This window comes from Aegilops tauschii, chromosome 5, assembly GCF_002575655.3.
Source record: "Aegilops tauschii subsp. strangulata cultivar AL8/78 chromosome 5, Aet v6.0, whole genome shotgun sequence".
Taxonomy (NCBI): Eukaryota; Viridiplantae; Streptophyta; class Magnoliopsida; order Poales; family Poaceae; genus Aegilops; species Aegilops tauschii.
This window is the reverse complement of record NC_053039.3, coordinates 412,980,483-413,124,661: the sequence shown is the minus strand read 5'-3', so window position 1 is coordinate 413,124,661 and position 144,179 is coordinate 412,980,483. Positions and strand designations below refer to the sequence as shown.

The 144,179-nt window shown below is 47.6% G+C and overlaps 4 protein-coding genes, 1 non-coding gene and 1 pseudogene across 6 annotated transcripts; 2 read left to right on the top strand and 4 right to left on the bottom strand.

Annotated features, from left to right (window-relative positions):
- The first annotated feature begins 63,061 nt into the window (after positions 1-63,061).
- LOC109774363 (uncharacterized) lies at positions 63,062-72,587 on the top strand. Of its 2 annotated transcripts, XR_002235534.4 has the most exons (4): positions 63,062-63,153; positions 67,706-67,860; positions 67,947-68,062; positions 72,209-72,587. It is a non-coding gene; the product is annotated as an uncharacterized protein (transcript). The 2 variants fall into 2 exon arrangements; XR_012183709.1 differs by lacking the exon at positions 72,209-72,587 and having other exon boundaries at positions 67,947-68,184.
- Positions 72,588-92,738: 20,151 nt separating this feature from the next.
- On the bottom strand, positions 92,739-94,297 carry LOC109774364 (flavin-containing monooxygenase FMO GS-OX-like 9; annotated as a pseudogene).
- A 680-nt stretch (positions 94,298-94,977) lies between these two features.
- LOC109774360 (probable E3 ubiquitin-protein ligase ARI5) lies at positions 94,978-102,485 on the bottom strand. Its single transcript, XM_020333073.4, has 15 exons — positions 102,176-102,485; positions 101,000-101,121; positions 100,633-100,735; positions 100,458-100,548; positions 99,741-99,913; positions 99,499-99,600; positions 99,307-99,395; positions 98,480-98,587; positions 98,276-98,369; positions 97,585-97,674; positions 96,737-96,781; positions 96,427-96,498; positions 96,237-96,330; positions 96,019-96,163; positions 94,978-95,515 (listed from the first exon to the last, which is right to left on the bottom strand). The coding sequence occupies exons 1-15, from the start codon at positions 102,356-102,358 to the stop codon at positions 95,338-95,340; spliced, it is 1,689 nt and encodes a 562-aa protein (XP_020188662.1). The 5' UTR covers positions 102,359-102,485; the 3' UTR covers positions 94,978-95,337.
- A 16,449-nt stretch (positions 102,486-118,934) lies between these two features.
- On the top strand, positions 118,935-120,842 carry LOC109774366 (uncharacterized). The gene is made up of 4 exons (XM_040388472.3): positions 118,935-119,134; positions 119,367-119,434; positions 119,547-120,140; positions 120,232-120,842. The coding sequence occupies exons 1-4, from the start codon at positions 119,032-119,034 to the stop codon at positions 120,511-120,513; spliced, it is 1,047 nt and encodes a 348-aa protein (XP_040244406.1). The 5' UTR covers positions 118,935-119,031; the 3' UTR covers positions 120,514-120,842.
- A 6,082-nt stretch (positions 120,843-126,924) lies between these two features.
- Positions 126,925-130,192, bottom strand: LOC109774361 (U11/U12 small nuclear ribonucleoprotein 35 kDa protein). Its single transcript, XM_020333074.4, has 8 exons — positions 129,842-130,192; positions 129,616-129,713; positions 129,456-129,507; positions 128,994-129,064; positions 128,809-128,899; positions 128,651-128,726; positions 128,450-128,528; positions 126,925-127,928 (listed from the first exon to the last, which is right to left on the bottom strand). The coding sequence occupies exons 1-8, from the start codon at positions 129,987-129,989 to the stop codon at positions 127,284-127,286; spliced, it is 1,260 nt and encodes a 419-aa protein (XP_020188663.1). The 5' UTR covers positions 129,990-130,192; the 3' UTR covers positions 126,925-127,283.
- A 258-nt stretch (positions 130,193-130,450) lies between these two features.
- LOC109774362 (PTI1-like tyrosine-protein kinase 3) lies at positions 130,451-135,434 on the bottom strand. Its single transcript, XM_020333075.4, has 8 exons — positions 134,998-135,434; positions 133,602-133,737; positions 132,692-132,927; positions 132,427-132,553; positions 132,026-132,299; positions 131,545-131,677; positions 131,091-131,177; positions 130,451-130,970 (listed from the first exon to the last, which is right to left on the bottom strand). Exons 2-8 carry the CDS (start codon positions 133,687-133,689, stop codon positions 130,821-130,823), a joined length of 1,095 nt encoding a protein of 364 aa, XP_020188664.1. The 5' UTR covers positions 133,690-133,737; positions 134,998-135,434; the 3' UTR covers positions 130,451-130,820.
- Between the last annotated feature and the right edge of the window lie 8,745 nt (positions 135,435-144,179).

Genomic DNA, 144,179 nt, shown 5'->3' with positions numbered 1-144,179 from the left:
GGATTTGTAGAGGTGACAGAGCTCGATTTTGAAATAGAGATAAATAATATTTTGAGCGGCATACTTTCATTGTCAACATAACAACCAAGAGATGGCGATATCTTCCATGCTACACACATTATAGGCGGTTCCCAAACAGAATGGTAGAGTTTATACTCCCCTTCCACCAACAAGCATCAATCCATGGCTTGCTCCAAACAACGAGTGCCTCCAACTAACAACAGTCCTAGGGGGAGTTTTGTTTGCAATTATTTTGATTTAGTTTGCATAAAGCATGGGACTGGGCATCCCGGTGACCAGCCATTTTCTCGTGAGTGAGGAGCGGAGTCCACTCCTCTTGAGAATAACCCGCCTAGCATGGAAGATACGGACAGCCCTAGTTGATACATGAGCTATTCGAGCATACAAAACAGAATTTCATTTGAAGGTTTAGAGTTTGGCACATACAAATTTACTTGGAACGGCAGGTAGATACCGCATATAGGAAGGTATAGTGGACTCATATGGAATAACTTTGGGGTTTAAAGGATTGGATGCACAAGCAATATTCCCGCTTAGTACAAGTGAAGGCTAGCAAAAGACTGGGAAGCGACCAACTAGAGAGCGACAACAGTCATGAACATGCATTAAAATTAATAAACATTGAGTGCAAGCATGAGTAGGATATAATCCACCATGAACATAATTGTCGTGAAGGCTGTGTTGATTTGTTTCAACTACATGTGTGAACATGTGCCAAGTCGAGTCACTTAAATCATTCAAAGGAGGATACCACCCCACTATACCACATCACAACCATTTTAATAGCATGTTGGCACGCAAGGTAAACCATTATAACTCATAGCTAATCAAGCATGGCATAAGCAACTATGATCTTTAATTGTCATTGCAAACATGTTTATTCATAATAGGCGGAATCATGAACGGTGAACTAATCATATTTACAAAAACAAGAGAGGTCGAGTTCATACCAGCTTCTCTCATCTCAGTCAGTCCATCATATATCGTCATAATTGTCTTTCACTTGCACAACCGAACGATGTGAAAATAATAAGAGTGCACGTGCATTGGACTAAGCTGGAATCTGCGAGCATTCAATAAACAGGAGAAGACACGGCAATATGGGCTCTTGGTTAAATCAACAATAATGCATATAAGAGCCACTTCAACAATTTAATCATGGTCTTCTCCTATCGACCCCCAAGGAAAAGAAAAGAAATAAAACTATTTACACGGGAAAGCTCCCAACAAGCAAAAGAAGAACGGGAAATCTTTTTGGGTTTTCTTTTTAATTATTACTACTACAGCAAGAAAAATAAACTAACTAAAAGCTACACTAATTTTTTGGTTTTTCTTAAGGTTTATCAAACACACAAGAAGAAAGCAAGAAAAAGAAAATAAACTAGCATGGATATTACAGTGGAAGAGTATGAGCACCGACATCTAGCAATGAATGTGTGTCAACATAAATGTAATGTCGGTGGGAAATACGTACTCCCCCAAGCTTAGGCTTTTGGCCTAAGTTGGTTTATTGCCACGGATGGCCTGGCGGATATCCATAGTTGTAGTTGGGGTCGTACTGAGCTGCGGCAGTTATTGCCTCCTGAGCTGCAGCGTGGCGGCGAGCTGCCTCAGCCCTCCTCTCGTACTCATCTGCCTCCTCTCTAGTAATGAAATGTCTTCCTTTTGCCTGATAATCAAACAAGGCAGGAGCAGGGAGAGTAATACGGACAGCACGACGTCTGTCAAAGATTAAGCGATACCGGAGAGGTGATTCATTCCTCTCGACAAACTGGTGGTGAACTATAGCATTAAAGTCTAAATAAGTAGGAGGCAACTCAATATCATCCTCACGTATGCCCACACCAAGAAAATTAGCTAAGCGGGTTGCATAAATTCCTCCAAAGAAATCTCCATTAAATCTATTATGATGCAACCTACGTGCAACAATGGCTCCCAAATTATAAGATTTGTCTCCTAACACAGCACTCCTAAGAATACTGAGATCAGGGACACACATGTGATGTGCTTCATCTTTACCATTTATGCACCTACCTACGAAGAGAGCAAAATAATGTATAGCAGGAAAATGAATGCTCCCTATGGTAGCCTGTGCTATATCTCTAGATTCCCCCAAGGTTATACTAGCAAGAAAATTTCTAAATTCAGATTTGCGAGGTTCACTAGCACTACCCCATTGTGGAAGTTTGCAAGCAGTGGTAAAATCCTCTAAGTCAATCGTATAAGATTTTTCATAAAGATCAAACAGGACAGTTGGAGAATTACGTGAAGATGAAAATTCAAACCTCCTCACAAAGGAACTAGTGAGATAGTGATACTGGCGGCACTTTTCTCCCTCGAAGCTCACAAGATCAGCGTTACGCAAATACGCGTTAAATTCTTCCTTGATTCCCGCTCGATCCATAAAGTTTTCTGAAGGCCATTCGCAAGGCCGCACTGGAGCGTCCCTTGGTGGCTCATCGTCAGCATCACGCATTGCAAGCCTGGGTCCTTGCTTCCTTGAAGATCCACCTTGGAACATTTTCCTAAGCATATTTCTTCCTCTGAAAAATTTCTGAAATTTTTAGTAACTTCAAAATAAAAGTGAACCAAGCTCAACAAGATTGATAGCAACTACTCCTACAAGTGCCTAGAGCCTATATCAAGCATTAGAACTACTTGGAACCATATAAATTTGACATGCAAGCTCAAGAACATGGTCACCTAGGCAGCACAAATTTGCAATGAATAAAGCACTAGAACAAAAACTAATTGGACCAATGGAGGAGTCACATACCAAGGAACAATCCCCCCCAAGTAGTTTTGTGAGAGGTGCTTTGAGCAAGGAGATCGAAAATCGCAGCAAAATGAGCTAGAACTCGTGCTTGAGCTAGATGGTGATTTTTTGGGAGGAAGAAGAAGTGTGTGGGTGCAGGAATAAGTGGAGGGGAGCCACCATGGGCCCACGAGGCAGGGGGCGCGCCCTGGACCCTCGTGGCCAGGTGCTTGCTCCCCCTGTTGTGTTCTCAGTGCCAGATATTCTCAAATATTCCAGAAAAAATCATATTCCATTTTCAGGGGGTTTGGAGAACTTTTATTTTTGGGGTATATTTATATTGCACAGATAAATTAGAAAATTGACAGAAAAATACTATTTTTACTTTATTTCAACTAAATAACAGAAAGTAGAAAGAGGGTACAGAAGGTTGTGCCTTCTAGTTTCATCCATCTCATGCTCATCAAAAGGAATCCATTAACAAGGTTGATCAAGTCTTGTTAACAAACTCATTCCGACTAACATGGAACCAGAGATATTTCGAATAACACTATGTTACCTCAACGGGGATATGCACATCACCAATAATAAGAATATCATATTTCTTCTTGACAGTAGGAAGAGGAAATTCAAAACCTCCAACAATAAATGATGGACTTTTTCCAATAGAGTTGATACTATGAACTTGAGGTTGTTTCCTCGGAAAGTGTACCGTATGCTCATTACCATTAACATGAAAAGTGACATTGCCTTTGTTGTAATCAATAACAGCCCCTGCAGTATTCAGAAAGGGTCTTCCAAGAATAATAGACATACTATCGTCCTCGGGAATATCAAGAATAACAAAGTCCGTTAAAATAGTAACGTTTGCAACCACAACGGCACATCATCACAAATACCGACAGGTATAGCAGTTGATTTATCAGCCATTTGCAAAGATATTTCAGTAGGTGTCAATTTATTCAAATCAAGTCTACGGTATAAAGAGAGAGGAATAACACTAACACCGGCTCCAAGATCACACAAAGCAGTTTTAACATAATTTCTTTTAATGGAGCATGCTATAGTTGGTACTCCTGGATCTCCAAGTTTCTTAGGTATTCCACCCTTAAAATTATAATTAGCAAGCATGGTGGAAATTTCAGCTTCCGGTATTTTCCTCTTATTAGTAACAATTTCTTTCATATACTTAGCATAAGGATTCATTTTGAGCATATCAGTTAATCGCGTACGCAAAAAGATAGGTCTAATCATTTCAGCAAAGCGCTCAAAATCCTCATCATCCTTTTTCTTGGATGGTTTGGGAGGAAAAGGCATGGGTTTTTGAACCCAAGGTTCTCTTTCCTTACCGTGCTTCCTAGCAACAAAGTCTCTCTTATCATAACGTTGATTCTTTGATTGTGGGTTATCAAGATCAACAGCAGGTTCAATTTCTACGTCATTATCATTACTAGGTTGAGCATCATCATGAACATTATCATTAATATTATCACTAGATTCATGTTCATTACCAGATTGTGTTTCAGCATCAGAAATAGAAATATCATTTGGATTCTCAGGTGGTTCGGCAATAGGTTCACTAGAAGCATGCAAAGTCCTATCATTTTTCTTTTTCTTCTTTTTAGGAGGATTAGGTGTGTCAATATTATTTCTCTGAGAATCTTGCTCAATTCTCTTAGGGTGTCCTTCAGGATACAAAGGTTCCTGAGTCATTTTACCAATTCTAGTAGCCACTCTAACAGCATAATCATTATTCTTACTATTCAATTCATTGAGCAAATCATTTTGAGCTTTAAATACTTGTTCTACTTGAGTGGTAACCATAGAAGCATGTTTAGTAATGAGTTTAATTCACCTTTAACTCTAGACATATAATCACCCAAATATTCAAGCGTATCGGAATTGTATTTCAATTTTCTACCAAAATAAGCATTGAAGTTTTCTTGTTTGACAATAAAATTATCAAACTCTTCTAAGCATTGTCTAGCAGACTTATAGTGAGGAATATCACCTTCATCAAATCTATAGAGAGAATTTACCTTTACTACCTGTGTCGGGTTATCAAGACTACGAGTTTCTCCAATAGGTGATGGATTAAGGTCATATGTTTCTTCAATAGGCAGTAAATTAAGACCATGTATTTCTTCAATAGGAGGTAAATTCTTAACATCTTCAGCTTTAATACCTTTTTCTTTCATGGATTTCTTTGCCTCTTGCATATCTTCAGGACTGAGAAATAGAACACCCCTCTTCTTCGAAGTTGGTTTAGGAATAGGCTCAGGAGTTGGCTGAGGAAGTGTCCAATTATTTTCATTTGTCAACATATTATTCAATAGAATTTCGGCTTCATCCGGTGTTCTTTCCCTGAAAACAGAACCAGCACAACTATCCAGGTAATCTCTGGAAGCATCGGTTAGTCCATTATAAAAGATATCAAGTATTTCATTTTTCTTCAGAGGATGATCAGGCAAAGCATTAAGTAATCGGAGAAGCCTCCCCCAAGCTTGTGGGAGACTCTCTTCTTCAATTTGCACAAGATTATATATTTCCCTCAAAGCAGCTTGTTTCTTATGAGCGGGGAAATATTTAGCAAAGAAGTAATAAATCATATCCTGGGGACTACGCACACAACCAGGATCAAGAGAATTAAACCATATCTTAGCATCACCCTTTAATGAGAACGGAAATATTTTAAGGATATAAAGGTAGCGGGTTCTCTCATCATTAGTGAACAGGATGGCTATATCATTTAATTTAGTAAGATGTGCCACAACAGTTTCAGATTCATAGCCATAAAAAGGATCATATTCAACCAAAGTAATTATATCAGGATCAACAGAGAATTCATAATCCTTATCAGTAACACAGATAGGTGAAGTAGCAAAAGCAGGGTCAGGTTTCATTCTAGCATTAAGAGATTGCTGCTTCCATTTAGCTAATAACTTCTTAAGATCACTTCTATCATTGCAAGCAAGAATGGCTCTAGCAGATTCTTCATCCAGAACATAACCCTCAGGCACAACAGGCAATTCATATTTATTAGGGGGAGAGTCTTCATCATCACTATCTTCAATATTATCAGTTTCAATAATGTCATTCTCTCTAGCCCTAGCAAGTTGTTCATCATGAAATTCACCAAGTGGCACAGCAGTATCAAGCATAGAAGTAGTTTCATCATAAGTATCATGCATAGCAGAAGTGGCATCATCAATGACATGCGACATATCAGAATTAATAGCAGAAGCAGGTTTAGGTGTCGCAAGCTTACTCAAAACAGAAGGTGAATCAAGTGCAGAGCTAGATGGCAGTTCCTTACCTCCCCTCGTAGTTGAGGGATAAATTTTTGTTTTCTCGTCTTTCAAGTTCCTCATAGTGACCAGCAGATATAAACCCCAAGTGACTCAAAGAATAGAGCTATGCTCCCCGGCAACGGCGCCAGAAAATAGTCTTGATAACCCACAAGTATAGGGGATCGCAACAGTTTTCGAGGGTAGAGTATTCAACCCAAATTTATTGATTCAACACAAGGGGAGCCAAAGAATATTCTCAAGTATTAGCAGTTGAGTTGTCAATTCAACCACACCTGGATAACTTAGTATCTGCAGCAAAGTATTTAGTAGCAAAGTAGTATGATAGTAGTGGTAACGGTAACAAAGGTAACAATAGCAAAAGTAATATTTTTGGTGTTTTGAAGTGATTGTAACAGTAGCAACGTAAAAGCAAATAAGCGGAGAACAATATAGAAAAAGCTCATAGACATTGGATCGGTGATGGAGAATTATGCCCGATGCGGTTCATCATGTAACAGTCATAACATAGGGTGACACAGAACTAGCTCCAATTCATCAATGTAATGTAGGCATGTATTCCGAATATAGTCATACGTGCTTATGGAAAAGAACTTGCATGACATCTTTTGTCCTACCCTCCCGTGGCAGCGGCGTCCTAGCGCAAACTAAGGGATATTAAGGCCTCCTTTTAATAGAGTACCGGACCAAAGCATTAACACATAGTGAATACATGAACTCCTCAATCTACGGTCATCACCAGGAGTGGTCCCGATTATTGTCACTTCGGGGTTGCCGGATCATAACACATAGTAGGTGACTATAGACTTGCAAGATAGGATCAAGAACTCGCATATATTCATCAAAACATAATAGGTTCAGATCTGAAATCATGGCACTCGGGCCCTAGTGACAAGCATTAAGCATAGCAAAGTCATAGCAACATCAATCTCAGAACATAGTGGATACTAGGGATCAAACCCTAACAAAACTAACTTGATTACATGATAGATCTCATCCAACCCATCACCGTCCAGCAAGCCTGCGATGGAATTACTCACGCACGGCGGTGAGCATCATGAAATTGGTGATGGAGGATGGTTGATGATGACGACGGCGACGGATTCCCCTCTCCGGAGCCACGAACGGACTCCGTATTGTAAAACGCAATGAATCCTTCTCTCTGATTTTTTTTCCCCGAAAGTGAATATATGGAGTTCGAGTTGAGGTCGGTGGAGTGTCAGGGGGCCCATGAGGTAGGGGGCGCGCCCAGGGGGGCAGGCATGCCCCCACCCTCGTGGACAGGGTGTGGGCCCCCTGATGTGGATTTTTCTTCCAGTATTTTTAATATTTTCCAAAAAGATGTTCCGTGGAGTTTCAGGTCATTCCGAGAACTTTTGTTTCTGCACATAAATAACACCATGGCAATTCTGCTGAAAACAGCGTCAGTCCGGGTTAGTTCCATTCAAATCATGCAAGTTAGAGTCCAAAACAAGGGCAAAAGTGTTTGGAAAACTAGATACGACAGAGACGTATCAGAGTCCGTTCGGGGCTCCGGAGAGGGGAACCCGTCGCCGTCGTCATCATCAACCATCCTCCATCACCAATTTCATGATGCTCACGGCCGTGCGTGAGTAATTCCATCGTAGGCTTGGTGGACGGTGATGGGTTGGATGAGATTATCATGTAATCGAGTTAGTTTTTTTAGGGTTTGATCCCTAGTATCCACTATGTTCTGAGATTGATGTTGCTATGACTTTGCTATGCTTAATGCTTGTCACTAGGGCCCTAGTGCCATGATTTCAGATCTGAACCTATTATGTTTTCATGAATATATGTGAGTTCTTGATCCTATCTTGCAAGTCTATAGTCACCTACTATGTGTTAAGATCCGGCAACCCCGAAGTGACAATAATCGGGACCACTCCTGGTGATGACCGTAGTTTGAGGAGTTCATGTATTCACTATGTGTTAATGCTTTGGTCTGGTACTCTATTAAAAGGAGGCCTTAGTATCCCTTAGTTTCCACTAGGACCCCGCTGCCACGGGAGGGTAGGACAAAAGATGTCATGCAAGTTATTTTCCATAAGCACGTATGACTATATTTGGAATACATGCCTACATTACATTGATGAATTGGAGCTAGTTCTGTGTCACCCTATGTTATGATTGTTACATGATGAACTGCATCCGGCATAATTCTCCTTCACCGATCCAATGCCTACGAGCTTTTCACATATTGTTTTTCGCTTATTTATTTTTCCGTTGCTACTGTTACAATCACTATAAAACCCAAAAATATTACTTTTGCTACCGTTACCGTTACTTCCATACTACTTTGCTACTAAACACTTTGCTGCAGATACTAAGTTATCCAGGTGTGGTTGAATTAACAACTCAAATGCTAATACTTGAGAATATTCTTTGGCTCCCCTTGTGTCGAATCAATAAATTTGGGTTGAGTACTCTACCCTCGAAAACTGTTGCGATCCCCTATACTTGTGGGTTATCACTGAATTCGACGATCGATGTCCGACCAAGCTCGACGTATGCGGACGCACGTGGTTCAGAACCTATAGTCGGAAACGAGTCCGAGGGTCCGGTGGCGCAGATCCCACCCGAGGTTGGGTCTGTGTGCGGCTCCAACGCCATTGAGTCTGCGGCTTCTGTGGCGGGGTTGAGCTTCCCGTCCTCGGATGGCGCGATCTGCTCCGGATCTAGGGCCAGAGCAGTTACAGGTGCTATCTCCTAGGTGTGGTCCGATGACAGATCTAAGTCATGTTCATCGCGGTGGCAGGGAGCGGCTGCCGTGGGCGCGAACCCATCGAAGATCAAGTCTTCGCAGATACCAGCAACGTAGTTCAAGCTTCCAAAGCTGACCTGATGGCCAGGGGAGTAGCTGTCGATCTGCTCTAGATGGCCAAGCGAGTTGGCCCGCAGTGCGAAGCTGCCGAAGATGAAGATCTGTCTGGGGAGGAAGACTTCCCCCTGGACGGCATTGTTGTAGATGACTGACGAAGCCATCAAACCTTTTGCAGACAACGCAGCGGAACTCTCAATGAAAGCACCAATGTCGGTGTCAAAACCGGAGGATCTCGGGTAGGGGGTCCTGAACTGTGCGTCTAAGGTCAATGGTAACAGGAGACAGGGGACACGATGTTTACCCAGGTTCGGGCCCTCTCTATGGAGGTAATACCCTACTTCCTGCTTGATTGATCTTGATGAATATGAGTATTACAAGAGTTGATCTACCACGAGATCGTAATGACTAAAACCCTAGAAGTCTAGCATGTATGATTATGATTGTCCCTACGGACTAAGCCCTCCGGTTTATATAGACACCGGAGGGAACTAGGGTTGTACAAAGTCGCTTACAGAGAAAGGAATCTTCATATTTGGACGCCAAGCTTGCCTTCCATGCCAAGGAGAGTCCCATCCGGACACGGGTAAGAGCCTTCGGTCTTGCATCTTCACAACCCATCAGTTTGGCCCATGTCTAACAGCCCGGACGCCCGAGGACCCCTTACTCCAGGACTCCCTTAGAGGCGCCACCTCCTCTTACCATATCTCCGGAAGGGAGAAAGGAAAGAGAGGGGGCGCATATCCCCTTTCCTTCTCCCCTGTGCAATATATAGAAGAGGGGGGCGCACCACTAGGAAAACCCTAGGGTGGCCGCCGGCCCTATTGGAGGCGTCCTAGGGCTACCTCCTCCCCTCCCACACCTATATATATGTGGGTAGGGGTGCCACCCAATACATAGCTTATTCCACGCCGTGTGTCGGCACCCCTCAGCCTCTAGTTTACTCCTCCGCTCTAGATCATCAAAGTGCTTAGGTGAAGCCCTGTGGGATTGCTTCACCACCATCATCACCATGTCGTTATGCTGATAGAACTCATCTACTACCTCATCCCGCTTGCTGGATCAAGATGGTGAGGACGACACCGAGCTGAAAGTGTGCAGAACACGGAGGTGCCGTGCGTTCGGTACTTGATCGGCGGATCGCAAAGGTGTATGACTACATCAACCGCGTTGATTAAAAGCTTCCGTTTACGGTCTACGAGGCTACGTAGACACACTCTCTCCCTCGTTGCTATGCATCTCCATGGATAGATCATTGCGTGTGCGTAGAATTTTTTTGTTTTCCATGCCACGTTTCCCAACAGTGGTATCATGAGCCAGGTCTATGCGTAGATGATATGCAAGAGTAGAACACAAAGAGTTGTGCGCGGTGATAGTTAGCTTACCACCAACGTCTTATTTTGATTCGGCGGTATTGTGGGATGAAGCGGCCCGGACCAACCTTACATGTCCATGTACATGAGACCGGTTCCACCGACAGACATGCAACTAGTTTTGCATAAAGGTGGCTGGCAGGTGCCTGTTTCTCCTACTTTAGTTGAATCGAATTTGACTATGGACGGTCCTTTAAGAAGGTTAAAACAGCAAACTTGACGAAACAACGTTGTGGTTTTTGCCGTAGGTAAGAACGGTTCTTGCTAGAAGCCCGTAACAGCCACGTAAAACTTGCAACAACAAAGTAGAGGACGTCTAACTTGTTTTTGCAGGGTCTCTTGTGATGTGATATGGTCAAGACATGATGTGATAAATGTTATTATATGAGATGATCATGTTTTGTAAAGTAATCGGCAACCGGCAGGAGCCTTATGGTTTTCTCTTTATTGTATGAAATGCAAACACCATGTAATTGCTTTACTTTATCACTATGCGTTAGCGATAGTTGTAGAAGCAATAGTTGGCGAGATGACCATGATGCAACGATGGAGATCAAGGTGTCGAGCTGGTGACGATGGAGATGGAGATCAAAAGCACGAGATGATAATGGCCATATCATATCACATATTTTTTGACTGCATGTGATGTTTATCTTTTATGCATCTTATTTTGCTTAGTACGGCGGTAGCATTATAAGATGATCCCTTCACTAAATTTCAAGGTATAAGTGTTCTCCCTGAGTATGCACCGTTGCGATAGTTCGTCGTGTTGAGACACCACATGATGATCGGGTGTGATAGACTCTACGTTCACATACAATGGGTGCAAGACTGTTTTGTACAGGCGGAATACTCGGGTTAAACTTGACGAGCCTAGCATGTACAGACATGGCCTCGGAACACTGGAGACCGAAAGGTCGAACGTAAATCATATAGTAGATATGATCAACATAGAGATGTTCACCATTGATGACTACCCCATCTCACGTGATGATCGGACATGGGTTAGTTGATTTGGATCACGTATCACTTAGATGACTTGGGGTGTCTATTTAAGTGGGAGTTCTTAAGTAATTTGATTAATTGAACTTAATTTATCATGAACTTAGTCCTGATAGTATTTGCAAATTATGTTGTAGATCAATAGCTCGTGATGTAGCTCCTCGTTTATTTTTGATATGTTCCTAGAGAAAACTAAGTTGAAAGATGATAGTAGCAATGATGCGGACTGGGTCCGTGATCTGAGGATTATCCTCATTGCTGCACAGAAGAATTATGTCCTTGATGCACTGCTAGGTGACAAACCTGTTGTAGGTGCAGATGCAGACGTTACGAATGTTTTGCAAGCTCGATATGATGATTACTTGATAGTTTAGTGCGCCATGCTTTACGACTTAGAACCGGGACTTGAAAAACATTTTGGACGCCACAGAGCATATGAGATGTTCCAAAAGCTGAAAATTGGTATTTCAGATTCATGCCCGTGTCAAGAGGTATGAGATCTCTAACAAGTACTTTGCCTACAAGATGGAGGAGAATAGCTCAGCCAATGAGCATGTACTCAGAATGTCTGGGGTACTACAATCACTTGAATCAAGTGGGAGTTAATCTTCCAGATAAGATAGTGATTGACAAAGTTCTCTAGTCACTATCACCAAGCTAATAGAACTTCGTGATGAACTATAATATGCAAGGGATGACAAAAACAATTCCCAAGCTCTTCACGATGCTGAAATTGGCGAAGGTAGAAATCAAGAAAGAGCATCAAGTGTTCGTGGTTAACAAGACCACTGGTTTCAAGAAAAAGGGCAAGGGAAAGAAAGGGAACTTCAAGAAGAATGGCAAGCAAGTTGCCACTCCCGTGAAGAAGCCCAAAGCTGGACCCAAGCCTGAAACTGAATGCTTCTACTGCGAAGGAAATGATCACTAGAAGTGGAACTTCTCGAAATACTTGGCAGATAAGAAGGATGGCAAAGTGAACAAAAGTATATTTGATATACATGTTATTGATGTGTGCTTTACTAGCGTTTGTAGTGGCCCCTGGGTATTTGATACCGGTTCGGTTACTAAGAGTAGTAACTCGAAACAGGAGTTTCAGAATGAACAGAGACTAGTTAAGGGCGAGGTGACGATGTGTGTTGGAAGTATTTCCAACATTGATATGATCACCATCGCGCACACTCTCTACCTTCAGGATTAGTGTTGAGCCTAAATAAATGTTATTTGGTGTTCGCGTTGAGCATGAATATGATTAGATCATGTTCATTGCAATACGTTTATTCATCTAAGCCAGAGAATAATTGTTGTTCTGTTTACATGAATAAAACCTTCTATGGTCATACACCCAATGTGAATGGTTTATTGAATCTCGATCGTAGTGATACACATATTCATAATATTGATGCCAAAAGATGCAAAGTTGATAATGATAGTGCAACATACTTGTGGCACTGCCGTTTAGGTCATATTGGTGTAAAGCGCATGAAGAAACTCCATGCAGATGGACTTTTGGAATCACTTGATTATGAATCATTTGATACTTGCGAACCATGCCTCATGGGCAAGTTGACTAAAACTCCGTTCTCCGGAACAATGCAGCGAGCCAATGACTTATTGGAAATAATACATATCGATGTATGCGGTCCGATGAGTGTTGAGGCACGCGGCGGGTATCATTATTTTCGGACCTTCACAGATGATTTGAGTAGATATGGGTATATGTACTTAATGAAACACAAGTCTGAAACATTTGAAAACTTCAAAGAATTTCAGAGTGAAGTGTAGAATCATCGTAACAAGAAAATAAAGTTTCTACTATCTGATCGCGGAGGAAAATATTTGAGTTATGAGTTTGGCCTTCATTTAAAACAATGTGGAATAGTTTCACAACTCACGCCACCTGGAACACCACAGTGTAATGGTGTATCCGAACGTCGTAACCGTACTTTATTAGAAATGGTGCAATCTATGATGTCTCTTACCAATTTACCACTATTGTTTTGGGGTTATACATTAGAGACAGCTGCATTCACGTTAATTAGGGCACCATCTAAATCCGTTGAGACGACACCGTATGAACTGTGGTTTGGCAAGAAACCTAAGCTATCGTTTCTTAAAGTTTGGGGTTGCGACACTTATGTCAAAAGGCTTCAGCCTGATAAGCTGGAACCCAAATCGGAGAAGTGCGTCTTCATAGGATACCCTAAGGAAACAATTGGGTACACCTTCTACCACAGATCCAAAGGCAAGATCTTTGTTGCCAAGAATGGAACATTTCTAGAGAAGGAGTTTCTCTCGAAAGAACTGAGTGGGAGGAAAGTAGAACTTGATGAGGTAATTGTACCTTCTCTTGAATTGGAAAGTAGCTCATCACAGAAAACTGTTCTAGTGATGCCTACACCAACTAGAGAGGAAGCTAATGATGATAATCATGAACGATCCGCACCAGAGTGGTACGGTAATCCTGTTCTGGAAGTCATGTTACTAGACCATGGCGAACCTACGAAATATGAAGAAGCTATGATGAGCCCAGATTCCGATAAATGGCTTGAGGCCATGAAATCTGAGATAGGATCCATGTATGAGAACAAAGTGTGGACTTTGGTGGACTTGCCCGGTGATCAGCGAGCCATAGAGAATAAATGGATCTTCAATAAGAAGATTGACGTTGATGGTAATGTTACTGTCTACAAAGCTCGACTTGTCGCAAAAGGTTTTCGACAAGTTCAAGGGGTTGACTACGATGAGACCTTCTCACCCGCAGCGATGCTTAAGTCCGTCTAAATCATGTTAGCAATTGCCACATTTTATGATTATCAAATATGGCAAATGGATGTCAAAACTGCATTCCTTAATGGATATCTCAAAGAAGAGTTGTATATGATGCAACCAGAAGGTTTTGTTGAACCTAAAGGTACTAACAAAGTGTGCAAGCTCCAGCGATCCATCTATGGACTGGTGCAAGCATCTTGGAGTTGGAATATACGCTTTGATGAGGTGATCAAAGCATATGGTTTTATACGGACTTACGGTGAAGCCTGTATTTACAAGAAATTGAGTGGGAGCTCTGTAGCATTTCTAATATTATATGTGGATGACATATTATTGACTGGAAATGATGTAGAATTTCTAAATAGCATAAAAGGATACTTGAATAAGAGTTTTTCAATAAGAGACCTCGGTGAAGCTACTTATATATTGGGCATCAAGATCTATAGAGATAGATCAAGACGCTTAATAGGATTTTCAATGAGTACGTACCTTGACAAGATTTTGAAGGAGTTCAAAATGGATCAGTCAAAGAAGGATTTCTAGCCTGTATTGTAAGGTGTGAAGTTGAGTAAGACTCAAAGCCCGACCACGGCAGAAGATAGAGAGAGAATGAAAGTTATTCCCTATGCCGTAGCCATAGGTTCTGTAAAGTATGCCATGTTGTGTACCAAACCTATTATGTACCTTGCCATAAGTTTGGCAAGGGGGTACAATAGTGATCCACGAGTACATCACTAGAGAGCGGTCAAAATTATCCATAGAGGAATAAGGAAATGTTTCTCGGTTATGGAGGTGATAAAGAGTTCGTCGTAAAGGGTTACGTCGATGCAAGATTTGACACCGATCCAGATGACTCTAAGTCCCAATCTGGATACATATTGAAAGTGGGAGCAATTAGGTAGAGTAGCTCCATGCAGAGCATTGCAGACATAGAAATTTGCAAAATGCATACGGATCTGGATGAGACAGACTCGTCGACTAAAACTCTCTCACAAGCAAAACATGATCATACCTTAGAGTGCTAATCACATAAACGATGTGAGATTATTGACTCTCGTAAACTCTTTGGATGTTCACATGGCGATATGAACTAGATTATAGACTCTAGTAAACTCTTTTGGGTGTTAATCACATGGCGGTGTGAACTAGATTATTGACTCTAGTGCAAGTGGGAGACTGATGGAAATATGTCCTCGAGGCAATAATAAAGTTGCTATTATTTTATATTTCCTTATTCATGATAAAGGTTTATTATTCATGCTAGAATTGTATTAACCGGAAACCTAAATACATGTGTGAATACATAAACAAATACCGTGTCCCTAGTAAGCCTCTACAAGACTAGCTCGTTAATCAAAGATGGTTAAGGTTTCCTAACCATGGACATGAGTTGTCATTTGATAACGGGATCACATCATTATGAGAATAATGTGATGGAAAAGACCCATCCGTTAGCTTAGCATTTGATCATACAGTTTATTGCTACTGCTTTCATGCATGTCAAATACATATTCCTTTGACTATGAGATCATGCAACTCCCGAATACCGTAGGAGTGCCTTGTGTGCTATCAAACGTCACAACGTAACTGGGTGATTATAAAGATGCTCTATAGGTATCTCCGAAGGTGTTTTGTTGGGTTGGCGTGAATCGAGATTAGGATTTGTCACTCTGAGTATCGGAGAGGTATCTTTGGGCCCTCTCGGTAATACACATCATAATAAAACTTGCAAGCAAATGACTAATGAGTTAGTCACGAGATGATGTATTATGAAACGAGTAAAGAGATTTGCCGGTAACGAGATTGAACTAGGTATAGAGATACCGACGATCGAATCTCGGGCAAGTAACATACCGACAGACAAAGGGAATTGTGTATGTTGTCATAACGGTTCGACCGATAAAGATCTTCGTAGAATATGTAGGAACCAATATGGGCATCCAGGTTCCGCTATTGGTTATTGCCAGAGAGGTGTCTCGGTCATGTCTACATAGTTCTCGAACCCGTAGGGTCCGCACGCTTAACGTTCGATGTCGATTTGGTATTATATGAGTTATGTGGTTTGGTGACCGAATGTTGTTTGGAGTCCCGGATGAGATCACGGACATGACGAGGAGCTCCGGAATGGTCCAGAGATAAAGACTGATATATAGCACGATGCTATTTGGTCTCCGGAATGGTTTTGGAATGCACCGGAAAGTTATCGGAATACCGGAAGGGTTTCCGGAAGCACTGGGAGAGTATTGGGACTTATTGGGCCATGTAGAGGGAATACACCAGCCCACATGGGCTGGTGCGCCCCCTTTAAGGCAGCCAACCCCAATTAGATGGAAGGGGGAGGCGCCACCTCCTCTTACCATATCTCCGGAAGGGAGAATGGAAAGAGAGGGGGCGCCTCTCCCCTTTCCTTCTCCATTGTGCAATATATGGAAGGGGTGGCGCACCACTAGGAAAACCCTAGGGTGGCCGCCGGCCCTATTGGACGCGCCCTAGGGCTGCCTCCTCCCCTCCCACACCTATATATATGTGGGGAGGGGTGCCACACAATACACAGCTTATTCCACGCCGTGTGTCGGCACCCCTCCGCCTCTAGTTTACTCCTCCGCTCTAGATCGTCGTAGTACTTAGGCGAAGCCCTGCGGGATTGCTTCACCACCACCGTCACCACGCCGTTATGCTGACGGAACTCATCTACTAACTCGTCCCGCTTGCTGGATCAAGATGGCGAGGACGACACCGAGCTGAACGTGTGCAAAACGCGGTGGTGTCGTGCGTTCGGTACTTGATCGGGCAGATCACGAAGGTGTACGACTACATCAACCGCGTTGAATAAACGCTTTCGCTTACGGTCTACGAGGGTACGTAGACACACTCTCTCCCTCGTTGCTATGCATAGCCATGGATAGATCATTGCGTGTGCGTAGAAATTTTTTTGTTTTCCATGCAACATTTCCCAACGGCTGCTACCATCATCTTTAAACTTAGCTTTCTCTAGGAACACATTAAAATTCAGGGGAACGGTAGCATGGGCCATCGACCTACAACATATATATGCAAATACTATCAGGACTAAGTTCATGATAAATTAAGTTCAATTAATCAAAATTACAAATGAACTCCCACTTAAATAAATATCCCTCAAGTTATCTAAGTGGTACGTGATCCAAATCAACCAACCCATGTCCGATCATCACGTGAGATGGGATAGTCATCAATGGTGAACATCTCTATGTTGATCATATCTACTATATGACTCACGTTCGACCTTTCAGTCTCCAGTGTTCCGAGACCATGTCTGTACATGCTAGGCTCGTCAAGTTTAACCCTAGTATTCTGCATGTGCAAAACTGTTTTACACCCATTGTATGTGAACATAGAGTCTATCACACCCGATCATCACGAGGTGCTTCAAAACAATGAACTTTAGCAACGGTGCATACTCGGGGAGAACACTTTTATCTTGAAATTTAGTGAAGGGATCATCTTATAATGCTACCACGGTTCTAAGCAAAATAAGATGCATAAAGGATAAACATCACACGCAATCGAAATATGTGACATGATATGGCCATCATCATCTTGTGCTTTTGATCTCCATCTCCAAAGCATCGTCATGATCTCCATCGTCACCGGCTCGACACCTTGATCTCCATCGTTGTGTCGTGGTCGTCTCGCCAACTATTGCTAATGCATAGCGATAAAGTAAAGCAATTACATGGCGATTGCATTTCATACAATAAAGAGACAACCATAAGGCTCCTGCCGGTTGCCGATAAATTTACAAAAAATGATCATCTCATACAACAACGTATATCACATCATGTCTTGACCGTATCATATCACAACACACCCTGCAAAAACAAGTTAGACATCCTCTACTTTGTTGTTGCAAGTTTTACGTGGCTGCTACGGGCTTCTAGCAAGAACCGTTATTACCTACGGCAAAAACCACAACGGTGATTTATCAAGTTTGATGTTTTAACCATCTTCAAGGACCGGCCGTAGTCAAATTTGATTCAACTAAAGTAGGAGAAACAGACACCCGCCAGCCACCTTAATGCAAAACTAGTTGCATGTCTGTCGGTGGAACCAGTCTCATGTGTGTGGACATGTAAGGTTGGTCCGGGCCGCTTCATCCCACAATACCGCCGAATCTCTACTCCTAATGTCTGAGTTGGTGAATAGTCTCAATGGTTTATTTTCGCTGGGTTTTTTTTGTCCCCTCCCCCCACCCCACTAGTTTATTTTCGCACCACTGATGTAGAGTGGAACCCTATACGGCCGATCTTTCATGAAAGGAGTGCATCCCAACTAAGAACACGAAGAACACGAGGAGAAAACGAGGGAAAACACAAGAGGAACTCTCAAACCAACGAGATACGGTCACACATATGCTAGATCCTCGGAACACGAGAGGAGATACAAGATCCAAAGTCAACAAAGGACGATACATAGGGTACCCGGTTCTTCTCCGTAAGGAGGTCTTGATGGGGCCACCCAAGAGGGGGTCTTGAATCCAACGAGGATCTTCTCTGTAGAGGGGCCACGGTCTCTCTCGTGGAGTAGATCCGTATGGATGAGCAAAGCTCTATCTCACTTATGAGCTAAACCAATGCTAACCCTAGAAAGGATGAGGGGGAGGTCTATTTATAATCTAGAGCCACGAAGGGGTAAGTGGGGGAGAGTTACAAGGCCCAAGGCCCGCGGCTGCGCATAGGCATGCGTCGGACGTCCGGTGGATGTCGGACGCCCAGAGGCTCACGAAGAGCCGGTCGTCCGGAAGTCTTCTGACATCCGCTATTTTACTTCTGTCGCCGTGGCACCGGTCGCCCGGTGGTGCTCGGTCGTCCGGGGCCTGGGACGTGTCGGACGTCCGGTCTCGGTCGGTCGTTCGGTCGCTGTAGAGTTCCTCGGTTGTAGCTGTTCTGGCAGGCTGAACCTCCAGGCGTCGGACGTCCGGTAAGGACCGGTCGTCCGGTGGCTGTGACTTGTTGTCAGGCCTTCCTCTTGTTCCTCGCGCTTGGTGTCCTCGCCGTCTTGTCCAATGCTCCTAGCTGATCCATGGACTTCCTCCTGGTTCCTGGACATGCATAGCTCACACGTTTGAGGTAGTAGCCATGTCTCACATGTAGAAAGTGATGGTTCAAAGAGGAGCAAGTTCACCTTGTGTCCAATGGCGTAAGTTTGAGGTCTCGTCGTATGTCCTCTTGAGGTTTGGAGAGTAGTCGGAGTGTAGATGGGGATGAACGTGGGATGCTCCGCATCATCTCCTCCCCCTTGGGAAAGATCCGACCTCGGATCATGATCCTCATCACCATGGAAACAGTTGTCGTGGACGAACTTGTAGTTGGACGGAGTTGAAAACATGGCGCAATCCAAGTACTCCAAGGTGTCTCCGGTATGTGGTACATGCAAAATTTGAAACACAAAGTACACTTGGAAATACGATGGTTAGCGCACACGAAGTGTCCATCATAGAAGAATGAGTCCGTGAGGCAAGATTGTTCGTGACAAAGCGCATGAAGCTTATCAAGATGATCTAGAATGATATGCAAAGCATTCATGGAAGCAAAATCATTCATTGTGCACACAAATGTATTGTGAATGTGATCAATGCAACCATTGTGCAAAATGATGTCATAATGGGACGGTTTATCAAAAACATGAACATGGTAATTCTTGCTCAATGTGACTATGTGATCATGCAATTGATGGTGGGCAATATTATCATTATGTATGAATATGCCATGAAGGAAGATCACAACAAATTTTCTAAGGAAATGTACAAGCTCATATATCATGGATGACATGGAAATTGTTGCAACAAGGCAAGCATAATGTGAGTCAATCCATGCATAGGGTGCAAACTTGTGGTGAGTATGATATGTCCATCGAGCATGACATGTGGTAGCACAATCAACAAATATGGATGTGTTGGTGCAATGTGTCAAAGGAGTGTTGGTGTACCAATGCTAGATGTCGTGGCATGAGTGGAGTTCCGGAGGTTCATCCAATAAGTCCGAACGCTCCTCAATGTGAAGGTCCATAGAGCCAATCTCCAATGTTGCTCCTCCGTTCGCGAGATGTATCATGTATGCAACAAGAAGGAAACAACAATGAAAGAATGACCCATCCAATATGCGTAATTGAGGATGGCTCAAAGGGAAGGAGTTCACCTTTATGAGAGTGTCGAAAAGGTTGGTGTCGCGCATCGTGTACGCCTTCACATGACCAAGTTGTCTCGTGATGGTACCACCTTGTGAATCCTTCAAAACACAAGAACATGACAAACACTCGGAAAAACAAATGAGGTTAGCGGAAATTCAAAACCTAGCATTCGTGTGGTAAGATACCCAACAAGTGTATGCATCATGCTCATCATAAGAAAGAACAAGGGAGCATTTCATAGTATGGAGGCATATGATGCGAGAACAACCAAATACAATAGGCTCAATCAAACAAGCATGCATCACAAGTAAGATGTCCAAGTCTCCACGATCAATAAGCATAGCAAGTTGGCACTCAATACAAGGGAATATGAGAGATGCCACTAATGGAGACAAGAGACATTGATCAAGACAAATAAAGTGAGAGGCATGAACATATATGTCATCAACCCAAGAAAGCGAGTAAGAGTGGAACATGGGTGATGCAACCAAGCAAGTAATCATAGTGATAAAGTCAAGCAAGCTAGTAGTGTGAAGATGCAACGTACTAGAAGGAATCATGTCATGTGTGCAAATGGTGGTCATGAATAATGCGCAAGACATATCACAAGCATGAAGGCAAGATATGAGCAAGATATCATCAATGTATTGGCGAGAGGCCATATGTAAATAGCAATGGGACATCATGACTCTCCCAACACAAGAATCAACAATAGCATGAGGCACAAGGAAAGCATGGTAATAGCAACAAGGATCTCCACCAAGCATGCAAATACACATAGGAGTATCATAATTGTGAATCATGGGTAGATGCAAACAAGGGTCACAATTGCATGGCAAAATCATGTAAAGAGGCATAACATGCAAAGGGAACACGATAGTATGGGCATAAGGTAACAAGTGATATATAGCCCATAGCCGTGTGAGAGCCAAGTAGAAGAGATGCGCGTAGTTCTTGCGTGAAGGGAATAGTGGTAAGGATAGTCCACGAGATCCCAAATCATCGTTGCTCTCAGGAGCTCGTTTCGTCAACTCATGAGATTGTGAGGTTGACAGTTGATCTTGAGCACCTACACAAAACAAAAGCAAAGGGAAAATTGTGTGTGTGTGGTATATGTACACATCATCCATCATGATGCATGCGTGCATGTGTTGGTTAGTACAAAATAGCCTATGCTCAATAAATGAGATGCGTGATATAGAAACATGTCATCCATCATGAGAGGTTTGTTGTTATGTATAGCATAATGGAGACTCAAATTGTGTAATGCATCATGACAAATATGTAGAGCATTGTTATTCATGGAATGCATATGGTGTACACTATCATGGGAATCATGCAAAGTATGGAATGCATCAAAATCTCCTAATATGTATGAGGAAACTATGGGGGTCTCCTCATGAGCAATAGTTGAAACATCACATGGAGAATATTGACAACATTCAAAACAAAGCATATTTGAAACAATGTGATCATGGCATGGTATAGTAGATGAATTGCGCGAACCATGTAAAGGAAGCATGGCAATATCATCACATGAAAAACAAAAGCCAATGACCATCATCTTGTCATCTATGCCATAAGTGCAAATGGGATTTATTTTACTGGGGCATGCATAGTTACTATGTTGAGATTGAAAAGATGCAATATGGGAGATCTCACTCATAGCATATGACAAGTTCAAAGGATTGTCAAACATGACGTGACCTATAGAATTTTCACATGATATCCTATGGAACATAGCATCACAACTAGGCAATTCAACATGCTCATCATAATATTCATCATAAATTGGTAAGTCGTGACATGAAGAAGTCGCACTAGCATGAAGCATGGGAATAGGTGGATCAACATCATGCAAGCAATCATTCGTGAGATAGTCCACTAGTGGGACAAGAGAAGCACCATCACCTATGTTACCTTTGGAGCATCGTGTTGGGGAACATAGTAATTTCAAAATTTTCCTACGCACACGCAAGATCATGGTGATGCATAGAAACGAGAGGGGAGAGTGTTGTCTACGTACCCTCGTAGACCGTAAGCGGAAGCGTTTTATCAACGCGGTTGATGTAGTCGTACGTCTTCACGATCCGACCGATCCAAGTACCGAACGCACGGCATCTCCGAGTTCTGCACACGTTCAGCTCGATAACGTCCTCGCCTTTCTCGATCCAGCAAGAGGGGCGAAGTAGTAGATGAGTTCCAGCAGCACGACGGCGTGGTGACGGTGTTGGTGAAGAACAATCTCTGCAGGGCTTCGCCTAAGCACTACGAAAACTATGACGAAGGATAAACTAGAGGGGACGGGGTTGCCGGCACACGGCTTGGTGTTTCTTGATGTGTCTTGGGTGCTAGCCCTACCCCTCTATTTATATGTTGAGCCTTGGGGTCGAAACTTGGAGTAAAAGCATCCACAAAGTCGGTTTCACCCGAAAGGCAAGAGTCCTCTCGGAGTCCAGGGCCAGACGCCAGGGTTCCCGGCGTCTGGACCCAGACGCCAGGGACCCTGGCGTCTGGCCCCTGGACTCCGCAAAACTTCCTTTTGCGCTTTCCAAAAACCTCGTGGGCTTTCCCCTTTGGCCCAGATAAAGTGTTCTCGTGCCCAAACATTTCGGGAAACATCCGGAACCCCTTCCGATGGATTCTGGAACCTTTCCGGAGATCAAACACTACTATCCACATATCAATCTTTACTTCCAGACCATTCCGGAGTTCCTCGTCATATCCGTGATCTCATCCAAAACTCCGAACAACATTCGGTCACCAACATACATAACTCATAGTACTATATCATCAACGAACGTTAAGCGTGCGGACCCTACGGGTTCGAGAACTATGTAGACATGACCGAGACACCTCTCTGGTCAATAACCAATAGCGGGATCTGGATGCCCATATTGGCTCCTACGTATTCTACGAAGATCTTTATCGGTCAGACCGCATAACAACATACGTTGTTCCCTTTGTCATCGGTATGTTACTTGCCCGAGATTCGAGTGTCGGTATCTCAATACCTAGTTCAATCTCGTTACCGGCAAGTCTCTTTACTCGTTCCGTAATACATCATCCCGCAACTAACTCATTAGTTGCAATGCTTGCAAGGCTTATAGTGGTGTGCATTACCGAGTGGGCCCAGAGATACCTCTCCGACAATCGGAGTGACAAATCCTAATCTCGAAATACGCTAACCCAACAAGTACCTTTGGAGACACCTGTAGAGCACCTTTATAATCACCCAGTTACGTTGTGACGTTTGGTAGCACACAAAGTGTTCCTCCGGTAAACGGGAGTTGCATAATCTCATAGTCATAGGAACATGTATAAGTCATGAAGAAAGCAATAGCAGAATACTAAACAATCGAGTGCTAAGCTAAAGGAATGGGTCAAGTCAATCACATCATCCTCCTAATGATGTGATCCCGTTAATCAAATGACAACTCATGTCAATGGCTAGGAAACATAACCATCTTTGATCAACGAGCTAGTCAAGTAGAGGCATACTAGTGACACTCTATTTGTCTATGTATTCACACAAGTATTATGTTTCCGGTTAATACAATTCTAGCATGAATAATAAACATTTATCATGATATAAGGAAAATAAATAATAACTTTATTATTGCCTCTAGGGCATATTTCCTTCAGTCTCCCACTTGCACTAGAGTCAATAATCTAGATTACACAGTAATGATTCTAACACCCATGGAGCCTTGGTGTTGATCATGTTTTGCTCGTGGAAGAGGCTTAGTCAATGGGTCTGCAACATTTAGATCCGTATGTATCTTGCAAATTTCTATGTCTCCCACCTGGACTAGATCCTGGATGGAGTTGAAGCGTCTCTTGATGTGCTTGGTTCTCTTGTGAAATCTGGATTTCTTTGCCAAGGCAATTGCACCAGTATTGTCACAAAATATTTTCATTGGACCCGATGCACTAGGTATGACACCTAGATCGGATATGAACCCCTTCATCCAGACTCCTTCATTTGCTGCTTCCAAAGCAGCTACGTACTCGGCTTCACACGTAGATCCCGCCACGACGCTTTGTTTGGAACTACACCAACTGACAGCTCCACCGTTCAATGTAAACACGTATCCGGTTTGCGATTTAGAATCGTCCGGATCAGTGTCAAAGCTTGCATCAACGTAACCATTTACGATGAGCTCTTTGTCACCTCCATAAACGAGAAACATATCCTTAGTCCTTTTCAGGTATTTCAGGATGTTCTTGACCGCTGTCAAGTGATCCACTCCTGGATTACTTTGGTACCTCCCTGCTAAACTTATAGCAAGGCACACATCAGGTCTGGTACACAGCATTGCATACATGATAGAGCCTATGGCTGAAGCATAGGGAACATCTTTCATCTTCTCTCTATCTTCTGCAGTGGTCGGGCATTGAGTCTTACTCAACTTCACACCTTGTAACACAGGCAAGAACCCTTTCTTTGCTTGATCCATTTTGAACTTCTTCAAAACTTTGTCAAGGTATGTGCTTTGTGAAAGTCCAATTAAGCGTCTTGATCTATCTCTATAGATCTTGATGCCCAATATGTAAGCAGCTTCACCGAGGTCCTTCATTGAAAAACTCTTATTCAAGTATCCCTTTATGCTATCCAGAAATTCTATATCATTTCCAATCAGCAATATGTCATCCACATATAATATCAAAAATGCTACAGAGCTCCCACTCACTTTCTTGTAAATACAGGCTTCTCCAAAAGTCTGTATAAAACCAAATGCTTTGATCACACTATCAAAGCGTTTATTCCAACTCCGAGAGGCTTGCACCAGTCCATAAATGGATCGCTGGTGCTTGCACACTTTGTTAGCTCCCTTTGGATCGACAAAACCTTCCGGTTGCATCATATACAACTCTTCTTCCAGAAATCCATTCAGGAATGCAGTTTTGACATCCATTTGCCAAATTTCATAATCATAAAATGCGGTAATTGCTAACATGATTCGGACAGACTTAAGCATCGCTACGGGTGAGAAGGTCTCATCGTAGTCAATCCCTTGAACTTGTCGAAAACCTTTTGCAACAAGTCGAGCTTTATAGACAGTAACATTACCGTCAGCTTCAGTCTTCTTCTTGAAGATCCATTTATTCTCGATGGCTTGCCGATCATCGGGCAAGTCAACCAAAGTCCACACTTTGTTCTCATACATGGATCCCATCTCAGATTTCATGGCCTCCAGCCATTTTGCGGAATCTGGGCTCACCATCGCTTCTTCATAGTTCGTAGGTTCATCATGGTCTAGTAACATAACCTCCAGAACAGGGTTATCATACCACTCTGGTGCGGATCTTACTCTGGTTGACCTACGAGGTTCAGTAACAACTTGATCTGAAGTTTCATGATCATCATCATTAACTTCCTCACTAATTGGTGTAGACGTCACAGGAACCGGTTTCTGTGATGAACTATTTTCCAATAAGGGAGCAGGTACTATTACCTCATCCAGTTCTAATTTCCTCCCACTCACTTCTTTCGAGAGAAACTCCTTCTCTAGAAAGGATCCAAATTTAGCAACAAAAGTCTTGCCTTTAGATCTGTGATAGAAGGTGTACCCAACAGCTTCTTTTGGGTATCCTATGAAGACACATTTCTCCGATTTGGGTTCGAGCTTATCAGGTTGAAGCTTTTTCACATAAGCATCGCAGCCCCAAACTTTAAGAAACGACAAATTTGGTTTCTTGCCAAACCACAGTTCATAAGGCGTCGTCTCAACGGATTTTGATGGTGCCCTATTTAACGTGAATGCAGCCGTCTCTAAAGCATAACCCCAAAATGATAGCGGTAAATCAGTAAAAGACATCATAGATCGCACCATATCTAGTAAAGTACGATTACGACATTCGGACACACCATTACGGTGTGGTGTTCCAGGTGGCGTGAGTTGCGAAACTATTCCGCATTGTTTCAAATGAAGACCAAACTCGTAACTCAAATATTCTCCTTCACGATCAGATCGTAGAAACTTTATTTTCTGGTTACGATGATTTTCAACTTCACTCTGAAATTCTTTAAACTTTTCAAATGTTTCGGACTTATGTTTCATTAAGTAGATATACCCATATCTGCTCAAATCATCTGTGAAGGTGAGAAAATAACGATACCCGCCGCGAGCCTCAACATTCATCGGACCACATACATTTGTATGTATGATTTCCAATAAATCTGTTGCTCGCTCCATAGTTCTGGAGAACGGTGTTTTAGTCATCTTGCCCATGAGGCACGGTTCGCAAGTACCAAGTGATTCATAATCAAGTGGTTCCAAAAGTCCATCAGTATGGAGTTTCTTCATGCGCTTTACACCGATATGACCTAAACGGCAGTGCCACAAATAAGTTGCACTATCAATATCAACTCTGCATCTTTTGGCTTCAATATTATGAATATGTGTATCACTACTATCGAGATTTAACAAAAATAGACCACTCTTCAAGGGTGCATGACCATAAAAGATATTACTCATATATATAGAACAACCATTATTCTCTGATTTAAATGAATAACCGTCTCGCATCAAACAAGATCCAGATATAATGTTCATGCTCAACGCTGGCACCAAATAACAATTATTCAGGTCTAAAACTAATCCTGAAGGTAGATGTAGAGGTAGCGTGACGACCGCGATCACATCAACTTTGGAACCATTTCCCACGCGCATCGTCACCTCGTCCTTAGCTAATCTTCGCTTAATCCGTAGTCCCTGTTTCGAATTGCAAATATTAGCAACAGAACCAGTATCAAATACCCAGGTGCTACTGCGAGCATTAGTAAGGTACACATCAATAACATGTATATCACATATACCTTTGTTCACCTTGCCATCCTTCTTATCCGCCAAATACTTGGGGCAGTTCCGCTTCCAGTGACCAGTTTGCTTGCAGTAGAAGCACTCAGTCTCAGGCGTAGGTCCAGACTTAGGTTTCTTCTCTTGAGCAGCAACTTGTTTGATGTTCTTCTTGAAGTTCCCCTTCTTCTTCCCTTTGCCCTTTTTCTTGAAACTGGTGATCTTATTGACCATTAACACTTGATGCTCCTTTTTGATTTCTACCTCCGCAGCCTTTAGCATTGCGAAGAGCTCGGGAATTGTCTTATCCATCCCTTGCATGTTATAGTTCATCATGAAGCTCTTGTAGCTTGGTGGCAGTGATTGAAGAATTCTGTCAATGACGCTATCACCCAGAAGATTAACTCCTAGTTGAATCAAGTGAATGTTATACCCAGACATTCTGAGTATATGCTCACTGACAGAACTATTCTCCTCCATCTTACAGCTGTAGAACTTATTGGAGACTTCATATCTCGCAATCCGGGCATTTTCTTGAAATATTAACTTCAACTCCTGGAACATCTCATATGCTGCATGACGTTCAAAACGTCGTTGAAGCCCCGGTTCTAAGCCGTAAAGCATGGCACAATGAACTATCGAGTAGTCATCAGCTTTGCTCTGCAAGACATTCATAACATCTGGTGTTGCTCCTGCAGCAGGTTTGGCACCTAGCGGTGCTTCCAGGACATAATTCTTCTGTGCAGCAATGAGGATAATCCTCAAGTTACGGACCCAGTCCGTGTAATTGCTACCATCATCTTTCAACTTTGCTTTCTCAAGGAACGCATTAAAATTCAACGGAACAACAGCACGGGCCATCTATCTACAATCAACATATACAAGCAAAATACTATCAGGTACTAAGTTCATGATAAATTTAAGTTCAATTAATCATATTACTTAAGAACTCCCACTTAGATAGACATCCCTCTAATCCTCTAAGTGATCAGGTGATCCAAATCAACTAAACCATGTCCGATCATCATGTGAGATGGAGTAGTTTCAATGGTGAACATCACTATGTTGATCATATCTAATATATGATTCACGCTCGACCTTTCGGTCTCAGTGTTCCGAGGCCATATCTGCATATGCTAGGCTTGTCAAGTTTAACCTGAGTATTCCGCGTGTGCAACTATTTTGCACCCGTTGTATTTGAACGTAGAGCCTATCACACCCGATCATCACGTGGTGTCTCAGCACGAAGAACTTTCGCAACGGTGCATACTCAGGGAGAACACTTATACCTTGATAATTTAGTGAGAGATCATCTTATAATGCTACCGTCAATCAAAGCAAGATAAGATGCATAAAAGATAAACATCACATGCAATCAATATAAGTGATATGATATGGCCATCATCATCTTGTGCTTGTGATCTCCATCTTCGAAGCACCGTCATGATCACCATCGTCACCGGCGCGGCACCTTGATCTCCATTGTAGCATCGTTGTCATCTCGCCAACTTATGCTTCTACGACTATCGCTACCGCTTAGTGATAAAGTAAAGCATTACAGGGCGATTGCATTGCATACAATAAAGCGACAACCATATGGCTCCTGCCAGTTGCCGATAACTCGGTTACAAAACATGATCATCTCATACAATAAAATTTAGCATCATGCCCTGACCATATCACATCACAACATACCCTGCAAAAACAAGTTAGACGTCCTCTACTTTGTTGTTGCAAGTTTTACATGGATGCTACTGGCTGAGCAAGAACTGTACTTACCTACGCATCAAAACCACAATGATAGTTCGTCAAGTTAGTGCTGTTTTAACGTTCTCAAGGACCGGGTGTAGCCACACTCGGTTCAAATAAAATTGGAGAAACTGACACCCGCCAGCCACCTGTGTGCAAAGCACGTCGGTAGAACCAGTCTCGCGTAAGCATACGCGTAATGTTGGTCCGGGCCAATTCATCCAACAATAACGCCGAACCAAAGTATGACATGCTGGTAAGCAGTATGACTTGTATCGCCCACAACTCACTTGTGTTCTACTCGTGCATATAACATCAACGCATAAAACCTGGCTCGGATGCCACTGTTGGGGAACGTAGTAATTTCAAAATTTTCCTACGCACACGCAAGATCCTGGTGATGCATAGAAATGAGAGGGGAGAGTGTTGTCTACGTACCCTCGTAGACCGTAAGCGGAAGCGTTTTATCAACGCGGTTGATGTAGTCGTACGTCTTCACGATCCGACCGATCCAAGTACCGAACGCACGGCACCTCCGAGTTCTGCACACGTTCAGCTCGATGACGTCCTCGCCTTTCTCGATCCAGCAAGAGGGGCGAAGTAGTAGATGAGTTCCGGCAGCACGACGGCGTGGTGACGGTGTTGGTGAAGAACAATCTCCGTAGGGCTTCGCCTAAGCACTACGAAAACTATGACGGAGGATAAACTAGAGGGGGAAGGGGTTGCCGGCACACGGCTTGGTGTTTCTTGATGTGTCTTGGGTGCTAGCCCTACCCCTCTATTTATATGTTGAGCCTTGGGGTCGAAACTTGGAGTAAAAGCCTCCACAAAGTCGGTTTCACCCGAAAGGCAAGAGTCCTTCTCGGAGTCCAGGGCCAGACGACAGGGTTCCCGGCGTCTGGACCCAGATGACAGGGACCCTGGCGTCTGGCCCTTGGACTCCGCAAAACTTCCTTTTGCGCTTTCCAAAAACCTCGTGGGCTTTCCCCTTTGGCCCAGATAAAGTGTTCTCGTGCCCAAACATTTCGGGAAACATCTGGAACCCCTTCCGATGGATTCCGAAACCTTTCCAAAGATCAAACACTACTATCCACATATCAATCTTTACTTCCGAACCATTCCGGAGTTCCTCGTCATATCCGTGATCTCATCCAAAACTCCGAACAACATTCGGTCACCAACATACATAACTCATAGTATTATATCGTCAACGAACGTTAAGCGTGCGGACCCTATGGGTTCGAGAACTATGTAGACATGACCAAGACACCTCTCTGGTCAATAACAAATAGCGGGGCCTGGATGCCCATATTGGCTCCTACGTATTCTACGAAGATCTTTATCGGTCAGACCGCATAACAACATACGTTGTTCCCTTTGTCATCGGTATGTTACTTGCCCGAGATTCGAGTGTCGGTATCTCAATACCTAGTTCAATCTCGTTATCGGCAAGTCTCTTTACTCGTTTCGTAATACATCATCCTGCAACTAACTCATTAGTTGCAATGCTTGCAAGGCTTATAGTGGTGTGCATTACCGAGTGGGCCCAGAGATACCTCTCCGACAATCGGAGTGACAAATCCTAATCTCGAAATACGCTAACCCAACAAGTACCTTTGGAGACACCTGTAGAGCACCTTCATAATCACCCAGTTACGTTGTGACGTTTGGTAGCACACAAAGTGTTCCTCCGATATATGGGAGTTGCATAATCTCAGTCATAGGAACATGTATAAGTCATGAAGAAAGCAATAGCAGAATACTAAACAATCGAGTGCTAAGCTAACGGAATGGGTCAAGTCAATCACATCATTCTCCTAATGATGTGATCCCGTTAATCAAATGACAACTCATGTCAATGGCTAGGAAACATAACCATCTTTGATCAACGAGCTAGTCAAGTAGAGGCATACTAGTGACACTCTGTTTTTCTATGTATTCACACAAGTATTATGTTTACGGTTAATTCAATTCTAGCATGAATAATAAACATTTATCATGATATAAGGAAATAAATAATAACTTTATTATTGCCTCTAGGGCATATTTCCTTCACATCGCTCATGTGTTGTAGGTGAGGTGTCGAAGACCAAATCATGGTCATCTTCATCTTGATGGAACCATGTGGGGGTGTATTATGGTCCACCATGGCCATCGTCGTCGTTGGAGGTATGGACTCGTCGAGGATAGGCATGTCGTCATGTAGGAGACCTAGCACCAAAGAAGAAAATACACTCGGAGTAGAGGTTAAGTCGTTAGAAATCATAGTGGCCTCACATGCCGTGTCAACTACCTCTCTCACTAAGTCTTGTGGCTCACTCACTCCCGGTATGATGCTCTCACTCGTATGGTTGGTGGAGTCACTCAAATGGCTCTCAACCTCACATAGGATGTGTGGCATGCTCTCAAGTGTGGGGCTAGTGGTGGTCACACTCGTCCTCTCGTAGGAAATGCACTCAATGTCATATATGGTGGAGTCACTCATCTCACTCATGGGGTGGTGGCTCTCCTCACATGGCAATTGGGTCATCTCGTCAAATGTGGGTGTTGGAGAGGTGTAGGTGCAAACGTCTCCATGCTCAATCATGTCGTAGTCGTAGCCGTGGATGAAGGCCGAAGATGGCACATCATCACTCTCCTCCAAGACCAAAGATAAGGTCTCATGTGCGGTCTCGTAGCTTGACTCGGAGAATGAGTCCTTTTGGGGCGCCGTCTTCATGTTGTTGAAGAGGTTCGTGCTCGTCGCCGTGGTAGAAGGGGATGGTCCTTGCTCGACCTTCTTGTCACCGTCTTGTTGTTGGAGGCACATATGATGTGGCACCTCGTAACTCGTCTCCATGACCGAAGGGAATTTCCCATGCTCGGCCATCTTCCTTGAGGGCCTTTCGAAGATGGAAGTGTCGCCCTCGCTTGTAGGTGGTCGCCTCGTTGTTGAAGATGTCGATGTAGGTGAACTCACGGGAAGTAGGCAAAGATGTCGTACGTCCAAAGGCGAAGATGCCTTGATAGCACTTGGCGAAGATGCCGAAGTGGTGGTGGTAGCCGTAGCTCCGTCTTGGTGGTGCTCTTCTCGTGGTCTTCTCTTTTGCTCATGAAGCTTGGACTTGGCGTGAGGTAGGGCTTGTTGGGACTTGTGCGTTTGCGCTTGTTGAGCATCTTCATGTTGATGATGTCGTTGTCGTGCTTGAGCTCGTAGTAGATGGCATTCGTCGTTGTCGTGCACATGATGCTTGGAGGTGACTTGCCCTTCATGACGATGTGGATCACGAACGTGATGATGGTCGCCATGTAGATGTGGACGTGGACGACTTGCGCTTGTATCATTTTTGCGCTCTGAAGACTTGTGACTTGAATGTCGCCGCCTTGAGGATGATGAAGGGGAAGAACGGTTGATCAACAAGGTCTGAATCTCCTCCATCCTTGCATCTTGCTCCTCCTTTTGTGCGGAAAGCTTGTTGTCGATGTAGTCCCTTTTCCTTGCTTCAGAGTGATGAATGTCGATGGAGAGGTTCTCGATGCACTCTTGCAAGGTAGAATGTGCGGCTTTCGATGCTTGTTGTAGTTTGAAGATGGGCGCTTTGGTGATGTAGTTGTTCACGCCGTCCTTGTTGTCTAAGACCGGAGATGAAATGCCTTGCCTATCCATCACAAGACTCGAGAAAATATGAGCGGGAGAAAGAGAAGAACTATACCAAATGTACCTTGACCGATGTTGAAAATGGATCAATCATCACTCAATAATGTAACAAGGAAATAGCACAATTGGTACCGATCTTGTCGATTTCTCACACCTACACAAATAAGGCTTATGGTGGAGCTCGGTGAGGATAGTGGCACAAAAATTTGATGCAAAATGTTAGCAAGAGTCAATAATGTTGAAAGAGATTCACAAATTCGCAAGTGCAACAAGTAGACCAATAGCAATGAATGGCACACTGATAGATAAATGGGGTCGTGCAACCAAGGAATGAGCACAAAATGTGGAATCCACGGAAAACGCTCGTGTTGCACAACTCAAGAGAGACGCTAGCACGATTGCTCTATAGGCGGATACGACACTTGTGCACAACCTATAAGATGCAAAACGTATCAACTTCTATCCCAAGTATGCTATGTATGTATGGTGTTCCGGTGTTTCTCTCAAGATGATTAAGTATGATATATTGTAATGCACTATGATGCGATGCTATGGCTCTTTCTTACAAGCTCTTTGCTCACTCTTTTTCTTTGCTTAAAAGCGTATTCTCTTTTTTTTGTATGGCCACTTTTGCACAATGCACAAACCAAGATAGCAATTGTGTATATGCGGGAACAAACTTGAGGCACACGAGATGATATGATACCAAGATGATATGGTATGTATGTTGGAAATATGCCCTAGAGGCAATAATAAATGGTTATTATTATATTTCTTTGTTCATTATAATTGTCTATTGTTCATGCTATAATTGTGTTATCCGGAAATCGTAATACATGTGTGAATACATAGACCACAACGTGTCCCTAGTAAGCCTCTAGTTGACTAGCTCGTTGATCAACAGATAGTCACGGTTTCCTGACTATGGACATTGGATGTCATTGATAACGGGATCACATCATTAGGAGAATGATGTGATGGACAAGACCCAATCCTAAGCATAGCATAAAAGACCGTGTAGTTTCGTTTGCTAGAGCTTTTCCAATGTCAGGTATCTATTCCTTAGACCATGAGATCGTGCAACTCCCGGATACCGTAGCAGTGCTTTGGGTGTGCCAAACGTCACAACGTAACTGGGTGACTATAAAGGTACACTGCGGGTATCTCCGAAAGTGTCTGTTGGGTTGGCACGGATCGAGACTGGGATTTGTCACTCCGTGTGACGGAGAGGTATCTCTGGGCCCACTCGGTAATGCATCATCATAATGAGCTCAATGTGACTAAGGCGTTGGTCACGGGATCAGGCATTGCGGTACGAGTAAAGAGACTTGCCGGTAACGAGATTGAACAAGGTATTGGGATACCGACGATCGAATCTCGGGCAAGTAACATACCGATTGACAAAGGGAATTGTATACGGGATTGATTGAATCCTCGACATCATGGTTCATCCGATGAGATCATCATGGAACATGTGGGAGCCAACATGGGTATCCAGATCCCGCTGTTGGTTATTGACCGAAGAGGCGTCTCGGTCATGTCTGCATGTCTCCCGAACCCGTAGGGTCTACACACTTAAGGTTCGGTGACGCTAGGGTTGAAGAGATATGAGTATGCGGAAACCCGAAAGTTGTTCGGAGTCCCGGATGAGATCCCAGACGTCACGAGGAGTTCCGGAATGGTCCGGAGGTGAAGAATTATATATAGGAAGTCCAGTTTCGGCCACCGGGAAAGTTTCGGGGGTTATCGGTATTGTACCGGGACCACCGAAAGGGTCCCGGGGGTCCACCGGGTGGGGCCACCTGTCCCGGAGGGCCCCATGGGCTGAAGTGGGAAGGGAACCAGCCCATAGTGGGCTGGGGCGCCCCCCATGGGCCTTCCCCATGCGCCTAGGGTAGGAAACCCTAGGGTGGGGGCGCCCCACTTGACTTGGGGGGTAAGTTACCCCCCTGGCCGCCCCCCCCCCCCCCATCCAGATGGGCTCCTGGCCGGCGCCCCCCCCCCTCCCAGGGGGCCTATATAAAGGGGGGAGGGAGGGCAGTAGTATTACAGCCTTGGGCGCCTCCCTCCTCCCCTGCTACACCTCTCCCTCTCGCAGAAGCTCGGCGAAGCCCTGCCGAGACCCGCTACATCCACCACCACGCCGTCGTGCTGCTGGATCTCCATCAACCTCTCCTTCCCCCTTGCTGGATCAAGAAGGAGGAGACGTCGCTGCACCGTACGTGTGTTGAACGCGGAGGTGCCGTCCGTTCGGCACTCGGTCATCGGTGATTTGAATCACGGCGAGTACGACTCCGTCATCCACGTTCATTGGAACGCTTCCGCTCGCGATCTACAAGGGTATGTAGATGCACTCCTTTCCCCTCGTTGCTAGTATACTCCATAGATGGATCTTGGTGAGCGTAGGAAAATTTTAAAATTCTGCTACGATCCCCAACAGTGGCATCATGAGCCAGGCCTATGCGTAGTTACTATGCACGAGTAGAACACAAAGCAGTTGTGGGCGTTGATGTTGCCAATTCTTCTTGCCGTTACTAGTCTTGTCTTGTTTCGGCGGTATTGTGGGATGAAGCGGCCCGGACCGACCTTACACGTACGCTTACGTGAGACAGGTTCCACCGACTGACATGCACTAGTTGCATAAGGTGGCTAGCGGGTGTCTGTCTCTCCTACTTTAGTCGGAACGGACTCGATGAAAAGGGTCCTTATGAAGGGTAAATAGAAATTGGCAAATCACGTTGTGGTTTTACGTAGGTAAGAAACGTTCTTGCTAGAAACCTATACAAGCCACGTAAAAACTTGCAACAACAATTAGAGGACGTCTAACTTGTTTTTGCAGCAAGTGCTATGTGATGTGATATGGCCAGAAGATGTGATGAATGATATATGTGATCTATGAGATTGATCATATTCTTGTAATAGGAATCACGACTTGCATGTCGATGAGTATGACAACCGGCAGGAGCCATAGGAGTTGTCTTTATTATTTTATATGACCTGCGTGTCATTGAATAACGCCATGTAAATTACTTTACTTTGTTGCTAAACGCGTTAGCCATAGAAGTAGAAGTAATCGTTGGCGTGACGACTTCATGAAGACACAATGATGGAGATCATGGTGTCATGCCGGTGACGAAGATGATCATGGTGCCCCGAAGATGGAGATCAAAGGAGCATAATGATATTGGCCATATCATGTCACTATTTGATTGCATGTGATGTTTATCATGTTTTTGCATCTTATTTGCTTAGAACGACGGTAGTAAGTAAGATGATCCCTTATGATAATTTCAAGAAAGTGTTCCCCCTAACTGTGCACCGTTGCGAAGGTTCGTTGTTTCGAACCACCACGTGATGATCGGGTGTGATAGATTCTAACGTTCGAATACAACGGGTGTTGACGAGCCTAGCATGTACAGACATGGCCTCGGAACACACGCAATACACTTAGGTTGACTTGACGAGCCTAGCATGTACAGACATGGCCTCGGAACACGGAGGACCGAAAGGTCGAGCATGAGTCGTATAGAAGATACGATCAACATGGAGATGTTCACCGATCTTGACTACTCCGTCTCACGTGATGATCGGACACGGCCTAGTTAACTCGGATCATGTTTCACTTAGATGACTAGAGGGATGTCTATCTGAGTGGGAGTTCATTGAGTAATTTTATTAGATGAACTTAATTATCATGAACTTAGTCTAAAATCTTTACACTATGTCTTGTAGATCAAATGGCCCACGTTGTCCTCAATTTCAACGCATTCCTAGAGAAAACCAAGCTAAAAGATGATGGCAGCAACTATACGGACTGGGTCCGGAACCTGAGGATCATCCTCATAGCAGCCAAGAAAGATTATGTCTTAGAAGCACCGCTAGGTGAAGCACCAATCCCAGAGAACCAAGACGTTATGAACGTGCCACAGCAGCGTGCTGATGATTACTCCCTCGTTCAGTGCGGCATGCTTTACAGCTTAGAACCGGGTCTCCAAAAGCGTTTTGAGAAACATGGAGCATATGAGATGTTCGAGGAGCTGAAAATGGTTTTCCAAGCTCATGCCCGGGTCGAGAGATATGAAGTCTCCGACAAGTTCTTCAGCTGTAAAATGGAGGAGAATAGTTCTGTTAGTGAGCACATACTCAGAATGTCTGGGTTACACAACCGCTTATCCCAGCTGGGAGTTAAAATCCCGGATGACGCGGTCATTGACAGAATCCTCCAGTCGCTTCCACCAAGCTACAAGAGCTTTGTGATGAACTTCAATATGCAGGGGATGGAAAAGACCATTCCTGAGGTATGTTCAATGCTGAAATCAGCGAAGGTGGAGATCAGAAAAGAACATCAAGTGTTGATGGTGAATAAAACCACTAAGTTCAAGAAGGGCAAGGGTAAGAAGAACTTCAAGAAGGACGGCAAGGGAGTTGCGGCGCCCGGTAAGCCAGTTACTGGGAAGAAGTCGAAGAATGGACCCAAGCCTGAGACGGAGTGCTTTTATTGCAAGGGAAGTGGTCACTGGAAGCGGAACTGCCCCAAATACTTAGCGGACAAGAAGGCCGGCAACACCAAAGGTATATGTGATATACATGTAATTGATGTGTACCTTACCAGTACTCGTAGTAGCTCCTGGGTATTTGATACCGGTGCGGTTGCTCATATTTGTAACTCAAAACAGGAACTACGGAATAAACGGAGACTGGCGAAGGACGAGGTGACGATGCGCGTCGGGAATGGTTCCAAGGTCGATGTGATCGCCGTCGGCATGCTACCTCCGCATCTACCTACGGGATTAGTTTTAAACCTCAATAATTGTTATTTAGTGCCAGCTTTGAGCATGAACATTGTATCTGGATCTCGTTTAATTCGAGATGGCTACTCATTTAAATCTGAGAATAATGGTTGTTCTATTTATTTGAGAGATATGTTTTATGGTCATGCCCCGCTGGTCAATGGTTTATTCTTGATGAATCTCGAACGTGATGTTACACATATTCATAGTGTGAATACCAAAAGATGTAAAGTTGATAACGATAGTGTAGCGACCAGACCTCAAATGGCATGTGCTGCTGTGCACCAGTGTCATCCCTGGATCAGTAATGCTGACACGCACAGTACAAATGGAGGATTTATAACAGAGTAGCAATCACACACTTATTACATCGAATAACTCCGAAGAGTTTAAGTATAATAATCATGGCTTAAGGCCATCTAACAACGATAACAGCGGAAGACTTGGAAGATAAGTGAGTCCATCACTCCAGCGGCATCACTGAGTATAAGACCACGACCTAAAGCACCTTACTCGTCGTCTAAAAAGTCTGCAACATGAAACGTTGCAGCCCGAAAACGGGTCAGCACATAGAATATGCTGGCAATGTAACACATAGAGAGCAATGAACAATAATAATGCTATACTATATGCATATATGGCTGGTGGAAAGCTCTATGGTTACAGTTTTTGTGAAAAGCCAATTTTATCCTACTTCAAAAGGAATAAATTTTATTTAACTATGATGGTGGTTGAAACATTGAGAAGGTACCTCCAACTCAATCCCAATTAAGTATCATCATTAACCCAACAAAATTAATTATAAGTATCACGGTGATGAGATTCAAATGATAATCCAGGTACTAGATACTCAAGTTGTCCATAACCGGGGACACGGCTAACCATGATTAGTTTGTACACTCTGCAGAGGTTTGTGCACTATTCCCCACAAGACTCGATCGCCTCCGCTTGATTCTCGCACTACCTGATGTTTGAGAAACGGATGACCGAGACACAGTCTTTCAGAAACAATCACTCTTTACTCTGGATGGACCGGTACACCTACTTTCCCCTACATCTGCTAGTCCACCTCTTCAAGAGATCCTGTAACCTACTCAGCTATGCTAGAGCCCATAATAGCTTGTGGCTGCACACGGAAGTTTCTAGCATGAATAATCTTATGATCCCTTTGAGCCTGGGTGGCGGACCTTATACATACAGGCAACACTGGGTTCTCCAGGTGCCTCAATCCACCCAGATGTGAGTTTTAGTTGCCACGTTAAGTTGAACCATTAATAAACATCTCACATCTGTCATGAATATCACTCAAACCCAAATCCACGTCTACGAGCATAGCATGGCAATAATAAAAGCAACGTAGAAGTAACTCCCAAGGGTTTGATATATGAAACAGGTAATAGGTACTACCTCAACTACCTCCCAATACCCACAGTTTAATTAGATCCTAATCATGCAAGTGTTTGAGGAAATAGATCTAATGCAATGAAAACTGGGTATGAACGGGGTATGATCAAAGTGTTACTTGCCTTGCTGATGATCCGCAAAACCTAACGAGTCGAAGTAACAAGCGGCACACTCCGGGTACTCTATCGCAAACAAACAAGCATACAATCAGTACTCATCTAATGCACAGGTAAAAACTCGAATGAAAGATCCAACCAGAAAGTTCAACTTAAGAACTCCGGTTTGCAAAAAGAATCAACTCGAAAGAAGCAACGAAAGTCAAACGGCGAAAGAAAGAAACTTCGTTTGCTAATCTGGATCTAGGTCAAATTTTACTGTAACAAAAACTTGTTTGAGTAGATTAAACGGAAAGAGAATTTCGAGACGAAACTCTAGACGCTTGAATCGCCTGATTCCGATAAACGAGCGAGAAGTTAAACAGAATCGAAGATTCGATCAGAAATCGAATCTGAGAAAATAACGAGAAAATCTGACGAAAAGAAAAAACGGTCGAACGGTTAAATAACGGACGTTCGTTAACAGAGAAAAACCGACGAACGCGTTCGTTAAAACGAACGGTTCGGTGAACGCTCGCAAAACAATAAAACCGAAAAAAACCGATCTAGGGTTTTTTTTAAACGAAAACCGGCAAAGGTCAACGGGCATCGGGCAGTACCTCGTCGGGCTACTCCGGCGAGGGCTTCGGCGGGGCTCGGGGGGTTGCGGCGAGGCGAGGGGCGGCGGCTCCGGCGGCGGCGGCGCGGGCTACGGCGGTGGCGGCGCGGCGAGATGCGGGCGGCGGCGGCGGCTCGGGTTGTGGGAGAGAGAGAGGGTGGCTATTTAAGGAGGGGGGGTCCGAAGCTTGGGGAAGGGGCGGCCGGGGCGGCGTGGCCGGGGCGGACTCCGGCGGCGGCTCGGCGTCGTGCGGGAAGAGGAGAGGCGCGAGGCGGGCCGGCGCTCGGCTGGGCTTCGGCCCGGTCGTGCGTCGCGCAGTTTTTTTTTTAAATAAGTTCTGCGGAAAATAATTCACAGAAAAATAAATAAAAATCAGAAAAATATGAAATAAATTTTCCCCGTCTAGTTAGAAAATCTAGAATAGGGTGAACATTTTTTTTAAATCAACATAAATATTTTTGAAAACATGCAATATTTTTAATGCAATAAAAATTGCAAATAAATTCCAAATAATGATTTCAACACTTTTCCTCCAGTATTTCAATTGTTTTGGAGAAGTCATATTTTCTCCTCTCATTTATTTTAAAATGAAATATTTTTCCGGAGAGAAAATAATTAAAACCACAATCCTCGTCTTATTATTTGATAAAAATCAAATATGAAAATTCGAGAAAATCCCCAACTCTCTCCGAGGGTCCTTGAGTTGCTTAGGATTTATCGAGGATTTGTCAAAATGCAATAAAACATGATATGCAATGATGATCTGTGTATAACATACCAAATTGAAAATTGGGATGTTACAAACCTACCCCCCTTAAGATGAATCTCGCCCTCGAGATTCGGGTTGGCTAGAAAACAGGTGGGAGTGGTCTTTCCGTAGATCTTCCTCTCGCTCCCAGGTGGCTTCATCCTCCGTGTGGTGACTCCACTGGACTTTGCAAAACTTGATAACCTTGCTGCGGGTAACTCGGCTGGCATACTCGAGAATCTTAATTGGTTTCTCCTCATAAGTCAAATCACTTTCCAACTGTATCGCTTCCAGTGGCACAGTATCTCTCATTGGTATCTCAGCCATCTCTGCGTGGCACTTCTTCAACTGCGAAACGTGAAATACATCATGTACTTCAGACAATCCTTCGGGCAATTCCAACTTGTAGGCAACTTCTCCCATACGATCCACAACTCTGTATGGTCCGATAAAACGGGGCGCTAACTTTCCTTTAACTCCAAAGCGCTTCACTCCTCGAAGGGGTGATACTCGAAGATACACTCTGTCTCTGACTTCGTGAACTGTCTCCTTTCGTTTAGAATCAGCATAACTCTTCTGCCTGGACTGGGCTACCTTGAGCCTATCGTGAATCAACCTCACTTTCTGTTCAGACTCCTTAATCAAATCTGGTCCAAACAACTGACGGTCTCCAACTTCGTCCCATAACAACGGTGTTCTACACCTCCTTCCGTACAAAGCTTCGAAAGGGGCCATCTTCAAACTGGTTTGATAACTGTTGTTATATGAAAACTCCGCATATGGCAAATTGTCGTCCCAACTAGATCCATAATCTAGTGCACATGCTCTCAACATGTCCTCCAAAATCTGGTTGACTCTCTTGGTCTGTCCATCTGTCTGTGGGTGAAATGCTGTACTAAATTCCAGCCTGGTTCCCAATGTTTCATGTAGCTACTTCCAAAATTTCGAGGTAAATTGGGTTCCTCCGTCTGATACAATGGTCCTTGGAACTCCATGCAAACATACTATCCTGGTCATGTATATCTTTGCCAACTTAGCACCGGTGTAAGTGGTCTTCACTGGAATGAAATGAGCCACTTTCGTCAAACGGTCGACTACAACCCATATCGAGTCATAGCCTGAACGAGTCCTGGGTAATCCTGTGATAAAATCCATGCCTATTTTATCCCACTTCCATTCGGGTATCAGCAATGGCTGTAGCAATCCTGCTGGCTTCTGATGCTCTGCCTTCACTCTCTGACATACATCACAAACTGCTACATACTCCGCAATATCCTTCTTCATTCCGGTCCACCAGAAAGTATTCTTCAAATCCAAATACATCTTGGTATTCCCTGGGTGAATCGAGTATGGTGAATCATGGGCTTCCTGCAAAATCAACTTCCTGATCTCCGGATCATTTGGCACATATACGCGGTCCTCGAACCATAAGGTATCGTGCTCATCCTCATGAAATCCCTTGGCTTTTCCTTTGCTCATCTTCTCCTTTATCTCTTCAATCTCCTTGTCTGACTTCTGAGCTTCTCTGATCCTTTCCATCAAGGTAGACTGAATCTTCAATGTCGCTAAATAGCCTCTTGGGACTATCTCCAAGCATAGCTCGCGAAGGTCCTCTGCTAACTCCTGAGGTAACTCTCCTGTCATGAGGGTGTTGACATGACTCTTGCGGCTCAATGCGTCTGCTACTACGTTGACCTTTCCTGGGTGATAATGCAATCTCATATCATAATCTTTAATGAGCTCCAACCATCTTCTCTGTCTGAGATTTAACTCCTTCTGCGTGAAAATGTACTTCAAACTCTTGTGATCCGTGTACACCTCACAATGGTTTCTGATGAGAAAATGTCTCCATGTCTTCAATGCATGCACCACGGCTTCTAACTCCAAATCATGCGTAGCATAATTCTTCTCATGGGGTTTAAGTTGTCGTGAAGCATATGACACAACTCTTCCTTCCTGCATAAGCACTGCTCCAAGTCCTCGACGAGAAGCGTCGCAATAAACTTCATAGTCCTTGCGTTGATCTGGCAGAATCAACACTAGTGAGGTAACCAATCGTTTCTTCAACTCCTGGAAACTATCTTCACATTCCTCAGTCCAATTGAATTTGGTGTCCTTCTTCAATAGCTCAGTCATAGGCTTAGCAATCTTCGAGAAATTCTCGATGAATCTCCGGTAGTATCCTGCAAGTCCAAGAAAACTCCGAATTTCTCCAACTGTCGTGGGTGATTCCCAACTTGTCACTGTGTCAACCTTGGCAGGGTCTACTGCTATTCCTTCTCCAGAAATAACGAGAAAATCCGACGAAAAGAAAAAACGGTCGAACGGTTAAATAACGGACGTTCGTTAACAGAGAAAAACCGACGAACGCGTTCGTTAAAACGAACGGTTCGGTGAACGCTCGCAAAACAATAAAACCGAAAAAAACTGATCTAGGGTTTTTTTTAAACGAAGGGTTTTTTTTAAAACGAAAACCGGCAAAGGTCAACGAGCATCGGGCAGTACCTCGTCGGGCTACTCCAGCGAGGGCTCCGGCGGGGCTCCGGCGGGGCTCGGGGGGTTGCGGCGAGGCGAGGGGCGGCGGCTCCGGCGGCGGCGGCGCGGCGAGATGCGGGCGGCGGCGGCGGCTCGGGTTGTGAGAGAGAGAGAGAGGGGGGCTATTTAAGGAGGGGGGATCCGAAGCTTGGGGAAGGGGGCGGCCGGGGCGGCGTGGCCGGGGCGGACTCCGGCGGCGGCTCGGCGTCGTGCGGGAAGAGGAGAGGCGCGAGGCGGGCCGGCGCTCGGCTGGGCTTCGGCCCGGTCGGGCGTCGCGCAGTTTTTTTTTTAATAAGTTCCGCGGAAAATAATTCACATAAAAATAAATAAAAATCAGAAAAATATGAAATAAATTTTCCCCGTCTAGTTAGAAAATCTAGAATAGGGTGAACATTTGTTTTTAATCAAAATAAATATTTTTGAAAACATGCAATATTTTTAATGCAATAAAAATTGCAAATAAATTCCAAATAATGATTTTAACACTTTTCCTCCAGTATTTCAATTGTTTTGGAGAAGTCATATTTTCTCCTCTCGTTTATTTTAAAATGAAATATTTTTCCGGAGAGAAAATAATTAAAACCACAATCCTCGTCTTATTATTTGATAAAAATCAAATATGAAAATTCGAGAAAATCCCCAACTCTCTCCGAGGGTCCTTGAGTTGCTTAGGATTTATCGAGGATTTGTCAAAATGCAATAAAACATGATATGCAATGATGATCTATGTATAACATACCAAATTGAAAATTTGGGATGTTACAGATAGTCCCACATACTTGTGGCACTGCCGCCTTGGTCACATTGGTGTCAAGCGTATGAAGAAGCTCCATGCAGATGGACTTTTGGAGTCTCTTGATTACGAATCATTTGACACGTGCGAACCATGCCTCATGGGCAAGATGACCAAGACTCCGTTCTCCGGAACAATGGAGCGAGCAACCAACTTATTGGAAATCATACATACCGATGTGTGCGGTCCAATGAGTGTTGAGGCTCGCGGAGGATATCGTTATGTTCTCACTCTCACTGATGACTTAAGTAGATATGGGTATGTCTACCTAATGAAACACAAGTCTGAAACCTTTGAAAAGTTCAAGGAATTTCAGAGTGAGGTTGAGAATCAACGTGACAGGAAAATAAAATTCTTACGATCAGATCGTGGTGGAGAATATTTAAGTCACGAATTTGGTGCGCACTTAAGGAAATGTGGAATCGTTTCACAACTCACGCCGCCTGGAACACCTCAGCGAAACGGTGTGTCCGAACATCGTAATCGAACTCTATTGGATATGGTGCGATCTATGATGTCTCTTACCGATTTACCGCTCTCATTTTGGGGCTATGCTTTAGAGACTGCCGCATTCACTTTAAATAGGGCTCTGTCGAAATCCGTTGAGACGACACCGTATGAATTATGGTTTGGGAAGAAACCTAAGTTGTCGTTTCTAAAAGTTTGGGGATGCGATGCTTATGTCAAGAAACATCAACCTGAAAAGCTCGAACCCAAGTCGGAGAAATGCGTCTTCATAGGATACCCTAAGGAAACTATTGGGTATACCTTCTACCTCAGATCCGAAGGCAAGATCTTTGTTGCCAAGAACGGGTCCTTTCTGGAGAAGGAGTTTCTCTCGAAAGAATTGAGTGGGAGGAAAGTGGAACTTGATGAGGTGATAGTCACCCCTTCCGAACCGGAAAGTAGCGCAGCGCAGGAAAATGTTCCTGTGGTGCCTACACCAACTGGGGAGGAAGTTAATGATGATGATCATGAAGCTTTGGATCAAGTTACTACTGAACCTCGTAGGTCCACAAGGACACGTTCCGCACCAGAGTGGTACGGCAACCCTGTCCTGGAAATCATGTTGTTAGACAACGGTGAACCTTCGAACTATGAAGAAGCGATGGCGGGCCCGGATTCTGACAAATGGCTAGAAGCCATGAAATCCGAGATAGGATCCATATATGAAAACGAAGTATGGACTTTGAATGACTTGCCCGATGATCGGCGAGCCATAGAAAACAAATGGATCTTTAAGAAGAAGACGGACGCGGATGGTAATGTGACCATCTACAAAGCTCGACTTGTCGCTAAGGGTTATCGACAAGTTTGAGGGGTTGACTACGATGAGACTTTCTCACCCGTAGCGAAGCTGAAGTCCATCCGAATCATAGTAGCAATTGCCGCATACTATGATTATGAGATATGGCAGATGGACGTCAAAACAGCATTCCTTAACGGCTTCCTTAAGGAAGAGTTGTATATGATGCAGCCGAAAGGTTTTGTCGATCCTAAGAATGCTAACAAAGTGTGCAAGCTCCAGCGTTCAATCTATGGGCTGGTGCAAGCATCTCGGAGTTGGAACATTCGCTTTGATGAGATGATCAAAGCGTTTGGGTTTACACAGACTTATGGAGAAGCCTGTGTTTACAAGAAAGTGAGTGGGAGCTCTGTAGCATTTCTCATATTATATGTGGATGACATACTATTGATGGGAAATGATATAGAATTCTTTGAAAGTATAAAGGCCTAATTGAATAACTGTTTTTCAATGAAGGACCTTGGAGAAGCTGCTTATATATTAGGCATCAAGATCTATAGAGATAGATCAAGACGCCTCATTGGTCTTTCACAGAGTACATACCTTGACAAGATATTGAAGAAGTTCAATATGGATCAGTCCAAGAAGGGGTTCTTGCCTGTATTGCAAGGTGTGCAATTGAGCACGGCTCAATGCCCGACCACGGCAGAAGATAGAGAAAAGATGAGTGTCATCCCCTATGCCTCAGCCATAGGGTCTATTATGTATGCCATGTTGTGTACCAGACCTGATGTAAACCTTGCCGTAAGTTTGGTAGGAAGGTACCAAAGTAATCCCGGCATGGAACACTGGATAGCGGTCAAGAATATCCTGAAGTACCTGAAGAGGACTAAGGATATGTTTCTCGTTTATGGAGGTGACAAAGAGCTCGTCGTAAAGGGTTACGTTGATGCTAGCTTCGACACAGATCTGGATTACTCGAAGTCACAAACCGGATACATGTATATTTTGAATGGAGGAGCAGTAAGCTGGTGCAGTTGCAAGCAAAGCATCGTGGCGGGATCTACATGTGAAGCGGAGTACATGGCAGCCTTGGAGGCAGCACAGGAAGCAGTCTGGATAAAGGAGTTCATTACCGACCTAGGGGTGATTCCAAATGCGTCGGGCCCGATGACTCTCTTCTGTGACAACACTGGAGCTATTGCCCTTGCGAAGGAGCCCAGGTTTCACAGGAAGACCAGGCATATCAAGCGTCGCTTCAACTCCATTCGTGAAAGTGTTCAAAATGGAGACATAGATATTTGTAAAGTACATATGGACCTAAACGTAGCAGATCCGTAGACTAAACCTCTCCCTAGGGCAAAACATGATCAACACCAGGACGCAATGGGTGTTCGATTCATCACAATGTAACTAGATTATTGACTCTAGTGCAAGTGGGAGACTGTTGGAAATATGCCCTAGAGGAAATAATAAATGGTTATTATTATATTTCTTTGTTCATGATAATTGTCTATTGTTCATGCTATAATTGTGTTATCCAGAAATCATAATACATGTGTGAATACATAGACCACAACGTGTCCCTAGTAAGCCTCTAGTTGACTAGCTCGTTGATCAACAGACAGTCACGGTTTCCTGACTATGGACATTGGATGTCATTGATAACGGGATCACATCATTAGGAGAATGATGTGATGGACAAGACCCAATCCTAAGCATAGGATAAAAGATCGTGTAGTTTCGTTTGCTAGAGCTTTTCCAATGTCAGGTATCTATTCCTTAGACCATGAGATCGTGCAACTCCCGGATACCGTAGGAGTGCTTTGGGTGTGCCAAACGTCACAACGTAACTGGGTGACTATAAAGGTACACTGCGGGTATCTCCGAAAGTGTCTGTTGGGTTGGCACGGATCGAGACTGGGATTTGTCACTCCGTGTGACGGAGAGGTATCTCTGGGCCCACTCGGTAATGCATCATCATAATGAGCTCAATGTGACTAAGGCGTTGGTCACGGGATCATGCATTGCGGTACGAGTAAAGAGACTTGCCGGTAACGAGATTGAACAAGGTACTGGGATACCGACGATCGAATCTCGGGCAAGTAACATACCGATTGACAAAGGGAATTGTATACGGGATTGATTGAATCCTCGACATCGTGGTTCATCCGATGAGATCATCGTGGAACATGTGGGAGCCAACATGGGTATCCAGATCCCGTTGTTGGTTATTGACCGGAGAGGCGTCTCGGTCATGTCTGCATGTCTCCCGAACCCGTAGGGTCTACACACTTAAGGTTCGGTGACGCTAGGGTTGAAGAAATATGAGTATGCGGAAACCCGAAAGTTTTTCGGAGTCTCGGATGAGATCCCGGATGTCACGAGGAGTTCTGGAATGGTCCGGAGGTGAAGAATTATATATAGGAAGTCCAGTTTCGGCCACCGGGAAAGTTTCGGGGGTTATCGGTATTGTACCGGGACCACCGGAAGGGTCCCGGGGGTCCCCCGGGTGGGGCCACCTGTCCCGGAGGGCCCCATGGGCTGAAGTGGGAAGAGAACCAGCCCATAGTGGGCTGGGGCGCCCCCCATGGGCCTTCCCCCTGCGCCTAGGGTTGGAAACCCTAGGGTGGGGGGCGCCCCACTTGACTTGGGGGGTAAGTTACCCCCCTGGCCGCCGCCCCCCCATCCAGATGGGCTCCTGGCCGGCATGTTGGGAATCGTAGCATAATTTTAAAATTTTCCTACGCTCACCAAGATGCATCTATGGAGTCTACTAGCAACGAGGGGAAAGGAGTGCATCTACATACCCTTGTAGATCGCGAGCGGAAGCGTTCCAATGAACGTGGATGACGGAGTCGTACTCGCCGTGATCCAAATCACCGATGACCGAGTGCCGAACGGACGGCACCTCCGCGTTCAACACACGTACGGTGCAGCGACGTCTCCTCCTTCTTGATCCAGAAAGGGGGAAGGAGAGGTGGATGGAGATCCAGCAGCACGACGGCGTGATGGTGGATGTTGCGGGTCTCCGGCAGGGCTTCGCCGAGCTTCTGCGAGAGAGAGAGAGAGAGAGAGAGAGAGGTGTTGCAGGGGGAGAGGGACGCGCCCAAGGCTGTAGGTTGCTGCCCTCCCTCCCCCCCACCTTTATATAGGCCCCCTTGGGAGGGGGGGCCGGCCAAAACCCATCTAGGGTTGGGGGGCGGCGGCCAAAGGGGGGAAGGGGTTGCCTTGCCCCCCAAGGCAAGGGGGAAGTCCCCCCACCCTAGGGTTCCCAACCCTAGGCGCATGGGGGGAGGCCCATGGGGGGCGCCCAGCCCACTAGGGGCTGGTTCCCTTCTACTTTCAGCCCTTGGGGCCCTCCGGGATAGGTGGCCCCACCCGGTGGACCCCCGGGACCCTTCCGGTGGTCCCGGTACAATACCGGTAACCCCCGAAACTTTCCCGGTGGCCAAAACTGGACTTCCTATATATAATTCTTCACCTCCGGACCATTCTGGAACCTCTCGTGACGTCCGGGATCTCATCCGGGACTCCGAACAACTTTCGGGTTTCCGCATACATATATCTCTACAACCCTAGCGTCACCGAACCTTAAGTGTGTAGACCCTACGGGTTCGGGAGACATGCAGACATGACCGAGACGCCTCTCCGGTCAATAACCAACAGCGGGATCTGGATACCCATGTTGGCTCCCACATGTTCCACGATGATCTCATCGGATGAACCACGGTGTCGAGGATTCAATCAATCCCGTATGCAATTCCCTTTGTCAATCGGTATGTTACTTGCCCGAGATTTGATCGTCGGTATCCCAATACCTTGTTCAATCTCGTTACCGGCAAGTCTCTTTACTCGTACAGCAATGCATGATCCCGTGACTAACGCCTTAGTCACATTGAGCTCATTATGATGATGCATTACCGAGTGGGCCCAGAGATACCTCTCCGTCACACGGAGTGACAAATCCCAGTCTCGATCCGTGCCAACCCAACAGACACTTTCGGAGATACCCGTAGTGCACCTTTATAGTCACCCAGTTACGTTGTGACGTTTGGCACACCCAAAGCACTCCTACGGTATCCGGGAGTTGCACGATCTCATGGTCTAAGGAATAGATACCTGACATTGGAAAAGCTCTAGCAAACGAAACTACACGATCTTTTATGCTATGCTTAGGATTGGGTCTTGTCCATCACATCATTCTCCTAATGATGTGATCCCGTTATCAATGACATCCAATGTCCATAGTCAGGAAACCGTGACTATCTGTTGATCAACGAGCTAGTCAACTAGAGGCTTACTAGGGACACGTTGTGGTCTATGTATTCACACATGTATTACGATTTCTGGATAACACAATTATAGCATGAACAATAGACAATTATCATGAACAAAGAAATATAATAATAACCATTTATTATTTCCTCTAGGGCATATTTCCAACAGTCTCCCACTTGCACTAGAGTCAATAATCTAGTTACATTGTGATGAATCGAACACCCATTGCGTCCTGGTGTTGATCATGTTTTGCCCTAGGGAGAGGTTTAGTCAACGGTTCTGCTACGTTTAGGTCCATATGTACTTTACAAACATCTATGTCTCCATTTTGAACACTTTCACGAATGGAGTTGAAGCGACGCTTGATATGCCTGGTCTTCCTGTGAAACCTGGGCTCCTTTGCAAGGGCAATAGCTCCAGTGTTGTCACAGAAGAGAGTCATCAGGCCCAACGCATTAGGAATCACCCCTAGGTCGGTAATGAACTCCTTCATCCAGGCTGCTTCCTGTGCTACCTCCGAGGCTGCCATGTACTCCGCTTCACATGTAGATCCCGCCACGACGCTTTGCTTGCAACTGCACCAACTTACATCTCCTCCATTCAAAATATACACGTATCCGGTCTGTGACTTCGAGTCATCCAGATCTGTGTCGAAGCTAGCGTCAACGTAACCCTTTACGACGAGCTCTTCGTCACCTCCATAAACGAGAAACATATCCTTAGTCCTCTTCAGGTACTTCAGGATATTCTTGACCGCTGTCCAGTGTTCCATGCCGGGATTACTTTGGTATCTTCCTACCAAACTTACGGCAAGGTTTACATCAGGTCTGGTACACAGCATGGCATACATAATAGATCCTATGGCCGAGGCATAGGGGATGACACTCATCTTTTCTCTATCTTCTGCCGTGGTCGGGCATTGAGCCGTGCTCAATTGCACACCTTGCAATACAGGCAAGAACCCCTTCTTGGACTGATCCATATTGAACTTCTTCAATATCTTGTCAAGGCATGTACTCTGTGAAAGACCAATGAGGCGTCTTGATCTATCTCTATAGATCTTGATGCCTAATATATAAGCAGCTTCTCCAAGGTCCTTCATTGAAAAACACTTATTCAAGTAGGCCTTTATACTTTCCAAGAATTCTATATCATTTCCCATCAATAGTATGTCATCCACATATAATAAGAGAAATGCTACAGAGCTCCCACTCACTTTCTTGTAAACACAGGCTTCTCCATAAGTCTGTGTAAACCCAAACGCTTTGATCATCTCATCAAAGCGAATGTTCCAACTCCGAGATGCTTGCACCAGCCCATAGATTGAGCGCTGGAGCTTGCATAATTTGTCAGCATTCTTAGGATCGACAAAACCTTCCGGCTGCATCATATACAACTCTTCCTTAAGGAAGCCGTTAAGGAATGCCGTTTTGACGTCCATCTGCCATATCTCATAATCATAGTATGCGGCAATTGCTAGTATGATTCGGACGGACTTCAGCTTCGCTACGGGTGAGAAAGTCTCATCGTAGTCAACCCCTCGAACTTGTCGATAACCCTTAGCGACAAGTCGAGCTTTGTAGATGGTCACATTACCATCCGCGTATGTCTTCTTCTTAAAGATCCATTTGTTTTCTATGGCTCGCCGATCATCGGGCAAGTTAGTCAAAGTCCATACTTCGTTTTCATACATGGATCCTATCTCGGATTTCATGGCTTCTAGCCATTTGTCGGAATCCGGGCCCGCCATCGCTTCTTCATAGTTCGAAGGTTCACCGTTGTCTAACAACATGATTTCCAGGACAGGGTTGTCGTACCATTCTGCTGCGGAACGTGTCCTTGTGGACCTACAAGGTTCAGTAGTAACTTGATCCGAAGTTTCATGATCATCATCATTAACTTCCTCCCTAGTAGGTGTAGGCACCTCAGGAACATCTTCCCGCGCTGCGCTACTTTCTGGTTCGGAAGGGGTGATTATCACCTCATCAAGTTCCACTTTCCTCCCACTCAATTCTTTCGAGAGAAACTCCTTCTCCAGAAAGGACCCGTTCTTGGCAACGAAGATCTTGCCTTCGGATCTGAGGTAGAAGGTATACCCAATAGTTTCCTTAGGGTATCCTATGAAGACGCATTTTTCCGACTTGGGTTCGAGCTTTTCAGGTTGAACTTTCTTGACATAAGCATCGCATCCCCAAACTTTTAGAAACGACAGCTTAGGTTTCTTCCCAAACCATAATTCATACGGTGTCGTCTCAACGGATTTCGACGGAGCCCTATTTAAAGTGAATGCGGCAGTCTCTAAAGCATAGCCCCAAAATGAGAGCGGTAAATCGGTAAGAGACATCATAGATCGCACCATATCCAATAGAGTGCGATTACGACGTTCGGACACACCATTTCTCTGAGGTGTTCTAGGCGGCGTGAGTTGTGAAACTATTCCACATTTCCTTAAGTGTGTACCAAATTCGTGGCTTAAATATTCTCCACCACGATCTGATCGTAAGAATTTTATTTTTCTGTCACGTTGATTCTCAACTTCACTCTGAAATTCCTTGAATTTTTCAAAGGTTTCAGACTTGTGTTTCATTAGGTAGACATACCCATATCTACTTAAGTCATCAGTGAGAGTGAGAACATAACGATATCCTCCGCGAGCCTCAACACTCATTGGACCGCACACATCGGTATGTATGATTTCCAATAAGTTGGTTGCTCGCTCCATTGTTCCGGAGAACGGAGTCTTGGTCATCTTACCCATGAGGCATGGTTCGCACGTGTCAAATGATTCGTAGTCAAGAGACTCCAAAAGTCCATCTGCATGGAGCTTCTTCATGCGCTTGACACCAATGTGACCAAGGCGGCAGTGCCACAAGTATGTGGGACTATCGTTATCAACTTTACATCTTTTGGTATTCACACTATGAACATGTGTAACATCACGTTCGAGATTCATCAAAAATAAACAATTGACCAGCGGGGCATGACCATAAAACATATCTCTCAAATAAATAGAACAACCATTATTCTCGGATTTAAATGAGTAGCCATCTCGAATTAAACGAGATCCAGATACAATGTTCATGCTCAAAGCTGGCACTAAATAACAATTATTGAGGTTCAAAACTAATCCCGTGGGTAGATGCAGAGGTAGCGTGCCGACGGCGATCACATCGACCTTGGAACCATTCCCGACGCGCATCGTCACCTCGTCCTTCGCCAGTCTCCGTTTATTCCGTAGTTCCTGTTTTGAGTTACAAATATGAGCAACCGCACCGGTATCAAATACCCAGGAGCTACTACGAGTACTGGTAAGGTACACATCAATTACATGTATATCACATATACCTTTGGTGTTGCCGGCCTTCTTCTTGTCCGCTAAGTATTTGGGGCAGTTCCGCTTCCAGTGACCACCTCCCTTGCAATAAAAGCACTCAGTCTCGGGCTTGGGTCCATTCTTTGACTTCTTCCCAGTAACTGGTTTACCGGGCGCGGCAACTCCCTTGCCGTCCTTCTTGAAGTTCTTCTTACCCTTGCCCTTCTTGAACTTAGTGGTTTTATTCACCATCAACACTTGATGTTCTTTTCTGATCTCCCCTTCCGCTGATTTCAGCATTGAATATACCTCGGGAATGGTCTTTTCCATCCCCTGCATATTGTAGTTCATCACAAAGCTCTTGTAGCTTGGTGGAAGCGACTGGAGGATTCTGTCAATGACCGCGTCATCCGGAAGATTAACTCCCAGCTGAGACAAGCGGTTATGCAACCCAGACATTCTAAGTATGTGCTCACTAACAGAATTGTTCTCCTCCATTTTACAGCTGAAGAACTTGTCGGAGACATCATATCTCTCGACCCGGGCATGAGCTTGAAAAACCAGTTTTAGCTCCTCGAACATCTCATATGCTCCATGTTTCTCAAAACGCTTTTGGAGACCCGGTTCTAAGCTGTAAAGCATGCCGCACTGAACGAGGGAGTAATCATCAGCACGTGATTGCCAAGCGTTCATAACGTCTTGGTTCTGTGGGATTGGTGCATCACCTAGCGGTGCTTCTAAGACATAATCTTTCTTGGCTACTATGAGGATGAGCCTCAGGTTCCGGACCCAGTCCGTATAGTTGCTGCCATCATCTTTCAGCTTGGTTTTCTCTAGGAATGCGTTGAAATTGAGAACAACGTTGTCCATTTGATCTACAATACATAGTGTAAAGATTTTAGACTAAGTTCATGATAATTGAGTTCATCTAATCAAATTATTTAATGAACTCCCACTCAGATAGACATCCCTCTAGTCATCTAAGTGAACCATGATCCGAGTTTAACTAGGCCGTGTCCGATCATCACGTGAGACGGACTAGTCAAGATCGGTGAACATCTCCATGTTGATCGTATCTTCTATACGACTCATGCTCGACCTTTCGGTCCTCTGTGTTCCGAGGCCATGTCTGTACATGCTAGGCTCGTCAAGTCAACCTAAGTGTATTGCGTGTGTTCCGAGGCCATGTCTGTACATGCTAGGCTCGTCAACACCCGTTGTATTCGAACGTTAGAATCTATCACACCCGATCATCACGTGGTGCTTCGAAACAACGAACCTTCGCAACGGTGCACAGTTAGGGTGAACACTTTCTTGAAATTATTATAAGGGATCATCTTACTTACTACCGTCGTTCTAAGCAAATAAGATGCAAAAACATGATAAACATCACATGCAATCAAATAGTGACATGATATGGCCAATATCATTATGCTCCTTTGATCTCCATCTTCGGGGCACCATGATCATCTTCGTCACCGGCATGACACCATGATCTCCATCATCATGATCTCCATCATTGTGTCTTCATGAAGTCGTCACGCCACCGATTACTTCTACTTCTATGGCTAACGCGTTTAGCAACAAAGTAAAGTAATTTACATGGCGTTATTCAATGACACGCAGGTCATGCAAAATAATAAAGACAACTCCTATGGCTCCTGCCGGTTGTCATACTCATCGACATGCAAGTCGTGATTCCTATTACAAGAATATGATCAATCTCATACATCACATATATCATTCATCACATCTTCTGGCCATATCACATCACATAGCACTTGCTGCAAAAACAAGTTAGACGTCCTCTAATTGTTGTTGCAAGTTTTTACGTGGTTTGTAGGAATCTAGCAAGAACGTTTTCTTACCTACGTATGACCACAACGTGATTTGCCAATTTCTATTTACCCTTCATAAGGACCCTTTTCATCGAATCCGTTCCGACTAAAGTAGGAGAGACAGACACCCGCTAGCCACCTTATGCATCTAGTGCATGTCAGTCGGTGGAACCTGTCTCACGTAAGCGTACGTGTAAGGTCGGTCCGGGCCGCTTCATCCTACAATGCTGCCGAAACAAGAAAAGACTAGTAGCGGCAAGAAGAATTGGCAAACTCAACGCCCACAACTGCTTTGTGTTCTACTAGTGCATAGTAACTACGCATAGGCCTAGCTCATGATGCCACTGTTGGGAATCGTAGCATAATTTTAAAATTTTCCTACGCTCACCAAGATGCATCTATGGAGTCTACTAGCAACGAGGGGAAAGGAGTGCATCTACATACCCTTGTAGATCACGAGCAGAAGCGTTCCAATGAACGTGGATGACGGAGTCGTACTTGCCGTGATCCAAATCACCGATGACCGAGTGCCGAACGGACGGCACCTCCGCGTTCAACACACGTACGGTGCAGCGACGTCTCCTCCTTCTTGATCCAGCAAGGGGGGAGGAGAGGTTGATGGAGATCCAGCAGCACGACGGCGTGATGGTGGATGTAGCGGGTCTCCGGCAGGGCTTCGCCGAGCTTCTGCGAGAGAGAGAGAGAGAGAGAGAGAGAGGTGTTGCAGGGGGAGAGGGAGGCGCCCAAGGCTGTAGGTTGCTGCCCTCCCTCCTCCCCCCTTTATATAGGCCCCCTTGGGAGGGGGGCCGGCCAAAACCCATCTAGGGTTGGGGGGGCGGCGGCCAAAGGGGGGAAGGGGTTGCCTTGCCCCCCAAGGCAAGGGGGAAGTCCCCCCACCCTAGGGTTCCCAACCCTAGGCGCATGGGGGGAGGCCCATGGGGGGGCGCCCAGCCCACTAGGGGCTGGTTCCCTTCCACTTTCAGCCCATGGGGCCCTCCGGGATAGGTGGCCCCACCCGGTGGACCCCCGGGACCCTTCCGGTGGTCCCGGTACAATACCGGTAACCCCCGAAACTTTCCCGGTGGCCGAAACTGGACTTCCTATATATAATTCTTCACCTCCGGACCATTCCGGAACCTCTCGTGACGTACGGGATCTCATCCGGGACTCCGAACAACTTTCGGGTCTCCGCATACATATATCTCTACAACCCTAGCGTCACCGAACCTTAAGTGTGTAGACCCTACGGGTTCGGGAGACATGCAGACATGACCGAGACGCCTCTCCGGTCAATAACCAACAGCGGGATCTGGATACCCATGTTGGCTCCCACATGTTCCACGATGATCTCATCGGATAAACCACGGTGTCGAGGATTCAATCAATCCCGTATGCAATTCCCTTTGTCAATCGGTATGTTACTTGCCCGAGATTCGATCGTCGTTATCCCAATACCTTGTTCAATCTCGTTACCGGCAAGTCTATTTACTCGTACCGCAATGCATGATCCCGTGACTAACGCCTTAGTCACATTGAGCTCATTATGATGATGCATTACCGAGTGGGCCCAGAGATACCTCTCCGTCACACGGAGTGACAAATCCCAGTCTCGATCCGTGCCAACCCAACAGACACTTTCGGAGATACCCGTAGTGCACCTTTATAGTCACCCAGTTACGTTGTGACGTTTGGCACACCCAAAGCACTCCTATGGTATCCGGGAGTTGCACGCTCTCATGGTCTAAGGAAAAGATACTTGACATTGGAAAAGCTCTAGCAAACGAAACTACACGATCTTTTATGCTATGCTTAGGATTGGGTCTTGTCCATCACATCATTATCCTAATGATGTGATCCCGTTATCAACGACATCCAATGTCCATAGTCAGGAAACCATGACTATCTGTTGATCAACGAGCTAGTCAACTAGAGGCTTACTAGGGACAAGTTGCGGTCTATGCATTCACACATGTATTACAATTTCCGGATAATACAATTATAGCATGAACAATAGACAATTACCATGAACAAAGAAATATAATAATAACCATTTATTATTGCCTCTAGGGCATATTTCCAACACGGTGCCCCCCCTCCCAGGGGGCCTATATAAAGGGGGGGAGGGAGGGCAGTAGTATTACAGCCTTGGGCGCCTCCCTCCTCCCCTGCTACACCTCTCCCTCTCGCAGAAGCTCGGCGAAGCCCTGCCGAGACCCGCTACATCCACCACCACGCCGTCGTGCTGCTGGATCTCCATCAACCTCTCCTTCCCCCTTGCTGGATCAAGAAGGAGGAGACGTTGCTGCACCGTACGTGTGTTGAACGCGGAGGTGCCGTCCGTTCGGCACTCGGTCATCGGTGATTTGAATCACGGCGAGTACAACTCCGTCATCCACGTTCATTGGAACGCTTCCGCTCGCGATCTACAAGGGTATGTAGATGCACTCCTTTCCCCTCGTTGCTAGTATACTCCATAGATGGATCTTGGTGAGCGTAGGAAAATTTTAAAATTCTGCTACGATCCCCAACAATGTATGCAATGGAAGGTGTAGATCACTAATGTGCACAAGTAACATTGCCGGCAATACTCAAATGGCTAGTCTCGATAGGCAAGTAACGCAAAATGGGCTAGGGGTTATCAATGCAATTGCAAGGGGAATGTACAATGGTGTCGTCGAGGTTACCGTCCTTTGCGATGATGAGTGGCGGTGTTCTTGATGTAGATAACAAGATGATGGAGGCTCGTCCCTAAGTAGCCAAAACACCTTAGGAAACAGAAAAACCGCGAACTCAAAATCTCAAATGACAAATGTCAAATGGTGGTAGCGGAATGCGGTGGTAGTTTTGCACTTGGCAATGGGGAAGTGGGATGATGGGTTATGCGAGTTGAGGTTGAAGTTGCCGTCCCTAAGTAGCCGAAACACCTTAGGAGACACAAGCCACAACTCAAACAAGCTCAAACAAAATTGGGTTAAGTTGGGGTGGTGGAAGTGTATGGTGGGAAAGCCTATGCGGAATTGGGGGTGGTGGTTGATGAGGAAACAACCGTCCCTAAGTAGCCGAAACACCTTAGGAGACTTGAATCACTACTCAAGCAACCACATATGCAACGGGTATCAAGATGGGTTAGGTTGCGGAAGTCTATGGTGGTTTTGCGGAAGATGCGGTGAAGGCCCTAGGCAAAGATGCCAAAATTGCAAAAATTTAATGGAGTCAAATGATGTTGGTGGTATTTTTGTGAGAAGGGGGATGTCAATAGCTTCAAAACGAGCTAAAGAACGTCAAAATCGGAGTTGGGATGAATTAGTTATGGACAAAACAAAACTCAGTCGAAGTCTGAAACTACAGGTTACGGACGTCCGTAAAAGGACGGATGTCCGGTCGCCGAACGTCCGGTCGGGCTCGGAAATCTGTAAATTCTGTTCTGTTGGCTGGTTCCGATCGTCCGGTGGATGACGGACGTCCGGTGCTTCGAGGGGGGTCCGGACGTCCGTAAAAACGCCGGTCGTCCGGTGGGTCGGGGTCAACGCGAGATGCGTGTTTTGGGACGCGATTTTGGGCGGAAATGGAGATTTGGGTGGCAAAATTGAGGAGATTTTGTGGATGGAAAGTGGGGAAACTTGGGGAAATGTTAGATCCACTCGAAACCAAGCAAATCCATGGATCAAAAACAATAAAACATCATCAAACCAACAAATCACAAAAAACAATTGGGTCTATTTTTGGTGGGGATTTTCGAAATTGGGGAAGAATACAACAAAATCAAGCTAGAAAACAAAGAGGGGTGGCTCCGAAATCGTGATCAACGTGGCTCATGATACCAAGATTATGTAGGGTGGAACCCTATACGGCCGATCTTTCACGAAAGGAGCGGATCCCAACTAAGAACACGAAGAACACGAGGAGAAAACGAGGGAAAACACAAGAGGAACTCTCAAACCAACGAGATACGGTCACACATATGCTAGATTCTCGGAACACGAGAGGAGATACAAGATCCAAAGTCAACAAAGGACGATACATAGGGTAACCGGTTTTTCTCCGTGAGGAGGTCTTGATGGGGCCACCCAAGAGGGGGTCTTGATAGGGCCGCGGTCTCTCTCGTGGAGTAGATCTGTATGGATGAGCAAAGCTCTATCTCACATATGAGCTAAACCAATGCTAACCCTAGAAAGGATGAGGGGGGAGGTCTATTTATAGTCTAGAGCCACGAAGGGGTAAGTGGGGGAGAGTTACAAGGCCCAAGGCCCGCGGCTGCGCATAGGCATGCGTCGGACATCCGGTGGATGTCGGACGTCCGGAGGCTCACGAAGAGCCGGTCGTCCGGAAGTCTTCTGACTTCCGCTATTTTACTTCTGTCGCCGTGGCACCGGTCGTCCGGTGGCGCTCGGTCGTCCGGGGCCTAGGACGTCCGGTCTCGGTCGGTCGTCCGGTCGCTGTAGAGTTCTTCGGCTGTAGCTGTTCTGGCAGGCTGAACCTCCAGGCGTCGGACGTCCGGTAAGGACCGGTCGTCCGGTGGCTGTGACTTGCTGTCAGCCCTTCCTCTTGTTCCTCGTGCTTGGTGTCCTCGCCGTCTTGTCCAATGCTCCTAGCTGATCCATGGCCTTCCTCCTGGTTCCTGGACATGCATAGCTCACACGTTTTGAGGTAGTAGCCATGTCTCACATGTAGAAAGTGATGGTTCGAAGAGGAGCGAATTCACCTTGTGTCCAATGGCGTAAGTTCGAGGTCTCGTCGTATGTCCTCTTGAGGTTTGGAGAGTAGTCGGAGTGTACATGGGGATGAACGTGGGATGCTCCGCATCAACCACCCTCTCACACAACAAAAAAATCTGAACGGATCAGAACTTTCCATGCTGGCGTAAATTAGTTAGTAATGTCTTGATGTGAAAAAATCAGTCACGATCAATCTTAAAAGATTAAATATAAATTAATTAACCTTACCTTAAATCGCTCAATCATATTAATTAGGAATTAAATAAGCGATTTTAAGATAAATCGTTCAACCACATTAATTAGGAAACAAATAATCGATTTAAAAAATCTCTACTCCTAATATACGACTTGTAGTCTCCATTTTATCCGATTTTTTTAGTCTCAACCTTGCATCTTCGTCTGGGTTTTTTTCGTCGCTCCTCCCACCATCCCCATTGTACTCCCTCCGTCCTAAAATATTTGTCCAAGGAATGGATGTATCTAGATGTATTTTAGTTCTAGATACATCCACTTGTATCCATTTCTACGACAAGTATTTCCGGATGGAGGGATGATAACCCACAAGTATAGGGGATCGCAACAGTTTTCGAGGGTAGAGTATTCAACCCAAATTTATTGATTCGACACAAGGGGAGCCAAAGAATATTCTCAAGTATTAGTAGTTGAGTTCTCAATTCAACCACACCTGAAAGACTTAATATCTGCAGCAAAGTATTTAGTAGCAAAGTTGTATGGAAGTAACGGTAACTGTAGCAAAAGTAACAGTAGCAGTTTTTGTAGCAATCGTAACAGTGGCAACGAAAAAGTAACTAAGCAAAGATCAATATGTGAAAAGCTCGTAAGCAATGGATCAATGATGGATAATTATGTCGGATGCGATTCCTCATGCAACAGTTATAACATAAGATGACACAGAACTAGCTCCAATTTCACCAATGTAATGTAGGCATGTATTCCTAATATAGTCATACGTGCTTATGGAAAAGAACTTGCATGACATCTTTTGTCCTACCCTCCCGTGGCAGCGGGGTCCTATTGGAAATTAAGAGATATTAAGGCCTCCTTTTAATAGAGTACCGGACCAAAGCATTAACACTTAGTGAATACATGAACTCCTCAAACTACGGTCATCACCGGGAGTGGTCCCGATTATTGTCACTTCGGGGTTGCCGGATCATAACACATAGTAGGTGACTATTGACTTGCAAGATAGGATCAAGAACTCACATATATTCATGAAAACATAATAGGTTCAGATCTGAAATCATGGCACTCGGGCCCTAGTCAAAATAAGACGTTGGTGGTAAGTAGTATGACCATCACCGCCCACAACTCTTTGTGTTCTACTCGTGCATATCGTCTACGCATAGACCTAGCTCGGATGCCACTGTTTGGAAAATGTTGCATGGAAAACAAAAAAAATGTACGCACATGCAAGATCTATCCATGGAGATGCATAGCAACAAGAGGGGAGAGTGTGTCTACGTACCCTCATAGACCGTAAGCGGAAGTGTTTGACAACGCGGTTGATGTATTCGCACTTTCTTCGCGATCCAACCGATCGAGTACCGAACGTACGGCACCTCCGCGTTCAGCGCATGTTTATCTCGGTGACGTCAGCACCTTCTTGATCCAGCAGGACGGCGAGGTAGTGGATGAGTTCCGGCAGCAAGACGGCGTAGTGACGCTGACGGTGAAGTTATCTCCGCAAGGCTTCGCCTAAGCACTACGAAAATATGACTGAAGGTGTAAACGGTGGAGGGGGCGCCACACACGGCTAAGCAATTGTCTGGGGTGTGCTAGGCGCCCCCCTCCCACATATATGTAGGTGGGAGGAAGAGGGGAGAGGCTAGGGGGCGCCCCAAGTAGGTTCGAATCCTACTTGGGCTTGCCCTAGCCCCCCCCCCCCCTTTCCTTTCTCCCACAAGGGGGGAAAGGCAGGAGGAGGTGCCCCCCCCCCTTTCCTTCTTGTAGGACCGGCGGCCAGGGAGAGGGCGCGGCAGCCCCTTTGTGGGCTGGTGTGTGCCTCTCCTTGACCCATTAGGCCCATAGACCTCCTGGGGCCTCCCGAAACCCCTTCAAGTGATCCGATGACTACCCGGTGCACTCCGAAACTATTCCGGTGTCCGAATACCATCGTCCTATATATCAATCTTTACCTCTCAACCATTTCGAGACTCCCCGTCATGTCCGTGATCTCATCCAGGACTCCGGACAACATTCGGTCACCAAGTCATTTAACTCATATAACATTATATCATCAACGAACGTTAAGCGTGCGGACCCTACGGGTTCGAGAACTATGTAGACATGACCGAGACACCTCTCTGGTCAATAACCAATAGTGGAACCTAGATGCCCATATTGGCTCCTACATATTCTACAAACATCTTTATCGGTTGAACCGTTATGACAACATACGTAATTCCTTTTGTCCATCGATATGTTACTTGCCTGAGATTCAGTCGTCGGTATCTTCATACCTAGTTCAATCTCGTTACCGGCAAGTCTCTTTATTCGTTCCCTAATACATCATCTCGTAACTAACTCATTAGTCATTTGCTTGCAAGGCTTCTTATGATGTGTATTACCGAGAGGGCCCAGAGATACCTCTCCGATACTCGGAGCGACAAATCATAATCTCGATCAATGCCAACTCAACAAACACCTTCGGAGATACCTGTAGAGCATCTTTATGATCACCCAGTTATGTTGTGACGTTTGATAGCACACAAGGTATTCCTCCGGTATCCGGGAGTTGCATAATCTCATAGTCGAATGAATATGTATTTGACATAAAGAAAGTAATAGCAATAAACTGAACGATCATTATGCTAAGCTAACGGATGGGTCTTGTCGGGGGATGACCCCCGGGTAGGCCCAAGACGGCGGACGACGCTTCAAAAACATCGGGTCCAGCAACGCCCCTCAATCCGGCTCGCACTTGGCCGGGTTGCTCAACCCGGCCGGCTCCCTGTTCGGCTGCTCCAGCCGTACTGCTACGCGAAGTCAACTACGGCATCCCATCTGACACGACAACGACAAGACAGCCATACCGCGACCACTCTATTCACTCGTCATACGCGACATCATGTATAGTGCTACTTGTCCCTGTGCACTATTTTATAAAGTGACCCAGGGGAGGCACTTTCTTGGAGAAGAGGTCACTCCATTGGCCAAGAAGGCATAGACTTGACCAAGGGGGCAAGCCACACTACAAGGTCACCATCCATCCATCCATGCTCACGGCCACACTCATACGGCCACAAGGCCCATACGGCCACATCCATCCATGCTTCACGGCTACTAGTGCCAAGAGCACTCACGCACACACTTGTGCTCACACACACACGTGCAGCTAGCAGCCCCCGGCTCTCTTCCGTAATATACAACTCAAGGAGCAAATCTGTACCGTTACACATAAACCACACTCGGCAGGACTAGGGGTGTTATCTCTCCGGAGAGCCCCGAACCTGGGTATGTCTTGCGTCCCACGCTCGCTCATGCCGACCTCGCCTCTGGAGCCCACCAGTTCCCTCGAGCCTCCTCCTATCTTTAGCCATCCCTCGACATCTGCCGTGTGCCCACCACGACAGTTGGCGCCCACCGTGGGGAAGCTCGAGGTCCTGGCCGGAAGCATGTTCTAGACGGGGCTCCCCTCCAACTCCGACGAGCCCGTCAAGCTGCCGCGGAACCGCGGTCCGGGCGGGACCATTTTCATCATCACCGTGGTGTCGCGCCATCACTCCGGTAGCGCTCGGGGGCTCGACATCAACTCGCCCCCGGGGCGGCCGCGCGGAGCGGCACGTCCTCGTCGTCGGCCTCGCCCTCTTCGTCATCATCGCCACAACGCCGGCCGGCCGTCGTGGCTCCGACGTTGTCCGTTCGCCCGTGCCAACTTCGCCGCACCTCCTCTGGCGTCTCTCCGTCCACACCAGCTGCATGCTCATTTTCGTGCCGTCGCATCCGCTCTATTCCCTCACCACAATGGCCATGCACGTCCCAGTTGCAAGCCACGACCTCTACTCGGGAGAGACTTGCGTGAGATCTGGGCTTAGTATGAGATCATGTGATCCAGCATTTTGAGCCATCAGATTAGCATCCAGCGGTATCGATAGGCTCAGGTGGGTTTCCGATCAGGTCAGTGGAACAATTTACATTTACATCCTTGGAAATAACCCTTTTAGTGGAAACCTCCTCCAGATAGATCTCTTCCCAGCAGCTGGTACCTTCCTGTCGTGCAGGTCATTCCCCACCGACGGCGGCGGCGGTCGCCACCTTGCCCCAGCCATCTCTTCCTTGCCCGTCAACGGTGATTGACTAGCTCTTCCTCGTCTCCAACTCTGGACCAGGTAATCCCCTCCCATCATCCGTGGCAGCCTTCTTTCAATCTCATCTAACCCTAGACCACGAGATCTTTTCCCCACATCCAGTCTCCGTCTAATGCCAATGAGTACCGGTGCATGTGGTATCGTTCCATGCTCGTTCTGGTGGTTATATTGGGGACAATTAGTGCTAACTATAATTTAATTGCAAGGACAAGTAGTATTCTGTATGTTCTGACCCACCCGCATTGCATCATGCTAGTACTGGTTTCTTTTAAGTTGAATGTTCAATTTTGGTGCCTGCTACCATGTACGGCAGTCAAGAAAATTCATGTGATTGTGGTGCTTCTGATAAATGCACATTATTTTTCAGTATGCAATTGGACCAATAATTCTTAGTCCTTAACCAAAATTTGTACTCCTGATTTTGAATTTTGCACTGAGAAGTTCTAGAAATAAGTGGTCGGATGGCAAGCTTACTGAGATAATGTAGAGGTGAATGAATACCGTGACTCTGTTGTCGTTGGACTGGGGTTATGTGACGCCCCCAATTCAATCGTACACTAATCATGCACGCAAACGTGTACGATCAAGATCAGGGACTCACGGGAAGATATCACAACACAACTCTAAAACATAAATAAGTCATACAAGCATCATAATACAAGCCAGGGGCCTCGAGGGCTCGAATACAAGTGCTCGATCATAGACGAGTCAGCGGAAGCAACAATATCTGAGTACAGACATAGGTTAAACAAGTTTGCCTTAAGAAGGCTAGCACAAACTGGGATACAGATCGAAAGAGGCACAGGCCTCCTGCCTGGGATCCTCCTAAACTACTCCTGGTCGTCGTTAGCGGGCGGCACGTAGTAGTAGGCACCTCTGGTGTAGTAGGAGTCGTCGTCGGCGGTGGCGTCTGACTCCTGGGCTCCAGCATCTGGTTGCGACAACCAGGTAGAAAGGAAAGGGGGGAAAGAGGGAGAAAAGCAACCGTGAGTACTCATCCAAAGTACTCGCAAGCAAGGAGCTACACTACATATGCATGGGTATATGTGTAAAGGGCCATATCGGTGGACTGAACTGCAGAATGCCAGAATAAGAGGGGGATAGCTAATCCTGTCGAAGACTACGCTTCTGGCCACCTCCATCTTGCAGCATGTAGAAGAGAGTAGATGGTAAGTTCACCAAGTAGCATCGCATAGCATAATCCTACCCGGCGACCCCCTCCTCGTCGCCCTGTTAGAGAGCGATCACCGGGTATATCTGGCACTTGGAAGGGTGTGTTTTATTAAGTATCCAGTTCTAGTTGTCATAAGGTCAAGGTACAACTCCGGGTCGTCCTTTTACCGAGGGACACGGCTATTCGAATAGGTAAACTTACCTGCAGGGGTGCACCACATAACCCAACACGCTTGATCCCATTTGGCCGGACACACTTTCCTGGGTCATGCCCGGCCTCGGAAGATCAACACGTCGCAGCCCCACCTAGGCTCAACAGAGAGGTCAGCACGCCGATCTAAATCCTATGCGCGCAGGGGTCTGGGCCCATCGCCCATTGCACACCTGCACGTTGCGTACGCGGCCGGAAGCAAACCTAGCCTAGCAGGCGTTCCAGTCCAATCCGGCGCGCGCCGCTCCGTCGCTGACGTCACGAAGGCTTCGGCTGATACCACGACGTCGAGTGCCCATAACTGTTCCCGCGTAGTTGGTTAGTGCGTATAGACCAAATGGCCAGAATCAGATCAAATACCAAGATCTCGTTAAGCGTGTTAATTATCCGCGAACGCCGACCAGGGCCAGGCCCACCTCTCTGCTAGGTGGTCTCAACCTGCCCTGTCGCTCCGCCACAAAGTAACAGTCGGGGGCCGTTAGGAACCCAGGCCCACCTCTACCGGGATGGAGCCACCTGTCCTTTCAGCCCCCTCATCAGAATCACTTGCGGGTACTCAACGAGCCGACCCAACTTTAGTCACCACATGTGTCATGTATATAAAGTATATAGTATATACTCGTGATCACCTCCCGAAGTGATCACGGCCCAGTAGTATAGCATGGCAGACGGACAAGAGTGTAGGGCCACTGATGGAACACTAGCATCCTATACTAAGCAGTAGGATAGCAGGTAAGGGTAACAACTGTAGCAACAATGACAGGCTATGCAGAAGAATAGGATTAACCGAAAGCAGTAACAAGCTACACTACTCTAATGCAAGCTGTATAGAGAAGAATAGGCGATATCTGGTGATCAAGGGGGGGCTTGCCCGGAAGCTCAGCCGAGAATGAGGGGTCGTCAACACCGTAGTCGATCGGGGGTCGCCGGCAGTCTCGGGGTCTACCGGAAAGGAGTAATGGAGGGGGAACACAATAAATAACAAAGCAACTAAAGCATCACAAAACATAACGAGGCAATATGCGGTGCTAGGTATGCCCTAACGCGGTAGTAAGTGATACCGGCAAAGGGGGGAAACATCCGGGAAAGTATTCCTGGTGTTTCGCGTTTTCGGACAGATGAACCGGAGGGGGAAAGTTGCGTGTTTGCTATGCTAGGGATGTGTGGCGGACGAACGGACCGTAAGTTCGGATTCGCCTCGCCGTTCTGAGCAACTTTCATGTAGAAAACTTTTTCATCCGAGTTACAGATTATTTTATATGATTTTCAAAGTTTTAAAGATATTCTGCAATTTAATTTAATCCGAAAATAATGAGTAAATGCTAGGTGCACCCAGATCTATGTACACATAAGTGTACCAGAGGGTGACATGTGGGTCCAGGGGGTCCCAGTTGACCAGTCAATGTTTGACTGGTCAACAAGGGGTGGGGTCCCCCTGTCATAGGCTGTTCTAACTAACTAACAAGTTAATTAGACTAATTAGGTTTAAGTTAATTAATTAACCTATTAATTAATTTAATTATTATTTTTATTCATTTTTCATTTATTTATTATTTGTTTTTAAATAAAAGGGGCGTGGGCCCCATATGGCAGCGGCACAAGGGCCTAGCGGGGCGGTTGTTATCGGGTGCGGGCGCGTGTGCGGGGGCGCCCGAAGCGGACGCGGCCGCTGGCCGCGGGTGACGGCGTGTGCCGCAGGGGGCGAGCGGGCGAGGCCAGGGAGGACGGCCAAGGGCGCGGTCGGTGACCACGGCCGGCCGGGAAGGCACAACGGGGCGGAGGAGACGGGGCGACGCCGCTGGCGGACACGGTCGGCCAGGCGGGGCGGCTAGGTAGCGGGGCGCGCGACGAGCAGTCAGGGCACGAGCGACGGGGAGAGAGGCGCGGTGAGTGCGCAACGGGCACGGTCGAAGCGCGTTGACCGCGCGTGGGGGTGGTGACCATGGCGACCCAGGAAGAAAGGGGGCGAAGGGGGACGGTGGCGCTCACTTGCGAGCAGGGAAGGGGGGCGACGGAGCGCGTTGGCGTCGGTGAGGGAGAGGCGATGGAGCGACGCCGACGAGGTGGCGGAGCACGGCAGCAACGAGGCGGCGATGGGGATGGGCGCCGACGTCGGAGGCGCAGGGTGGCGCGGGATCGAGCCCCTCCCCGATCCAGAACCAGTCGAGTGGGAGGGGTCCGGGGAGGAGGACGAGTCATCGGGCGAGGGGGGTTCTCCGGCGAGGTGCGCCGCGGGGCGCCGGCGTCGAGGATCAGCGGCGGGGTCGAGGGGCGAGCACGATGGGGTCGTGCCCTCAATCCAGATCGTGGGAGGGAGTGGGAACAGGGGGAGTGGGGGATCGGGTGAGTAGCTAGGGTTTCAGGGAGGGGTTATACAGGAGGCGGGGTGGGCTGACTTAGGTGGGCTGGCCGGTCGGCTAGCTGGGTCGGTCGGCCCAGTGGGGAGGGGACCTTTTTCCTTTTTTTAATTTTTTTTTTTACAGATCTGTTTTTACAAAGATTAGGGCATTACACCACTTTGCAAAAATGTTGGATCACCACCAATAATAAGAAGTGAATATTTGTCACATGATCAACATTTTAGTTTTGACTTTTGAAAACTTTAATTGTTTGACTTGATTTTGAATTTGAAATTTGAATCGGTTTTGAAATAACCCAAGATTAACTACAGAGACAGAGGTGACGTGGCATCATTAGCAGGGAATTACTGTAGTCTAATTATCCGGGCGTCACAGGTTATCGATGAGAGAATACATATATTCAGTCCACACTTTTCATCCCCTTTCTTGACGACCTAGTAGCAGTTTTCTGTGCACTATGCTAATAGTAATTTTGCTAAGTAAAGTAGTTAGCAATGCAAGCTAATCGGCATGAGACGATGTAACAGAAAGATAGTTTGATATGGTAAAAATGCGTGGATAACGGACATACTGATTCGGTGAGCAGCGGCGAGGATATATGCTAGTTCTATGAAAAAGTATTTATATCTACATATCCACAACACGGGCAGACGCGGATATGTCTTGATAATGGGATGTGCAATTAAATCACTATGCTTGCTGTTTAAACATAAGTTTGATTCTTCAGGCTTGTTTCAATTCGAGAAGCACTAATTTCAATACAGTAACCTACACTTTCTTGAGACTGGATCCAGTTCATGATTTGTGCCACATTTTGACTTTTTTGTAGGGAAGCAGATAAGAGAAGGCAATCAGATTTTAGTTTCTTGTATAAGGCAGTGAAACTGACCACAACATTGTTCTTCTAAATGGAGGAAACTAGCGCCACCTCGCCCTCGCGAGTGGTATGCACGACATATCTTCATAGTGTACCAGCCCTCTCAGGTGAATTCTTGACATTGAGAGTGCTAATTATTTTGCTTCTTTATGACAATATATGTTTGTTTAAGGTTTTTATTTTGTTTTTGCAGAATCGGTCCATGGCCTTGAATTAAGTGATGCCAACTCTTTTTCAGAGATTAATTCTGCTATGCTTCCTTTTGATGAATTCTCTACGCCTAAGAAGAGACAATGCTTTTCTCTAGATGTAAGTACAATGCAGATTCTTTTATGTGTGTTTATCTCTGATAATATGTTCAAGTTTTCTTCTCTTCGTAATTGTACCGACTATATTCGGGTGTAACGCCCACGATGCGGCTATATCTCCCACGTGTCGAGGCACGACTTAGAGGCATAACCGCATTGTGGTTTTGTCGCAAGAAGGGTCATCTTCACACAATCCCATGTAATGAACAAGAATAGGATAAAGAGTTGGCTTACAATCGCCACTTCACATAATACATCAATAAATCATACATCAATCAGAGTACAAACATAGGTCCGACTACAGAACCAAAAGAAAAGAAGACAACCCCAAATGCTAGATCCCTGATCGTCCCAACTGGGCTCCACTACTGATCAACAGGAAACGAAACATAGTAACGACCAAGGTCCTCGTCGAACTCCCACTTGAGTTCGGTAGCATCGCCTGCACTGGTCTCATCGGCACCTGCAACTGTTTTGGTAGAATCTGTGAGTCACGAGGACTCAGCAATCTCACACCCGCGAGATCAAGACTATTTAAGCTTATGGGTAGGAAAGGGTAGTGAGGTGGAGCTGCATCAAGCACTAGCATGTATGGTGGCTAACATTCGCAAATAAGAGCGAGAAGAGAAGCAACGCAACGATCGTGAAGCTAGAAGTGATCAAGAAGTGATCCTGAAACTACTTACGTTCATACATAACCCAAACCGTGTTCACTTCCCGGACTCCGCCGAAAAGAGACCATCACGGCTACACACGCGGTTGATGTATTTTAATTAAGTCAAGTGTCAAGTTCTCTACAACCGGACATTAACAAATTCCCATCTGCCACATAACCGCGGGCACGGCTCTCGAAAGATAATACCCTGCAGGGGTGTCCCAACTTAGCCCATTATAAGCTCTCACGGTCAACGAAGGATATTCCTTCTCCCGGGAAGACCCGATCAGTCTCGGAATCCCGGTTTACAAGACATTTCGACAATGGTAAAACAAGACCAGCAAAGCCGCCCGAACGTGCCAACAAATCCTGATAGGAGCTGCACATATCTCGTTCTCAGGGCACACCGGATTATCCAAACTTCCGGTAGGCGAGCCCAGAGTTGCCCCTGGTGGCCACCGGCGGCTGACAGGTTGGACCAACACTTAGAGGAGCACTGGCCCGGGAGTTTAAAATAAAGATGACCCTTGAGTCTGCAGAACCCAAGGGAAAAGGCTTAGGTGGCAAATGTTAAAACCAAGGTTGGGCCTTGCTAGAGGAGTTTTATTCAAAGCGAACTGTCAAGGGGGTCCCATAAATCACCCAACCGCGTAAGGAACACAAAATCAAGGAACATAACACTGGTATGACGGAAACTAGGGCGGCAAGAGTGGAACCAAACACCAGGCATAAGGCCGAGCCTTCCACCCTTTACCAAGTATATAGATGCATTAATTAAATAAGAGATATTGTGATATCCCAACATATCCATGTTCCAACATGGAACAAACTTCATCTTCACCTGCAACTAGCAACACTATAAGAGGGGCTGAGCAAAAGCGGTAACATAGCCAAACAACGGTTTGCTGGGAAAGGTGGGTTAGAGGCTTGACATGGCAATATGGGAGGCATGATATAGCAAGTGGTAGGTAGCGCGGCATAGCAATAGAGCGAACAACTAGCAAGCAAAGATATAAGTGATATCGAGGGTATGGTCATCTTGCCTGAAATCCCGCAAGGAAGAAGAACGAGTCCATGAGGTAGACGAACCAACGTAGTCGAACGGATCCTCACAATCGCAACGTAACCGGAACTATCAAGAAGAAGCAACACCGGAAAGAAGCAAACAATATGGTAAACAACCATCACATAAGCATGGCATGATGCAAAATCAAGTATGATGCATGTCCGATTTAATGAGGCATGGCATGGCAAAGTGCAACAAACAACACTACAAATTAAGTGGAGCTCAATATGCAACGAGTTGCATATTGACGAAACACCACATCACTTATTTAGTTCTCTCTCGTTTATGTACCCAACAATATTAAATGTTATTAAACATGGCAAGGGGTGAAGCATATGAAAACTACCTATCTAGGCAAGTTTAAATGAGGCCGGAACAACAAACAACAATTCCGGAAAATCCTCATGTGCATATTTTAGATTTGGTACTGTTCTGCCATAAACACAATTTTAATGTTGTTAAACAGCAAAATAAAGTGCACCATGTTAAACTAGGCATTTTTCTACCCCATTTACATATAAAGAACATTTAAATCCGAGCTACGGTTATTTACTTATGAAATAAATCATTTTAACATGGCATTTATGCAAAATTAAATAAACAGCAAGTTTAAACATTTTAAACATGGATGAGAGCAGCATATTATGAAACTAGATGAAATTCTAGACATTTTACATATTTAAATCATTTTAATCCGATGCACGGTTGTGGAGTTATTAAATGCATGAACATTAAGGGGTTTTCTGAAAAACTGCAGGCTCTGAAAAATTAGCAAATTCGCAGGTCAGGGGAAAAAATGCTATCGGGCCGAAACTGGAGCTACAGGAACTGGGCGGCTCACCAAGCCTCATGGGCCGGTTGATGAAGGAGGCCCGACAAGGGGGCGCAGCTGGGCTTGGTGCGATCTGGCGCTGGGCCGCCCGGTCGCTGGCGCTCCAGACGAACAGGGACGCGGTCAACGGCGATGCGGTCCTCGCTCGGGCACAGGCGTGCGCTCGAGGCAGGTTCGTCCTCCTCCTGCTCGATGCAGAAGCAGAGGAAGAAGGCGCTGGCGGCCGACTCCGGGACGGCGCGGCGGCGGATCTGGACGACGGCAGGAGGTGAAGGGCGGCAAGAGTTTGGACCGGCCGGAGCTCGATGTGGTTGCTGAGGGGAACCAGATCCGAAGGCCGGAGCCTTGATTTGAGGAAGAGGACGGCCATGGCGTCGGTTCCCTGTGAAGAGGAGCGAGAGAGGGATGAGATGAGGAAGAGGTCAGAGAAGGGGAGAAACAAGAAGAAGAGGAGGACAGGGAGAAGGAGCGGGCGGTCTGGCCTGGTGGATGCTCGTCGGCGGAGGGAGCTCCGGTGGGGTGATGTGGTCGTGGACGAGGAGGCTGCGGCCTCGGACGCCGGCGGGAAAGAAGCAGAGGGCTCGGGGCTGCAGCTGCTAGCTCCTGTAGGCGCGGACGACGACGGCTGCGGGCGGCCGGACGCGTCCAGGACCAAGGGAGGAGGAGGCACGAGGCGCTGGTGCTGCTCGGGGTCGAGCCTTTACTCTCCCGAGCAAGGAGGCGGCGGGATCGAGGGGAAGCTTCGGGGCTGGTTCTGGTTGGTGGGATTGGATCGGGGGGAATGAGGAGATCCCGAGGAAGAAAGGGAGGTGGGTGGCGGCGGCTCGGAAATAGGTGGATGGATGGGACAGGATCCCTAGTTTCTAGGGTTAGAGTAGACTGATTATATAGTGAGTGGTTTAGTTTAGGGGCAACCTCGTCCCTCCGATCGCAATCGGACGATCGAGAATAAATAGGTAGGGAATCCAAATAACAAAACGGAGATATATTAGGGATGTTGGGGGATGATCCGGACCCATCGATAACGACAGCTCGGGTCGGGTTCGGAGAAGTTTCGGACGTGCACGCGAGGGGTTTGAGCACTGAGCAAAGAGATTAAGCGGCCAAACAAGAGGGACTCGAAAAACCCGGTTGGTCTCGGAACGGACAGCAGAGAGACGCGGCAACTACGAACGAACTAAGAATTTTAAGAAAACATGCGGATGCAATGCGGATGATGCAATGATGAATGCAACAAATAAAATAAAACACACGGTGAACACGAAAAAAAATGGAAGGCGTCTGGAGCGTCGGTCTCGGGGCGTTACATCGGGCTACCTCGGATTCAAAATGGTTCAAAATGCAGGTTATCATAATATGCAGTTCAAATTTAGGATGATCGCCTTATTTTCTGTGTGTTTACCTCTAATCGCCTTATTTTATGCGTGTTTACCTACTAGATGTTTGTTCTTGCTAAATTCTTGATGCCTGACATGTCCTAATTAATGAGTTGAAATATTGGTTCAGTGGACTAAGTATATTTTCCATTGCATCCCGTAAGACTCTGATTTGTGCTTATATATTTATTCTACTTCCTGTTGACTTCATGTATTAGACAAGACAGCAGGCTTGTACAAATTTAGTGCTAACAGTGGGTTGGATGAAAGAGTTGGTGCACTATTCACATGAACAACCATGATCTCATAACCTGGGCGCAGAAGAAAGTTTTGCCATGTCAATGCTCACCACTTCATATTTTTGAATGGACAATATAGTTCACTGGTACAGAAACTAGCCTATCTATGCGAATTGTACAGACACATATCTGGAGGGGGTTTCCACTAAAATGATTTTTTCCAAGGATGTAAATGTAAATTATACCACTGACCTGATCTGAAACCCACCTAAGCCTATCTGTACCGCTGGATGCTAATCTAATGGCTCAAAACGCTGGATCACATGATCTCATACTAAGCCCATCTCACGCAAGTCTCGCCCCCTGTACTCTAGGCTATACCTGGCCATACCTCGGGCCGGGCCTAGCCAAGCCCGACACAAAAAACGCAGGCCCGAGCCCGGCCCGGCCGTCGGGCCTGTTTTCTGGGCCCGAGCCTGGCCCGAACACTTGAAAGCCCGTCGGGCTTCAGGCCGGCCCGGCCCGTCCTTCAGAAAAACGCAAAAATGATGGGGCCGGGCCCGGCCCGGCCTTCGGGCTCAAAATCTAGGCCCGAGCCCGGCCCGGGAGCGGCGTTGGGCCGGGCCGGGCCGGGCTTTTTCGGGCCGGGCTGCCCCATGGCCAGGACTACTCTAGGCAGATGCTACCCACACAAAAGCCAGATAATTCCCGTATAAATTTCCGTACACTGCTCGTATGCTATCCAAACAGCAGCTCGACCGCAACCCGGCACACTCCTCGGCCCGCGGCCGCACGCCCGACCGCCGCGTCTCCAGCTCCTCTCCCGTGCGTCGTTCGCCGTGCTGCCGCCTTGCTTTTTCTTGCGCACGCCCGCAGCTCACCCGGGCCACCGGCTCGGCTGCACGCATCGCCTCGCTGCCTCCCCGAGGCCCTCCTCTTCGCCAAGCCAAGGCTGCTGCCCGGCTGCTCCGGGCGTCGTCTCCACCGTGCCGCTTGCTGCGTCCGGCTGCCCCCTGCCTCTGAGCCGGCTTCGCCGCCTCCGCCTGCGCCCCCCCCCCTCCCCGCGCCTGTCCGCCGGGTCGCCGGGAGCCGGCCTCCACATCCGGCATCCGCGCCGATCCCTCCATGAGTACACCTGACGCCCGCCTCCTCAGCTCCGCCCGCAGCGCCGGGTTCGGCTCCTCCCGCACAGCGCCGGGTCCGGGTCCGGCTGCTCCCGCGCGCCCACGGCTCCGCCCCGTCCGGCCCCGGCTTGCCTCGTCCGTCTCCGCCCAACGACAGCCGCGGCCGTGACCCATCGCCGGCTGCTCCCGGCTCGCCGCTGCAGGCCGCTCCGCCTCCACGCGCCTGCACCAGCAGTTGCCGCGTCCGCCACCTCGCTCCATCGACTGCCCTCCCCCGGCCTCGCCCAAGGGCTTCGCCCCGCCCCGGCCTTCTGCACCCGCGCACAAGTCCCTTCAGCCGTCCGCCTTCGCCTACCCTACTCCAGCCCCGCCCGCGCCTCGACTCCTCCCGCGCCGCTCTGCCGGGTTCCCGAGCCGCCGACCGGGTCCCGCGTCCTGCGCCGGCTCCGCCCCGGGCTCGCATCGCCGTCCTCTTGCCGGCTCCGGCTCCCACCCTCTGTGTCGCCCGGCCCTTCCCGCCGGCTCCCGGCCGGGTCGCCTCCGCCCGTGCAGGCTGCTCCACCTCACCGTGCCGGCTTCGCGCGCGCCTCCTCCGCCCGGCCTGCCGGCTTCGCCTTCGCCGGCTCCCCCGCATCCCGGCCGGCCGGCTCCTGCGCTGGCTGGCTTCCCCGCAACCCGGCCTGCCGGCTTCTGCTGCGACCCAGACGCCGGCTGCTGCCGTCCCGCTCCTGCCGACCGCTCACGCAGTGGAAAAAGAAAAAAAAAAGATGCGCCCAAGTGTGACGCCCCCGATTTGACCGTACACTAATCATACACGCAAATGTGTACGATCAAGATCAGGGACTCACGGGAAGATATCAAAACACAACTCTACAACATAAATAAGTCATACAAGCATCATAATACAAGCCAGGGGCCTCGAGGGCTCGAATACAAGTGCTCGATCATAGACGAGTCAGCGGAAGCAACAATATCTGAGTACAGACATAAGTTAAACAAGTTTGCCTTAAGAAGGCTAGCACAAAAGTAGCAACGATCGAAAAGGCAAGGCCTCCTGCCTGGGACCTCCTAACTACTCCTCGAAGCCGAACTCCATGTAGAATCATCCTCGGGATCTCTAGCTCCTGGACTCCAGCATCTAGTTGCGACAATCAGGTATAGGAAGGGGAAAAGAGGGAGAAAAGCAACCGTGAGTACTCATCCAAAGTACTCGCAAGCAAGGAGCTACACTACATATGCATGGGTATATGTGTAAAGGGCCATATCAGTGGACTGAACTGCAGAAGGCCAGAATAAGGGGGGATAGCTAGTCCTGTCGAAGACTACGCTTCTGGCAGCCTCCATCTTGCAGCATGTAGAAGAGAGTAGATTGAAGTCCTCCAAGTAGTATCGCTTAGCATAATCCTACCCGACGATCCCCTCCTCGTCGCCCTGCCAGAGAGCGACCACCGGGTTGTATCTGGCACTTGGAAGGGTGTATTTTATTCAGTATCCGGTTCTAGTTGTCATAAGGTCAAGGTACAACTCCGGGTCGTCCTTTTACCAAGGGACACGGCTATTCGAATAGATAAACTTCCCTGCAGGGGTGCACCACATAACCCAACACGCTCGATCCCATTTGGCCGGACACACTTTTCTGGGTCATGCCCGGCCTCGTAAGATCAACACGTCGCAGCCCCACCTAAGCACAACAGAGAGGTCAGCACGCCGGTCTAACCCTATGCGCGCAGGGGTCTGGGCCCATCGCCCTATGCACACCTGCACGTTGCGTACGCGGCCGGAAGCAGACCTAGCCTAGTGGCGTTCCAGTCCAATCCGGCGCGCGCCACTCAGTCGCTGACGTCACGAAGGCTTCAGCTGATACCACGACGCCGGGATACCCATAACTACTCCCGCGTAGATGGTTAGTGCGTATAGACCAAATGGCCAGACTCAGATCAAATACCAAGGACTCGTTAAGCGTGTTATGTATCCGCGAACGCCGAACAGGGCCAGGCCCACCTCTCTCCTAGGTGGTCTCAACCTGCCCTGTCGCTCCACCATAAAGTAACAGTCGGGGGCCATCAGGAACCCAGGCCCACCTCTACCGGGGTGGAGCCACCTGTCCTTTCAGCCCCCTCATCAGAATCACTTGCGGGTACCCCTCGAGCCGACCCGACTTTAGTCACCACATGTGTCATGTATATAATGTGTATAGTATATACCCGTGATCACCTCCCGAAGTGATCACGGCCCAGTAGTATAGCAAGGCAAACGGACAAGAGTGTAGGGCCACTGATGGAACACTAGCATCCTATACTAAGCAGTAGGATAACAGGTAAGGGTAACAACTGTAGCAACAATGACAGGCTATGCAGCAGAATAGGATTAACCGAAAGCAGTAACATGCTACACTACTCTAATGCAAGCAGTATAGAGAAGAATAGGCGATATCTGGTGATCAAGGGGGGGGCTTGCCTGGTTGCTCTGGCAAGTAGGGGTCGTCAACTCCGTACTCGAACTGGGGGTCGCCGGTAGTCTCGGGGTCTACCAGAAAGAAGTAACGGAGGGGGAACACAATAAATAACAGAGCAATCAAAGCAACACAAAGCGTAACATGACAATACGTGGTGCTAGGTGTGCCCTAACGCGGTAGTAGGTGATATCGGCAAAGGGGGGAAACATCCGGGAAAGTTTTCCTGAAGTTTGCATTTTTGGACAGATGAAACGGAGGGGGAAAGTTGCAAGTTTGCTATGCTAGGGAAGTCTGGCGGACGAACGGACTGCGTATTCGGATCCGTCTCGTCGTTCTGAGCAACTTTCAAATATAAATTATTTTAATCGAAGTTATGGTTTATTTTCTATGATTTTCCAAAGATTTAATAATATTCTGAATTTATTTATTTATTCGAATTTTGACAGAAATACAATTATTACATAGTGATGGGCTAACCACACTCAAGGACTTGTGGGGGACAGGGAGCTGGGTTGACCCAGTCAACATTGACTTGTCAAAATGTGAATAGTAAAAGTGGAACCCGCATGTCATAGGCTATACCTAAACAAATAAATAAATGCTAACCTAATTAATGGGGTCCACATGTCATCTGCTAGTACCTTAACCTAACTACTAATTAACCCAATACTGATTGAAAGGGGGGGTGGCCTCACATCAAGTGGATGTGTTCCCATGGACAACACAGCTAACACGGGGGCATAGCATAAGTGGCCGTGGCCAAGCATCAGCAGCAGTTAGCCGATGAGCAGTAAGTAGCAGCAGTAAGCGGCATGAGCAGCGTCGCGTAGCAGAGCAAGAAGCATCGGCAGCCAGGAGCGGAGGCAAGCACGCGGGGGCGCGTGCACGCGCGGTGCGCGGCCAGGGGAAGGCGAGCGCGCGTGTGGGCGACGGCTGCGGTGGCCAGGCGCGGCCGGGCAGAACAGCAGGCAAGGCGAGCGGCGCGCGAGCAGCAACGACACAAGCAGCAACAGCAGATAGAACAGCGGCGGCGGCGCCTAGGAGCAGCGGCACGCAGCGGCCAGCAACCAGATTAGCAACGAAGCAGCAGCCCAAAGCAGCAGCAGTGCAAGGCATAGCAGCAGCGCAGAGCTCACACGCACATACGTACGCGTACACGCGAGATCGGGTACGATTGTGAAGGCGGCCTACGGTGTCCAAAATGAAAGGGGGGAAGGGGGATCCGAGGGAGGAGCTCACTGTGAGTTCGTCGGCGTGCTCGGGGAGGGTTGGGGTGGACCGGAGCGACGGCATCGACTGCGAGTTGGTGGCGGCCAGTTGAAGAAGACGGTGATGGCGTCGGCTACGCAGCTCCTCTGCTCAAGATGGTCCCCTGAACGGATGAAGCCGAGCGCGGAGATCCTCCAGGACGTGTTCCCGAGCGACGGCGACGATGGTGGCCGCGGCAAGAGGACGAGGCAGTGGTGACCGCGGAGCAAATCGAGCTCGAAATCGAGCGGAGGAGGAGGGGGCCGATGGCGGATCCTAGGGGGAATGGACGAGAGCGGTCTAGGGTTTTGCGGGGGCGTGCTTATAGGACCAGAGGGGCGACGTGGAGGCCATCCATGGCCAGGGCGCCATGGATGTCTGCCACACCTCTGTTCTGTGAACAGAGGAAGGGAGAGACGGGAGTACGTGGGCCGGCCTGCCTGGCAGGGGCCAGCTGAGCCATGGCCCAGTAGGGGAGGGGGTTTTCTTTCTCTTGTTTTAGTTTAGTTACTGTTTTTCTATTTTCTATTTTCTTTTATTTCTTCTTTTCTGTTTTCTCTTTGTTTCCTATTATTTTAGTTTTAGTAAAATATACACGTAGCATCTAAATTAGTATTTCAACTTAGTCCATAGTCACAAAAAGTCTAGTCCTCAAATAAATTAGTTTGACATTTTATTAATTAGAAAAGGTATTTTAAAAATTGTTTTTACTGTTGTTTTATTCATCTTATAATACTTAAACATTTTATAAATGTGTGGTTTCTCCACCATAATTACCTATGCAATATTTGGTTCACTCCGAACATTTTAGTTTTAACGTTTGAAAACTTTTATTGTTTGCCTTTGTTTTAAATTTGAAATTCGGACTAGGTTTCGAACTAATGCGAGTTTATCGATAGTAACCGAGGTGATGTGGCATCATTAGCGGGGATCACTATAGCTTAATTATCCGGGCGTCACAATTCTCCTCCACTACAAGAAATCTCGTCCCGAGATTTAAGAGGTAGAGTAAGGGGAAAAATTCTGGTTACGGAATTCTAACGAATCTTCTCGGTCTTGGTTGCTCTTCTCGAAGAAGTTGATCCGTTACGTTGATGTCTTCATTTTTCATGCTTAAGGTTATCATGATGGAGCTGGCATCCTTTCTTCGGGAACTCCATCGTACTTACGAAGGACAAGGGGTAACTTCGGAATAACAGACCTCTGAACGGTTGACTATCTGGTTGATAACATCGGGGAAGGTGGCAGAAAGTAACTCTCGAATGGAAATTTAAGACAATATCGAGAGCAAAGTAAGGAGGTATCGTGGGGAAGTTTCGAGCGGGCAGGCAATCGCTCGATGCCTGTAGGGTTCAGAGCAACGGGAATAAGTATTATGTCTGATACCAAAATTGATGATCTCACGAAAGGTGGCACGTGAATTACATACGAAGCCAAACGTGAGAAATAACCTTGGGAACAGGGGGTGTACAAGAGAGTCAGGTTTCGATCCTGTGGAACTGTGGGTTATGGGCCCACCATGTGGTTTTTTTTTGTAGGAGCAGTGACATCTTGCACGGTTATGATAGCAAGGCATGTCGGAGAGTACCCTGTCAGTTATGTCGGCAACACGTTGATACCAAGGGCGAGGGACGAAGAGAACCATTTTCCTGCTCGTTGAAACGAGGCGGACCATTAGGCAAAGTTCTCGTCCATCAGTGGCTACCGGGATGTCATCAACAATAGTAACAGGGTCTTGATGACAGAATTCTACACCGAGGTGTTTACATAAGCAGGAGAATATTACTGCTTAGATCATATAGAACTCAAGAAGGGTTAAACAAAACAATGGAAGGGAAAATATCATTATCAGATTAAACAGAACAATGGAAAGGAAAATGTGTTAAAACACATATTTCAAGGGTATATTCTTCCCAAGGGTAAGCAGAGCATGATATCCATGACGGGATATAACGTAGAAAACTCTTTAGGTAAGGGGAAGGAAATTTCATGACATTACCCATACAACGGTGTTTGTATAATTGAGCAAGAAAACATTTAGCATTGGGCTTCAAATGTTCTTGTCGAAAATCGGAGTACCACAGACATGCTTCGAGATAGCATTGACATAGTCTTCAAGCAAAGGTCGGACTTTGGATACTCAATGGATTCATCAGGAACAACTTATAGAATAAGTCTTTCAATTTCCTCTTGGGAGAATGGTTAACATTGCTAAAAGGAAGAACTATAACAATAGGCCCTCCAGCCAGGTGTGCTAGGCATGACATCACCTTACCGGGTCATATAAAGACCAACGTTATAACTCTTGGAAAATGCATCCCAACCATCTGACTGGGATTCATATCTGATTGGTGTTAGCATATCTCAGACTCAAGATGCCTGAGAAGAAAAGGTGCAACACAAATTGACAAGATGACATTGTAAGATCCTCGGGAAATGAACTATGGAAGCGAGTTTCGAAACAAGAGTTCATCATTAAATCAATGAGAGGGTGAGGAGGTGACTGATGGACTCAGCGCCAATCCATTGAGAATTCCAAAAAAAAGGATTTCCACAATCATGTGAACAAGGAGATAACATTTGTCAAATCAAATGGTATAATGATGTATGCTCGAGGAAAACATACACAATTTAACAATGACAGAAGGGCGCACCCTAAAATCTGGACTGGGTAGCACGATCAATGTTTGAATGATGATTAAATAAGCAATAGACTTAGAATGAAACTATCGACCGTTAACTTCAAATCAATAGGGTTGCTAGAATTTTGAAGTCGCACAGCATAGTTCAATTGTCGGTTTTTCGTTTAGAAACAACACGGGGACCAAGAAAGAATGGTGATGGTGAGAAGTATCTGAAGGAAATATGCCCTAGAGGCAATAATAAAGTACTATTTATTTCCTTGTATCAAGATAAATGTTTATTATTCATGCTAGAATTGTATTAACCGGAAACATAATACATGTGTGAATACATAGACAAACAGAGTGTCACTAGTATGCCTCTACTTGACTAGCTCGTTAATCAAAGATGGTTATGTTTCCTAGCCATAGACATGAGTTGTCATTTGATTAACGGGATCACCTCATTAGGAGAATGACGTGATTGACTTGACCCATTCCGTTAGCTTAGCACTCGATCGTTTAGTATGTTGCTATTGCTTTCTTCATGACTTATACATGTTCCTATGACTATGAGATTATGCAACTCCCGTTTACCGGAGGAACACTTTGTGTGCTACCAAACGTCACAACGTAAATGGGTGATTATAAAGGTGCTCTACAGGTGTCTCCAAAGGTACTTGTTGGGTTGGCGTATTTCGAGATTAGGATTTGTCACTCCGATTGTCGGAGAGGTATCTCTGGGCCCACTCGGTAATGCACATCACTATAAGCCTTGCAAGCATTGTGACTAATGAGTTAGTTGCGGGATGATGTGTTACGGAACGAGTAAAGAGACTTGCCGGTAACGAGATTGAACTAGGTATCGAGATACCGACGATCGAATCTCGGGCAAGTAACATACCGGTGACAAAGGGAACAACGTATGTTGTTATGCGGTCTGACCAATAAAGATCTTCGTAGAATATGTGGGAGCCAATATGGGCATCCAGGTCCCGCTATTGGTTATTGACCGGAGACGTGTCTCGGTCATGTCTACATAGTTCTCGAACCCGTAGGGTCCGCACGCTTAACGTTACGATGACAGTTTTATTGAGTTTTGATGTACCGAAGGAGTTCGGAGTCCCGGATGAGATCGGGGATATGACGAGGAGTCTCGAAATGGTCGAGACGTAAAGATCGATATATTGGACGACTATATTCGGACTTCGGAAAGGTTCCGAGTGATTCGGGTATTTTTCGGAGTACCGGAGAGTTACGGGAATACGTATTGGGCCTTATTGGGCCATACGGGAAAGAAGAAAAAGGGCCTCAAGGGTGGCCGCACCCCTCCCCTTGGTCTGGTCCGAATTGGACTAGGGAAGGGGGGCGCCCCCTTCCTTCCTTCTCTTTTTCCCTTCCTCTTTTCCTATTCCATATGGGAGGTGGAATCCTACTAGGACTAGGGAGTCCTAGTAGGACTCCACACTTGGTGCGCCCCCTCCTAGGGCCGGCCTCCTCCTCCCTTGCTCCTTTATATACGAGGGCAGGGGGGCACCCCAAAGACACAACAATTGATCCTTGAGATCTCTTAGCCGTGTGCGGTGCCCCCCTCCACCATATTACACCTCGATAATACCGTTGCGGAGCTTAGGCGAAGCCCTGCGTCGGTGGAACATCATCATCGTCACCACGCCATCGTGCTGACGAAACTCTCCCTCAACACTCGGCTGGATCGGAGTTCGAGGGACGTCATCGAGCTGAACGTGTGTAGAACTCGGAGGTGCCGTACGTTCGGTACTTGATCGGTCGGATCATGAAGACGTACGACTACATCAACCGCGTTGTGATAACGCTTCCGCTGTCGGTCTACGAGGGTACGTGGACAACACTCTCCCCTCTCGTTGCTATGCATCACCATGATCTTGCGTGTGCGTAGGAAATTTTTTTGAAATTACTACGTTCCCCTACAGTATCACTATACCAAGAATTCTTAAGAGGTGGAGTAAGGCTCACGACATTCTTGACATCAAAGATGGTAATACTCCACGGTAGAACATAACATAAGTTGGATAGCAGGGAAATCAAGATACAACACAAAATATGAACAAGTTTGTGTTGGGGGGAGGCAAGAATGTTGTCGATGATAACACAATTCATTGAGGGGCAAGGATTGTATTTCTCATCCTGAATTTCGACACACAACTTGGAAGAAGTCAAATTGTTGTCAATGATCACGACAAATTTGTCAAGAGGTTTCCAAGAAGATGTAATTGATCGACGATGACATCAAGTCTAAGGAATGATGAAAGCGAAAGGTTATTGGAACCATGGGTAGGACACAAACTCGAAATCAAGTTTGCTATTCAAGGGGAAGTGATATGACGAGGAAGATCGACGCAAGGTTAGCTCACTGTCGAAATTTGGGCGCTGGGAAGGTCCAGGTAGCACAGTTAAAATCGGCACGATAATGACATAGCCGAGCAGGCTAGGGATGACGTGATCGAGTATGAACTCGTAAACAAAGGAGATTATTAAGAGTTGTTTAATCATGATGCGGACTCGATTCAGTTATCGATGTCCTTGAGTGTTTAATAACTCGGAGCCCGTGAAAAATTGGAATCAATGAGAATGTAATACTTGATGGAGAACTCATAAGAAGTTATGCAGTTCCGTGATAATCTCGAGATACCAGGGGGGTAATACTCGACGACAAACCAAAGTAGAGGTTGGACTGGGGTATTGCTCTGCAGAAGACAAGTGCCTAACTTGTACGAGAAATGGTGTTTAAAGGAGAACATGGTCGGAACCACGATTGCAAAAGGCCAGATCCAAGATATAAGATGAACTTATACCAAGGGAATAATTAATTTAAGAAAAGATTTAATGATAAGATCTACATCGTGTCCATGGGCATGAACGCAAAGTTCAAGGTCGACTCCCACTTCTTCAATGCATAACCTTTCATTCACTTCTCGCGTTTGATGAAGTTGCAGTGTTGAAAATTTTTATCTGGCAAAATACCAGAAGAGTATGACTCATGAAAACTTTCGAGTTCACACATATTATGAAAGGCATAGGTTCAACCCATCAAGGCATCTTAGGAACATATACCACAAACTTCGGAGTAAATATTACAAGCTCGAAAGAAGAGCATTGTTCAAAAACAGATGATACAATTTACCAAAGGCATTATATACCCATGGAAAGGCTCACAAGGTTATTCAATATGAAGGACACTGTCGGATAAAATCCAACAAAGGAACCGATGGTCCACAATGGATCTGATGTGACCATCGGTACTCAACCAGAGGAAGAAGAATGCAAGGAGATCTGATTATAGAAACAACTGACTAACTCAAAGTTCAAATGCAAAAGAATTATGTTTCCAAATCATGGGGTCAGAAGCAACGCTCTGATCAAGGATGGATAAGTTGAGTAGACTTAGGGGTACAATCGATGGCAATTTGATAGGTCGAGATCCAGCTCACGTTTAAAATGACGTCTGAGCCGGAAGAATGAATTCTAGGATATGATTGAGGATTGCGAGCATTCGCAACAAATTGAATCAACGGACTCAAAATGATAATGACAAGAGATGCCAATAAGATTACGAGACTTAAGATTAATCATAATGCAAGTAAGCAAGAATTTCAAGAGCAAAAAGGCTACTGAGGATTTTCGGAAGATCGAATGGTATTTTGAACACTTTTGTGAAATACTTGAATCAACTGGGGATGAGCGGATACTCGGTAAGTGCGAGAATTATCCGTAGGGGTATTCAGGTGATAAAGAACAACAAGGCAGTAAGCTCAAGGATTCTCGGAACAACAGAGATAATTTCGGGGTATCTTGTAATAACAAGATCAACTGGGAAACATTGTATGAATGGCGAGTATACGCGGTTATCCATAGGAGTTTATCGATGAAAGGGAATTGCAAAAGCGATGAACACAAGTTCTCGGGTTATCAGCGGAGAGTATCTTCAGGGTCTTCACGTGCAGCAGACGATCATCAGTAATAAGGGGCTCTCCGGGTGAAAGTGATAATGAGATCCTAATGTTAGATTTAGTAAAATTCACTTAACCCGAATAGAAGAGAGATCAGAGTCCCAGAGTATAGGCAAGGAGTAAAAGATCCTAATACCACCCAATGGCGACGTGGGCCCGTAAGCCACATAGCCATGTTAGTAAAACAGTTTTCACTGACTAGACTCGACTTCGGCCAAGGAGTGTGGAAGGGGGATTCCTACAGGCAGTCGGCTCTGATACCAACTTGTCACGCCCCCGATTTGACCGTACACTAATCATACACGCAAATGTGTACGATCAAGATCAGGGACTCACGGGAAGATATCACAACACAACTCTACAACATAAATAAGTCATACAAGCATCATAATACAAGCCAGGGGCCTCGAGGGCTCGAATACAAGTGCTCGATCATAGACAAGTCAGCGGAAGTAACAATATCTGAGTACAGACATAAGTTAAACAAGTTTGCCTTAAGAAGGCTAGCACAAAAGTAGCAACGATCGAAAAGGCAAGGCCTCCTGCCTGGGACCTCCTAACTACTCCTCGAAGCCGAACTCCATGTAGAATCATCCTCGGGATCTCTAGCTCCTGGACTCCAGCATCTGGTTGCGACAATCAGGTATAGGAAGGGGAAAAGAGGGAGAAAAGCAACCGTGAGTACTCATCCAAAGTACTCGCAAGCAAGGAGCTACACTACATATGCATGGGTATATGTGTAAAGGGCCATATCAGTGGACTGAACTGCAGAAGGCCAGAATAAGGGGGGATAGCTAGTCCTGTCGAAGACTACGCTTCTGGCAGCCTCCATCTTGCAGCATGTAGAAGAGAGTAGATTGAAGTCCTCCAAGTAGTATCGCTTAGCATAATCCTACCCGACTATCCCCTCCTCGTCGCCCTGCTAGAGAGCGACCACCGGGTTGTATCTGGCACTTGGAAGGGTGTATTTTATTCAGTATCCGGTTCTAGTTGTCATAAGGTCAAGGTACAACTCCGGGTCGTCCTTTTACCGAGGGACACGGCTATTCGAATAGATAAACTTCCCTGCAGGGGTGCACCACATAACCCAACACGCTCGATCCCATTTGGCCGGACATACTTTTCTGGGTCATGCCCGGCCTCGTAAGATCAACACGTCGCAGCTCCACCTAAGCACAACAGAGAGGTCAGCACGCCGGTCTAACCCTATGCGCGCAGGGGTCTGGGCCCATCGCCCTATGCACACCTGCACGTTGCGTACGCGGCCGGAAGCAGACCTAGCCTAGTGGCGTTCCAGTCCAATCCGGCGCGCGCCACTCAGTCGCTGACGTCACGAAGGCTTCAGCTGATACCACGACGCCGGGATACCCATAACTACTCCCGCGTAGATGGTTAGTGCGTATAGACCAAATGGCCAGACTCAGATCAAATACAAAGAACTCGTTAAGCGTGTTATGTATCCGCGAACGCCGACCAGGGCCAGGCCCACCTCTCTCCTAGGTGGTCTCAACCTGCCCTGTCGCTCCACCATAAAGTAACAGTCGGGGGCCATCAGGAACCCAGGCCCACCTCTACCGGGGTGGAGCCACCTGTCCTTTCAGCCCCCTCATCAGAATCACTTGCGGGTACCCCTCGAGCCGACCCGACTTTAGTCACCACATGTGTCATGTATATAATGTGTATAGTATATACCCGTGATCACCTCCCGAAGTGATCACGGCCCAGTAGTATAGCAAGGCAAACGGACAAGAGTGTAGGGCCACTGATGGAACACTAGCATCCTATACTAAGCAGTAGGATAACAGGTAAGGGTAACAACTGTAGCAACAATGACAGGCTATGCAGCAGAATAGGATTAACCGAAAGCAGTAACATGCTACACTACTCTAATGCAAGCAGTATAGAGAAGAATAGGCGATATCTGGTGATCAAGGGGGGGGCTTGCCTGGTTGCTCTGGCAAGTAGGGGTCGTCAACTCCGTACTCGAACTGGGGGTCGCCGGTAGTCTCGGGGTCTACCAGAAAGAAGTAACGGAGGGGGAACACAATAAATAACAGAGCAATCAAAGCAACACAAAGCGTAACATGACAATACGTGGTGCTAGGTGTGCCCTAACGCGGTAGTAGGTGATATCGGCAAAGGGGGGAAACATCCGGGACAGTTTTCCTGAAGTTTGCATTTTTGGACAGATGAAACGGAGGGGGAAAGTTGCAAGTTTGCTATGCTAGGGAAGTCTGGCGGACGAACGGACTGCGTATTCGGATCCGTCTCGTCGTTCTGAGCAACTTTCAAATATAAATTATTTTAATCAAAGTTATGGTTTATTTTCTATGATTTTCCAAAGATTTAATAATATTCTGAATTTATTTATTTATTCGAATTTTGACAGAAATACAATTATTACATAGTGATGGGCTAACCACAGTCAAGGACATGTGGGGGCCAGGGAGCTGGGTTAACCCAGTCAGCATTGACTTGTCAAAATGTGAATAGTAAAAGTGGAACCCGCATGTCATAGGCTATACCTAAACAAATAAATAAATGCTAACCTAATTAATGGGGTCCACATGTCATCTGCTAGTACCTTAACCTAACTACTAATTAACCCAATACTGATTGAACGGGGGGGTGGCCTCACATCAAGTGGATGTGTTCCCATGGCCAACACAGCACGCACGGGGGCATAGCAAAAGTGGCCGTGGCCAAGCATCAGCAGCAGTTAGCCGATGAGCAGTAAGTAGCAGCAGTAAGCGGCATGAGCAGCGTCGCGTAGCAGAGCAAGAAGCATCGGCAGCCAGGAGCGGACGCAAGCACGCGGGCGCGCGTGCACGCGCGGTGGGCGGCCAGGGGAAGGCGAGCGCGCGTGTGGGCGACGGCTGCGGTGGCCAGGCGCGGCCGGGCGGAACAGCAGGCAAGGCGAGCGGCGCGCGAGCAGCAACGACACAAGCAGCAACAGCAGATAGAACAGCGGCGGCGGCGCCTAGGAGCAGCGGCACGCAGCGGCCAGCAACCAGATTAGCAATGAAGCAGCAGCCCAAAGCAGCAGCAGTGCAAGGCATAGCAGCAGAGCACACACGCACATACGTACGCGTACACGCGAGATCGGGTACGATGGTGAAGGCGGCCTACGGTATCCAAAACGAAAGGGGGGAAGGGGGATCCGAGGGAGGAGCTCACTGTGAGTTCGTCGGCGTGCTCGGGGAGGGTTGGGGTGGACCGGAGCGACGGCATCGACTGCGAGTTGATGGCGGCCAGTTGAAGAAGACGGTGATGGCGTCGGCTACGCAGCTCCTCTGCTCAAGATGGTCCCCTGAACGGATGAAGCCGAGCGCGGAGATCCTCCAGGACGTGTTCCCGAGCGACGGCGACGATGGTGGCCGCGGCAAGAGGACGAGGCAGTGGTGACCGCGGAGCAAATCGAGCTCGAAATCGAGCGGAGGAGGAGGGGCCGATGGCGGATCCTGAGGGGAATGGACGAGAGCGGTCTAGGGTTTCGCGGGGGCGTGCTTATAGGACCAGAGGGGCGACGTGGAGGCCATCCATGGCCAGGGCGCCATGGATGTCTGCCACGCCTCTGTTCTGTGAACAGAGGAAAGGAGAGACGGGAGTACGTGGGCCGGCCTGCCTGGCAGGGCCAGCTGAGCCATGGCCCAGTAGGGGAGGGGGTTTTCTTTCTCTTGTTTTAGTTTAGTTACTGTTTTCTATTTTCTATTTTCTTTTATTTCTTCTTTTCTGTTTTCTCTTTGTTTCCTATTATTTTAGTTTTAGTAAAATATACACGTAGCATCTAAATTAGTATTTCAACTTAGTCCATAGTCACAAAAAGTCTAGTCCTCAAATAAATTAGTTTGACATTTTATTAATTAGAAAAGGTATTTTAAAAATTGTTTTTACTGCTGTTTTATTCATCTTATAATACTTAAACATTTTATAAATGTGTGGTTTCTCCACCATAATTACCTATGCAATATTTGGTTCACTCCGAACATTTTAGTTTTAACGTTTGAAAACTTTTATTGTTTGCCTTTGTTTTAAATTTAAAATTCGGACTAGGTTTCGAACTAATGCGAGTTTATCGACAGTAACCGAGGTGATGTGGCATCATTAGCGGGGATCACTATAGCTTAATTATCCGGGCGTCACACCAAGCCGGCTGAGAAAAAATTGCCGCCTCATGAAGAAAAGAAACGCGTGTTGCCTCGCGTCGTAGCCCTGACGGCTGTCCGACCCGTCACCGCCTGCCGACGTCTGCCCAGCTGGTGAGTCGGCCCGGCTGCCTATCTGCTTCGACGCCTGCCCGGCTGGCGAGTCGGCCCGGCTGCCTATCTGCTTCGACGCCTGACCGTTCGGGTCCGCCGGCTGGGGCACCCCTCGAGCCACCCGGAGGCTCGGAGGCCACACCCAGTGGGTGGGACGCGCCGGCAATCATCGACAACCTCCGTCTCGTCAGCGTCAAAGCAATGTGAGCTTCTCACCTTCATATTTTTGCACCGTGCACATCAAACCGGATAATCCCGAGCGACACTCGGGGGCCACCTCCGCCTTTATTACAGTTGCACTACTGTTCGTCCCAGCGCCGGCTAGTCTCGGTCCGGAGGCTCGCCGCTCGGCCCGATACGTTCGTTCTCGCAGACGGCTTAGTAGCGCATACGGTACCGAAGGTCCACTCTCAGCCACAGACCGCAGCGTGGCTGTCCGGCAAGCGAGAGCAAAAGCTGGAGGTCACCCCACGTGAAAAATCTCTGAGAGAAGACGGCTTGGGCAACCCGGCCGTTTCCTTTATGAGTATCTACTAGCAAATATGCTCGTGCGTTGCAACGGGAGACAAAAAATTATGGCTCACCAAATAAGTACGACTCAATATCCTGATGTATGAGCATACTCTATTTTAACATAGTGGCTCACCATGTTGTCATTTATTTATTTATTTTTCTCACCCTAGCCGATGATGGTCGCGATGTCCACGTGATCACAATGCATTCCGCGGTAAATCCCAAGGCTATGAATTTGTCAGCGCATGCCAAACTTATCATTATGTTGCGCAAGGGAACGTTTAAAATTTTAAAAACAAATCTCATTGACCACGAACTACTCCCAACGCCAAGATATATAAAGACTTTCGAAAAACTAATCAAATCCTAGACATAAAATACTTTTGAATCAGTGAACAATTTTTCGAATCGGCAATTTTGTTTTGAAATTTTTTATTTTCTCAAAAAAATCATGAACATTAGTTTTGTTTACAATTTTTTTAAATGTATGAACCGGTTTCGAATTCATTAACATTTTTTGACTCAACAAAATATTTTTTAATCGACGAACTTTTTAAAAAAAATTGGGGAACAAATTTTTATTTTTATTTTTGTGAATGGACATTTTTTTCAGATTCCCGTATATGTTTTGAATACACGATCATTTTTTCAAAATCATAAACATGATTTTATTTCCCGACTATTTTTTCCAAATTGTGATTTTTTATAATTTTGTGAACAGTTTTGCAAAAACACCAACATTTTTTGAATCTGCAAATTTTTTATGATTTTCTAAATATTTTTGAATTCACATATATTTTTATGATTTCTCAAACAGTTTTTGTGAAAACTCGCAACTTTTAGAATATTAAAATCCCGAATTAATTTAAATAAGAAATAAGAAAGAGAAAATGAGAAAAGAAATACAAAAATGAAAAAACAAAACAGGAGAGTAAAGCTCTGGACATGGGCCGGCCCATAAATATGGGTAGGACATGCGCGAGAAAAGAAAGATAAATATTGTGGAAGTTGGGATCCTTGACGCTACGAGAGCGATCAGCCAACCACTCTGCTACGCATCATTCTGTGAATCATACATGTCGCACCGCTATATGACCACGAAGGAGGCGGTGATTTTTGGTCCGAAAACCTGAATCGTTTTCCCACTTATGGGTGGCATTGGTGGGTAATTTTTACCAATTTAGAGGGTAATTTTAATGATGGACGACCAGAAGCGATAGCCGCTTTATTAGTAGATAAAGACTCGGTCGAATCCGCTCCTGTAGTCCGAGTATTGTATGCTCCACTCCGCGGCCACTCTTCGTAACAGCTACAGACCGGCTCCGGACTGTATAGCTAACAAGAGGCAAAGCCAAAGAGCGGGGACATGAAAAAGACTGAAAGGGGCTCGGATGAAACCGAGTCAGCACCCTCCGCATAAAACTTACAATGCTGAAAGCAAATGTTTGGTATATCTGCACGGACTAACCTTGTCTTTTGCACGATCATGGCTATGGGGAACCTCCTCCTCGCCCGGAGGCTCGGAGGCTACACGCGGGTTGCAGGCCCGATGCCGGCTGCAACCGGCATTTTCGACGCCACCGTCCGCTTCATCAACAACAAGACCCTCCGCGCAACTTTTCCAAAGTTGCCCGGAGGCTCGGAGGCTACACCCAGTGTGTGCGCTCGTGCGCCCCCACTCAGCCGACAGACTCAGCGTCCGCGTCCGGCAGGGCCCCGCGCCCTCCAGCCGGCGGACTCCTTGTCCACGCCCGACACCCTCGACATCACCGTCGGCTTCTTCAACAACAGGAAGACCCTCCGCGCAACTTTTCCAAGTTGCCCGAAGGCTCGGAGGCTACACCCAGTGGGTGCGCTCGCGCACCCCCACTGGAAGCAAGCTGCGCCGGCTGCGGTCCGCAGCCGGCCGTCATCAACATCTACTGCTACATCGATGCCCGCAAAAAACCCTCCGCGCAACTTTTCCAAGTTGCCCGGAGGCTCAGAGGCTACTGTCGGGGGGATGACCCCCGGGTAGGCCCAAGACGGCGAACAGCGCTTCAAAAACATCGGGACCAGCAACGCCCCTCAATCCGGCTCGCACTTGGCCGGGTTGCTCATCAACCAGGCCAAGTCCCTCAACCCGGCCAGGTCGCCATCTCGGCTACCCGGCCGGCTCCCCGTTCGGCTGCTCCAGCCGGCCTGCTACGCGAAGTCAACTACGGCGTCCCATCTGACATGACACCGACAAGACAGCCATACTGCGACCATTGTTGCTGATAAAGCATACACGATTCACTCGTCATACGCGACATCATGTACAGTGCTACTTGTCCCTGGGCACTATTTTATAAAATGACCCAAAAAAGGCACTTTCTTGAAGAAGAGGTCACTCCCTTGGCCAAGAAGGCATAGACTTGACCAAAAGGGCAAGCCACACTACAAAGTCAGCATCCATCCATCCATGCTCACAGCCACAAGGCCCATATGGCCACATCCATCCATGCTTCACGGCTACTAATGCCAAGAGCACTCACGCACACACTTGTGCTCACACACACACACACGTGAAACTAGCATCCCCGGCTCTCTTCGGTAATATACATCTCAAGGAGCAACTATGTACCGTTACACATAAACCACACTCGGCAGGACTAGGGGTGTTATCTCTCCGGAGAGCCCCGAATATGGGTATGTCTTGCGTCCCGTACTCGCTCATGCCGACCTCGCCTCTGGAGCCCACCAGTGCCCTCGAGCCTCCTCCTATCTTTAGTCTTCCCTCGGCATCTGCCGTGCGCCCACCACGACAAGTCTTGTCCATCACATAATTCTCCTAATGATGTGATCCTGTGATCAAATGACAACACATGTCCATGGTTAGGAAACCTTAACCATCTTTGATCAACGAGCTAGTCTAGCAGAGACTCACTAGGGACACCGTATTTGTTTATGTATTCACACATGTATTTAGGCTTCCGATTAATACAATTCTAGCATGAATAATAAACCTTTATCATGCATGATAAGGAAATATAAAATAACAACTTTATTATTGCCTCTAGGGCATATTTCCTTCACTTTGCACTCTTAATGACTGCGTTCGTACGCTCCTGTTTCATGCTAACGTGTCACCCCGATTTTGGCCGGATGCTCTCGCCATCGGGCCTCTTCTTCTCAACCTCCGGCCATGTCGGCCGCGATGGAACTATGCACCGCATCACTTGCTTTTCGGTATGCCACCTTCTTATGATGGTTTGCATATTTTTGGGTGTCTATGTTATCCTAGTATTGCCGATACTACTAGTCATAAACTTGCACCGCGCTCTCTTGCATGGATCTTCATCGGCTATCCTGCAAACATCAAAGGCTATCGGTGCTATGATCCAGTCTCCCATCGTGTGTTCACCTCTCGACACGTTTACTTTGACGAGAAATTTTTTCTGTTTCGGCAGGTACCTCCGGCTGCTTCTCCATCGCCGACGGTCGACGGCGTTCCTTCGCCGGCCCCACACGAGGGGCGCTCGCTTGCTGCTATCGGCCCGCCCCCTGGTTTTGAGGCGCGCCACGCGCCTTCTGCGGCCGGTCCATCTACACCGACCCCCATGGCGGCCTCGCCTTCGGCCACCTTTGGCGCAGCTTCGGCCTCCACGGCGGCCTCGCCTTCGGCCGCCTCTGGCCCTGTTTCGGCGGGCCACTCGTCGGCCTCTCCTTCGTCGGCCTCTGTGGATTTGGGTGCGACGAGGTCTTCACCGCCCACTACCCCCGTTGCACCGGTTCCTCACATGGCGACTCATGCTCAGGCAGGCGTTCACCACCCCAGCACTCGGTACTCGGCTTGATATGCACTTTGTGCGCGAACAGGTTGCCCTTGGGCGTATCCAGGTTCTACATGTTCCAACTGCACAATAGTTCGCCGATGTGATGACCAAGAATCTGCCTACTTCCACGTTTGAGGAGTTTCGGTCCAGTCTTTGTGTCACTCCCGACGCTTTGACAACGGGTTGGTGTTGAGCACTCTATTGCGCATGTATATTGTTTCTTGTACATCAGGCCACCTCTCTAGTTCCTTGTATAGATTCAGGTAGAGGCTCACGTTACATCATATATACCGTGCACATCGCACATAATCAATACATTGTGCAATTTCAATATTCTACACTCCAAGGGGTAGAAACTCATGTGCAGTTCAATTCAGTTGAGGAGTTTCTTTCTTAGCCATGGCCTGCCCATCAGCTTCAGCTTCAGCAGCAGCAGCCATGGTCATGTGTTGAGCCTGGGCATCTACGCCGCCGCGCCATCCCTGCAGGCCCTGACGGACGTTCTCGCTGTCGTCGGCGCGGTCGCGGAAGGTCTCCAGGTCGTCGCACATGCTCGCCATGCTCGATAGGAGCAGCTCCTCCTTCCAGTCTTCCATCGGCGTCAAGTCGCCGTACTCCTCCATGAACTCGATCATTTTCTGATCGAACGCAAAAGGGGATGGATCATGGATGTGATTGGATCAAGTCAAACGTAATCAGCGATCAATGTCTATGTACTGTTCTTACGTCAATGCCGCCGATGTGGTGGTGCCGTGGTGGGCGTGCTTCCTCGGCACGCCGGCGGCCTCCCTGGCGCGGAAGTGCTCCTCCACGGCCCGCAGCATCTCCGCCTCCGGCGGCAGCGCGCGGCGGCCGGACAGCGCCTGCGCGACCCACCTCGCCTGCGCCTCGACGAACCACGGCACCAGGACCTTCCTCGGCACGCCCACGAAGGAGAGCGACGGCGCCAGGGACGGCGGGAACACGTGCTCGAAGCCTCGAACAGCGGCGCGACCACGCAGCCGCCGTCGCCCACGGCGACCGCCCCGCCCGTGTCCAGGAACGGGAACGAGTAGCCGTACCCCGTGCAGAAGAACACCGTATCCGCGACGACGGAGGAGCCGTCCGCGAACGACACGCGCCCGTCGGCGTGCAGCCGGCGCACCCGCGGGTGGAGGCGCAGCACGTCGCCGTGGTTGGCCACCATCCTCGACACGGCCGGCGTGGCGGCCTCGGAGCTGGCGGCGAGGTGCACCTCCCGGGCGACGCGGCGGAGGTCCAGCGCGATGTCCGTGCCGCTGTCCCCGCAGCCGACCACCACCACCGCCTCGCCGCGGAACGGCTCCGGCGTCCTGTACAAGCGGCTGTGCAGCTGCCGGCGCCTCCATTCCCCCACTCCCTCGATGCCGCTGGGGAGCATCGGATGCGAGTACTGACCGGTGGCCACGACCACCGCGTCAAACACTACCTCCTCCTCCTCCTCCTCTACCCGCGCACCATCCTCCGGGCCGCCGAGGCGCCGCACGGACCTCACCGCCCACTGACGCTGACGCGTCGTCGTCGACGTCGGAGCGACGCGGACGACCCGGGTGTTGAGCCTGACGGCGTCCATGAGCCCGAACGCGGCGCAGAAGTCCGGGAGGTAGCAGTGCACCTCGCGGTGGCCGGGGAAGCGGCGCGGGTCGCGGCCGGCGCCGTCCCTGGGTAGGAACTGGAAGTCGGAGAAGCCCATGGCCTCCCGCGGGGTGCGGAGGCGGAGGCACGCGTCGTACGCGCTGCTGGTGCTGGGCACGAGGCCGCGGGCGGTCGTCGGGTCGTACAGCCACTGCCCGCCGATCCATGACGGTGACCGCGTGGCCCTCTCGCCGCAGTTCGCGCGCCGCCGCCAGGCCGGCCATGCCGCCCCCCACCACGCACACGTTCTTCGACTGCAGCTGCGGGCGCTGCACCGCCGGCTCCGGCTCGCCGTCGCCAGCGGCCATGACGATCGGTCGATGGTGATGGTGATCGGAATCTGGACCGGAGAGCGGAGACTGACAAGGAGATCGGTGGATTACCAACTGTAAAATAAGATTTCTGATAGTAGCATCGTTCTAATATCATATTTGCCCCATGTTGTCATGTGCCGTTTGGTAGCGTGAGCCGATACTAGCTAGTTGGCCAAGGAGAAGAACAAGATTACATAAAAATGGATAAGCAAGTCTTGGTTGAACTGATAAACAACTTTTTTTTTACATCAACTGATAAACAACTTAGTCATGCAATGTGTCGTCCAAAAGAACGCAAGAGCACTGTTTCTTGGCCATTCTCTGACTCAATCGTTACATAGGGCCACCTACTTATCAGTTATTAACTAACCAAAAAATTGATTTCTGTCAATTTTCTCAATCCAACGGCTAGCCTTCATCTTCCTCCGGCCGAGCCACGACCTCGTGAGGTCATGGCTCGGCCTCCCCAGCCTCGGGCTGCATTGCTCTCCCCCACGCAAGAACCGACTGATATGACAAAATTCTCAAACAACTGAGATATAACTAACAGAGTATTGCATACATACGGTACTTTTCAACCCCAACGCACACGAAATGAAAAAAAAAATTCACCACGATCATATATATTGGGTACTACAGTCATGATCTTGCTTCACGGGGCAGCACTCAAATTTCACATGTCCAATGTCTAACGCTAGGTCTACACATTGGGTAAAGACATCAGCAGCTTACTGCTAAAACAGATTTTCAAAACTGTGGGTTTTGTCACGCCAAATTCACAATCTATACCTTGTATCATATTTACCACCACATCGCGATCGAAAACCATAGCAATACTGTTCAATTAGACACGGTAAAAGAAAAAAAAAACAAGTACGCACTCTATATCCAGCTAAATGGCAGGATTGCATCCTTTGCTACCTGTACAGCGCTTCACGTCCATGGCACCAGAATGCCTGGGCAGAACAAGCATCCGCGCTCACTATACATATTCTGGCCAGGGGCACTGCATCGCCCCTACCCCCCTATCCCTAACTGCCTACCGCGCTACCCCTGGACCATCGCAGATGATATCTGCGAAGACGGGCCGACTAAAGGCGCAGCAGCGCTCGCAGGGCCAACCTCCGCCTGAATGTTAAGAGATGGTTATTCTCGCCTTCTTATTCCTGCCCGACTTGCCTTTGGCAGATGGTTTCCTCTTGGAGGCGGTGCGGGCTTTCTTCTTCGAAGTTGACTGGCCGCCCGTAACACGCACGTCCTCCAGCCCTGCCTCCAGTGCTTGAACAAGGTTCTCAAAGTAGTTGCGGGTTACGCTGTAACAAAAAAAAAAGTTTCGGCTTAGCCACTGCTCTTTAAAATTAGCTTCGTTACCATATTCACCGATACGAGACTCGTGCAGTACAGAATGGTAAGTAAAATTCAGCATTTTGAGAGCACAGAGCGTACACGAGATGTCGGTACAACTATGCATGGCATAATGCATACAAACTTCAGTGAAATGAGTGCAAGGTATATAAATGGAGCAGCAGCATTAACCTAACATCCACTCAAAATGCTATGCAGGCCACATAACTCCTACAACATCACATGATGCCCATATGTATCTTCGCTCGGAAAGGTGCAAAATCATCACCATAAAGTTCAAATTGAGAAGAAAAAGAATGGCCAAAAGTCAGGTAAATAAGGACCTTTGACAGGATAAACAGAGAGAGCAAGAGATGCTAAACTAGCACAAGTTACTAACTTGGTCACACACACAAAAAATACTGTATGTAACTGCAAATGTCAGTAGTGATCAGAGACATCCCCGCAATACCTTGTTAGACCAGCAAGTTTCACACGAAATTCATTGAAGTCTTGTAATGAGGGAAGAGGTTCAGTTTCACCAGCTTTAGGTAAAATTGCATGTATGTCCTTCTCCGCACATTTATGGAGGCGCTCCAAACCAGACTCGGCTTCACCTACAAAATTTCCAGATGTATGGCTATGTCAATCATGCGATAAACCTTAAGCTGCAAGCTTAAAACCTTCTACCTTGGAGGTACACAAAAAAATCATTCTTGGCTTTATCATCGAGATAATACCCATAAGCATATGTCCATTGCAGCACTTGTCTGCATTCTACAATCTGTCATAGTGAAGGATGATAGGGTAGGCGTGTCAGAAAAAGGAAGGCTATGTTAAAAGTATAGAGCCAGTTTATAGGCATTATAAGATATTTAACCTGTGACCAAGCTTCAGGTATGAACTTTAGTTGAGACTCTGGTATTCCAAGAATGTCACTGAGCTTCGCAAGCTAGAGTGTGAACAAATAGTCAAGCACAAGTATGATAAATGAGTGGAAGAAAAGAAGACTTGAAATGCAGGAACCCAAACTAAAAGGAGTGGCAATCATACATCCTTTTCAGTAAAAATTTCTACTAATTGGAGACAATAGCAACAGACTTGTGCACTGACAGACAAATATTGGGTGCATGACACTGCATTTTTAAGAGGAAGGATGGATGCCACAATGTAAGGTTTTAAATACTTACTTCACTTTCAAACTTTTGCAGATCTCCTTGTGCCTTCTGCCTCGACTGTCAACAGGCAAGAACCAAAAGGTAAGCACCCAAGGCATCATATACAGAAACTCGTGCCCCATAAATCAAACAATGCATACTTTGTAGTAAACACTAATAGAAAATGAAATAAACTGTGATCACCACAAAGAAGAAATGTAAAATCACAAGAAATTCCTCAGATGAGTTTAGAAGAAAGGAAATAATTGACTTGGCAAGGTCATAAGAGATGGATCTGGTACTTACAAGCAGAGATGTAAAATTAGATCCTGACTCTTATAACATTATTAATGTAATATGGACTTGCTTGGGCAGTTTTTGAGGAAACTAAAACTCTCCTAATAGCCAACTTTATGGGGATAATACAAACAGACCGGACATACATGCACTTGTTTTCATAATAATAACTCCCCCTGGACACCAACCGGAGGCTGAATTTTTAATTAGTTAGTGCAACATGTCAAGTGGTGAACTTGCTAATGACAAAAGGGAGTATTGATATCACGTGGGATCCATCGCCGAGAAGGCCTCATCAGTTAACAATGAGGATCCCATGTAGTAGCATCTAAGTTGGCCCAAAATAAGAGTGGAGAGGGTCGTAGGAGGTGAAGTGGATGGTTTGTATAGTCAACAGTTCTGTTCTAGGTGGTTTCGTAGTGCAGAGTTGAATATCAAATCTTGGCTAGAGTTCAGGGTTGAAAATGTGGACTTGTCTTGTCTACAGTTATACAGGACACTGTACAAGCATATTCTGGGAAAAATAGGGGAAATTCAGAATTTCATATAATGAAACGGCTGCAACAGGATCCTGAAGAATGTACCTTCTGATTGGATGCCCAGCGCTCAAAATAATGCGTGTATCTCACAAGTGAGTTTTTAGCCCGTTCTCTCTGTGCTTCGGCTTCATCATACTAAAAGAAAAGAACATGAGATAGAATAAACAGGGAAAGTAACAACAAGTCGCAGTTGGCAGCAGTAAATAGAGTCAAGAAATCACATAATTAAGTAGCATACCAGTAGCAAGAACGGTCATTTGGATCCTGGATCTATTGGATCCCGAAATAAATAAAAAACATATTTTGAAGTTTCAGAAAATTTTGAAAAAAAATTCCCACGTGTACATATTGGTGTGATCTACATACTTGTAATTTCTTTTACTAGATATTTTCATTTGTGGGGTGCACAAAAAAAAAGATTTTGGCCCTATAATAGTGAAAAATTGTGGAGTATTATAGACCCACATATTTGTGTCTTTTGGGTAGCCCTCAAATAAACATATTTCTTTATTAAAATTTACAGGAACATACTAATAGTGTATCCGTACTTGTGAGGGAAAATCAGTCTTTTTTAACTTCCAAATGAGCTTTTCATTATTATTTTTAGAAGGGACCCAATAGACAAGGCTCGCTTTGCATTATCTGGCCAATAGCAAGCTATGCACCTTGGGATCAAACCCAGGAATGTGATTCTTCCTTCATACAGAGAAGGATAATGCCCAAAAAAAGAACATACTATGCCTTTCTTCTTGTCTGCTTCATAGCGATTGCAAGCATAATTGCCCCCAGTGGTCCTACTTCCGTGTTCTGACCAGTCACCTAGACATAACCTGTGATGATGTAAGAGCATCAGACCAAAGATATCACATGCAAAATGTCCAATTTTCATCAGAAAAATAGAAAGTACAAAAATAAATAAGCTCAGGAGATGGGAGTGTACCAGCAAAACTGAAATTTGCAAGGAGGACGACACGTCATATGCATGCAACCATGATTCTTCTCTATCGGTCGTTTGCATTTAGGACAGGGCTTTGAATTAGCTATTATCCTGGAAAAATGAATCACTTCAAAGATAGTTTTTGATGTTTCCTTATGTATGCAGAAATTAAAATGAGTCATTACACAAACTGTTGTGTCATAGGTCCCATACTACAAAACTGCATGTTCTAGTCAACGACGTGCATTAAGCGAGTAACCAGAGGTTTTGACAAGGACTATAATAGAAGGCCTTTGACAGCCCACATAGCGCTTTGACCCAAGCCATGTCGGATGAGAGCTTGTCCCTCTCACTTCCATCAAATGCAGGACATGTCCAGCATTAAACCTCAACGCACGTCTGCCGTTCCAGTGAGTCCCTTCTCCAAAGCATCACGAGGCCCCATTAAATCCAGAGCATCCCCTGTTTTGGCTTTCTCCAGTCCCATAGTTTGGTAACGATGTTCGAATAGTCGCTTCGGTCCTTGCTCTCCACTGCTACAAGCTAATACATTCGATCATGGTGTTGTCTAGAGCACACCATGTTGAACTCGCTGCAGGCCACTCCTATTTTGTTCACCTCTGTGGCAAGGGTGAAGGCACCACAAGAGTAAACCTATACATACTGGACTAGCAGGACATGCCTTGCAATTATGCCCACTTTAGGCGCTTAGGCGTCCGCATTAGGCGCTTAGGCGTCAGGGTGGTTGGTGCTCGCCTTAGGTCGCATCGCCTTATAAACAAAGAACTGAAATATATTATGGAACAAAGAAATTGTGTGTTATAACAAACCAATTCACGTTCTCAGATTCTGCACTGTTCTTTAATATCCACTTTGAGACAGTCTCACAGCTAACTGGGCGATGAGTTTCCTCTGTACACTGCATATATTTGGAAAAGGTAGCATTGCAATAATAAGCTTTTGGATTATTACAATAACACAACCAGATATGGCAAGAGATTAAACCAAAATAAGATACCGACGTTCCAGCAGAAGCTGAATTTGCACATGCATGAGACATCATAGTTCTCATCACCAAGAAACTCCACTGCGCGGGTACAATCAGGAGCTGGACACCATTTTATCTGAATATTAACATGATATCATAAATAAATTTCAGAAACCATAGGATAAAGATGACATAAAATGAACTCTTAAACGCATATCATCCTTAAAACCGGTAGACTACAAACAAGAAAAGTGCTAGGCTACTTCAAGGAATTACCTTCTTGTTATCTTCAACGTATGAGCATGATAAAAATTGTTTGTACTTTACTTTCTCCTCATCTTTAGCCAATCTATTAATGGTTTCTTCAAGAACCATGGCAGTACAAGATGGCTCAGGGCACCGCAGTGACAAACATCCTGGACCATCATTTATTGAAGCACTAATATACCCTGAAATAGTTACCTTATTTTAGCACTAGAAATTCAATTGATCACTATGAATAAGGAGAAGGATTTGACAATTCAATAGTTCCCATTTAGTTCTCTGTGAGTAAAAAATGTACAACTTCAATCCTTCGACTCCTGTTACTTATGTTAGGTACGCTATATGTCACAATTTCACAATTGCAGCTATGCTTCCCACTACATCAAAATAAATAACATGATTACATACATGCAACATGCTTAGTAGGCTGCGCTATATTCGCATGCCATGCATAAACACGACATCAGTATGGATATTCGTGATCTTGAGATTTTTCCTAACAGAGATAGGGTACATAGGGATGGGGAAATAGATCCAACATCAGTGAGATTCCTCATCCCTGACCGGCATTACAAACTTACAACGGCATACTCTGATCAGTGGGCTGATTCTTTTTTTCTTACAAGTCTAGAGCCCCCGTTTTGATCCTTATGCATTTACGTGTTGTTTATATTACTAATATTAATCAAGTTGGTTATGTGGATGAAATAACAACATTGAGAGAGAGACCTTCCCAACATTCATGGCAGTAGAGGTGACCACAACCAGCAGAGCTCAGTGCACTTGTGGAATATCCTTCAAAACATATTCCACAAGTTAGCTGCAACCAAAGGAACCATCAGAGCTAAAACATGTTAATTCACTGATTTAACCAGATATGATACCAGCTGATAAGAAAAGCTACCTCCTGGCAGTCAGGAAGAACAGCCCCATTTGTAGGCAAGCCAACAAAATGACGGACACGTTCTTCATCTGCGAACCACTCGTCACTCAACTTGCTAATATTCCTGAACAAAATTGAGATAAAGAATCTACCTTTTCAGCTCACAAGTATTCCACCTTTGCAACAATTTGAAAGCAGGATCTTATATGCATGTCCACTGAAACTAGTAAATCTCAGAAACTTTCTCAAGATGAACTTTTCAGGTACATTGCAACAGAATGTAGAGCAGTAGAATAAACTCAGAGATAAGATCTACTGGAACATATGACTTCATTTCATGTATCTAACATGGGAAGCTGTACATATATTTTTTGGCAGCATAACTGACCATTTGTATTGTCGAAGGAGGATGCATGCTGATTCTCTTGGAATTGAAAATATTGAAGATACCCGTCTTATGGCTTCCTCTTGCCGCTCATGTATGTCATTTTCAGATAACACAGCATATCTCTGTTTGTGATGAAAAGGAACACAAGCTCTTTGAGTGACTTTCAGAGCTATAAGATGGAAAGACAACAGAACAGAAAAGAAAAGAAACATGGAGGAGAAAATCCCAAAACTGAGTTATGTCATGCACATCCTTATAGAGGATAAACTGGCAAGAAAGCAGAGTTTCATGAAGAAAAAAAAAGAGTCAGCATGCGTGCTATTGATCTGCACATCCACAGGTTCCATTTTGTGGAAATTTTCAACTCAATATCACAAGATAGTCTGGGACTAATCTTGACAATAACGCTGCTTGCAGAACCTGAAAACCTAGCAGCTGACGAATACAATGCGATCTGGCATTGTCATTTACAAACATCAAGTGAAGCAAAAGAAGCTATGACTATGTTAGTACTTAATAAAGTACTCCTTATTTATTTAAGCTCCACTGTAAATTGGTAATGTATATGCTTCTTATATAGGACACATATAGTGATGGCAATTTTGGCAGGTGCTCCACATAACACTGACACGCTATGCTTAACAACTAGCATACCCAAAATGGCGAGACCTATACAGACTTGCCCTTGGACCACTAGGCCCTGACAACACTTGACCACCAGGCACAGATTGCAAGCAACAATTCCAACAAAATGAGGTTTAAAAGAACTATAACAGTTGCGCAGTATCTATCGCCAATATCTATTCAGCACAAGAGAATTCATCTCTCAGGAGAAACCGCAGGACAACACCGCCACGTTCCAGGAGCACAGCACACTGACTGAACCCTACCGTCGTCACACCTGCTGCCACAACGTCTACTGACGATAAGATGCAGAGCAAGCGCCCCACTTCTGCGCCCTTTCGAAGAACCCCTGGAAGGCTTCTGCCCCCGCAACAAAAATCCCGCCCCAAATTGGGCGCCAGCACTGCGAGAGCGCCGCGCATTCAGAAAGCCACCGCACCCAGCCCCCGAGATTACACGCAAGGGCACTGTGCGGCCATCGCGTTCGCGCCCCAGCCCCGCCACACGGAAGATGCAGATACCACTACCGGCGAGCGGGGCGATCGACGGTACCTTCTCGCGCATCGAGGCGACCTCCTCGCGGACCTCGTAGTCGTCGCCGGCGCAGTCGGATCCCTCGTCCTCGCCGCCCCCGCCAGCGCCGCCGCTGCCCCCGTCGCTGCAGTCGTAGTAGTAGTCCCCGACGGCGACGGGGTCGTCGTCGCTCGCTCCCCACGGCTCGTCGTCGGAGTCCATCGCGGCCGGCGGGGGGCGATCGGAGGGGGGAAAGATTGGGGTTTTGGGGGTGGGGTGGGGAGGGAGGGAGCAGAGGGGACGGGGGATGGACGGAGGGGGGTTGCGTCTTGCGTGCTCGAGTCAAGCCGACGCCATAAAGAAGCGGTGCGGTTTCCTACGTGGACGTGGCGTGTGGGCCCCGGTGCGCTGCTTTGGCGAGGTGAAGAATCTGTGCGAGCAATTCGAGGCGGTAACAGCATCTCCAACCGCGCCCCCCAACAGGTCCTCCCCAGGTGTTTTTGCCGCGCCGGCGCCGTAAAAACGCCCCAGTCGCCCTAGAAACCTGTTTTTCGCCGGCTCGGGCCGAATCTGGTGCCGGCAGACCCAGGCAGAACCCGGCGCCCTGGGGCGCACAAGCGAAAAGGCGCGCGTGGGTCCGCCATGTCGACGAGTCGAGCGCCTCTTCCCGCCGTTTCTCCCCGCTTTTCCCTAGTTTCCTCCCATTTTCTCCTTTCCTCCCGCCATTCTCTCTCCCGCTCGCCTCCCAGCCGGCCGCCATGGCACCGAAGAAGTACGTCGTCCCACGCGCCGCGGCAACCGCGACCGCCTCCGTCGCCCAGCCGAAGCAGAGGAAGCCGAGGGCGCCGCCGTCCAAGCCGTCGGGCATGACAAACGCCGATTGGAGGGTAGAAGTACAGCGACAGGAGGCCGTCACCGCCGACCGGCGGAACAGGGCCCTCGCCAAGAAGGCCCGTGACAACGCGGCACGCGCGGCTGCGGGTGCCGCTGCCGCTTCCGCGGACCAGGCCGAGGCCGAGGCGGCACGCGCGAGGATGATGAATCCCCCCGGCAACCACGCGTCGTACGCGCCCTGGGGCCAACAAGGTGTCGGGTCTCCGACGCTGCAGCCATGGGGATCGTCGGGCTACGCCGACGGGGACGTGCACGGTGGGTTCAACCCAAATGTCACGTTCCCCATGGACACCCGGCCCAGCGCACGCCCTCACCCGCTTTCACCGGCGTGCAGTACCCTCCATACAACTACTCGCCGCCCGCGTACGCGTCCTCCCCGACGCCCCCTCTCCGCCGTTGCGCACTGCCCTTCTCGCACCTCGGCGACGCCGACGAGACCGAGACCGACATGGACGACATCATCGCGGAAGGATCGGCCGCGGTCGCCGCGTCTCCCGGGTTCACCGCGGATGAGGCGGTGGATCTCAGCGGCGGCATGGACGGCGAGCTCGGCTACGTCTACGGCGATGAGGAGCAGGAGGAGGAGGAGGAAGAGGACGAGGAGGAGGACGAGGACGAGGAGGAGCCGGCGAGGACGAGGAGGAGCCGGCGAGGAGGCGCAAGAAGAAGAAGCGGACGGCCAGGTCAGCCGAGCCGCGCATCAAGTGGGCGTCCAAGAAGGAGGAATGCCTCGCCGAGGCGTGGAAAGTCGTCTGCCTCGACCCGACCACCGGCGCAAACCAGAGCATCGACACGTACTGGGCGCGCATCAAGGCCAAGTTCGACGAGCGCAAGCTCGTCGACCCCTACTTCAAAGGCGTCTACATGCAGCGCGGGTCGAAGGCGATGGCGAACCATTGGGGGCGCATCCAGGGGGCGTGCAATAAATGGCATGGTGTCGTCAAGGAGGTGGCCGCTGGCCCGGAGAGCGGCGCCAGCATTGAGGATCAGGTATGCCACGCCGGTCTCCCGTCTCTCTTCACCGTGTGCGCCCGCCAACTGTTTGTTCATCCCCGCGCAGTTGCTGCGCATGTTCGGCCTATATAGGCAGAGCAACAACGACGCCGAGTTCAAGTACCTCCACGTTTACAAGCGCATTGACAAGTGCGACAAGTGGGCGGAAGTCCGACGTACCCTCGAGAAGGCCAAGGAGACATACAAGCCGGACGCGCCGGCTCCGGGCGCGTCAGAAGGGCGGCCGGACGGCAACAAAGGTGCCAAGAAGGGGAAACACGCCGACGCGGCCACCGCTCGCGTGCAGGAATCCATCCTGCACTACCTCGCCGACGCACAGGCCCGGGCCGTCCTTCGTGAAGAGAAGACCGAGGCGCGATGGTCGGCGTTGATGTCGACAAGCGCCGTCAAGCTCGACCTACTCCGGACCAACGTCGCCGCGAAGAAGAGGAACACCGACCTGGCTTTCCTGCTGGGCGGGGCGGACATGCTCCAGAGCACCGACGAGGTGGTCAAGGCGTGGTACAGGGCGCATGTCGGCCTCATCCTGGACCAGCTTCCCTCGACGACGACGCCCACGCCCACGCCCACGACGACGACGCCCACGCCCACGCGCACGCCGACGCCGCCAACAAGCCCGGCCGATGATGCCGCCGAGACTGCCCGCAGCGCAGAAGCCACGCCGCCAAGCACAGAGACCCCGTCAAGCCCGCGCACGCCAACTCTGCCGACGCCGGAGGCCGACCTCGCCGTCTGATGCGCGTTTCTGTTCTGATTTTTGTACGCCGAACTTTTCATCGCCGATCACCGCTTGATCGCCGGATTGTGGCGTTTATTTTTGGGCGCGGGAATGAACTACGTTTGAATTTGCCAAGGCTGGGGGGGCGCCTGGGGCCGTGGCTGGGAGCTAGCCGCCCCCAGGGGCCGAACTAGCGCCGGCTCGCCCCCAGGGCGCAGTTTTTCGGCGCCCTGGGGGGCCGAACGGCTGGAGATGCTCTAAATTCCGGGCTTCCCGTAGGTAACGGAATCTCTGCTTTGTTCTCTTGCCTTGAAAAAAAATAAATATCCACTTAGTTTTTTGGTTTTTATCGTATATATGCCATTCGTGGTTATGTCCCACTACTTTTTTTTTGTCACTAGGAATATCAACTGCTTGAGAATGACATTGTTTTGTTAGATGCATGTTCAGAAATGTCACTGGACACTATTACTGTTAGCTCAAATCTCGTTTGACATGTCATAATGACCAAAATACCTATGGACCAAATATCCTGAAACTAAGGAGGAGGAATCGGCGACCACATATGATGGTCCGCTTCTCTCCCACTTGGTTGGTGCGGTAACTGAGGTTGGATTAGATGATGCACGACTGGGGTCCATATTTTGTGACTTCACTGCGTCTTCGCCTAAGTCTAAATCTCATTCCTCAAAAAAGAAATAAAAATCGTCCAAAAAGGCGAAGATATCCAACCCAACCCGAGTTTCCACATGAGAGGTATGTTTCGGAATAGCAGAGGTCTTTCAGACTTGGCTAAACATAAACACGTCGGTGATTGTGTGCGAGAGCATGGGTTGGATTTTGTACCAATTTCCGAGGCAGGTAAATGTGACTTCCGTGCACATGTCTTTGACCACATATCTGGTGGTTTTGACTACACATGGCATTGTTTACCACCACGTGGAAGGTCCGGAGGAACCTTACTTGGGATACAAACAACAACCATGGAATTGTTATCTTTTCCGGTTGGTGAATTTCACATCAAATTCCATCTCCGAAACAGAGCTGATAATTTTACATGGAGTCTGGTCGCAGTCTATGGGGCTGCCCAAGATGAGAAAAAATCCGCTTTCCTGCGGGAATTGGTGAACTGGCTAAGGATAATCCACACCTAATGCTTATTGGAGGCGACTTTAATATCCTTAGGTACCAGAAAAGAGAAAAATAATGATCGTTTTGACACTCACTGGCGTTTCTTATTCAACGTTGTGATTGACAGTTTGAATCTTCGGGAAGCCGGTATGTCGGGGCGACAATTCACTTGGCCCAATAATCGTCCGGTGCCGACATACGAGAAACTCGATCGGGTACTCATGGATACCGAATGGGAACTAAAATTCCCTCTGGTAACAGTGTGTGCCCTAGAGCGTATTGAGACACTTTCGGACCATGCACCCATCATTCTTGAGTCTAACTCTGCTAGTCCTCCCACTGCTCGCCGCCCATTCAAATTCGAATTGGGATGGTTACAACGTGATGGCTTTGCAAATATGGTTAAGAATGTATGGGAGAGGCCCGCCGTTGGTTGCACACCAATTCAGAGATGGAACTTCAAAATTCGAGCCGCAAGGCAGTTCCTAACTGGATGGGCGAAACACACCAGTGGCATATATAAAAAAGAAAAGCAGCGTCTTTCCACTATTATTGATGACCTCGACAAAATCGCAGAGACTCGCACTTTGTCTCAACATGAGATTGACATAAAAAATCAATCCAATGAGCAAATGGCACGTCTATTGCGAGAAGAGGACAAGTGGTACCGAAGATCCGGCGCCCAATTCATTCTCGAGGGAGATAGCAATACACGTTATTTCCAATTGGTTGCCAATGGGCGACACCGAAAGAAGTGTATTTTTAGCCTCGAACAGGATGAGGGACGGATCGAAGGCCATGAAGAGCTTAAGCGTTATATAACAAAATACTACAAGTCATCTATTTGGGGCTCCAGATGAAGGGAACTTCAGTCTCGATGAGACCCGAATAGATGATATCCCACAAGTCACGACTGAAGAGAATGATATCCTAACGGCACCTTTCTCTGAAGAGGAGGTGAGAGCTGCGGTGTTTTAAATGGAACACAATAAAGCTCCAGGACCTGATGGCTTCCCCGCAGAGTTCTATCAGAACTTCTGGGATGTCATCAAGACTGACCTAATGGAGTTGTTCAATTATCTTCATGCCGGCCAACTTGACCTATCCAGGCTAAATTTTGGAGAGATTTTTTTGTTGCCCAAGACAAAGGAGGCTGTACGGATCCAACAATACAGACCGGTATGCCTCCTTATTGTCAGCTTCAAAATATTCACCAAAGTAGCGACTAATAGGCTCAATGTGGTTGCTGACCATGTTGTTCGGCCATCCCAAACGGCTTTCATGCAAGGAAGAAATATACTCGATGGAGTAGTTATCCTTCATGAGACCGTTTATGAGATGCACTGGAAGAACATGAGTGGGGTAGTATTGAAAATTGACTTTGAAAAGGCATATGATAAAGTCAAATGGTCGTTTCTACAACAGACCCTGAGAATGAAAGGTTTCTCCGACAAATGGCGTGAGTGGATCCAAAATTTCGTTACTGGAGGCAGTGTGGCTATCAAAGTCAATGACGATGTAGGCCATTACTTCCAGACGAAAAAATGATTACGTCAAGGTGACTCACTGTCTCCAATGTTATTTAACATTGTCGCTGACATGCTGGCTACTTTGATTGAACGCGCCAAACAGGATGGTCAAATTGCAGGAGTAGTGCCACATCTTGTTGATGGAGGACTCTCTATCTTGCAATATGCCGATGATACGATTCTTTTTATGGAACATGACCTTGATAAGGCGAGAAATCTGAAACTTCTGCTTTCAGCTTTTGAGCAAATGTCAGGCTTGAAAATCAACTTCCATAAAAGTGAATTATTCTGTTTTGGAGAAGCCAAGGAGACGACTGCACAATATGCTGACTTATTTGGATGTGCACAAGGCCAATTCCCGATTAAATATTTGGGAATTCCGATTCATTATCGGCGTCTCACTAATGCGGAGTGGAAACATGTTGAAGAGCTACTGGAGAAACGGTTGAGCAGTTGGAAAGGAAAATTTCTCTCCATTGGTGGACGACTAGTTTTGATTAATTATGTCCTCACCAACATAGTTCTCTACATGCTCTCATTTTTCCAACTACCCAAAGGGGTTCTGCAAAGACTGGATTACTTCAGATCCAGATTTTTTTTGGCAAGGAGACAGTGAAAAGAAAAGGTATAGACTAACCAAATGGAGCGTCTTTGCCGACCGAAAGACCAATGAGGCTTAGGTGTTCAGGACCTCAAGGTCAAGAATGATGCCTTACTCAGTAAATGGCTGTTCAAGCTACTTACTGAGGATGGTGTTTGGCAAACTATGCTACGCAACAAGTATTTAGGCCAAAAGGCATTGTCCCAAGCATATTGGAAGCCCGGTGACTCGCATTTTTGGGCTGGTCTGATGGCGGTAAAGAAACATCTTTTTCGCTTCGGATCCTTCGCGATAAAGTGTTGGGAATCGTAGCATAATTTAAATTTTCCTACGCTCACCAAGATGCATCTATGGAGTCTACTAGCAACGAGGGGAAAGGAGTGGATCTACATACCCTTGTAGATCGCGAGCGGAAGCGTTCCAATGAACGTGGATGACGGAGTCGTACTCGCCGTGATCCAAATCACTGATGACCGAGTGCCGAACGGACGGCAACTCCGCGTTCAACACACGTACGGTGCAGCGACGTCTCCTCCTTCTTGATCCAGCAAGGGGGAAGGAGAGGTTGATGGAGATCCAACAGCACGACGGCGTGGTGGTGGATGTAGCGGGTCTCCGGCAGGGCTTCGCCGAGCTTCTGCGAGAGAGAGAGAGGTGTTGCAGGGGAGGAGGGAGGCGCCCAAGGCTTAGATGTTGCTGCCCTCCCTTCCCCCACTATATATAGGGCCAAGGGAGAGGGGGGGGGGGGCGCAGCCTTGCCCCTTCCTTCAAGGAAGGGTGCGGCCAGGGGGGAGTCCTTCCCCCCCAAGGCACCTCGGAGGTGCCTTCCCCCTTTAGGACTCTCCCTTCTTTCTTATCTCTTGCGCATGGGCCTCTTGGGGCTGGTGCCCTTGGCCCATATAGGCCAAGGCGCACCCCTTACAGCCCATGTGCCCCCCCGGGGCTGGTGGACCCCCTTGGTGGACCCCCGGACCCCTTTCGGCACTCCCGGTACAATACCGATAAAGCGCGAAACTTTTCCGGCAACCAAAATAAGACTTCCCATATATAAATCTTTACCTCCGGACCATTCCGGAACCTCTCGTGACGTCCGGGATCTCATCCGGGACTCCGAACAACTTTCGGGTTTCCGCATACATATATCTCTACAACCCTAGCGTCACCGGACCTTAAGTGTGTAGACCCTACGGGTTCGGGAGACATGCAGACATGACCGAGACGCCTCTCCGGTCAATAACCAACAGCGGGATCTGGATACCCATGTTGGCTCCCACATGTTCCACGATGATATCATCGGATGAACCACGGTGTCGAGGATTCAATCAATCCGTATGCAATTCCCTTTGTCAATCGGTATGTTACTTGCCCGAGATTCGATCGTCGGTATCCCAATACCTTGTTCAATCTCGTTACCGGCAAGTCTCTTTACTCGTACCGCAATGCATGATCCCGTGACTAACGCCTTAGTCATATTGAGCTCATTATGATGATGCATTACCGAGTGGGCCCAGAGATACCTCTCCGTCACACGGAGTGACAAATCCCAGTCTCGATCCGTGCCAACCCAACAGACACTTTCGGAGATACCCGTAATGCACCTTTATAGTCACCCAGTTACGTTGTGACGTTTGGCACACCCAAAGCACTCCTACGGTATCCGGGAGTTGCACGATCTCATGGTCCAAGGAAAAGATACTTGACATTGGAAAAGCTCTAGCAAACGAAACTACACGATCTTTTATGCTATGCTTAGGATTGGGTCTTGTCCATCACATCATTCTCCTAATGATGTGATCCCGTTATCAATGACATCCAATGTACATAGTCAGGAAACCATGACTATCTGTTGATCAACGAGCTAGTCAACTAGAGGCTTACTAGGGACAGGTTGAGGTCTATGTACTCACACATGTATCACGATTTCCGGACAATACAATTATAGCATGAATAATAGACAATTACCATGAACAAAGAAATATAATAATAACCATTTATTATTGCCTCTAGGGCATATTTCCAACATAAAGGACGGCTCGGAGATACGTTTCTGGGAGGACAAGTGGCTTGGAAATACCACTCTCCGAGAACAGTACCCAGCCTTGTACCGCATTGTACGTGATAAGAATGATACTCTTGCGCATGTGATGACCACTTCCCCACCAGATATATCATTTTGGAGGGATTTGGTTGGGCCATGTCTTGTGTCATGGCAACATCTTCTATCTCGTTTGGATTCGATTAACTTGACACAAGGGCGGGATGTGTTTTGCTGGAATCTTACTACATATGGGTCCTTCACAGTTGACTCTATGTATCGTGCACTATCGCACACAGAGATTCCAGTGGCCAATAATAAACAAATCTGGAAACCGAAGATGCCACTAAAAGTTAAGATTTTCATGTGGTATCTTCGGAGAGGAGTTGTGCTAACTAAAGACAACCTCGCTCGACGCAACTGGAAAGGAAGCAGGAAATGTAGTTTTTGTACTCATGACGAGACAATCAAACATCTCTTCTTTCAATGCAAGTTTGCGCGTTCTACATGGTCAATTATCCAAATAGCATCAAATTTGTATCCACCAACAAATGTTACCAATATATATGGTCACCGGCTTGATGGAATACCAAATACTTTTAGTACGCTAATACGGGTGAGAGCGTCTGCCTTACTATGGTCGCTTTGGCTATGTAGAAATGATTGTGTTTTGAATGGCAAAATATCTTCTCCTATGCAGGTTATTTACCATTGTACGCACTGGCTTCGTATGTGGTATACTCTGCATCGAACTGAGTACCAATCGCTGTTCAAGGCGGTGTGTATGCGGTTGGAGCGGGTGGTCAGGAAGATTTTTACCCAACATGGGTGGCAGCATAATCTCCGAATCGGTCCACCTTCTCCGTCGACATAGGCATAGTTTCGGCCTCATATGGCTTTACTGTTGCCACTTCGTCGTTTTTATATTTTTTGTCAGACTGTTTGTTTGATGGCTGTGTGCATCTTAGATATGCAGAGGCCGGGTGTCGCTCTTTATGCTTTTGTATCCGCTCGATGCTACATTTTGAGCTAATAAAAGCGCCCTTTATCGAAAAATCTCACTACAATAAAGTATGGGACCACTAGATCCCAAGAGCATTCTTATTTTCCTCTATAATTATTCGCATGCTTACTCCTGACAAGTGGGGCTCACACTTATCATTGTGAGATAGAGAGAACTAACATGTGGGTCTAAGGTATTTTTGTCATATAACATGGCCAACGGGTTTGACCTGACAATACAATGTCTAATGGCATTTTTTAGCAAACATCTAACGGAACAATGACATTTTTTAGATATCTAATGTTATTTTTGAGCAAGCATCTCACATAATGATAGCATTTTTGAGTAGTTGTGACTTTAATTGGTAAAACTGAGTAGTGGGACACAACAAGTGGCATAAATTATAAAGCCCTTGTTTTTTTCTAGAACCTACTGAGTAATAAGGGCATCTCCAACGGCGACCCGCATATTTCCTCCTGCATCCGTCCGCGGACACGGATGCGGGAGGCCACCATCCAACGCTGCTCGCACGCATTTCAACAACAATGCGAACTAAACGGACGAAATTCGTCCAAACACTACTAGATTTCATATAAACATGTTGTATTTCATTATATTTACATCAACTAAGCGGTGCTCGTCCGGCTCTGGATGTATAAGTAATACACCTAATCTATGATCGTCGGGGCCTATTCCCTGTGTCCTGCCATGAGCCCCGAGAACTGAAGCTTTGCCTTCTCCAGTTCCGTCTCGGCATCTTCAGCCGGGCGTCCCGCTTCAAAGGCAGAGGCAGTGAGAGGTCACATCCGTCCTAAGCCGCCTTCGATGTGGAGCGGTGCACTCTACAGTGGCATGAATGTGGGTAGCTAGACGACCGGCGGGAAGCGTGTGCGGGTCGGGGAGGGGTTTTTGGTGGCCAGGACTATCAAAAGAGGGCTTGGGAGCGGTTCGGACTCCCGCACAACTCCCCATGTTTTTCTCCAGTTTGCGGGAGAAAACGCGTTCGGACAGTGCCACAGATTGATACAAGGCCGCATTGGATGGCATTTACGATCTGGACAGCCCGAAGATTTGAGTATCGGCATTGAAGATGACGTAAAAGATCGTCAACTCCATGCATGCTCACTGGCACAAATGGCATGTCGTCACATGTGGATAAACTCGCTGGCTGGTGCAGAGTGCACCAAGGACGGTCAGTAGTTGTTGATGACGTGCGGCACATGAAGGGCCCCAAGGTGTACGTGGCAGGAACATGATTAGGTTCCGGCCTTCTCTGTTGTCGTGGACTCGCTGACTCCAGTGTGGAGGAGAAGCTGATCGCCGAGGGTGTTGACGGCGATCGAATCTCAGGCAAGTAACATACCGATGACAAAGGGAATGACGTATGTTGTTATGCGGTTTGACCGATAAAGATCTTTGTAGAATATGTAGGAGCCAATATGAGCATCCAGGTTCCGCTATTGGTTATTGACCGGAGATGTGTCTCGGTCATGTCTACATAGTTCTCGAACCCGTAGGGTCCGCACGCTTAACGTTCGATGACGATTTGTATTATGAGTTATGTGTTTTGGTGACCGAGTTTGTTCGGAGTCCCGGATGAGATCACGAACATGACGAAGAGTCTCGAAATGGTCGAGAGGTAAAGATTGATATATTGGACGAAGGTATTCGAACACTGGAAAGGTTTCGGGACGTTCCAGATATTTATCGAGGAACCGAGGGGTTACTGGAACCCCCCGGGGAAGTTATGGGCCTTAATGGGCCATAAGGGAGTAGGAGAGGCAGCCACAGGAGGTGCCCCCCCAAAGCCCAATCCGAATTGGACAAAGGGGAGGGGGCGCGGCCCCCTCTTTCCTCTCCCTCTCCCTCTCCTTCCCTCTTTCCCCCTCTTGGAATAGGAAAGGGATTCCAACTAGGATTGAAGGAAATATGCCCTAGAGGCAATAATAAAGTTATTATTTATTTCCTTATGTCATGATAAATGTTTATTATTCATGCTAGAATTGTATTAACCGGAAACATAATACTTGTGTGAATACATAGACAAACAGAGTGTCACTAGTATGCCTCTACTTGACTAGCTCGTTGATCAAAGATGGTTATGTTTCCTAGCCATAGACATGAGTTGTCATTTGATTAACGTGATCACATCATTAGGAGAATGATGTGATTGACTTGACCCATTCCGTTAGCTTAGCACTCGATCGTTTAGTATGTTGCTATTGCTTTCTTCATGACTTATACATGTTCCTATGACTATGAGATTATGCAACTCCCGTTTACCGGAGGAACACTTTGTGTGATACCAAACGTCACAACGTAATTGGGTGATTATAAAGGTGCTCTACAGGTGTCTCCAAAGGTACTTGTTGGGTTGGCGTATTTCGAGATTAGGATTTGTCACTCCGATTGTCGGAGAGGTATCTCTGGGCCCACTCAGTAATACACATCACTACAAGCCTTGCAAGCATTGTAACTAATGAGTTAGTTGCGGGATGATGTATTACGGAACGAGTAAAGAGACTTGCCGGTAACGAGATTGAACTAGGTATCAAGATACCGACGATCGAATCTCGGGCAAGTAACATACCGATGACAAAGGGAACAACGTATGTTGTTATGCGGTCTGACCGATAAAGATCTTCGTAGAATATGTGGGAGCCAATATGAGCATCCAGGTTCCGCTATTGGTTATTGACCGGAGAGGTGTCTCGGTCATGTCTACATAGTTCTCGAACCCGTAGGGTCCGCACGCTTAACGTTACGATGACAATTATATTATGAGTTTATATGTTTTGATGTACCAAAGGTTGTTCGGAGTCCGGGATGTGATCACGGACATAACGAGGAGTCTCGAAATGGTCGAGACATAAAGATTGATATATTGGAAGCCTATGTTTGGATATCGGAAGTGTTCCGGGTGAAATCGGGATTTTTTCGGAGTACCGGGAGGTTACCGGAACCCCCCGGTAACTTAATGGGCCTTAGTGGGCCTAGGTGGAAGAGAGGAGAGGAGGCCAGGGCAGGGCCGCACGCCCTCCCCCCAGTCCGAATAGGACAAGGAGAGGGGGGCGGCGCCCCCCTTTCCTTCCTCCCCTCCACCTCTTCCCCCTCTCTCTCCTAGTCCAACATGGAAAAGGGGGGAGTCCTACTCCCGATAGGAGTAGGACTCCTCCTGGCGCGCCTCTCCCCTTTGGCCGGCCGAACCCCCCTTGCTCCTTTATATACGGGGGCAGGGGGCACCTCTAGACACACAATTGATCATTGATCTCTTAGCCGTGTGCGGTGCTCCCCTCCACCATATTACACCATCATTGTCACCACGCCGTCGTGCTGACGAAACTCTCCCTCAACACTCGGCTGGATCGGAGTTCGAGGGACGTCATCGAGCTGAACGTGTGCTGAACTCGGAGGTGTCGTGCGTTCGGTACTTGATCGGTCGGATCGTGAAGACGTACGACTACATCAACCGCGTTGTGTTAACGCTTCCGCTTTCGGTCTACGAGGGTACGTGGACAACACTCTCCCCTCTCGTTGCTATGCATCACCATGATCTTGCGTGTGCGTAGGAATTTTTTTGAAATTACTACGTTCCCAACAGGGAATCCTAGTTGGACTCCCCCTGGCGCGCCCCCTCATGGCCACCGGCCTCCTCTCTCTTCTCCTTTATTTACGGGGGTGGGGGGCACCCCAAAGGCACATCAGATATTCTCTTAGCCGTGTGCGGTGCCCCCTCCATAGTTTACACCTCCGGTCATATTGTCGTAGTGCTTGGGCGAAGCCCTGCGCGGATCACATCACCAACACCGTCGCCACGCCGTCGTGCTGACGGAACTCTCCCTCGACCCTCTGCTGGATCAAGAGTTCGAGGGACGTCATCGAGCTGAATGTGTGCTGAACTCGGAGGTGCCGTACGTTCGGTACTAGATCGGTTGGATCGTGAAGACGTTCGACTACATCAACCGCGTTAACCTAACGCTTCCGCTTTCGTTCTACGAGGGTACGTGGACACACTCTCCCCCTCTCGTTGCTACGCATCTCCTAGGTCGATCTTGCGTGAGCGTAGGAATTTTTTTAAAATTGCGTGCTACGTTCCCCAACACGTGCAGCGGGCAGCGCCCTCGACAGGCGCACCGCTTCAGTGGCGAAGGCAATGAGAGGTCGCGTTCGCCCTGAGCCGCCTTCGATGTGGAGCGGCGCGCTCTACAAGGGCATGAATACGGTCAGCTGGACGACTGGCGGGAAGCGTGTGCGGGCTGGGGAGGGTTTTTTGGTGCGCCAGGACGATCAAAAGAGGGCTTGGGAGCTCTCCGAACTTCCGCACATCTCCCCATGTTTTTCTCCAGTTTACGGGAGAAAACGCGTCCGCACAGTGCCACGGACCTATATAAGACCATGTTGGATGGCTTTTACGGTCCGGACAACCGGAAGATTTGAGGTTCGATGTTGGAGATGACCTAGAGATCGTCAACTCCATGCATGCTCCCTGCACTTGGCCAGCACAAATGGCATGTTGCCACATGTGGATAAACTCGCTGGCTGGTGCACCGTGCACCCAGGACAGTCTGTAGTTGTTGATGACGTGCGGCACATGAAGGGCCCCAAGGTGTACGTGGCAGGAACAGGATTCAGTTCTGGCCTTCTCTGTTCCCGTGGACTCGCTGACTCAGATGTGGAGGAGGAGCTGATCGCCCAGGGTGTGCGGACGGCCCTCTTCAAGGTAATCGATCGCTTGCTAAATCCTTTGTACTGACTGATCCTTTGCTGGGTGCCTGGGTGTAGAAAACTGAACAATTGTTTGTGTTGTAAAAAAAAAACTGGCACAGTTTCAGCTAAATATTCAGAACTGTAGAACAAATTCAGAACAAGCAGAGAGACAGACAAGAACATACATACAGCACTATTGATCGATGGCTTTCTATACTTTTGTGAGCAATTTTTATCGCTTTGGGTGGTAGTTACAAATGCCAGAAGAGTAATGCGCATAGTTGATTGGTGGTGTGAACTCCGGGTCACTCGGACGAGCACATCAGCCACAAATAATGTTCAAAGCATGGGAAGTGACTGAATGTTGGGTTCATAACACAAGAAGTTCATCAAATTCAGTTCAGTTGCAACCAATCAGGAGTAGTATACACAAGAAGTGTTCCATGGAGCAAATGCAAGCGCGGGTGCAAGTCTGCAGCAAATGTGTAGAAACAAGCGCGGGTGCAAGTCTGCAAAAAATCAGGAATTGATGCTGAATTTTTGCAGAGTAGTCGATCAAAGGTGTGTAGTCAAATGCTGTAAGAGCATCTCCAGCCGCGTCCCCAACAAGGCCCCCCAGGCGATTTTTCGGCCGCCGGCGCCAAAAAATCGGCCCAGTCACGCCTTCAGGGGCCCTTTTTTCGCCGGCTCGGGCCGAAATTGGCGCCGGCGGACCCAACCCGAACCCGGCGCGCTGGGGGCGCTCGGGGGCGCCGGGCGAATCGTTTTTGGCGCGAAAGCGCCGCGGACCAGCCGCGTCAGCGACACCGCCCGCCTCGTCTTCTTCCGACGCCTCGGTTTCCCGCGGGGAATCAATGGCAAGGCTGCCGCCATTGATTCCTCACGGGCGGCGCGTTCACGGGGCGGCGCGCCGACGCCTCCCCTCCCTCGGACGCGTACACACGGACGCGGCGCGGCTATATATGTCCTCGCTCGCCTGTGATGAGTGCCACCTCTCCCGAGCGCCGCCGCCGAGCTCTTCTCCCCCAGCCCTCCCTCTCCCGAGCGCCGCCGCCGATCTCTTCTCCCCCAGCCACTCCATCTCCCGAGCGCCGCCGCCGATCTCTTCTCCCCAGCCACTCCATCTCCCCGATGGCCGAGCGTTTCCCCGGAGACGAGGCGGCGGCCAACGGCTTCGGCCGCCTTTCGCTCCGCGAACAGGAGTCCTGGCTCCTGTTCCAGGCGAACATCCCGGCGCCGCCGGACATGCGCGCCGGGCCGATGGGCTGGAGGCTCAGCAATGGGGGGTGCCCATTCCCCCGTTGCCCGACGCCGTGGCCAAACCATCCTACTTCGCCGACGAGGTCGAGATCGTGCGCGCCTCCCTCACCGACGCCGAGCTCTCCCTCCCCCAGTACGCCGCCGACAACCACGCGGCTTGGGCGGCGTACTTCGAGCGCCGCCAGCAGCAGCGGCTGGCGTCCACCAACGGGGCGCCGGTGGTCGGCGGCGTGAAGAACAGCGAGGGGCGCCACCTGTGGTGGGGCGCCCCCGGCCGCACACTTGAGGGCGTGCTAACGCACCTCGAGGGCGGCAATAACCCGCCGTTGGCGTACCCCCCGGCGAGGGTGGCTGCCCCGGCGCACCGCCGATGCGACGGGCAATGGGCGCCAAGGAGGTTCGGCGCGTCCTCCTCCTCTTCCTCCTCCCGCTCCTCCTCCCACTCCTCCGGCACTCCGACGCTGCTCGACGTCAAGGCCGAGCCCGGCATCGTCATCAACGAGGGCGGCCGGCGCGCCTCCTCGTCGGCTCCTCCTCCGCGCTTCGTCAAGCCAAAGACGGAGCCGGGGCTGGCGCCGGTGAAGACGGAGCACGGCGAGGTCGAGCTCGACGACGACGCGGCCCTTGAATGGGCACGCCAGGACTCCATCAAGATGGCGACGGAGCGCCAGCGCGCCGCCCTGCGGCGCTTCGAGCAGCGCCGCCGAGGCCGCGACGAAGGAGGAGTCGTCATCATCGACGACAGCGACGACGACGACGACCCGCCGCCGCCGTCACCAGCCGGGGAGGGGTCCAGCAGGGGCGCCCGAGTCAAGGAGGAGAAGGCCGACGATGGCGGCGACGACGGCGACTTCTCGGCCTTCAACAAGTTTTTTCTTGATTAGTTTTTATATGTAATGGCGACTACTCGACTTAAATCCGCAAATATAAGCCCAAATTTACCGAAATTTGGCGTGTTTTAGTCGAACTTTACGTAAATTTGCTACACAATTTTTTTTCCCGCGCCTGGGGCCGGCCCTGGGGCCGCGGCTGGGGGCCAACTCGCCCAGGCCCATTTTTTTCGCCGGATCACCCCAGGCGGCGATTTTAGGCGCCCCCTTGGGGGGCAACGGCTGGAGATGCTCTAACAGTCCATAGCCTGAAACCAACATCCATAGCATGACGCAGCAGCTGTGGACCGACAAGTACTGTAAAAGTTAGCGATCTTGAGCTCACCATGCCACAACTTTGCTTTCCAGAACTGACAAGGATGCCACGCGATAAAGTGTTGTACTCCATCTGTTCCTAAATATTTGTCTTTCTGGTCATTTCAAATGGACTACCACATACTGATGTATGTAGATATATTTTAGAGTATAGATTCACTTATTTTGCTTCGTATGCGGTCACTTGTTCAAATATCTAGAAAGACAAATATTTATGAACGGAAGGAGTAGAAACTAGTCTTAGAAATCCTCACCAGTAGCAACAAAATTCTCACTGAAGCAAACCCAAAAATGTAGAAGAACGGAACAGGAACTGGAAAAGAGAGATGTGATGCTCTGTACTTCTGTTGCTATGGGCATGGAAATCGCAGATAGCATGACCTTTTTCCTGTTGCTTCCTAGCTCAATATACAGGCGCCGTTGTTCTCTGAATAAATAAAAATGTTTGCGCTTTGTAAACTGATTTTGTATATAGTTGGTGCATCTTCTTGAGCCAACTTTTACAAACACAGAGCTGCAGAAGACAGAGCTGATCTCTGAAACTAAACCAAAAAAAAAAATAGTTTGGGTGGTAATTTTCACCGGTTGATGAATAGAAGGGGGTTGAAGTGAATTTTGAGAGCATGTTTGAGCTGGCATGCAAAGTGTACAAGAACAGAGCAGGCACGTGCCCTTCACTTCCCTTCCTCACTCCTCGGCCTCCTCCTTCTCCCACTCACTCACTCACGCGCGCGCACAGAGAGCTAGCCAAAGGAAGGGAAGAGGAACTGCCATTTCAGGAAAGGAAGAGGGGGATCCATGGCCGCCGGAGACGTCGCGACGGTGTTCCTCGAGATGAGCCTCGGCACCCGCCTCGCCGTCTCCTTCCCCGCCCCGTCCACCACCGTCGCCGACCTCAAGCGTACGCATCCCTTTTCTTTGAGCTCTTCTTGGTTGTCTACTTGGCTGGCCGGCTCGCTTCAGGATGCGATGAACAAGTCCACCTGCCTCAAGAACAGATCTTGGCATTTTGCTTCATTCTCTTGGTTTCAAATCGAGTCAAAATCAATTCGGACAAAACCCCAATCTTCATTTATTTTTGTTTGCGGGGAAAAACCCCAATCTTGATTTAATTGCCTTTTTCGGATTACCAGGCAGAGTGAGCCATGAGCACGCCGCATGTTTCCCCCACCTTGGCCAGATCGCCGTCCAATCCATCAAGGTATGGACGCGCGCATCACTGTCCAATTCATCAACGAATTTGGCTGATCCATCAACTTTAACATGGCCGCTGTCGCTGATCAATGTTGCTGCTCTGCTGCTGCCTTGAGCAGATCGAGCACGGAGGGTCGTGGTTCCACCTCGCCGACTCCATGGCCGTCCGGGACGCTTTCCTGTTCCAAGGGATCAACGAACGCTGGCACCTGCAGGTGGACGCATCTCCGCAAGTTGACCAAGGGATGGTCACCCAGCAGGGGCACAGCGGCGGCGCAGACTCTGCAAATCACTCTGCACCTGCGCCTGGTCGTGGCCATGGATGCGGGGGGTCGTCGAGCAGGAGGTGCGGCAAGGCATCAAGCTCTGATGAGATGCTGCCTGATCAGGCTGAAGTTGAAGTTGAAGCTGAAAGGGAGCAACCATTGACAGGCAAGGGCGAAGGAAGCAGCAACGGGGCAGAACAAGACAGAGAGCAGGGGGCATGGGGAAGAAGGCTGCGGCCGAGGACTCAAGCTGGTAAAACACCAATTACTTTGTCAAGCGGCAGCAGCTCAGAGTCGGAGGAAATGGACACCAACACCGTCGGCGGCGGCAGCAGCAGCAGCTCGGAGTCGGAGGAGATGGACAACAACACCGTCGACGCGCCGGCGCCGCAGTTCGTCGTCGAGCTCAAGAAATGCCACTTTGTGAAGCAGAATGGGCAGTACCTGGTGAGCGTCTCTTCACTCTACTCGATCCCACGCGCACTTTCGTTCTTCTGAGTTCTGACTAACTGCTTCCGCATCCGATCGACGCATGCAGAACGTGCCCATGGAGTTCGGCGTTGTGCACCGGTACACCGAGAAGAAGAAGGTGCTGCTGCGGATGGGGGGCGAGTCGTGGGCCGTCAACCTCAAGCACGGCCTCACGCCCACCGGCAGGCCCCGCACGTCCCTCCGGTACGGGTGGCAGCAGTTCCGCGTCGACAACCGCCTCCGCGTGGGCGAGACCTGCTTCTTCCGAGCCCTCCCCGGGGACGACGACGGCGACCACCATGTGCTCAAGGTGGAGGTGCGCAGGCTAGACGGCAGCTACGCAACCTGATGTGCCTCCATTCATCCGTTGCCATCTTAAATTAGAATGCAATGCATTGCACCGTACGACGTAGTAGCCCAAGATTAATATGGACGTTGCTACATGTGTTTCGCTTGGATATGCATGCTACTTTCTATCAACTTTTCTATTTCCCTAATTGTTAGATTCGTATGATAATCTGTTGTGCTGGCTATCTGTACGTGGAACCTAAAAATGTATTGTGCTAGCTTGCTAGCTTCTATCCATGGAGCCTGAAGAATGTATTGTGCTTCCATAGAATGCTTTGTGACAATGCATTGTGAATTTGTGATAGCTTCAATGTGTAGCTAGAATATGAAGATGGCCCTGTTTGGATACTCTAACACAGTTAGAGATAGAGTTATTTTCTAACCCACTCTAACTCAAATAAGCACATCTCCATTGGGATAGTTGGGTTAGATGGAACTAACCCACTCTAACCCTACTTGTTTGGATACTTTTGGGTTATTTAAGCCCCCAACTAACCCAACCTAGCTCTAACCCCATGATCCAAACAGGGCCGATGTGATCTCACCTTCTGCCTCTCTATCATGTCTATGCCATTTTTTTAATGGTGATTCTGAACTGTTGTAGTTCACGAATATGAAGTTGACTAATACTACATACCAAGATTGCCACCGCCCCCAGCGTCGCCCCCTCTCGGGCGACTCGGGCGGGGACGAAACCCTAGCCGCCGTACTCCATACCAAGATTGCCACCGTCACCGCATCGCCCCCGCTCGGGGCGGGGATGAAACCCTAGCCGTCGGGGCCTCCCCTTCCTTCCCTCCCTCCCTCCGCCGCCGCCGAAGGACGCCGCCGGCCTATAGCCTGGGGGCTGACGGCGGTGGCGGGGGGCTCCCTATCTCCTGCGCCATGGGGATGGTGCGGAGCCCCGCAGCGTGAGGAGGCACGACCAATCTGGCCTTGGTGGTGCGACGGGCGTCCCTGCCTTAACTGGCAGCGGCGCGACGGCCGGCTCTGCCTCAGGCGGCGATGGCTGCGGGCGCGGCGACCAGCCTTGCTTCGGGCAGCGGCGTTGGCTACGTTCGGCGTCGGCTACCGGATCTGCGGCGACGGGCCATCTGACCCCGGATCGGCGGCGGCGGCATGGAGGGCCTGGTGGACGAGTCGGCGCCATGCATGGTCTGGCCTCCGGACAGATCTGATCTGGCCGGTGCGGCCTACTCGCTGCGTGGCGGCTCAGATCGGTGGCGACCCTTGCACACAATGCTTGATGGAGGTTTGTCGAGCGGATCCGGGTGAAAACCTTGTTCTCGGCTTGTTGCCAAGACCAGCGATGGCGGCATTCTTTTGTGTAGTTATCTTCTTGAAGGCATCGCCATGGAGAAGCTCCAGACCTATATCCGCTACCTTCGGGGGAAACCCTAGATCCGTAGATTGGATGATGGCGGCGCTCTGGTATCGTTTCTCCCATGGGGGCGTCATTCTTAGAGGTGTACACAGGCTCAAGGGACCAGTGGATGGCTTGGTGGAGCGGTGCTTCATCTTACACATTGATGGCGGCGGATCTCGACGGCGTGGCGCAGTGGAGATTCGGTGTCCGATGCGCGGAGATGGACTCGCGCAGGAGGAGGACACTGTCTGGCGTCATGGTGTCGTCCATGGCAGAGAGGTATGGCAAGGTCGGTGTGTTAGTTTCTGCTCTGAAGATAAATTGGTGGAAGACGGCAGCGACGACACATGAGAGTGCGTTGGACCGGTCTGTACCCCAAACCCAGTATGTGGCTAAGGTTGGGGCCTCCGGCTTTAGATGTTAGGCTTTTTTGCGGTGTCCGTTTGGTATTAGGCTCGGACTATCGGCACCCCTTCGTCAAATGAATAGGAATAGCGATAGTTGTTGCGAAGATGGTGGCTTGAGACTACCTAATATACTACTTTGTAAGGTCTTTATGAATAATCAATAAAATGGCTGCATGAATCGCCCAGATGCAGAGGCCAAGATAATCCTCCTTTAAAAAAAAATGAATCAGGAAGTTGCTAGCTCTCCGTGAAGGCGAATAGTTCACCAACAGTGGAAGTATAAATGGTGTTTGCACATCTTTGCATTTGTGCATGCCTAAAGACGGGAGGAATTTATAATTTTGGCAACAAACTGCAGACGATTGAGTGTTACTTTGTTGCTTTGTGCAAAATTAGGAAGAATTCAACCTACGATGATAAAATTACATATGAACATTTCACAACCCATATGCCCATCCCTTGATGAATTCAAACCTAGCCACTAGAATTTTTTTTGACATGACCTATGCTTAACTTTGGACTTCTGAATCGCATAGCAATTGGATCATAAGTAAAAAGACTGAATTGCATAATTGACATCTCAAAGAGATTTTTGTTTGCACCAACAAGGGAAAATATAAATGTTGTATCAGCTACCCTGAGCCCGTGACAACGGCCGGGTCGGCAAATAGGAACGTCACATTGCCGGTGTGCAATGTGTCCAGCGTGCCGCATGAAAATACAAACTTATAGGAAACGCAACCGCCTTAACCAAAAGACCGAAACACCCTGATTCGCACAAGACGAGAGGCGGCCTGACCTCTCGGGTCTGTTGCCTGGCCACAACCCAAGACGGCTCGCATGGAGGAAATAACCCGGCACGCCGTGAATGAGGCTGCACCCTCCCGTACACCGGTGAGACCAATGAGTACTGATAGGCAGGGCCCGCGCGTGAGCCGGCGACGCAATCTTCGACTAGCGCAGGAAAACCAGCCCGGTAGAGGTGACCGCGTGCAAGCCCGACAGGTGGGTCCAGCCTCGCCATCGTGCGTGGGCGAACCCATGACATGATAGTGGCCCAGGGCGCCCCCCGCGGGCACCCGCGTCATGGACCCTCGAGGCACATCGCTGGGGGTACGCTGCCCGGACAGATCAAGCGGCACGGAGAGTCCCCCGAGAGGCACCCGTAGCACACCACCATGCAACGAACAGTGCGGAGAGCCCCAGGGAGGCACCCGCGGCACACCACCTCACAACGAACGGTGCGGAGGGTACTCTTGCCAGCAAATGCCCTCGGGAGGCGGGTACTCCAGCATTCTTTATAGGAGTAATGAGCAATACAAATTGCCTAATAAAGATTAAGCTCGTGTTGCACAAACACTAGACGAAGTGACGCTAGTTATATTGCACTTGTGGGCACGATTCGCTACTTGGCACCAACCTATACATACAAGCATAATGTTTCCTTTCCAAATATTCTATGTATATCTTTTGATGCCCAACTCTTTGCTTATAAGCTTTGATCTTTTTTGTTTTTTTGTTTTTTTGCACTTCCTCTTCCTTTCCACTATTCTTATTGAGTCTCAACCAAAGATGCAAGGCAAGTATCATAAGATATGCACATGAGTAACCTATCACACCAATGATATTATCTCAATCACTAAGATGCTCAAATTTTCGTGAAGCCTGGCAATACTTGGATAGCTAGTCTCAATAGTATGAAGGTGTACACAAAGAATGGTGGGGCTATCAATGTTAATGGCAAGGAAGGAAAATATTGTGATGGAATGGATACCTTTGTCACACTTAACCTTTCACGTAGTCGGAGGTAACCAGCCTTGCTTCTGGTTTTTGGTGTCAAAGGATGGATAGTGGTCGTCGATGTCGAGCTTCGTTGTTTTATGTAGTCGATGGAGAGCTACAATCTCCCCTTGGTGGTTTTTTTATGTAGATGGTACCCAATGGTCACTCAGGGGAAGTGTTGGTGATGAATTGGTGGCACAAGCGTGATGGTGGGTGGAGGGGTTCCGATGTCGATAAAAAACCTCCAAATTTGTTTTGTCAAATGATGTGGATACTTATGCAAGAGCCTCGGGCACATCGATAGCTTCAAAACAAGCCCAAGAACGCTCAAATCGGAGTGTAGATGAAGAAGTTATGGCCAAAACGGTGAATCAGCCGAGGCTGAAATTATTAGGGGCGGTAGTACTGGTCCTGGGGTGAAATGAAAGTACCGTTTTGTGGGGGGCAGAAGTACCGGGTGGGTGGGGGCAGTAGTACCAGTCGGGGAAGGGGAAGTACTACTCGTCGCAAAAAAAGAATCCAGATCGGAGCTCGGGGCGGAAAAACTCGATCTTGGACCCAATGGTCATCCCCATGGATTCTACACTAACACCCCAATCTCCAGATGGACCAATGATTAGAGCACGTGCAAGCGTCACACAAGAAGAAATTAACTTGCTCCTCTTTGAACTAGCTTTCACTTCACTTGAGACATGACTACTACGTAAAGCGAAGACCTTATGCATACTCAAGTACACGGGAGCGACCATGGAGAAGCTAGGGGGCAAGGCCAAGCCATGGAGGAAGAGGAATACCGAGAGGAAGAAGAGAAGGAACCAAGTCCTGAAGCAGGCGGTACTATCGACCCTCCGAGCAGTACTACCACCCCTGCTGCAAGAAGTATTGTTGCTCCCCCGGACCGTACTACCTGCCTCAGCGCCATCGAAACTTTCGCGCCTTCTACCGCTCCACTACCGTCCGACCCCCAGAACCCCCTGACTTGGAAGCGGCACTTCATTGGCATTGGCACGGAACGGAACTACCACCTATCCTCGAATTAGCAATACTTACGGCCCTACCACCGGTACTACTGGCCGACTGCTCCAATGCGAACAACCGCCATGTGGCCGTTACTACCGGCCCTGACCGCAGTACTATCGGCCAGTGGTACTACCTCCACCACCCCGGTACTATCGGCATGCCTGTGCGCAGAGTGTAGGGCCACGACCCTTGTATTCCTCTCTCGCCCCCTAGACTATAAGTTCTCCCCTCCTAGCTCAAAAAATAGGGTTAGCAAAGCATATTAGACTAAATTGAGAGATATTTGCTCCGTGTACCTCCTCCTAGAGGAACAAGACCTGCATCTTGGGAGAAGGATCTCTCAATATCACAAGACCTGCATCTTGGGAGAAGGATCTCATCATAGATCATCAAGCCCTCATCTCTCTTCGGGATCTGGTAAGAACTCTACCTTCTTACTTGTTTTCCTTTGTTGAGTGCCAGCAGATGTAAGCTTCTTGGTGGCCAGCGATCTCGCTGTGCCGGAGTAATGAGTGGAATCGTAGTGTTCGAAGCTACAAAAAAAAGGATAGCGCCGCCGCTGCCGTCCGAGTGCCCCCTTTTTAGAGATGGAGAGAGAATGAGTCAATTGTGTGACAAAAAAATTGTCGCACACACAACATTGCTCTTTTTTTTTTTACATTCAAACCCCTCATTATTCAGTGGTCACAATAGTTACATCACTGATAATAGCCGCAGGGGGCTCATCTAACCAAGTCTCGGGATTGGAAAATCTGGCTAAGCTAGCTAATTCATGGGCTATTACATTAGCTTCTCTAGGACAATGCTCATAGACTACATGAGAAAAATCCGTGGACATGTGATAACAGTCTTCGAAAACAGCTGCCTCGAGACCAGCAAACGAACCTCCTTCATGTATAGTTGTGATTACATCGGCGTTATCAGAGTTGATTATCATTCAGTTACGCCGACTGATTGAGCTAGATTCAAACCAAATCCCAGCGCCATAGGTTCTGCCATAAAAGCATCCACACAAATATCAAATTTCTCATTCATCGTTGCTATGAGGGTACCTCTATCAGGCTGGTCACAATGGGGAGGAACTTAGGAGTAACATCACACACTCCAATACAACTTTGCTTATGTGGCACATATTTAATGAAGAGAGAGGTGCTTGTGGTAACTAGCTAAGGGGGTGTTTGGTTCAGAAGTCCTAGGACTTTTTCTAGTCCCAGGGACTAATCAAAAAAGACTCTCTAGTAGAGTCTTTTTCTAGTCCTTGTAAAAAAAGTTCCTCCCGTTTGGTTCCTAGGGACTTTTTAGGGACTTTTTCTAGTCTCTGGGACTAAAAAGCCCCTGAACCAAACACCCCTAAGTTACCGGAACATCACACACTCCAAGAAACAATGAGTCTATAACCTAATAAATACATCGTTGCATGACACTACATAGATGTTTCTATCCACTATGAAGGTAGTAACATAGTCTAGGGAAGTGTGTAAGTTACTAGCTTATATTCTTGCCCATTATGACCAGCCTCATCTCTCAGTATTGCACCAATTACACCTTGAAGAGAATCCGAGTCGAAAGCGGCTTCAACATTCAATTTCACATATCCCTTGATTTTGCCTTCGGAGAGTAAGCAGCCTGAAAGTTCGCTGCTAGAGACCGGACTGAAGTGCTGATTTAGCTTGGCGTTTGGACAGCATTGTTCTTTGTGTGGCCTTTTGCATCGTCCAGAGATATAAATTTTATTCAAACGATGCCTATGTATCGATACCAAGATCTGTTAATCGCAACAAATGCTAGTACCACACTGTAGTCAGGGTCATCAAATCAAAACTATTCAAGCAACGTCTATACCAAGATCGTTTCATAAAATTGCATTGCACGCTATACTTACAGCCAGAGCCAGGGATCCAACCTGAATTACCAGAGCTAGAATTACAACTATCCCAACTGCTCAGGAACCAACTGTGGATCCTACACATACGGCGGGCGGTGTCGCCTGGCAAGACAAACACCCAACAACGGAACAGAGCCTACACATGACGGCGACAAACCTCATCAAATCAAGCGAGCAGCACGTAGGCCAGGGATCCACAAGTTTTTCACAGAACGGAAATGGCAGACATCTTACTGGCTATAATCTCGGCTCTCGGATCTCCTGGAGCGAGCATGGTCGCCGTGGCGGGAACGGCTGCTGCCGCCGTGATGCTACCTCTGCTCCCGATGAGATCGTCGACGCGGGCTGGGGCAGGCCTCGGTGGAGGTTCCTCCTCTTCTGACACTGCCATCCTCCGTGCCAGGCGACACCTCTCCTGGCTCTCGGCTCCTCCTCTGCTTGCGATGACCGCTGTTGTTGTCTTCAGCTGGGCTTCTGTGCCTGCTGTGTCTGCTGCTATCTCCAGGCTCTCGGCTTTTTCTTCGCTTGCGGCGACCTGCGTCGTCTTCAGTTGGGCTTCTCCGCCCACTGTGGCTCCTCCTGATATCCCCAGGCTCTCGGCTTCTTCTTCGCTTGCGGTGATGACCGCCGTCGTCTTCGGCTGGGCTTACATGCCTATCATAGCTGCTGATATCGCCCTGCTCTCGGTGGCTTTTTTGCTTGTGATGGTCGCCGCCGTCTCCAGTTGGGCTTCTCTGCCTGCTGTAGGTGCTTGCCTCCCTAGATGACCTTATCCTCCTTTGCGTATCTTCCCTGTGGTCATGGCTACTTTTGCGCCTGCGCGGGCTGCCTTCGTCTTCAGTTGGACTTCTCTGCCTTCTGTAGGTGCCATCAGCCCTGTCCTTGGATATTCTCCTAGGAGGTGGCGACTCTTCCCTGTCAACATTGCCTCCTTTTCGTCTAGGTGGTGGGGGAACCTGTGATGGTGGGGATTGACAGCGTTATTTCACTCCATCGCAGTAAGCAGGCATGGTATAACTGAACCATACCCCAACTACAGCACACATGAATGTAAATGTAAGGCATATCATAGGACAGCGGAACGAATAAAAATCCAGTCTGCTTTGTGAGGACACACAAATGCAATGGTTAACTTTCCAGTTTTCCTCCATGTCCTCATGCGGGTTCAATAATGACAACAATGAGTGAATATGTGGGCTAAAAGTACATACAAGAAGTATTACTCCTTTCTTCTTAATCTTTCAAGATAATAACAGTTTTACTCTCTCTTTGTAATTTTTATGCGTAAATGTTTTCTCTGGAAATATCATGAATTTGCTCTTTGCATCTTTTACCATTTAAAGATTAAATAAATTGACATGTCCACATTTCTAATAAGGTTAATCTTAGAACATTTTAGTGGTAATACCTCGCATATTTAAACAACATCCCCCTTTGGCAGTACAAGGTAAAGAGTGGCAAAGTAAATAAAAAATACCTCAAAACGTGTCATATACCGCCCCTCAGGCGGCGGTGGGATCCCGAGCTTTTTGAGTTCATCATGAGGAATAGGCCGCCTGCATTTTATAGAAGTGCACATTGTTACTACATGCCTTAAAACTCCAAAGTGCAATTCGCCAAAGTGCCACGGCTCTTCTAGCAAGAAATATTGAAATATAATAGATGCTTGGGTTCATACAAGGGAGCACGAAATGGCCTCTCTCGACCTCCAAATCGAAGCTGGCCAGACTCCTTCTTTCCTCCAAGTCCTCCTCCTATAAAAAGGCAATTCAAAGGAGCATGAAGACCATCTCAAGTATTCTGCCTTCTATATTACATTTCAGCAGGGTCACATACCTAGCCTCCTTGGTATCCATCCAGGCATAAGTTGCTGCCTATAGTAGTCTACGATCACTTCACTGCCATCAATAATGGAATGGTGTGCATCCTGGAATAGTTTCCTTTAGATTTCACATATACCTAGAATACAGTAGTAGCAAACAAACAGGCAAAGGAACTTGAAAACATTATGCAGCCAATACCTCATAGGCACGGTGCATCTCTTTGTCTGTTTCATACTCTACAAACGCATAACCGCGGGAAGCACCAGTAACTGCAAATGAATAGTATGATCAATACAAACTAGAGTTGCAGAAGGCAAGTAAATAGTACGATCAATACAAACTAAAGCCACACAATGAAGCAATGATGTTTTCTGTCTACTGGCAAGAACAGCCGAAACAACGCTGCGACATTAGCTAGCAGTTGATCTGAAAAACTGAAAACTCATGCTATATTTCTAAGATTACTAAGAATATAAAACACCCCATTCATTCTATGAGAAAGTAGCGAATTGTTCAACTATGTGCTCGCTGCAATTTCAATCGGGATGAAGTGTACTGATGCTATTTTTTCACTGGAACAGTAACATGCTCTGCAAAAGCAAGGTTCGCTCTCACTATAACACTGAAAAAAAAAATCGTGGAACAAAATGCTCAACTCACCAATATCCCGCACCAGCCGCATGCTCTTCACTTTCCCGTACCTGCCCATGGCCTGCTCGACACAGGGAACAGACGAAACAACAGCTCCGACCATCAGACAGGGAGGTCACAGCATCAAACCCAACACACCAGCAGCAAACGAGACGAGAGAGACGCGCACCTTCCGGACCGTGTCGTCGTCGGTGAGGCGGGAGAGGTGCCCGACGAAGACCGTGCAGTAGGGGTCGCCGGCGGCCTTGGGGTCCCCGAACGGATCATCTAGAGAAAGAGGGGGACAGGGGGGGAAACAGATACAGAGTGAGTGAGCCGCGCAGCGTTGATGCGCGAATGGGGGAAGAGCGGAACGGGGGGAGAGGAGGGGGAGGGGAGCGGAGAGGAGGACGCACAGAGGCCGGCGGTGGAGCAGAGGAGGGCGCGGAGGACGGCGTTGTCGTGGGGGGCGACGTCCGTGCCGTCGATGCTGCCCGCCTGGATCGGGTGGTACTTGTCCGCGTAGAACACCACGCCCGCGCTCCCGCCGACGCCGACCCTCATCTCGCCTCCGCCGCCGCCGGCCGCTACCTGCCGACCAACCTGCGCCGCCGGTGGGAGAGAGAGAGGGAGCTGGCCGCGGCTGAGGAGGAGGGCCAGGGGAAGAGATGGGCCGGACCGGACCGGACCGGATCGGCAGGTTGGCTCGGTCGGTGTAGCGGCGTGGTGTTCACAACGTGGCAACCGGACTAAAGTAGGCAGTAGGCCACCAGTTCGAACTCCAAACGAACTTCTTATTTTGGCGAGTACAAGCTGCCAAATTAAATTTACGCATGTAGTATTGCACTATCATCTCAGCAGACACCGGCATTACAACGCATCACAGGCGCACGGATGAATTCAACCCATCTACACGAGATAGATACAAAACGTAAAATTCTCGGCGATTTCTTCGGAAAATTGCCTACCCGAGAGGCCAAAAGCAGTAGTACCCATTCTCACATAATTAGGAGCAGGCAAGCAGATAACAAAAATGGACATTGGACAATAATGTCGCCATTTCTCACGCCAACTTCGAGTTCAGCAGATTATACAAATCAATGGGTGTCAGCTCAAAATCACAATGCCAAACCCAGAAACATCAAGCCACGGACCAACTACACAACCTTCCCAAGTTCCCATGTTACAGCATATATATACGACCCAGAACGCGGCTTATTAAGGTGATCGGAATGCAACAAGAGCACATCACTCGGCAGAACCACACAGCCCCGTTCTTCAACTCAGCAAAGCGACGGCGGTACTCTCGGTAAAAACAAAACAACGCACACGCCAGGACATGCGTCTTACTAGCGCTCTTTTTTTTTTACATACATCCTTGTTGAACTGGACATGTCAGGCATCTGAAGTCGTTGTGTTAGGAGCAGCGGCCGGTGGAGCTTGAGGTTTCTGCTGAAGAAGGGGCGAGAGCGCCTTGACGACGATGCTCATGCTGGGTCTGAACTCCGATTCGTACTGCACGCAGAGGGCTGCCACTGCCGCAAGCTGCATTCCACGGAAGATGAAACATTCAGTGTTCAAATATGTTTCGAGCTGTTTCTTAGCTAGTGACTGTGTAAGAGAGGGAGTGCGCAACAAAGAAGGGAGGGAAGAAGAGAGGCAGACCTTGGCAACGCCTTTTGGGGGACACTCGCCCTTCAACCTTGGGTCGATACATTGTTTCACTGTATCCTCAGTCAAGCGAGGTGTCGCCTGTGTCCACAGAAGGTAGTAGCAATCAATCAGAATATGCACATCAGACAACTTGAATAGTTTGTTATGTAAAACGATAGTACAGGAACACAAAGCAGCGCTAAATATAGTAAGCACTCTGAACAGTAAATTTTGAATCAAATTCCGCGCATTTTCAATGCTTGTTTACATGATATTGCAGTATAGTATGAGACTCTCTGAAGTTCAAACCGTTGACTATGTCGGTGTTAATGCCCTACTCTTGTTACTAATGCATGCTCTCCTTGTTTTATGTAGAACAATATTATAAATTAAGTAGTTCTCTGTACCATTAAGTTTTAGTTGGCAAAATATAGTACTTTAAGATTGTTAGGAACAAAATACGTACCCATGTAACCAGACTCTGCTGGCCTCTAGGCATTGTATGATCTACTGGTTTCCTTCCTGTTAGAAGCTCTAAAAGAACAACTCCAAAGCTATATACATCACTTTTCTGAGTTAGCTGGCCAGTCATGGCATACCTGCATTGTCAAGGAAGGGCACTTCTTAAACAAAGCAAGAAGGAATATACAGTAATAATTAACAAAAGGTAGTGCAGTGGCAGATCTGCATATAAAAAACTAAAGAACTGGTGGAACTACAGCTATTCATTCAACTATAGATCTTGCTTTAGAAATGACAGACTTGTTTAGCTATAATGAAGGTCGTCTGACTAATGCTACAATCCTATCATTGGTGCCTAACATGAAATGGAATAAACAGGTATCTTATTATAATAATTATGGGGGGATATCTCAAAATCTTGAAACAAAAAAGTGCATATATATATATATATATATAATGTGCATGTATTCAAGTTTAGTAATTACTCAGGAGCATGATAGCCGAAGGTTCCAAGGACACGGGTGGAATGCAAACGAGCAGCCATATCAGGAGACTGGTTTGAAAGATTAAAATCTGCAACTTTCGCTCTGTAGTCCTCAAATAGAAGTACATTGCTAGACCGTATGTCCCGATGGACTATCGAAGGTTGAACCTTCTCATGAAGATATGCTAGCCCTTTAGCAGCATCTATAGCAATTTTGACTCGCTGCATCCAGTCAAGTGCTGGGCCAGGCTGTGCACCAGGGACACCTTTTCTTCCTTTTGTATGGTAAACAAGCAGAAAAGACGTCAGAGTAGATCAGACCACCATGCCACATGAACTGTTTTGATCATGAGGACCTCATGAAGAAACAGGCTAACAGATTGCATAACATAGCAAGCGTACCATGCAAAATATCATGTAGAGAACCCATCGTAGCAAATTCATAGGCCACCAGACGTTGATTTCCTTCCACACAGTAGCCAAGCATTTCCACAAAATTTTCATGCTTTAATCTCGACACAATCGAGAGCTACGACCAAAAGAGGAAAATAAGTTCAAGAATAGAGGATTGCAGTTCATACAAAAAGTACTAGCAGATACCCCACAAAAAAAAAGTAATAGCAGATAAAGCTAGCATAACTAGCAAAAGATGGTTATTACTCAGTACCTGTGTCAGAAATTCGTTATCAGGCTCAGGGTCTGCTGAGGTATCAAGCTTTTTAACAGCAAGATGTTTCCCGCTGTCTAGAATAGCATAATACACTCTCCCGTACGATCCTTCACCGATCAAAGCTTTTGACCCAAAGTTGTCGGTCTTTTCTTTCAGTTCATCAAGTGACAATTCAGGTATTTCAATGGGAGGAGGTGTTTTTGTTGGATCACTTTTGGAATCAAAACCATTTCCTGTTAACCATGTGTTTTACAAACAACTTTAGGCCCCAATAACAAAAGCACGACAGGAAAACAGAGGATAACTAGAAAGCAACAGATGCACAACACAATCCCTTCTCATAAACATTCATTTATAATGAAATAAATACCTAGCCCGTACATTACAGGTAGGGTTCAGCTGCTAGGTAAGATAATCTGAAACGGTGTTGACAAATGACTATGCTGAAAATGCACTAACTTGAAGTGAAAGAGCATGGTTTCACCTTCTTATCCATGTTTCCCTCACTTGTAACATTAAAATCGTATATCCATTTTGGTGCTCATGCTAACTTGTTCTGTTACTCAATAGCAAAAGATTGTTAATACATGCTGGGTGGAGATACTACAATTTTTTTTCAACATGGATGTTAAGTTACTAGAAGAATTTATTGTTGAGGAAACACTATGTGATGTTCCAAAGCACATCCTGATATCATGGATATATTAAATAAACTGAAAGCGAACAAGATGATTCTGGAGAACCCAAAACAACTACATCCAAATCCAGTAACTAAAACTTGAGTTTGCACAAGAGTTTCAAACCCATTTCCAGGGGGTATTATGAGTATCGAACATAGGCCTCAATCAATAAGCTTGAATATAGGCTGATTAATTACGAGACAGCAGAAGACAAAAAGGAGGGGTACCTTCTTTCTCATCCGGGCTGGAAGGAAATTCATGTTCATGTTCACGATATGAAGCATGAAACTGGCTGCAACAAAACCACCGACGCATAATGACCTCCTTCTATTTTACTTCTTCCTATCTATCTGCCTCTGGTTCCTGAGAAAAAGGGGGAAATACAAGAACATTCTGGCATCAATACAAATGCTTACAAGAGTAGCAATCTCAATCAGGACACTCATAGCCAGCATGAAAATATCCGAGTGACAAAAACTATTACTCCTACATAAATTGTAGGCAATTCATGATAGGTCAAAGATTACATATGCACTGACTGGGAAATGGAGAAGAGGTTAGCATCAAGTTTTGACAATCAGTATCGCAAGTAAACACTCAGCACCGTGTTGTGCCTTTTGGTTCTTTCCACGATTTTCGATACGAACACGTGGTGAGCTGCAAGATTTTATATATCCATGTCCTAAACTCACTAACAACATGGGTCATGCTCTTTTTTGTTTCACTGTTGATTCTATGTGCAATCTCATGTCGATAGCCAAACCATGAGTGCACATTGCATGCGTTGTCATTTTCAGTTTCAGTTTCTAGCATAAGCTGATGGTGAAACAGTGCTTGCTGCAGAAACCTCAGTTAGTATCCAGCTCTGGAAGTCTGAACTGAAAGCAGAAAATGGAGGCCAAGAGAAACAGGGTAGCCAGATGGCAAAAAAAAAGCAGAGCAAGCCAGCCTAGACAGACCGCCGCAGGCAAGGCAATCTCGTGCTATTTCTGTTTGTTTCAGTTTATGCGCAACCTTATGCTGATGCGAAAAGTATGAGTGCACATTGTCTGCGTTGCCATTTCAGTTTCTACCATAAGCTGATGATGATGCCGGTGGTGCAGAAACCTCAATTACTACTGTACAATCCCAGACCGGAAGTCTGAAGTGAACGCGGGCCTGAACCAGAGACCAAGTTGGGCACCAAAGCGACTAGGTGCAAATGACGACGCCCCCCAATCCAGCATGACAAGCAGCAGCAGCAGCAGGTGAAGGCGGTAGGCTGAGTCGCGCGCGCAAGCCCCCAATCCCACGCTGACCCCGCCCAATGCGCACCGCACGGCTAAAATCCACTTGGCGCGCCCACGCACCAAATTCAGGCCAAAATCGAGCGCCATCCGCTGCCTCCTCCTGCCCCTGGAATCCCCAGAACCCCCGCCACCTCGCCTCTACTGGGACGCGGCCCGACCGACCATCTCGATTCTCACACCGGTTCACGGCTCACGGGCACGGCGCCGCCGCACCGGAAAAAATAATCTAGCGAAGCATGCGCGCACGGCAGGTCTCCCACTCCACAAACTCGCCGCGCGGAAGGAAGGACGATCTCAAGGGAATAGCCTGGGAGGGGAGGAGCAGGAGCGTCACCTGAGAGGGGTCAACCCCGAGAGGGCTGCTGGGCTGGTGACGTGCGTCGGGCCCCCGATCCGCGACCGGGCTCGGCCTCCGGCGCTCCGGCGGCTCAAGGAGGAGGAGGGGGCGAGCGGCGGCCGACGAGCTGGCAGGCGAGGCAGCTGGGGGGGGGGGGGGGGGGGGGGGGCGGAGGAAGAGAGACGAACTAGGAATTATTCGTGGTGGTGGTGGGGGTGGGGGAGGGGTTTAATTCCGATTCCGAGCCGAGTGTCGTTGGCGTGGCGTAGCAGGCAGGAGAGGAGGAGGAGACGACGAGGCGACAGCCGTCGTCGCGCGACAGCGGGGCCGCGGGGCCGCTGCTGTTCCCAGGCAGGCTAGCTAGCTACCTGGTCCTGCCGTGCCGTGCCGTGCGCGCCCGCGTTTACCCGACGCAAAACCGCCTCCACCAACCCGCGCACCCGCCGCCACCCCACCACCACCACCACCGTAGTATCCGCACCGTGTGCCGCGCCGCCGCGCCCCTTTCCTGTTGCACTTTCGGTTCGGTTTGGTTGGTTTTTTTATGAGGCGGCCGCGGAAGATGCGTTGCTTGCCCGTTGCCGCAACCACAAGCATCCGTGCGTGTCCTTAGCGGCCTAGACCCGGACCCGGGCGTGGTGTGCTACGCGTTCGCCCGTCGCGCTGGCTGATTTGGACGCGTGGGAGTTGGCGGGGGCTTTTGGTTTGGCGACTGACTCTCGGGCAGGATAGCGTCTCCGGCTCCGGTTGATAAGATTGTGTTCTTGGGTCAGCGGTGTACTTTTCGAGGAGCTGGGATGGCCAGGAAGGCCAAATTTGATAATTTTGATTTCGGGACGAAATCAAGTCACAGAATGAACTGCCCGTGAAACTATTTCATTCCCCTCACCTTTTTGTGTAGCGCCCGCCACGCCGGCGTCACACCCTACGGTGCAGCGCCTACCTCTGGGGCGTTACACTTCAGTCCACCGTGGCAGCCCTGGGCCCCGCATCAGTGGAGCGCCTATGAGCTAGGCGCCACACACTGCACTGTGATTTAGATGCCAGCCGCCCGCTCCCCCTCCCCCCACCCCACCCATTCATTCCAGGAGGAGTTACAGAACAGGCGCGCCGGCGGCTTCCTCCTCTCCCCCTCTCAATCCCCTCTCCCAAATCCTTCAGATCCGATGATTTGGTCCGTGCATTTCTTCACCAATCCATCCTAGAAGGTACTCTCCTTCGATCCCCTTCTTTCTATCCATAGAAAATATGGTATTTTAAAGATTTGGGGAATCCTTGTTTGATTTGATTAGATTTGAATCTTGCATGTATTAGAATTTTGCATGTATTACAGCCCTTGTTTGTTTGATTTGTGGAACCCTAGTTTAGTTTATTTTATTGAAAAGATATGGTTGGATACATAGATTGACATGTTATTTCTATGGAAAAGTTATTTGTATGAAGTAGGCCTAGTTTAGTTTATTTGTACTGAAATTATACTCGTATTGAGAAGAATGCTTTGGATACATATGCTTTGAATATTGCATCTAGTAGGCGTACTTTAGTTTTTTTGAATTGAAAATATAATCGTGTTGACAAGAATGCTTTGTTGAGATTGTTAGGATGGTTTGGTTTCTCGATGATCACTGGGACAAACAACATCGGTCGTACGCTATGTCGGTGGAGCAGCGGGTAATAATGAAAGTGGCCGGTGTTATGAATTTCATATTTATTTCGAACACAAATGCCCCATATGTAATTTTATGATTGGTTTGTTTATAGGAGCTTGCACCTCTGAAGCTTCGGTCTTACGGGGTCACCCTTGGATGGATGCGCTATGATGAGCGGTACACGCCGTATGTAAGGGAGACAGGACTTCTCCCTTTCATTCAGTTGGTCAGCCGGTCGACGCCACCCAACAATGCTGCAGCACTCACCGCGCTTATTGATCATTGGAGGCCGGAGACACACACTTTCCATCTTCGGACCGGGGAGATGACCGTGACGCTCCAGGATATTGCTATGATCACCGGTCTTCCTATCGATGGGAATCCTTTATGTATGAACACCGATTCTGATGGGTGGCGCGCGCAGATGCATGCCCTTATCGGCATGGTTCCTCCGGAGCCTCGGGAATCAGAAGCAGAAGACAAGAAGAAGGAAAGAGTCGCAGCCGGTGCTCCTTTCACGTGGATTACATCGCACTTTAGTACTTGCCCCGAGGATGCTAATGAGGACACGGTCAAGACATATGCTCGTGTCTACATATGGTACGTGATATCCAGGACTATGTTTGCTGATGGCACAGGCAAGAATGCTCCATGGATGTGGCTGAAGGCGTTGACCGTATTCGATAGCAAATGGAGTTGGGGTTCGGCGACACTGGCTTACTTGTATCGACAGGTATGAAGTTGTTTCCTTTTCACTTTATTGATACATTATCAATGCGCTCTTGCTGTTAATTCAACCATTTTCTCTTTTATGTGCAGTTGGACGAAGCCTGTTGTAGGCAATCTGGTGGTATTGGTGGTTGTCTGCTCGCACTTTCCATATGGAGCTGGGAGCGTTTGCCGGTTGGACGACCGAAGACCGTGAAGTACGAGGATTGGGACGACAAAGACGACCCACTACGGCTCCCCACTTGGGCTCACAAGTGGGATGTGTTAAATGAGACGACGGATGATCCCTCGGCCATGTACAAGCTGTACAAGAGCGAGCTGGACGCGATCACGCCTGAGCAGGTGAATCGACATTGCATAAGTGATTATCATGCTTGTATCGTAACTCGATATCAATTTTGCATTCTATCCCATTTTGCAGGTGGAATGGGAGCCGTATGGACAAGGAGAGAGTTTTGGTAACCCTATGGAGTTCAGGTTGAATCCGATGTGCACTAGGGATAGGGATCTCTGGCATATGCGGTGCCCACTGATATGCAACTGGGCGGTTGAGCTTCACCTGCCACATCGGGTGTCCGCCAGTTTGGTTTGTTCCAGCCACACCCGCCGGAGTGGGAGGACACGGACAAGTTGCTACACGCGTAAGATATAATTAACCTTGAGCACTTAGCAGCTTCTCGGCGGTTTTGATGATGCTAATATTCTGTTTGTAACTTGCAGGTTGGATAGGGAAAAGCAGCAGAAGATCAAGGATTGGGCCAAGCATCACAGGAAGTATGTTGTGCAGTTCGCGCTTTGTGTGGAGCAAGCTAGGGCTGGAAAACGAGCCCAACTTCGTGAGCACTGCCCGGTCGCGTTCAACAACTATCTCACATGGTTTCTTGCAAGTACCCGTGTGGAGGTATGCAAGCCGGCGTATGCTGAGGAGATTTTGGAAGAACCCACCTTGTTTGATGAGGTAGCCCAGCACCAGTACAACGCATTAGTCAGGAAAGGCAACTCAGTGATCCCTTCAGCTCCAATGATGAACTTTGTGGTATTTGCCCTTTTTGCTTTTCCATTCGCACTATTCACATCTTCGCTTGCCTAACACTTTGATACCGTTTCTGTTCATAGCGTGCCCAGATCAAGAAAGCAGCTGATGAGACCGAGACTATTCTGGAAACAACCCCGGCCGGCAAAAGCGATGGGGAAGGTGCACTTCGAGCATTCATTAAGGTTCACATCTCTTTCAAACTAGCACTTAACATGTGTTGCTACGTTACTTGGATCAAAACAAGGGGATCGGAGAAGATTACCTTGAGGGAGGGTTTGACTTCGAAATCCACGGACAAATTCTTCAAATTTGCAAGATTTGGGAGAGGATTTGAGAGGGGGGGAGAGTGGGAGAGGGGGCAAAGCTCGGGGAGAGAGTGGGAGAGTGTGTGGTGTGGGGGGAGTGGGGGAGGGGGGGCAGCCAAGTGGCTGGATAAGTCCCAGTGCAGCGCGCACGCGCTAGGCGCTGCACTTTAAATGTGTGGTGCCTAGCACGTAGGCGCTGCACATTACATGTGTGACGCCTAGCTCATAGGCGCTGCACATTACATGTGTGACGCCTATCTCATAGGCGCTGCACTGCTGGGTGCGGGCCCAGGTGCTGTCACGGTGGACTGGCGTGCAACGTCCCCGAGCTAGGCGCTGCACCGTAGGGTGTGGCGTCGGCGTGGCGGGCGCTACACAAAAGGGTCAGGGGAGTGAAATAGTTTTACGGGCAGTTCATTCTGTGAATTGATTTTGTCCAGAGGTCAAAATTGTCAAATTTGCCGCTAGGAAGTGTGTTAGCACGCTGTTTTTTTTCTTTCAAACCACTCTGCGATTGAATGGTTAGAAGGACGCCGGTATTCAAACCCATCGGTGTTCAAAACCTAGGCTCGACACCGTTGCTCGTGTCTTTCTGGATTTATTTCAGACCTTTTCAATCATGTACATTTAGTGAGAGGAGACGTTCCCGTCGACCATGAAGACGTCTGTGGCGACTTTGTCAATCTCAAGATGATGTGTCGGCTCAGTCTCTCAAAGGTGCTCATAGGCGTTGGGTGTGTATGCGTGCGTTCATAAGGGTGAATGTATGTGCGTCTACATCTGGGATTTTGTATTGTGTTAATAAAACATATTGTTCGTACAAAGCACCTCAAACATAATAAAGATTACATCCAGATTTCGAGACTGCCGTGCAACCACTACCGCCGTCAGAACAAGCGCCGCCGCGCCCCTGTCGTCGCTCCTCTACCGAAGCTGACTTGACATTTTAGATGACAGCTGGGAAGTCTTCGTGCACATGCCCTTAAGGACCAGTGCCCTGGAGCCGCAATAGTTGCCATTGAACCCTTGAATAGATCTGAAGTAGCTGACACCAAATCTCGCCACACGACAAGAAACCCTAACCTCACTGCCCAAAGGAGATGGCAGGAATATACACCGAAACCTCGTCGAAAAAATGGACGAACTCAAGAAGGACCGGAGCCCGAAAGACAAACTCGAAGAAGAAGCGCCGCCATCCGCCCGCCCGCATCTGCAAGTACTAAAAAAACCATAACATGAACTACTAACCTGAGCAAAGGCACCGGGATTCCCCTCCCCGCAACCGAACACCGGAGTGGCGGGCAGAGAGAAGGTGAATCCATGGGCTCACCGTCGAAGCCTGGAGGAAAGAGTTTTCCCTAGCCGCTAAGGGTCAGGGGGACTTACAATATTTTGTGTTAGCACGCTGTTAGCGTCCGAAGGAATGCGAAATCACTAGTTAAGGGTTACCCCTTGCAAAAGGTCACTCCCCATCATCTCAGGGCTGACAAGTGGCATAGTGTGCCACATATCTTAACCTGTGAGTTTTTTTCTTTTTTTCGTAGATTTGTATTTAAAATATTTATCTTGAACCGTGCGTCCAAATCCCTAACTATTTTCCCCGTCTGATTTCTCGTGTCGAGATCTTCGAAACTAGGTCTCATGTTAATAGGTTTGGATGAACTTTTTTTATGAAAACCCAAAAAAACGAGGAAAAATGAAAACCGAAAAAACGGCAACAAAACAAATACCAATAAGAGGAAGGAAAAACATTTGGCATCGTTCTTGGGATATACCATAACCGCAAGTGCATGACTAGATTTCAAAAATATTAATTTGACAAAGTTCCTAGGTTTCCAAAATTTTGAATTTGCAAATGTTCCTAGATTTCAAAAAAATATTTATAATTTTGAAAAATATTTTAGTACTTCAAAAAGTGTTCTAAATTTTAAAAAATGTTCACAATTTTGGAAATAATTCCTGGATATAAAAGAATATTCATTAGTATGAAGAATGTTCGTAAATTTCAAAAAGTATGGTTTAAAAAAACGTTCATGAATTTGAAAAAAAATATATTCCCACCCGCACAAAAAAATCCCAGATTTTCCAAAGTTCAAAAAATGTTCATGAATTTTAAAATAGGGAAAGGGGAAAATAAAAACGAGAAAGGAAAAGAATAAACCTAGGAAAAACCGAATGAAAACCAGCAGAAAAACAAACCCAGTCTAGGAAAACAAACCTTCTTGGAAAACCATTTTTTTTAGAAATCACGGAATAGGATCCGCCCCTCAAGTCTCCCCCTCGAGAGGAAGACCATGAAGAGGGCCATGTACGGCCTCTTCATCAGGACCGTGCTCTACCTCCTGCTTGGCCTATCGAGCTTTTTGTCAATTTATTATTTTTTATATTGTATTGTAGATAATGATACTTTTTCCTCAAACAATATATTTGTAGCTTTTTAATAAACTTGGTTAGACATTAAGAAGTTCAACTTAAACTAAAACTTGAAAACTTGTTTTTTCTAGAAAGGTATGAGCAACTTTATGTCTATAAAATTTGAAGTGTCTTTATTGTGGTTTTTATCCAGTTTGTAATTCTGTGCGAGTATGGCACTGTCTCTATTAGACAGGCTGCTCCAGTCATGTGGTGATCACCTAGTTTCAGCTCTCCTTCCCTCCTGTTTCAGGAAATCACCATTCGCCCCAATTTTCCCTGTACTTATTACAGTCGGCATAGTGCACCTGTAGGCCAAAGAGAGCGAAATGAAGAACACTACATGAATTAGATTGTTTATACTACCAGCAAATGAAGCAAACAAACCGAGTCTATTCAGTTGATCATAATAATCAGTTAGCATCCATCCATCCAGCAGAATTGGAACTAAACCATACTGCTTACATAGAGAGAGAGCAGAGTCTACTCAAGGTATACACCAATCTACCATTCTTAAGAAGTTGCTTCCCACTACTTCCTATTCTTTCACCATACACACTGTTCACATCAGCAATGTGCCACCTCCCAACTATATCATTTCTCTTTACATGCAGGCTATACACATCAGCAGACACGTCAACAGTTCTGCACCCACCCAGTCATGAGACATGCATCATTCCACCGGGTATTAGACTATTAATTGCCCCTCCAACCGGGTATTTAGCTGGGCGGAAGCATTGACGACTACCCCTCCCTCCGGCCTCTCTAACTTCTCCATAATCCAGCCGGGTATTTAGTTTGGCCGAGGAACTGACGATTACCTCTCCCTCTGGCCTCTCTATCTTCTTCATAATTGCCTCACATCACCTTTGCCGGTTGAATTTCCTGGTTACATTCGTCTTCTACGGTTCTGCCCCTTCCTCAATGAGTCGTATTCTCCAATATAAAGCAAGTTTCAGCTGCCGAATCCACCCGCATCGATCAGTAGCACTGGCGATCGACAAGACCACAGAGCAGCCGCTCACTCGCCTGATCGCCAGTGGATATCTGGTCGATCTCCCAGCAGGCGATCTCAGGACGCTGACACGGTTCGTCGCATGATACTCAGCGTCTGGCCACACCGCGTCACTTGCCTCCGTCCAACCCAATGACGCCGCCCCATCCTGGGCAACGTCGAGGCGTCCGATTCCAGAACGTTGCTTGTTACCGTGTTGAATTCATGGACGCCGGGAGTCTGTGTTGTACATCGCAGCGGGGGCCAGCACACTCGGAGTCGTCCACCCTCTTCTACGTTCTCATCACACCATCCACTAATGTCTTGATTGGGATGCCTTCCGTGTCGTCGCCAAGCGACACAGTGCATCGCATCATGGTCGACGTCTAGACGATGAGGCATCCGACGCTAAGGCTTCCAAATCCAGTGCATGGCTTGCTGTCGTATTGATGGGAGCCGAGGAGTCCGCGTTGTACGTCGCAACAGAGGCCGGCGTGCGTGGAGTCGTCCGGCTCTTCTCCTACTCACCACCCTACACTGCCGCCTCTACCCCAACGTCTTCCGCGTGAACGCCAAGCATGGGCAGTGAGGTGAGCTCCTCTTTTCAACAGATTATATCCACTGTATTGCCTATTCTATTTGGCCCAGTTGCGTCTTCCTCAGCTAGCTACATCAGTTTGAATACAGGATAAAATTTGATTTGTTTAGTCTTTTGGACCTTACACTTTGATTGATTGGACTATACATATGTCAGGGTATGTGGATTCCACTACTAGAAAAAGGACTGTTAGTGGCACACCTATTTTTGCCATTAATGGCGCACTATAGGTGCGCCACTATTACCACGCCACTAGTAACAAATACTAATGGCGCATCTCTGATGCGCCATTAGTATTGCAGGTAACAGTGGCGCACCTTGTAGTGCGCCATTACTATTGCTACAGGTGTGCCACTGGTAACTTTTTTTTAATTATTTTTGATTTTTTTTTGAATTTTGAAGGCGGGAAAATAGTAGTGGCGCACCGTCTAACCCCCACCGTGCGCCATTGCGATTTTTGAATTTTGAATTTGGATCTGGATCTAGATCTGGCTCATTTTTTTGGCTTGTTTTTTTGCTCTTTTTTTGCTTGAATTTTTTTCAAATTTCGTTCTCGACCTGGATCTGGTACGTTCTTTGTGCCGGGGGAGCTCCACATGTGGCCGGAAGTAGAGGAGGAGGGAGGAGAGACCGTGAGGAGGGGAGGAGGGAGGAGAGACCGTGAGGATCAGGAGAGGAGGAGGAGGACCGTGAGCAGGAGAGGAAGGAGGAGCACCGTGAGGAGGAGAGGAGGGAGGAAGAGGTCGCCGGAGGAGTTGAGGAGGGAGGAGGAGGAGGACCGTGAGCAGGAGAGGAAGGAGGAGCACCGTGAGGAGGAGAGGAGGAAGGAGGAGGTCGCCGGAGGAAGAGCACCGTGAGGAGGAGAGGAGGGAGGAGGAGGTCGCCGGAGGAGGAGCACAGTGAGGAGGAGGTCACCGGAGGAGGAGCACCGTGAGGAGGAGGAGGTCGCCGGAGAGGAGGAGATGGAGTGGAGGAGATGGAGTGGAGGAGAGGAGGAGAAGAATGAAGGGGTAAGTGCCTGGCCGGCCCTTTTAAACTTCTGTCCCAACTTAGCAGTGGCGCACCATGCACTGATGCGCCATTGCTATTTTTTTTCGATTTTTTTGAATTGTGAAGGCTGGAAAATAGTAGTGGCGCATTATTCATAAGGTGCGCCATTGCTAACTTGTTATTTATTTTTGTATTTTTTTAAATTTTGAAGGCGGGAAAATAGCAGTGGCGCACCATGCACTAGTGCGCCATTGCAGTGGCGCACCATGCCTACAGATCTTAAAAGCATCGTAACTTTTTTTCTGTTTGGTTTTTGAGGATTCTAGAAAATCAATAACGGGTGTAGCCCGTTGAATTCGGATATAACTTTTCGAGTAGATGATTTTCATATAAAAAACTTTTTCATCGGAGGTCGTATGCAAAAGTTACGGCCATTTTACCGAAACACGGCGGCCTTTTGCAAAAA

Bases quoted from the DNA above. Each gene is read 5' to 3' on its own strand.
- LOC109774360 (XM_020333073.4), bottom strand. From the start codon at position 102,358: ATGGACTCCGACGACGAGCCGTGGGGAGCGAGCGACGACGACCCCGTC. The intron at 100,549-100,632 runs GTAGCTTTTCTT...CTTTGGTTGCAG, and splicing joins TTCTTCCTGACTGCCAGGAG to CTAACTTGTGGAATATGTTT. The intron at 96,164-96,236 runs GTAGAAGGTTTT...GAAATTTTGTAG, and splicing joins TTTTTTTGTGTACCTCCAAG to GTGAAGCCGAGTCTGGTTTG.
- LOC109774366 (XM_040388472.3), top strand. From the start codon at position 119,032: ATGGCCGCCGGAGACGTCGCGACGGTGTTCCTCGAGATGAGCCTCGGC. The intron at 119,135-119,366 runs GTACGCATCCCT...TCGGATTACCAG, and splicing joins CACCGTCGCCGACCTCAAGC to GCAGAGTGAGCCATGAGCAC. The intron at 120,141-120,231 runs GTGAGCGTCTCT...CGACGCATGCAG, and splicing joins AGCAGAATGGGCAGTACCTG to AACGTGCCCATGGAGTTCGG.
- LOC109774361 (XM_020333074.4), bottom strand. From the start codon at position 129,989: ATGAGGGTCGGCGTCGGCGGGAGCGCGGGCGTGGTGTTCTACGCGGAC. The intron at 129,065-129,455 runs GTGAGTTGAGCA...ATTCATTTGCAG, and splicing joins GCGGCTGGTGCGGGATATTG to TTACTGGTGCTTCCCGCGGT. The intron at 128,900-128,993 runs GTATTGGCTGCA...AAACTATTCCAG, and splicing joins AGATGCACCGTGCCTATGAG to GATGCACACCATTCCATTAT.
- LOC109774362 (XM_020333075.4), bottom strand. From the start codon at position 133,689: ATGCGTCGGTGGTTTTGTTGCAGCCAGTTTCATGCTTCATATCGTGAA. The intron at 132,928-133,601 runs GTACCCCTCCTT...CATGGTTAACAG, and splicing joins CAGCCCGGATGAGAAAGAAG to GAAATGGTTTTGATTCCAAA. The intron at 130,971-131,090 runs GTCTGCCTCTCT...CGTGGAATGCAG, and splicing joins CCCCAAAAGGCGTTGCCAAG to CTTGCGGCAGTGGCAGCCCT.